Genomic DNA, 144,179 nt, shown 5'->3' on the forward strand with positions numbered 1-144,179 from the left:
GAGATGGAGGTCATGGTCTCCCTTGAGAGGTGGCGCCTCCTTCGGCACTGCACCTCAGACGTATTGAGGTAGCTGCATCGCCGCCTGTAAAACTCTGGCAGCAGGATAGTGGCGTCTTCTGCGACCCTTTCCACCTTGGACTTCCTGTGTGGCCCCTTGTGCCTGTGTCTGTCCTACCACAGGTCCCTCCCCTGGTGGCTGAATAGGGTCACCTGACCTCCTCCCCCTTCTGGCCCTCTCTTCCTCCGCAGAGAAGGTGCCTCCAGCAGAGGTCACAATCCCCATTCCCAGGGTAAGGGAAGGCTATCCGATACCTGGAAGGCCCCAAGTGGTATGACTTCCCCAGAGTGCTGAACTGAAGCCTGTTATTTCTGTCAATGCAGCTCTGAAGTGAAATGAAGTTGTCCTGTTCACACAAGCAAGCAGTAGCAATTTATAAGCTAAAGTACTCACATTAGCAAGCCCACTCGCAAGAGGATCCCACCTGTGGATGAGGTTTTCGAAAATATTGTCTACCTGCCTGCCTGCTGCGCCTGTGCGACGCCCTGAAAATTGCACGGGCTGCGTAGAATCACAGACAATTGGTGCCTCAAGGGCTTTAACTGGCCCATTAATTAATGGTGGGCGCGCCTCCGTCCTCATAGCGCGCCCGCCTAGCAAAATATCGCCACAGTGCGCAGTGACGTCGGGATGCACGCCTGACGTCATCGCGTGTCATTTTAAGTTCCGGTGTGTCGGGCATATGCCCGCACACTGAATGTAAAATTCTGCCCCTAGATTCAGGGAAGGTTCCATTAAATTGGAAAATAGCAAATTTAGCTCTTTTACTCAAAAAGGGAGCCAGAAAGTAGGAAGTTATAGGCTAGTTAGCTAAACATCTGTCATAGGGAAAATGTTAGAAGCTATTATTAAAGACATTATAACAGGGCACTTAGGAAAATTCAAGGCAATCAGGCAGAATCAACATGGTTTTGTAAAAGGGAAAGCATGTTTAACCAATTTGTTGGAGTTCTTTGAAGAAGTCACATGTGCTGTGGATAAAGGGGAACCGGTGATTTTCAGAAAGCATTTGATAAAGTGCCACATCAAAGGCTATTGCAGAAAATAAAAGTTCATGGTGTAGGGGTAACCTATTGACATGGATAGAATATTGGCTAGCTAACAGGAAGCAGAGAGTAGGCATAAATGGGTCTTTTCTGGGCGGTAGGATGTGACAAGTGGTGTGCACAGGGATCAGTGCTGGGGCTTCAACTTATTACAATTTATATAAATGACTTGGATGAAAGGGCCAAAGGAATGGTTGCTAAATTTGCTGATGACACAAAGATAGATAGGAAAGTAAACTGTGAAGAGGACGTAAGGAGGCTACGAAGTGACATAGATAAGTTAAGTGAGTTGGCAGGGAGAATAAAAAAGCTTATTATCTAAATGGTGAGAGATTGAGGAACTCAGATATTCAGAGGGATCTGGGTATCCTAGTGCATGAGTCACAAAAGATCAGTATTGAGGTATAGCAAGTAATTAGGAAAACTAATAGAATATTATCATTTATTGTTAGGGGAATTGATTACAAAAATAGGGAGGTTATGCTTCAGTTATACAGGGCATTAGTGAGACCACATCTGGAGTATTGCGTATAGCACTGGTCTCCTTATTTAAAGAAAGATGTAAATGCATTTGAAGCAGTTCAGAGAAGGTTTACAAGGCTGATACCAGGAATGGGCAGGTTGTCTTTTGAGGGGAGGCTTGTATCCACTGGAATTTAGAAGAGTAAGAGGCAACCTAATTGAAACCTTTAAGATCCTGAGGGGTCTTGACAGGGTGGATGTAGAGAGGATGTTTCCTCTTGTGGGAGAATCTAGAATTAGAGGTTACTGTTTAAAAATAAGGGGTCACTCATTTCAGACAGAGATGAGGAGAAATTTTTTCTGTCAGAGGATTGAGTTTCTTTGGAACTCCCTTCCCCAAAAGGCAGTGGAAGCACAGGCTTTGAATATTCTTAAGGCAGAGCCAGATAGATTCTTGATTAACAAGGGAGTGACAGGTTATCGGTTGTAAGCAGGAATGTTGGGTTGAGGTTACATTCAGATCAACCATGATCTTATTGAATGGCGGAGCAGGCTCAAGGGGCCAAATGGCCCACTCCTGCTCCTAATTCATACGGTTGTGTGTAACAATAATTCATCACTGTACTAAGTATATTCTACTGTGGCTCTCCAAAACAAGTTTAATTAACAAGCTTAATTAAAATGATTATGCATTAAAAATGACTTTGTGCTCATTTTAAAACAAGGTATCTAACAATTTTAAATTTTCAGAGGTTAGATACTAGTCAGTTCTATGTTATCACAAGATTACTTAAGCACTAAAAAGGGAAGTCAGATGGCAACTTAGTGAATGAATAATGGTTCAATTACATGAAAAAACTAGTTTGTCAGGATCATTAACAGGTTAGATGCATATTTTGATAAAATATTCAGAAGAAGAGTGGAGGGCAGTAATGGTATAGGGTGTGGCTTCAAAATTCAGCTTCCTGCTCACGGTTATGAATTTCAGCAGCTTTTCAACTCTCAGCTCAAGAATTCTATTCAGTCTTCTGTGGGTTCATGCACTCCTCACCACTTGAAGGGTAAGCAGCATGCAGTAGCCACATCTGCCCTTACTGTAGCAATGCCTTGTGCCAACACATGACCAGAAGTCTTATCAAAGTTCACAGCTCACACATTGGAAACTTTTTCCAACTATAAAGCCAGAACAGCTGTAATGTCAAACCACAGAAGGGAAAACAAAAAAAGGGATAAATTGCATAAATAATAAATATGGTTCATAGGGTGAAAGCACTTATACTTCAATACAAAGTGAGATTAAGGACAAACTACTCTATTGCTTCATTTGAAAAACAGGTTTATTTTAAGTTTATTGATTATATGTTTGCACAGTTTAATAATGCATTATCTTTCGATCATGTTTACTGTTTGGAACCTCAACACTACTAACTTATTTACAAATGTAGGATTTACTTGTTCAAGTCAATGTGCCATTGGTATCTTTTGCAAAAATTCAGGAGATGCTGGAATTTGAAGAGTTCAATTTTAAAGATATTATTCAACATATGATGGATATTAACGCACTTTCCATTCTGCCCCCATCCAGGATACTTGTTTATTTGTTGTTCCTAGAAAATAAGAAATAAAAATTTGTTTATAAAGCTAAGGTTGAATACATACACTAAGGTTTGCAACAAGGCAGTTTCATTTATACAAGTAAAAGCAAAATACTGCGGATGCTGGAGTGCAAAGGGACTTGGGAGTCCTAGTCCAGGATTCTCTTAAGGTTAACTTGCAGGTTGAGTTGGTAGTTAGGAAGGCAAATGCAATGTTGGCATTTATTTCGAGAGGACTAGAATATAAAAACAGGGATGTGCTACTGAGGCTTTATAAGGCTCTGGTCAGATCACATGTAGAATATTGTGAGCAATTTTGGGCCCCGTATCTCAGGAAGGATGTTCTGGCCCTGGAGAGGGTCCAGAGGAGATTCACGAGAATGATCCCAGGAGTGAAAGGCTTAACATATGAGGAACGTTTGAGGACTCTGGGTCTATACTCGATGGAGTTTAGAAGGATGAGGGGGGGGATCTGATTGAAACTTACAGAATACTGAATGGCCTGGATAGAGTGGACGTGGGGAAGATGTTTCCATTAGTAGGAGAGACTAGGACCCGAGGGCACAGCCTCAGAGTAAAGGGAAGACCTTTTAGAACAGAGATGAGGAGAAACTTCTTTAACCAGAGAATGGTGAATCTATGGAATTCATTGCCACAGAAGGCTGTGGAGGCCATGTCATTGAGTGTATTTAAGACCGAGATAAATAAGTTCTTGATTGGTAAGGGGATCAAAGGTTACGGGGAGAAGGCGGGAGAATGGGGTTGAGAAACTTATCAGCCATGATTGAATGGCGGAGCAGATCGATGGGCCGAATGGCTTAATTTCTGCTCCAATGTCTGATGGTCTTATGCTGGAAATCCAAACTAAAAACAGGAAGTGCAGAGAGAAAATGAGAACAGGTCTGAAGAAGAGTCATATGGGCTCGAAACGTTAACTCCGTTTCTCTCGCCACAGATGCTGCCAGGCCTGCTGAGTTTTTCCAGCATTTTCTGTTTTTATTTCATTTATACAAAAATGGTTATAAGGAGAGCATTATTGAGAGCTTTTAGTGGGACAAGATGATTTATACTTCTGACATTGTGTATAAATGCAACATTAAAATCAATGGAAATAGAATTTTCTATTTAATTTCAGTACTGGCTTGAGCTTCTTCCTGTTTTTTTTACATTTAACTGCAGCATTTTATTGGCAATATGGCACCCATTATATAAAATCAATATCTGACAAGCAATTTTCATATTAAATCATGGAAACTGAGTAGATTCCAGAAAGAATGTTACATTGGATTTAAGAGTAAGAGTAGAAATTAGACCTTCTAGTTACAAACAAACAGCAACAATGTATAAAGGCCTGTGTGTTGCAGATTGGATCCTTTAAAAGAAGCCTTCAAGAGCTCCTGAAACAACACTGCTTATACATCAAGTTATGTCGGCTGATATGATTGCACTGGATCAGAAGCGCAAGGTCAAACACAAAACACATGAAAGATGTAGAAGAGGAACTGGCTGAGTGCCTCCTCTGGGCCCGTTCCCCAACCAGAGTAAACAATGAATTTTGTCACTGCCATTAATGCACCAAACTAATCTACAACATTGGTGTTGAGATCGTGCATTGTTCTCCACTCCACTCTTTCTGGCAGCATAGCCCAGACTGGGTTACTTGCTCATGATTTTCATGTAGCAGGTTCCATGTCTTAATGTTGTGTTGGATTGGAGTTTCATTTCTACCTCAATTAAAAGTTTCCTTTTAAAATGGTCAGCAAGTACAGGCTTCAAGCTCAGGTACAGCTGTTCTGCTTTCTTAGATCTGAATACAGGAGTCTGCTGGTGCTAACTGCCTGTGCTGGTAACTGCTTCATTACAGAGTTGCTTTAGTATTGAGAAGATTCTGGCAACATGACTGAAGGACATAATCCAATCCTGAATTCCTGTTCATGAAATGTGGTGATTTATCAAATGCTCCTCATATCTAAAGATAAAGGTCATAAATAAAAATATTTGTACTTTAGCCTTGTTCTGGTTGAGCTAACAGTTCATTGAAATGTTAAAATAATTGCTTTAAAAGTAAAATGAAAAAAAAAACATGATTAACAAGCAGATTATAAGCAACAAAAACTGTAGAAGAGAAATAGCACATAAGTAAAGCAAAGAATTGAAACAAATCAACTTTCAATTATTCCTTGTTATATGAAAGGGTCAGATGGCTCTCAAATACCATAACAGTTACTGTACTTCAAGCCATAATTGAGAGGAAAGTCAGCACTATAGGATGTGTGAGTAAATTGGGAATTTAGCAATTAGATATTGCATCTTTTTACATGATCATACAAGCCTGACTGGATGAACAAACAAGTCAGGATTTATACCTGACAAATAGGATTTATGGCTGACAAATAGATCACTGTGTATCCTGATTATTAACAAGAACATTGAATTAACGAACAAAGTTTAAATTTCAGCAATTGCATATTTCAAAACTGTACACAATTTTGCAAAATAGTAATTCAATTTCTTTTCCACTTTAATTCTTAAGGTAGCCAGTAGGTTCCAGGAATTCCAACAGCTAAGAACCAGATGTTGTGGTGAATTTTCAGCTCTCACACTGTGGGATTAGAATAAGCATTAATACAACTACTTGAATGTGAAGTGTCACATTGCTGTAATAAAGCACAAAATAGATACCTAAACACACATCGGCCTGAATTTTAGTCTCTCTCAGGTTTGTGGTGGGTTGAGGGGGGGTGGGGGGGGCGGTGGGGGGGGTTTCAGCGTGAAATAGCCCAGAATGGGCTTCCCGCAGGCTACTGCCCACCGTGACCTCTCAGCAATTTTACTCTGGGGTGGGTGAGGCCTCGGACAGGCCGTCTACACTTGGCCCAATTGATGCCATTTATTGACTACTTAAGGGCCTCAACCTTTAGGCTGGTGGGAAGAGTTCCCAGGTATGGGGAAGCCTGAAAATTTTTTTTTTTTTTTTTTTGTAAAAATATACTTTATTCATAAAAAATCTTCAATCACATTCAAAACCATTTCAAAAACAACATTACAAGGGTACAATCCAGGTCAAACTCCTACAAAATGTATCACCAGGTGCATCAGCACAAACAATATTACAATCATTTACAGCCTTTCATTTTGATCTGTACCGCCCGAGGGGCTCTAAACAGTTCCCAGTCTCTCGGTGCGCTGTGGTAGAAAGGTCTTAGACAGCGACCCTTCCCCATTGCGCCTTTGCGGCAGCTGCCCCAAGCTTTAGTGCGTCCCTCAGCACGTAGTCCTGGACTTTGGATTGTGCCAGTCCGCAACAATCGGTCGGGGACAACTCTTTGTGCTGGAAGACCAACAAGTTTCGGGCAGACCAAAGCGCGTCTTTCACCGAGTTGATGATCCTCCAGCTGCAGTCGATGTTTGTCTCGGTGTGTGTCCCTGGGAACAGCCCGTAGAGCACAGAGTCCTGTGTCACAGAACTGCTCGGGATGAACCTCGACAGCAACCACTGCATCTCTCTCCAGACTTTCTTTGCAAAGGCACAATCCACAAGGAGGTGAACAACGGTCTCTTCCCCACCACAGCCTCCTCGAGGGCATCGTGCAGAGGGGGTGAGACTCCTGGCGTGTAGGAAGGATCTGACGGGGAGGGCCTTTCTCACCACCAGCCAAGCTACGTCTTGGTGCTTGTTGGAAAGTTCTGGCGATGAGGCATTCTGCCAAATGACTTTGACAGTCTGCTCGGGGAACCATCCCACAGGGTCCACCCTCTCCTTATCCCTCAGGGCCTCTAGGACGTTACGTGCTGACCACTGCCTGATGGACTTGTGGTCAAAGGTGTTTTTCTGCATAAATTTTTCCACCAGGGACAGGTGGTACGGCACGGTCCAACTACTTGGAGCGTTCCGCGGCAGCGTGGCCAGACCCATCCTTCGCAACACCGGGGACAGGTAGAACCTCAGCACGTAGTGACACTTGGTGTTTGCGTACTGAGGGTCTACGCACCGCTTGATGCAGCCACACACAAAGGTGGCCATCAGTATGAGGGCGATGTTGGGCACGTTTTTTCCCCCTTTATCTAGAGGCTTGTACATCGCGTCCCTGCAGACACGATCCATTTTCGACCTCCAGATAAAGCGGAAGATGGCTCGAGTGATCGCCATCGCGCAGGAGTGTGGAATGGGCCAGACCTGCGCCACGTACAGCAACAGCGAGAGTACCTCACACCTGATGACCAGGTTCTTACCCGCAATGGAGAGGGAGCGTCGCTCCCACATGCCCAGTTTCCTTTTCACCATAGCCACTCGCTCCTTCCAGTTTCTAACGCATGCCCCGGTCCCTCCAAACCATATCCCCAGCACCTTCAGGCCGTCAGCCCTGACAGTGAAGGGGACAAAGGATCGGTCAGCCCAGTTCCCAAAGAACGTGGCCTCGCTCTTCCCACGATTTACCTTGGCTCCCGAGGCCAAAAATTCTTTCGAGTTATCAACAGTCACAGATTGCAACTCTTTCAAGCACAATCACAGTTCTTGGTTTCCGGGAGTGGGACATGAACCCACAACCCTCTGATTCAAAGGCGAGGGTGCTATGAACTGAGCCACAGCGCCTGAAAATAATCTGGTTTAGGCCTGGGGGGGGTGGGGGTGGGGCGGTGTGCCTCCATTAGAAGCTCCCTTTTAACTTTGGGTTCCCCCCTTAAGGTCCATGGACCTCCCTCCCCACTGGCCTCTCCCCCAATCCCCTATTGTCTACCACCCGGTCCCACCCTGATATCCCCAAAATTTACTTGTCCCTGTTATCCCGGGATGTAGGCTCCAGCACTGCATGCAGTCCCAGTCCTGTTCACTGTATCTTCTGGGGCTACAGGGAGAGAGCTGTCAGCCAATCTGAATGGCCGATAGTCTCTAAGGCGGGACCTCCTCTTGAGTGAGGGGCGGAAGCCCTGCCTGCTGCCAATTAGCACTCACTGGAGCATGAAATGGCTGTGGGGCAGGCAGTATCGGCAGTGATGTGTTCCCCACCAACTCTTTTGATGGCGGGACAGGAAACCCCGCCATCCTAAAAATCCTGGCCTATTTTAATTAAAGGCACAGAAACACTTGAACTGATTTTAATTCCCAGCATATTTGGTCAGACAATGTGGAATCAGATTCGTAATGACACAGAATGAGGCCATTTAGCTCATGGAGTGAGAGCAAATACACTTGCAGGCTTAAGTTTGAGATCCATAGTATGTAATTCCTAGCACTAAAGGTAGGCTCACTAGCAAGCAAGCGAAGAAAGGGAGTTTTGGAAGGGTATCACAATAAGACGAAAGGGACGAAGCGAGGGGCCTAGACATTGGGGCAGGGGAGCTTCAACTCTTTTTTGAGGCGCTAGCCAAAAAGTATTCCTGCTCCTCCCGGTGACACAAAGGAAAGCTCTCCACTTACCTTGTGCTTTAAGCAAATGCCGACCTGTGTTCACCTGGTGGAAAAGCTGTGATGGCTTCCACACTCAAGCCCAGGTGGTGTCTTATTGATCTAATAGGGCACCAGTTTGCAAAATTTGAAAGGCTCCTAGCTGCCTAATTTCAGCAAACTCAGTCACCTCACTGCAATGAGCAGCGTCATGACCACGTAAAAGGTATTTCCCTAAAGTGGTCTGTGAGCTAAGAATTTGTATGAGAGTATGTAGCCCCCTTTTAATTTATGATTGGTTAAATTAAAAAACCCAGCAGCCAAGACTTAAGCCTTAAACAAAATGGGTTAGTTTATTACAAAACTACTGCTGGAAGTTACTGAAGAAAAAGTGATGAAGTTATTAATAAAAATACAGATAAAAAGGTTAAAATACAGATAAAAGATACTTAAAGATTTCAAATCAGTCCTTGTGAGATATCGTTACAGGCCCATTGCTTGAATTCCTTCTTGCCGAAGTGAAGGGGTTGAAACTTGAGGTTTGGTTTAGCAGCTATGATGGCTTCTGTAGTAACAGAGTTGGAGTTTGCCTTTCGAGATGGACTCAACAAGCAAAACAGGCCCTGGGAGTGAGCGAAGGCTCCTGTTTTCACTTTTAGTTGCTGGCTCTTGGTATCCTGATTAGCACAGCAGTCCGATAGCTGTTTCTGGAAACCTTCCTCGATCTCTCCCTGTTGAGAAGCAGTTTCTGTTTCAAGGTGTCTCTCATGATGTTCAAGATGGTTCTCTCTTTAGGCAGCTTCCAGTATTTTCTTATAGTATGAAACCCAAAGATGGCTGCTCCCAAACTGATGAATCTTGCTTCCATATTAGGTATTGGCCATTCAAACAACCTTTCTGCCACATGAAGTTCTTTTTTAGCTTTTCATTAAGGTCCTTATCAGCTCGTTGTCTTTGTTCTGAAAGCAGACCAGCAAGTGGAGGATCTCGTTTACACTTGCAGAGCATTCATTGAACAGCGTCTTTTGTGATCTATATCGAGATAAGCAGTTCAAGGTTTTGGAACCAACACAGAAAGTTACCAATTTGTCTGTCCACACATCCCATTTCTGAGCACAGATTTTTAAAAGTTTTTCTTTGGAAAATGTGCTTTTCAAACATTTAAAAATATATATCATAAGTACATGCATGTTACAGCAGTTAAGGTGGTGCCAATGGGATTCCCATTGGAATGGAGTGGCAAGTCCTTCTGCTGCATTCATATTGGGCATGGTGGGTTAAAATACCCGCTTTAGTTCTGCTAGCCCTGTCAGTTCAGCCTCATATCTCACATGCTATTTTCTAGCTGACCTAATTTTAAAATTTTAATTTTAAACTTTTTCTAAACACTTTTTAAGCTGTGCAGCTAAACAATGTTTCCTTACCTTCTTAGTTTTTGGCTCTCATTGTCCATTTTAGATATGGGAGAAATTTTAAAAAACATTTTTTTTCCAAAAGAATTGTGAACAGAATCATTTTAACCAATTAAAAGCCAGAACAACAATGGGTGACATGATCATATCATAAATTTTATTATGCCCAAGGCCCACCCTGCCTCCAATAGTGGTGTCAAATGGCCCCCTATTTGGACCACATCAAAAAAAGCAAAATACTGCAGATGCTGGAAAGCTGAACCAAAAACAGAAAATGCTGGAAAACCCCAGCAGGTAAGACAGCATCTGTGGGGAGAGAAACAGAGTTGATGTTTTGAGTCTGTGTGACTCTTCAAAGGGTATCTGAACTCGAAACGTCAATGCTGTTTCTCTCTCCACAGATGCTGTCAGACCTGCTGAGTTTTACCAGCATTTTCTGTTTTTGGTTCAAAATAGGAAAGGGCTGCTGAAAAAGTCATTTGATAATTGATAATTTTGAGCAACAGCACAATGGGCTGAGTAAATTGAATCATGGTGCTCTACCTAATAAAAGAATACAACTGAAATATGAAGAGTTTTTTTCACTGCAACACTTTTTAAATCACTAAAGCCATCAATAAAATCATGGCATGCACTATTTTTCTTCCTTATTCTCTTTGCTGCCAAAATCTACCAGCTAGCCACCTTATTCTTTAGTTTCTATCTATGTTTACCAAGCTTACCCATTTTGTTTTGGCATAATCATCCTTCCTGTCCATTTCTGAAACTTTTATCACCGCTTAGAATGCCCTAAGTGTCTAAAAAACAGTTTCAATGTCTGTTTCTTTCGCCCTTCAGGAGACAGAGCAGTGCAGTTTGATGTGAATGTGTTCAAATCGTTTACAATTGTTTCTCAGATGAGTCAGCTCCACACCTCACTCGATCTAAATTCAGAAGATTGGAGTATCCCTTAAACTCTTCGCTAATGTTGGGAAGTGGGGAAGAAATTTCATTGTTTACATTTTTTGATGCTTCACTGGCTCCATGAAGCATCGGATAATATAACCCGGCAGAAATTCAGGTAGGAAGATTTGCTGAAAGGAGTTAATCTTATCAATGAGCAAAGAGGGAGAAGGGCTTCAATCTTAGATTTGCCATTCAGTATGTGAACACTTGGCTTTATAATAATTTAGGGTGAACCAAGAAAAGGAGTCATAAAAACTGGAGCAATATTTGGCAAATCACTTGGAAACAGGCAAGATTTTCACTGTCTTAAAATAGGAATAATAAATGAAGTTTACTTCCTGGGTGTTAATGCCAGACAGAAGGGTTTGATGTGTCTTGACACTCATACTGACACTAGCAGAATTTGAGAGGTAACATTACTAAAGGGATTGCTCCCTTCTGACTGCCATGGTTGGATGCACCATCACAAAGCAGATGAATTAAAACATTTTACTAAAGCGGTACTGCACTCACTTCTTCATTTCTGAATGGCAGAAGGCAAAATTCAATTTCTTCTCCTCTTTTCAATATTAGCAGAGTTTAAGGGATATTCCAATCTTCTGAATTTAGATTGAGTGAGGTGCGGAGCTAACTCATTTGAGAAACAATGTCCATCTATGTCACTGAACGGCTGCAGGGCATCCTGAAGGGGGAGGGTGATAAGGCAGAGGTCATGGTACATTTTGGTACCAATGACACAGGTAGAAAGAGGGATGAGGTCTTGCATCAAGAATTAAGGGAGTTAGGCAGTAGACTAAAAAGCAAGACCTCTTGGGTTGTAATCTCTGGATTACTCCCAGTACCACGTGCTAGCGAGCTCAGAAATAGGAGAATAGCGCAGATGAATACGTGGCTTAAGAGCTGGTGCAGGAGGGAGGGTTTAAGATGCCTGGATCACTGGGACCGTTTCTGGGGAAGGTGGGACCTGTACAAGTCGACATCTGATCCAGAGCGGGACTAACAGCCTTGTGGGTGGGTTTGCTAGTGCTCTTGGGAGGAGTTTCAACTAATTTGGCAGGGGGAGGGGACACAGAATGTTAGCAGAATAGGGGCACATCATAATACAGTAAAACAATCAAGTCAGAGGGAGTACAGCTGCATTACATTTCAAGGGAGTATGGCAAGGCTGGATGGCCTCTACTTTAATGCCAGGAGTATTACAGGTAAAATGGATGAGTTAAGGGTGAGGATTGACACATGGAATTGTGATATAGTAGCCATCACTGAGACATGGTTGAGGGAGGGGCAGAATTGGCAGCTCAACATTCCGGGATATAGAATCTTCAGGTGAGACAGGGGAGGGGTAAAAGAGGAGGAGGCATTGCGTTATTAGTTAAGGAGTCAGTTACTGCAGTAAGGAGAGATGATATCTTGGAGGGGGCATCGAATGAAGCTTTGTGGCTAGAGCTTAGGAATAAAAAAGGGGCAGCCACATTGTTAGGTGTTTATTATAGACCCCAGATGGTCAGCGGGAAGTTGAGGAGCAAATATGTCCACAATTTGCGGAGGTGTGTAAAATCAATAACAATAGGGTAATTATATTAGGTGATTTCAACTTTCCCAACATTAATTGGGATAGACATAATGTTAAGGGCATGGATGGAGTGGATTTCTTGAAATGTGCACAGGAGAACATTTTAGGTCAATATGTAGAGGATACAACAAGGGACGGCGCAGTGCTGGACCTAGTTCTGGGGTGGCTGAGGTGGTGGTAGGGGAGCATTTTAGTGATAGCGACTACAACATGGTACAATTTAAACTTGTTATGGACAAAGAAATAGACAAGTTGCAAAAAAAATGTTTTGGATTGGGGGAGAGCAAATTTTAGTAAAATAAGGCAGGATCTGGCCAAGGTAGACTGGGAACAGCAACTTGTGGGGAAATCTACAGAGGAGCAGTGGGGGGGCGTTCAAAAAAGAAATGGGGAGGGTACAGGCTCAACATGTTCCCTCTAGGGTGATAGGAAGGAGTAACAAGCCCAGAGAACCATGGATAACCAGAGATATTCAGGATACGATGAGAAGGAAAAGAGAGGCTTTTAGCAGGTACAAGGGAAGCAAATCAGCGGAGGCATTAGTGGGGTACAGAAAGTGCAGAGTGGAGCTTAAGAAAGCAATTAGGAGAGCAAAGAGGGGATATGAGAAAGCTCTGGCTGGTAAAAGTAGGGAAAATCCCAAGATATTCTATAAGTATAACAATGGGAAGAGGATAACCAGGGAAAGAGTAGGGCCCATTAGGGACAAAGGGGGCAATCTATGGGTGGATCCAGAGGACATCAGTAGAGTGTTGAACGAATATTTCACATCCGTCTTCACCCAAGAGAATGAGGATGAAGGTGTCGAACTTGGGGAGAGACTGCAAGGTTCTTGAGCAAATTGATACAGAGTGTGACAACGTATTGGAGGTGTTGGCAGGCTTAAACGTAGACAAATCTCCAGGTCCGGATGATTTGTGTCCCAGACTGCTGAGGGAGGCAAGGGAGGAGATCGCAGGGGTTCTGACCCAAATTTTTAATTCCTCTCTGTCCATGGGGGAGGTGCCAGAGGACTGGAAAATAGCTAATGTGGTTCCGCTATTTAAGAAGGGTTGTAGAGATCAGCCAGGGAACTACAGGCCAGTGAGTATCATGTCAATGGTAGGGAAACTATTGGAGAAAATTCTGAAGGAGAGAATCTATCTCCACTTGGAGAGGCAAGGTTTGGTCAGGGATAGTCAGCATGGCTTTGTCAGAGGATGGTCATGCCTAACAAATTTGATTGAATTTTTTGAGGAGGTGACCAGGTGTGCAGATGAGGGTAGTGTAGTTGATGTAGTTTATATGGATTACAGCAATGCCTTTGACAAGGTCCCACATGGGAGACTTTTAAAAAAGGCAAATGCACATTGGATACAGGGTAATTTGATAAGGTGGATTCAAAATTGGCTTAGTTGTAGGAGACAGAGGGTGATGACAGAAGGATGCTTTATTGACTGGAAGCCAGTGTCCAGTGGCGTACCACAGGGATCTGTGCTGGGTCCCCTATTATTTGTTATTTATATAAATGACATAGATGACTATGTGGGGGGTAGGATTAGTAAGTTTGCGGATGACATAAAGATTGGCCGGGTGGTTAACAGTGAGGTTGAGTGTCTTGGGTTACAGGAAGATATAGACTGGATGGTCAAATGGGCAGATAAGTGGCATATTGAATTTAACCCTGAAAAATGTGAGGTGATACACATTGGGAGGAGTAATTTGACAAGGAAGTATTCAATGAACGGCATGGCACTAGGAAGTTCTGAGGAACAAAGGGACCTTGGCGTGTGTGTCCATAGATCTCTGAAGGCAGAGGGGCATGTTAGTGGGGTGGTGAAAAAGGCATATGGGACACTTGCCTTAATCAATCGAGGCATAGATTACAAAAGTAGGGAGGCCATGTTGGAGTTGTATAGAACCTTGGTGAGGCCACAGTTGGAGTACTGTGCGCAGTTCTGGTCGCCACATTATAGGAAGGATGTGATTGCACTGGAGGGGGTGCAGAGGAGATTCACCAGGATGTTGCCTGGGATGAAACATTTAAGTTATGCAGAGAAGTTGGATAGACCTGGGTTGTTTTCATTCGAGCAGAGAAGACTGAGGGGCGACCTGAGCGAGGTGTACAAGATTATGAGGGACATGGACAGGGTGGATAGGGAGCAGCTGTTACCCTTAGTTGAAGGGTCAGTCACAAGGGGGCATAAGTTCAAGGTGAGGGGCAGGAGGTTTAGGGGCGATGTGAAAAAAACTTATTTACCCAGAGGGTGATGACGGTTTGGAATGCGCTGCCTGGGAGGGTGGTGGAGGCGGGTTGCCTCACATCCTTTAAAAAGTACCTGGATGAGCACTTGGCACGTCATAACATTCAAGGCTTTGGGCCAAGTGCTGGTAAGTGGGGTTAGGTAGGTAGGTCAGGTGTTTCTCATGTGTCAGTGCAGACTCCTTGGGCCGAAGGGCCTCTTCTGCACTGTGTGATTCTGTGATATGTGGGCACAGGCTTAATAATCTTGTTGGAAAGCGGTAGAGGCAACTCACTCAACATGGAAGGAAAGCTTAACATGCTCTCTGTTCTTCTAATGATTAAAATAAAGCTATTGTTCATTCACTGTAAGAAAAATATACCAAAGACCTGCTTCACACTGCTTGTACAAGTTTAAGAAAACTATTCAGTGGTAGAGTTTCTACTTTGGGTGAAAATTGTTGATCTGAGCGCAAACTGCATCCATTTTGAGAATTGTTCTTTTCCAACTTCAACTTCACTTACATATCACCAAATGCAAAATCTGGTAAGCACCAGAGCAATTGGGCTGTATTTTAACATATAATTCGTGTGTCATTTAGATTTTCAGTTCGGCAGGCACACAGCCCACTTGGCTGTGCGCCCGCCGAACTGTCAAAGGCCTATTAAGCCCTGCTTAAAATTAATTCAATCAATTAAATGAGCTGCCCGTCCAACCTTAAGGTTGGCAGGCAGGCGAAGAGCCCAGCCTTCGCATTTTTCATGGAACTTCATCCACACGTGGGATGAACTTTCATGAAGTGTTCATAAATTAAATACATTTTTAAATTAATGTTCCTTGATATGTCCCAGTTCATGTAACACTGTCACATGAGGGGGCATGTCTTAAAATATTTTCAATTTTTTATTTAAATGTTTGAACCTTAAACAAATCTCCCTGAGGAGATTTCTGCACTCTTTTGCACGTGTGCGCGGAAGAGCGCAGGCCTGGACTCAGGGAATCCCCCCCGCCTGCACAGGGAGAGCTCAGCCCGCCCGCCCACCCACATAAAATGGCGGCACACACCCAATCGGGGGCGCTGATTGGGTTCATGCTCCCTCCCGCCGGCCCCTGCACAAACCCCCCCCAACGGGGGGAAAATTCAACCCCACAGTTTGTGGAGTTCAGACAATTCATGGGTGTTTCATCCATGTTACCAATGTGACTTAATGGGTACTCATTTTTTAGCTGCTTTCTTATGATGAACCACTGGAAACCGGTAATTTTGGCATTGAGGTCTTTTGGTAGTCACTGTGCAATTTTCGTCTTCTGCTGCAACATCAGGTTGCTTCATTCACAAAGTGGTGACACAAATTAGCTGTTGCTCTGATACCTTTGCCAGACTTGGGGTTTGGTTTGGTCCACTTAAGTGCCTATATATGTATTGCATTTCTGGTGACATTATAACCCAGTCGGACGATTGTCAAAAATCATTCCAATACATGCTTCTCACGATCAGGACAGTGGCTAGTTCCTGTTTTGATGGTGCATTTACTCTTGGGTATCTTCTTCAGGACAGGTTCCTTTTTCTTCCATTCTCACACCAGTTTTCACTAACACCGAATTCCCTTGCAGTTATTTGAGAGTTAGCAAATGTTATGACTTTTAGCTTGAAAGCATCTTTATACTTCATTTGTTTTGCTGGAGGATCCTTATCTGATTGTCATTTGCCATGCCATGCACGATCTGCTCTGTGTGGGCGTGTCTTAAAAATCTGCACATCATCTTTGCAACACAACTTGTATCACCTGCTTGATCCCATCACAGACTTACAGTATAAGGGAAGCAAAACATGCATTTCTGGGATCAAAAATTGAGGCAGGCCACTAATGCGAGTAAAGCATTTTGTAGCTGAAAAGCATGATTTTTGCCACCAAAAAATGGGATTGTCCTGTACACCACAATCTATGACATTGAAAATATGTTCTAAAAAAGATACACGGAACCCATTTGTTATTTATGGACAGTCTGTCCACCAATATTCATTAAGAGGCCACCGACTCCCACAGCTACCTTGACTACAGCTCCTCACACCTTGCTTCCTGTAAGGACTCCAACCCATTCTCTCAGTTCCTTCGCCTCCGTCGCATCTGTTCTGGTGATGCCACTTTCCAAAACAGTGCTTCTGACATGTCTTCCTTTCTCCTTAACCGAGGTTTCCCACCCACGTTAGTTGACAGGGCCCTCGACTGTGTCCGACCCATCTCCTGCACCTCTGCCCTCACAGCTTCCTCTCCTTCCCAGAACGATGATAGGGTCCCCCCATGTCCTCACTTTTCACCCCACCAGCGTCCGCATTCAAAGGATTATCCTCCGCCATTTCTGCCAACTCCAGCATGATGCCACCACTAATAACATCTTCCCTTCGCCCCCCTTGTCGGCATTCCGTAGGGACCATTCCCTCTGGGGCACCCTAGTCCACTCCTCCATCACTGCCCTACACCTCAACCCCCTCTCACGGCACCTTCCCATGCAATCACAGAAGATGCAACACCTGCCCCTTTACTCCTCCCTCCTCAACATCCAAGGACCCAAACACTCCTTTCAAGTGAAGCAGCGCTTCACTTGCACTTCCCTCAATTTGGTCTACTGCATTCGCTGCTCCCAATGCGGTCTCCTCTACATTGGCGAGGCCAAACACAGACTGGGTGACCGCTTTGCGAAACACCTTAGGTCTGTCCGCAAGCATGATTAAGACCTTCCTGTTGCTTGCCATTTCAACACACCGCCCTGCTTTCATGCCCACATGTCCGTCCTTGGCCTGCTGCAATGTTCCAGTGAAGCTCAACGCAAACTGGAGGAACAGCACCTCATCTTCCGATTAGGGACTTTACAGCCTTCCGGACTTAACATTGAGTGCAACAACTTCAGATCATGAACTCTCTTGTCCATCCTCACCTCTTTTTGATCCCCTTTTTTCAATATTTATTTTTTAATTTATATATATATATATATTTATGCCACCTATTTCTATTATTATTTTAAAAATTTATTTCCATTCATTGTTTTATCTCCACCTTTTAGCCTATCTCCATCTTTTTTCCCACTCCGTCCCCTCCCTCCACCCCACCCCCACTATGGCTATCTGTCACTTGCTCATCCTGCTTTCTACTCTTAGGGCACAATTTTCCACCTGTTGGTGGGGGTGGGGGGGGAGTTTAGGAGCAGGTGCGTGGAGGCACATCTCCAAATTGGCACCCTCGATCACGGGCGCGCCACCATTTTACATGCGCGGGCCAATTAAGGCCCGCTCAGTGTGACATCCACAAGGAAGCGCTATGCGTTCCCTGTGCGGGTGGTGGGGGGGAAATCCCTAAACTGAGAGTGCTAAGAGCTGTCTCAGGGAGATCAGCGCCAATTTTAAAAATGTTAACAATAGAAAAAGAAATTCCCCTGATATGTCCCTTCATGTGACACTGTCACATGAGTTGGGACATGTCCATCACTTTCATTAACACTTTTATTTAAAATTTAAAAACCTATATGAAACCTCATCCCGCCCGTGGATGAGGTTTCATGCTTTTTCCAATGCCTGCCAGGGTTCCTGGCCTGCCCACCACCCTTAAGGTTGGATGGGCAAGTCCATTAATTACTTTTTCAATGGCCTCAATTGGCCATTGACAGGTCGGTGGGCGCACAGCTGATTCTGCTGAGCCCCCACCCACCTGAAAATTGAAATGCGGTGGGGTGACGCTGGGAGTTCCACCCGATGTCATCCCGCATCATTTTACGCGTCGGCAAGCGGGCCCCGCCCCCTGCCTGGGAAATCTTGGCTTTAATGTCACCATTAGCACCTCCTTTAGTCAGTATCACCACTATCAACACCCCTTCGACTTTTTGTTTATGGCATCTTGTGCAATCTCTCATTTGCCTCCACCTATCACTGGTCTTCTATCCAGCTTCACCTGCTCCACCCCCGCTTAAACAGTATATATTTCACCACATCTCTATTTCTCTTTAGTCCTGAAGAAGAATCACATGGACTCAAAATGTTAACTCTGTTTTTCTCTCTACAGATGCTGTCAGACCTGCTGAGTTTTTCCAGCAATTTTTGTTTTTGTTTCATATTTCCAGCATCTGCAGTATTTTGCTTTTATCATTTGTTATTTATATTGGGGCACAGTGGTCAGTTTCTTAATAAATTAAAAATACATTCAAACACTTTTAAAACATGTCGATTAATATCCTTAGCTTAAATTTTAAGAGTCTCCTTGAAGGCTTACAAATGAACACAACTAGTGGAAACTCTCAATGGTGATTAGTTCATGTTAGGCACCTGGCCAATTTTTTGGGCAGGGCCCATTTCTAACGCGATTGTCTTTAACATAAAAGATCACAGAAGCTTGATTGGCACTGAACATAATTTGTGCTTAAATTTTAGTTTCTCATTTAGAGGTACTGCACTATTTTCTTACTTCTCAAACTACAAATGAACAGATATTAGTTTTTTGACATTTCATCACTTCCAATAATGTTTTTCACTCTCTGTGCATAGAGCTTACATTTACATAACAGCTTGTATTTAAATAGCACATTTAACATAATGAATCATCTCAAGGTGCTTCACAGAGGCATTATAAAACAAAATATGATGCTGCGCCATTTAAGGAGACATTAGGGCAGAGGACCAAAATCTTGGTCATGGAAGTAGGTTTTAAGGGGTGTCTTAAAAGGAAGAGAGGATTAGGGAGGGAATTAAAGGAGCACAGTTATCTCAGAGGATAGTACAGCTGGAGGATATTAAAGAGATCAAGTGGAGCCAGGGACTGGAGGGATTTGAAAACAAGGATGAGAACGCATTGCTTAACCGGGAGCAAGTGCAGATCAGGACTTGGTGTGAGTTAGGACACGGGCAGCAGAATTTTGGATGATCTTAGGGTAGGATGTGGGAGACTGACTAGGAGTATATTAGAATAGTCAATTCCGGAGGTAACAAAGGCATGGATGTAGGTTTCAATAGTAGAAGAGCTGAGGCAGGGTGGAGATGGGCGATGCTATTCAGATGGAAATGGACGGTGACAGTGATGCCACAAATGTGTGATTGAAAGTTGCTCTCAGAGTTGAATATGACACACAGATTGTGTAATCTGGTTCTGTCTAAGACAGTTGTCAGGGAGAGGGAACGGGCAGGCCGGTCGGGAACGGGCATGGAGCCTATTGCCACCTATGATTGGCTGCGTGCTGCCATTTTATGTGGGTGGGCCAATTCAGGCCCGCCCAGCATGACACGCACCCGGTAGCACTCAGCGCTACCTGTATGGGTGGGGGGAGGAGGGAGAGTCGGGGCCTGTGTGCGAAAGAACGCAGAAATCTCCCTGAGGCATGGAACTGCCTCAGGGAGATTAAGTTCAATTTGAAACTTCAAAATAAAGAGAGTTAAAAATCATTTACACATGTCGCCTCATGTGACATTGTCACATGAGCTGGGACATGTTTATGAAATGTTTAAAGAAGAGTTACTAATTCAATAAACCCTTCATGAAACCTCATCCCGCCACGGATGAGTTTCATGAAAAATGCGAAGGCCGCTTGGGCTCTTCGCCTGCCCGCCAACCTTAAGGTTGGACGGGCAGCCCTGTCGATTTAGTTAATTGGTTTATTAATGGCCTTAACAGGCCTTTGACAGTTCGGCGGGCGCGCAGCCGACTCCGGTGCGCACCCGCTGAACGAAAGACCAGAATGAAGCGCGGTGATATAGGGACGCACACCCGATGTCACCGCACGTCATTTTACGCAATGGCTGTGAAACGGGAGCAAATTTGGTGAAGGGGACCGAAAACAATGGCTTCAGTCGTCCCAATATTAGTACTGGATGTCAGACAAACAGAAACTGATGTTGCATTTTCGGATGATGCCGCAGAAGGGCAACATGTAGTTGAGAAATAGGAGGAAACTAAAGATAAATCCTGTGGGGATACCAGAGGTAATTGCTGGAATGGGAAGTGAAGCCAATCATGGCAATTCTCTGGCCACAGTTAGATAGCCAAGAAGGGAACCAGGTGAGTGCAGTCCCACCAGCTGGATGATAGTGGGGAGGTGTTGGAGAAGATGGTGTGATCAACTGCGTTAAAGGCTGCAGATAGGTTGAGAGGGATGAGAAGGGATAGTCTGCCTTTGTCACAGTTAAATAGGTTTACATTTATGTCTTTGAGGAGAGTAATTTCAGTACTGTGGCATGGGCGGGAACCTGATTGGAGGGTGTTCTAAAACACATGTTTTATATCAAAAATGCCTATTTATTTATTGGGCTGAAACCACAGGCTGTGTTTTAAAAGACTGAACAAAAGTGTTTCAGTGATGTAAAGCAGCCACTTCTAAGATGTCTGAACATTTGGATAATTGTCCCTTACAAATTCCAGGGCCATTAAAAATAGGCTGCCTAGAAGAACTTATCAAAGACAATCACCTTAGAGGAATGTGAATGACCACATTTCTAGACCCATTCACAAAACATCTAGACAGCACCTGTGTTTTTAACTGGGTGGGGGAAAAAAAACATTAGACACAATCACTTTGAACAATGGGCCCTGGCTGAGAAAGAAACTCGTCTTGCCATAATCTAATTATGTCTAAACCTGGAATCAACTTGCTATGACCATGTTTAGGTAACTGGTCAGTTGGTGAGAGGGAATCATTTGATGAGCCATCTACCCCACTTTTGTGTTTTAAAAAACTGTTTTTCTCCAGGCCAGGAACACAAGAAGCAGGACCCTGAGTGGGTATTATTTCTCTCCCAGGTAGGCTGCAAGCTCGTGCCTATCCACAAGCCACAGGCAGTGTTTTGAGAATCAACCCAGCAGCTGCTGACTCCTGAGATCAAATAGAAACCATCTGTCAACATCTTTGAATTGTCCTGTCGGAGAATTTGAAAAGACCTCTGGGCCCAGACTGAAACCATCCAAGGCTTAGATTTACCAAATCCATACAGAACTGATATTTTTTGATATTTTAAAAACTGCTAAATCCATCCTTCCATTTTGTAACATGCATGTGTGTGTGTATGTGTGTGTATGTGCGCACTTCTGAATGCGTGTCTGTGTGAGTCTGAGTGTGATTGTGTGTGTGAGAGAGAGTGAGAGTGTCTTTATTATTTTATTTAAATTGGGTGTTAATACTATTCTCTTTTATTTTAAAAACTTTCAAGGAACCCAGTCTGTGTGTGTCTTTTACAATCACAGCACTTAAACAGTTAAGCACTCACTGATTTGGCAAGGACATCCTTTCATAAAAACCTTGTTATGGTCAAACAAAGCGTGGGAAAAGAGGGGAGCCATTCTGCCCCTCCTCACCTGATTGTAACAGAGGGATTCAAATATGAAGTTCAGGGTATGAATTTGAGAGGTGAACACATGTTCCAGGGCTTTGGTGATGGGGTGGTAGTTCGCAAGAATGGAGTGGTCAAGGTTTGTTTTTTTTTATTAAGGAGAGGGACTATAACAGCAGATTTTAAAGGAAAGAATGACAGAACCTGAAGCAAGAGAAGTGTTAACTATTAACACCTTTAATGTAGAAAAAAATCTCAAGGGGCTTAGAAAGACAATCAGAAAAACATGGGCTCATTATTTGGTGGGAAATCGCTTGTATTTTGGCTGTATTAGAACAAAGTCTTCAGCTCCCTGAAGTTATAGGTTCATTTATAATGGCACCAAATGCATACATTAGTTTTCAGCTCATTCAATATCAAACGCTGTGTAGTTGTTTGACCAGGAAATCAGATCTGATGTATATCCAATAAACATTACAGATAAATTCAAAAAACTACTGCGGATGCTGGAAATCCAAAACAAAAACAGAATTGCCAGGAAAAACTCAGCAGGTCTGGCAGCATCGGTGGAGAAGAAAAGAGTCGACGTTTCGGGTGGATCCGAAACGTCGACTCTTTTCTTCTCCACCGATGCTGCCAGACCTGCTGAGTTTTTCCAGGTAATTCTGTTTTTGTTATTACAGATAAATTAATGTTCAATGGCAGAAATTTTTAGATGCGGCCTGACTGCCCCTGGGTTAGCCATTCTGAAAAGCAATTCACCGGATATAGGCAGGAAGATATTTCCTAAATTTGTTTAGAAGTGTGAGAAAAGTTACTAAAGTGGTTACTAGGTATGACAGACAAACATATAGATAAAAACAAAAAACTGCGGATGCTGGAAATCCAAAACAAAAACAGAAACAGAAATACCTGGAAAAACTCAGCAGGTCTGGCAGCATCGGCGGAGAAGAGTACAGTTGACGTTTCGAGTCCTCATGACCCTTCGACAGAACTAAGTAAAATTAGGAAAGGGGTGAAATATAATATAACATGAAAGGGGCAGAATGGTCCACAAGCATGACCCAGACCTCCCTGTCGCTTGCCATTTCAACACTCCACTCTGCTCTCTTGCCCACATGTCTGTCCTTGGCTTGCTGCATTATTCCAGTGAAGCTCAACGCAAACTGGAGGAACAGCACCTCATCTTCCGACTAGGCACTTTACAGCCTTCTGGACTGAATATTGAGTTCAACAATTTTAGATCTTGAACTCTCTCCTCCTTCCCCACCCCCTTCCCATTTCTTTCCCCTCCTTTTTGTTTTTTCCAATAATTTATATAGATTTTTTCTTTTCCCACCTGTTTCCATTATTTTTAAATGTATTTCCACCATTGTTTATTTCTACCTTTTAGTATTCCCCCACCCCCACTAGAGCTATCTGTACCTTATCTGTCCTGTCTTATACTCTTAATTAGCACATTCCTTTAGATATCACCACCTTCAACACCTCTTTGTTCTTTTGTCTGTGACAGCTTTTGGTTATCTCCATCTATCACTGGCTGCTTGTCCCAACAAACCTCGCCCCCCACCCCCCCCCTCCTTAAACCAGCTTATATTTCACCCCTTTCCTAATTTTACTTAGTTCTGTTGAAGGGTCATGAGGACTCGAAACATCAACTGTACTCTTCTCCGCCGATGCTACCAGACCTGCTGAGTTTTTCCAGGAATTTCTGTTTCTGCTTTTGTTATGACAGACAAACAGCTGGCTAGTAAAATTTGACAAAGAAAGAAAGATCTTTGAAAATAGACCGATGGTACACTAGCTAATTTCCAGAACTGATACCTACAAAAATTAAAAGCATAACTGAGTGTTCCACATGTAGTGTGACATGTACATACAGACCCAATCCCTATCCAGGCAATCTACTGAGAGGCAAAACAAAGAAGAAATACCTGCAGCCAATTCAGGAGATCATGTGGGAATTTTTTCATTTAAACATATCTTAAGAATTAAACAAGGACGACATCTAGTGGCACTGTGCATTACAAAAAAAATCTCTCACAGGGCATTTGTCAGAAATCCATTTTTGATACATCTGTTTTACATTCACAACAACAAACATTGCAACCCAACACAAAACTGTCTCTTCAAGAACATTTTAAAGTACTATTTTTTTGAAAATTGGACTGGTCAGCAAGAAATATTTCTATTAATCTTCCAATTCCAAAATCAATTTAAAAAAAAGCTCAAGTTTTAGGGCATCAAATAAAATGCTTGCCAGTCAGTAGAGAAGAAATCAGAACATGAAGATATGAAACAAATACCAACCATCAACATGTTGCACTGTCATTTTCATCACAGACTGATAGTTTATTAAGCAAAGCAGAACTGATTAGCAAACTGCAAAGCACAAATTTCTGGATTCCTTCTTTACCCGAGCATGTATCTTGTCTCATGATCCTATTTCATCTGTGAGAAAGCCTTGGTTCTGCTATTAATCACATCACGAAGTATTACTGCAAAACAAGGAACAAACACATTTGTAATTATTAGAAGTTGCAGTGCTCACCATCTTTTTTCTTTGAAATACTTGTCCTTATTATGATTGTTTCAAGCTTGTTTCTTTCTTGAATGCTGGATATAAGCTACATCAGTTAACAAATTTAAAAGAAACACATTGTTCTAATCCCTAGTGCTGGGTTTCTGACCTTCTGTTCATTTAACCTTTTCTATTGATCAAAGAGAGAGTATGAGAAAAGGGAAATCAAAAATCTTATTTAAACATATAAAAAGTAAAAGGATAGTTAAAGGAATGGTGGGGTTTCTCCCTTTGTATGGCTGGGTGTAGAGCAAGAACTATAATTTTACATCAAGATGGTCAAGCCAGGGTATTATATCAGGAGTGGCGGTCTGTATTGCTGTAATAGCTCCTTTGTATTTATGAGTTGAGCATTGAGTTGTTAAGTGCTCCATGGTTGGTTCTTGGTGACCACAGTCGCATACAGGAAAGCTTTTAATTTTCCAGTTGTGCATCAGGTATCCTCATCTGCCAGTTTGTATGGATGTGGTTTAGGGATGCCCATGAGCTTCATGGGAGGTTGAAACCAGGGATCTTCTGTGGCAGGTCTTTCATGAGGTGTTTTTTTCTTGACTTCTTGTGAGGACCATTCATTTTTCCAAGCTTCTTGAGGGTTGAACTTGCATTGCCTGAGGTTGTGTGCATGAGACTTCAAGCAGAGGTGGGGCTGCTTAGGGATAATAAAGAAAATCTTGTGGAGGCAAAGGGCATACTGAAGGAGTACTCTGCATTTGTCTTCTCAAAGGAAGAGGGTGAAGTTAATATCAAAGTAGAGGAGAGGGGAGTAGAGATAATGGAAAGGGTAAAAATAAATATAAGGAGGTGCTAAATGGCATCATCCAAAGCTAACAAAGCACTTGTGTCAACCTAGATTTTTGTGCTCAAATCTCTGGAGCGGCCATTAAAACCACAACCTTCTGATTCAAGAGGTGAGAGAGAGCTACCATCTGAACCAAGGCTAGCAGAGGAGGAGGCTCCATGAACATCCTCATCCTCAACTAAGGTGGAACCCAGCATGTGATTACAAAGGGAAAGCTGAAGTGCAGATTGGATGATCCATCTTGGCCTCCTCCTGAGGTCTCCACCATCACAGATGCTAGCCTTCAGCCAATTTGATTCACTCCAAAGTGATATTGCGAAATAGCTGAATGCACTGGATACAGCAAAGGCTATGGGTGCCGACAACATCCCTGCTGTAGTGCTGAAGACCTGTGCTTCAGCATTACCCACAACTCCAACCAAGCTGTTACAGTGCAGCTATTGGCATCTACCCATCAAAGTGGAAAATTGCCCAGATATGGCTTGCCCACAAATCTAATCTGGCCAATTACTACCCCAATCATCAGCAAAATGATGAAAGGTGGATTTGTTAACAAATTTGATCGAATTCTTTGAGGAGGTAGCCAGGGGTGTTGATGAGGGTAATGCATTTGATGTGGTCTACATGGCTTTTGATAAGGTCCCTCATGGCAGACTGGTCAAAAAATTAAGAGCCCATGGGATCCAAGGCAAAGTGGCACGTTGGATCCAAAACTGGCTGAGAGGCAGGAAGCAGAGGGTGACGGTAGGCTGGAAGTCTGTTTCCAGTGGGGTTTCACAGGGCTCGGTGCTGGGGCCCTTGCTGTTTGTACATAAATGATTTGGACTTGTGCGTAGGGGGTACGATCAAGAAGTTAGCGGGTGACACGAAAATTGGTAGGGTGGTAAATAGTGAGGGGGATAGCCGTAAACTGCAGAAGGATATCAGTGGACTGATCAGCTTATGTGGGGCATAGATAGGGTGGATAAGAAGGCATTTTTTCCATTAGCAGAGGGGTCAAAAAAAAGGTGGCATAGATTTATGGTAAAAGGTAGAAGGCTAAAAGGGGGGTTGAGGAAAAATCTTTTCACCCAGAGGGTGGTGGGAGTCTGGAACTCACTGCCTCAAAGGGTAGTTGAGTCAGAAACTCATGTAACATTTAAGAAGTGTTTAGAAATTCACTTGCGTTGCCATAGCCTCCAGGGCTACGGGCCAAGCGCTGGAAAATGGGATTAGTGTAGTCAGGTCGTTGTTGACTGGCGCAGACAAGATGGGCTGAACGGCCTCCTTCTGTGCTGTAAACGTCTATGAGTGTCATTATCAGTGCTTTCAAGTGCCACTTATTCACCAATAACGTGCTCGCCAATGCTCAGTTTGGATTCTGCAAGGACTGCTCAGCTCCAGACCTCATTACAGCCTTTATTTGAACATGTACAAGAGTTGAATTCCTGATGTGAAGTGAGAGTGATCACTCTGGACAGCAAAGCGGCATTTTTACCAAGTGTGGCACACAGGAGCCTTAGTAAAACTGAAGTCAATGGAGGTTATGGGGAAATCTCTGGCTGGAATCATACCTAGCACAGAGGCCAATCATCCCAGCTCAGGACATTATTATGGGGATTTCTTGAGCTGCTTCAACAATGATCTTCCCTCTATATTGTAAGGTCAGAAGTGGAGATTATTTTCTGATGATTGCAGAGTGTTCAACTTCATTTGCAACTCGTTAGATAATGCAGTAGTCCAGGCTTGCATGTAGGAAGACCTGAACCACATTACAGGCTTGGGCTGATAAGTGGCAGGAAACGTTTGCATCACATAAGTTCCAAGCAATGGCCACCTTCAATAGGAGAGTCTAACCATTCCAATGACACATGCATTACCATCGTCAAATTCCACACAATCAACATCCTGGGGTCAACATTGACTGGAGACTTAACTGGACTTGACACACTGTGGCTATAAGAGCCGATGTTTTAGTGTTAGCACATGTTCTCTGACTTCAGTAATGTTAGCATTGTGCCTTGTCTGAACTCTGTAGCATGCCTGACAATGACCGGATCAAATTACACATTGCAGAGAATTTCACTTTACAGCAGACAGGATCAAAAATACACGTTCCAGCCAAAGATTTGACATATATTGTCCTCCAAAAATCCATGTTGGTGGCAATAAGAAATTTTCTCCTGCCAACAAAGCACATGCAGCCACCCTTTACCCTCCAAGTCCAAGTCCTTAATGTATATCAGCGTTAGCAGTGGTCCTGGCACGAAACTCTAGGGAATACCACTGTATGCATCCCTTCAAAGTACCCTCTAATTTTTTTTTGGTGCACGTGGACGAATTTAAGTCTCTTTAAAGATTTTGGCACAGCCACATAGGCAGTTACGTAAAGGGGCTGAGAACTTTCCGATTGTTGTGCATCAATGCAGCTTAGAAGAAACATTGCCTCAGTCCAGTCTACTAAGCAGGCATTCACCACAATTCTGTTTTCTATCTCTTGGCCTATTTTGTATTCATGCTGTTACAGTCGCTTTTATCCCATGGGCTTCAATGTCGCAAACAAGCTCTGAAGAAGAGTCATATGGACTCAAAACTTTAACTGTTTCTCTCTCCACAGATGCTGCCAGACCTGCTGAGTTTTTCCAGCATTTTCTGTTTTTATTGCAAACAAGCCTATTATGTGGTGCTTTATCAAACGTCTTTTGGAAGTTCATACACAACATCTGAATGACCTCTGTGATACTAGAAAATAAAGAAATACAATATATTGTGGAAATTATTGATCACAATAAATGTTCTCAATAGCAGATCAGGCTTTTCGTAACTAAAAATGAACATAATTACTTCAGAATGTTGTACAAATTGTAAGTTACTTTTGAGCATGTTTTCCTTTAGACATTCAGTTGAGCTATCATTTGACCAAATTATTTTAGTTTGTTGCAGTTTTGGATGAAGTTTATGCCAGTGTGCTGTTTTATATCCAAAATTAATGGCACAGATTACAAAAGGCCATTCATGTCAGGTGCATCAGGTATGAAATTACACATTGCATGCAGACAAAATTAATGTGTCACATATATTATCATCTGATTATAGAGAGTCTATGGTAGAAATGTGTTGTACTTGGGATCCATTGCATAAATCCAAGAAATACTTAATAATTAAACTGTGTTTCAGGCCGGGATTTTCCATGCCTGCCGGCATCAGGCGTGTTTGGGCGTGAGCGGACAATATGGCGCAATTTCATGATGGCGTGAAACGAGTTCATGGTCATCCGCTCAGCCTGCCGATGGCAGGCCACGTTCTCTGCCATTGGATGTTGGGAACCTCATTGTAATGCATCAGCATATCATTATTAGGTGTGCCCGGTGGAATCGTCCCCTTGCCGCAGGATCATCCGCCTAAGTCGATGAGAAAACATGCCAACGGGTTTCATAACAGCACATAAGTGACATGCACCTGGTGGGCTGCACCTGGGACTTCGAGGTTTGTTTGCCTACCTTGCTTCGGTCAGCATTTGCAGTCATCAGCGCCAGACAGCACCACATCACTTTTAGGGGGGCTCACAGCAGGTCTCTGCCTACTAGATCAGCCATATGTAGGTGGCTTTTCAATGGCTGAGGGACTAGGCCTTGCTTGATGAAGGGGGAGAAGTAGCCTCAGGCAAGGGAAGAGGTTGCAGGATGAGGGCTGTACTGGGCAAGGAGGGTAACCCAGGGTGTGTGTGTGGGGGTACCTGTTGGATCTGCGCAAGTGGCCTCTAGATGGTGAGGGCTGAGCAGGCAGTCTCCAGAAGAGATGAGGTCAGATAGACATGTGAGGGTATGTGTATGAGAATGGGTGGTGATGTCCCTTGAGCTGGAAGTGAGTGGGATGCCAGTGAATATGTGATGGGCTTGCATGTGTGAGTTTAGAGTGATGAGATGGTTGCATACCTTGGCAGCACGAATGAGATCATTCATCCTCTATCTGCATTGGACGGCCAACCTCTTCTGTGGAGCACTGGCACTAATCATCACTGCCACTGCCTCCCAAGCCTGGTTGGTCACACCGCTGGCCATCCTGTGGCCAGAGTGGGGTAGAGGACATCGCGGCAGACCTCCATGGTGTCAAAAGATATTCCAGTGACGAGTCACTAAACCTGGGGGCTGCAGTCTTTTTGCCTTTTGTAGACATCTTCCCTGCAGTAGTCGTGGGCTGGAAGCACTGAGGTGTGTGCGCGCAGCTGGGCTTTAAATATGGTGCCCGGCGAGGTGATGGTGTGGTGAGCGAATGAGAGCTCGCCGGGCATGGAAACAGTTTGTTTTCCGGGAATGTATAACTAGTATGACAGGTGATTCTGTCCTAAGAGTTGAGAAAAAGACTGTGTGGAAAAGCTTTGCTTGGCTCACCAATAACCTAGCTGACAGTGCCTGTAGTAGTATGAGGGAATACAAGTCAGTTGATGCCAGAAGGGGTTCCCAATCAGTGCTGAGGTGGTGGGTATGAAGGGAAGGAGTTGACAGTGGTAGAAGAGGCCCATATTTTCCTGGTGGGACCCAGAGGAGCTCACTAGTTGCAACCAAGTAGGTTGTTAAAATTGCTTCGGGGTCCTAGGTGAAGAATAGGACTCTGATTGGCTTATATTAAATGAGGGGCCCACTCCACTCATCGGAGCTTGGTCTGGTTTCTGCCAAGCGGAAGGAAATAAAATCTGCCCCTCATGTATCTTTAGCTGGAGAGGAAAACAACATTTGTCTTAGTTAACATTTCAGGTGTGTGAACGGAAAGGTCATAGACCTGAAATATTAACTTTGTTTCTCTCTCCACAGATGCTACCAGATCTTCTGCATTTTCTGTTTTTATTTCAGATTGCCAGCGTTCTTGATATTTTACTTTTACATTTGTCTTAGCCTGTTGCATATGAAATAACCGAGTTTATGCACAGAAACAAAATTGTTTAGGTAGGTCAGTTACTTACTGTCCAACATAGTCCTTCCCAAAATTCTCTTCTCTATCGATTTCTTTACCTCTCCCATCAGCCAAGGCAGGAACACTTTTTCTACATCTAATGGGGAAAATAATCAACCATGAAAAAGTGAACCAATACCACAATTTTCTTGTCACCCTAAGACACACTATGTGACAAAGCAGAGTAAGTTTGAAATTAAATTAATTAATGTACAATTAAGAAAATAAAAAAGTCTCTAGAAATCAAGTGCTGATCAATGTATCCTCTCTTTTTGGCTAAGTAAAAATTCAGATGACCTAGCTATAAGGCTATGTGCATTCTTGATTAATTGCAAGTCCAGTTCAGCACTGGCAAGAATTGTAAGGGGTGTAATCCTTTATGGTATTTTTTGACATCAGGGCATAGAGTGCTAGGTTTCCCAGCTGTATAAAAGTGGTCTTCCACCAGACGCAGTACTTTTCCCAGGTGGAATGGAGAATCTCATTAACCTGTGAATCACAAATCAAAACCACATGGTGAACATACATAACTGAATGGGCAAATGAGTGGTATGTAAAGGACATTTCAATTTTAGGAATGGAAGAGATCCCACAAAACAGGTAATCTAATTTTCCTAGTTGATCAATCAAGGGAGAAAAGTTGGACCTTTGGCGTGCAAAAGAACTGTTTTGGATGCAAGTGTTCAATCAAAAACTGAAGTTCTTTAATAAATGACAGTGGGATGAAACAATGACATTTTCTCCGACTGTTAGCATTATGAATAATTGCTAAATTAATCTTCTTGGGGTATAAGCTTAAGACGTGGCCAGAGAATGGATTGTCCCAAATCCATTTTCTAATGACTTCCTCTTCATTTTCTGTGTGCCAAATACTGCAACAGACATTTGGTCATTCAGTGCCCCGGGAACCTACAGCACACAAACAACTGTCTAGATTACAAATGGGTTCAGTCTCTGAATGTAAAAGACCAAAATAGTTTTTTGCATTAACATAACAAGAATAAGAGACTGGATTAATCAACATTCTTATTCATTATTTGGAGGTAAACCAACTATCAAATGCAAATGAAAAGAAAATCAACCCAATGTGGTTAACCATGGAACAGAATCCAGTTTCCTGACTTCCTATATTACTCTATGGTTAATGCACTAAGTGCTGTGACATTGAGCCACGACCAGTTTGATCCTTGGTCCACAGAACATTAGTTGATTGAGGGCACTACAATTAGAATGCCAACTTGGGTTGTGGAGATGAGGAAAATATAATCAGACAGATCTCTTTGGGGCTGGATTTTGCATGCCCCCGCCAGGCGTGTTTTTGCCAGGGGGTCATGTAAAATAGGTCAGGTGGAGAGCCCACCACCTTCCTGTCCACCCTGCGCTGACCCCATAATATGCTAGGTTGGCGGGTGCTGAAATAGGCATTTATTAATCGGATTTATTTATGTAAATAAATAATTAAAGCTGTATGAGGCTTGCTATTGACCTGGATAATACGCTGCCTACACCATATTATGGCTAGTTTTGGCGGGCGGGTGGGCAGGCCGTTTTTTATGGCCTATATGGAAAAAAGGTGGGAAGGGGGGGCACCTCATTCAGGGGGAGCTCCCTGTGCATCCCCTTACCCCCCTCGAACCTGCCCTCCAAAACCCAGCCCCGGGCTCCAGGACCCCTCCCCACCTGAAAACTACAAGAGTTTATCTTTCAGGGGCAGCTCCTTCTTGCAGTCCTGGAAGTGCCCTTGACTGAAGCCTCGCGATGTTGGGACTGCTGGAGCTGCCGGTCAATTACAAAGGCAGGACTTCCTCTCACTGATGGACGCAAGTCCCACTCTCAACCACTTTAGCCCAATTGTGACGTGTTATGGCCACGGGGCAGGTTTTTTTCTGGTGTGTTAGCTTTTAGCCAACTTTCCTTTGGGGGGGGGGGGGGGGGTTGTGGGCATGGGGTGGCAAGCAGTCCACCCACACCCCCCACCGCCCACTGTAAAATGCAGCCCCCTGTGGGAATTGCACTTCAGTTAGGGATCACCATATAACCCAATGCCTACGTCCATAAATGAACAATGGCAACGTGGTTAGGTTGCTTCGAGATTACCTCAAAACTGTACCTCAGTGAATTTTCACATTCAGGACAAGATTGGATAGGAGTAGAAATTCAATGAATAATTGGGTGAATTTGCTCTGCTTATTGTCCTGGATGGTGTCAAGCCTCTTGAGTATTGTTGGAGCTACACTCATCCAGGCAAGCAGAGAGTATTATATCACACTTCTGACTTGTGCCTTGTAGATGGTGGACAGACTTTGGGGAGTCAGGAGGTGAGTTACTCGCCGCAGGATTCCTAGTTTCTAACCTGCTCTTGTAGCCACAGTATTGAAATGGCTAGTCCAGTTCAGCTTCTGGTCAATGATAATCCCAGGATGCTGATAGTAGAGGATTCAGCAATGATAGTACCACTGAATGTCAAGGGGTGATGGTTAGATTCCCTCTTATTGGAGGTGGACATTGCCTGGGACTTGTGTGGCATGAATGTTATTTGCCTCTTGTCAGCCCAAGTAGGAGTTGGTGCAAGTTGGGAGCCAGGCAGCAGGAGAGCATTTGAATAGTCAAGAAGTAACAAAGGAATAGATGAGGGTTTTAGCAGTTCACAGAATCATAGAATCACACAGTGAAGAGGCCCTACGGCCCATCGAGTCTGCACCAACACGTGAGAAACACCTGACCTAATCCCATTTACCAGCACTTGGCCCAGAGCCTTGAATGTTATGACGTGCCAAGTGCTCATCCAGGTACTTTTTAAAGGATGTGAGGTAACCTGCCTCCACCACCCTTCAAGGCAGTGCATTCCAGACCGTCACCACCCTCAGGGTAAAAACATTTTTCCTCACAACTCCCCTAAACCTCCTGCCCCTCACCTTGAACTTGTGTCCCCTCGTGACTGACCCTTCAACTAAGGGAACAGCTGGTCCCGATCCAACCTGTCCATGCCCCTCATAATTTTGTACACCTCCATCAGGTTGCCCCTCAGCCTTCTCTGCTCCAACGAAAACAACCCAAGTCTATCCAACCTCTCTTCATAACTTAAATGTTTCATCCCAGGCAACATCCTGGTGAATCTCCTCTGCACCCCCTCCAGTGCAATCACATCCTTCCTACCAGAACTGCACACAGTACTCCAGCTGTGGCCTCACCATGGTTCTATACAACTCCAACATGACCTCCCACTTTTGTAATCTATGCCTCGATTGATAAAGGCAAGTGTCCCATATGCCTTTTTTACCACTCCACTAACATGTCCCTCTGCCTCCAGAGATCACGCCAAGGTCCCTTTGTTCCTCAGAGCTTCCTAGTGTCATGCCGTTCATTGAATACTTCCTTGTCAAATTACTCTTTTCAAAGTGTATCACCTCATACTTTGCAAGGTTAAATTCCATCTGCCACTTATCTGCCCATTTGACCATCCCGTCTATATCTTCCTGTAGCCCAAGACACTCAACCTCACTGTTAACCACCCGGCCAATCTTTGTGTCATCCACAAAATTGCAAACCCAACCCCCCACATAGTCATCTATGTCGTTTATATAAATGACAAATAATAGGGGACCCAGCACAGATCCCTGTGGTATGCCACTGGACACTGGCTTCCAGTCACTAAAGCACCCTTCTGTCATTACCCTCTGTCTCCTACAACTAAGCCAATTTTGAATCCACCTTATCAAATTACCCTGTATCCCATGTATATTTGCCTTCTTTATTAGTCTTCCATGTGGGACCTTGTCAAAGGCTTTGCTGAAATCCATATAAACTACACCACCTCCAATACTGTGTCACTCCCTATATCAATTTGCTTAAGAACCTCGCAGTCTCTCTCCCCGAGTTCGATACCTTCATCCTCATTCTCTTGGGTGAAGACGGATGTGAAGTATTCGTTCAAGACTCTACCAATGTCGTCTGGCTTCACTCATAGATTGCCCCCTTGGTCCCTAATGGGCCCTACTCTTTCCCTGGTTATCCTCTTCCCATTGATATACTTATAGGATATCTTGGGATTTTCACTTTTACCAGCCAGAGCTTTCTCGTATCCCCTCTTTGCTCTCCGAATTGCTTTCTTAAGCTCCACCCTGCACTTTCTGTACTCCACTAATGCCTCCGCTGATTTGCTCCCCTTGTACCTGCTAAAAGCTTCTCTTTTCCTTCTCATCGTATCCTGAATATCTGGTCATCCATGGTTCTCAGGGCTTGTTACTCCTTCCTATCACCCTAGAGGGAACATGTTGAGCCTGTATCCTCCCCAATTCTTTTTTGAACGCCCCCCCACTGCTCTTCTGTAGATTTCCCCACAAGTAGCTGTTCCCAGTCTACCTTGGCCAGGTCCTGCCTTATTTTACTAAAATCCGCTCTCCCCCAATCCAAAACATATTTTTGCAACTTGTCTATTTCTTTGTCCATAACAAGTTTAAATTGTACCATGTTGTGGTCGCTATAATTAAAATGCTCCCCCACCACCACCTTAGCCACCTGTCCGGCTTCATTCCCCAGAATTAGGTCTAGCACTGCGCCGTCCCTTGTTGCACCCTCTACATATTGACCTAAAAAGTTCTCCTGTACACATTTCAAGAAATCCACTCCATCCAAGCCCTTAACACAATGTCAAGCTAATGCAGGGGATCAGTCAGGCGATGTTACGGAGGTGGAAGTAGGCAGTCTTGGCGATGAACGGAATACATGGTCGGAAGCACATCTCAGTCTCAAATATGCCAAATAGGATTGAAATAGAATGATTCAGCCTCAAACAGTTGTTGGGGAAGGAGATAGAGTCAGTAACTGGAGAAGACAGCTGGTGGCTGGAACAAAAGGCAACAATATTTATTGGAGGAAATTTCTACCATCCACTACTGGATATCAGACAAGCAGCGTGACAAATCAGAAACAGTAAAGGGGTCAAGAGGACTAGTGGTGCAGTAGAGTTAGAAGTTTTCAGCATACACTTGGAATCAGACATTGTGTTTTCGATGATGATACCAAGGTGCATATGTAGTTGAAAAATAGAAGGGGACCAAGGATAGATAAAAGCAAAATACTGCAGATGCTGGAAATCTAGAACAAAAACAAAAATAGCTGGAAAAACTCAGCAGGTCTGACAGCATCTGTGAGAGGGATATAGTTAACGTTTCAAGTCCGAATGACTCTTCACCAGAACTAAGGAAGAATAGAAAAGAGGTGAAATATAAGCTGGTTTAAGGGGGGGGGGTGGGACAGGTAGAGCTGGATAGAGGCCAGTGATAGGTGGAGATTGCTAAAAGATGTCATAGACAAAAGGACAAAGAGGTGTTGACAGTGGTGATATTAGCTAAGAAATGTGCAAATGGGGACATTAAGGGTAGAAAGCAGGACGAGAAACTCCCACAACTCTTTCTCTGGTACATCGATGATTGCTTCAGTGCCACTTCATGCTCTTGTCTGGATCTGGAAAAATTTATTAATTTTGCTTCCAATTTCCACCCATCATTTTCACGTGGTCCATCACTGACACTTCCCTTCCCTTCCTTGACCTCTCAGTCTCAGTTTCTGGTGATAGACTGTCCACCAATATTCATTACAAGCCTACCGACTCCCACAGCTACCTTGACTACAGCTCCTCACACCCCGCTTCCTGTAAGGACTCCATCTCATTCTCTCAGTTCCTTTGCCTCCGTCGCATCTGTTCTGATGATGCCACTTTCAAAAACAGTTCCTCTGACATGGCTTCCTTCTTCCTTAACTGAGGTTTTCCACCCACGGTGGTTGACAGGGCTCTCAACCATGTCTGGCCCATCTCCCGCGCTTCCACCCTGACACCTTCCTCTCCCTCCCAGAACCATGATAGGGTCCCCCTTGTCCTCACTTATCACCCCACCAGCCTCCGCATTCAAAGGATCATCCTCTGCCATTTCAGCCAACTCCAGCATGATGCCACCACCAAACACATCTTCATTCACCCCCCCGGCGGCATTTTGCAGGGATCGTTCCCTCCGGGACACCCTGGTCCACTCCTCCATCACCCCCATGCCTCAACCCTCTCCCACGGCACCTTCCCATGCAACCGCAGAAGGCGTAACACCTGCCCCTTTACTTCCCCCCTCCTCACCGTCCAAGGGCGCAAACATTCCTTTCATGTGAAGCAGCATTTCACTTGCACTTCCCTCAATTTAGTATACTGCATTCACTGCTCCCAATGCGGTTTCCTCTACATTGGAGAGACCAAATGCAGACTGGGTGACCGCTTTGCGGAACACCTTAAGTCTGAATGCAAGCATGACCCAGGCCGCCCTGTCGCTTGCCATTTCAACACACCACCCTGCTCTCATGCCCACATGTCCATTGCCTGCTGCAATGTTCCAGTGAAGCTCAACGCAAACTGGTGGAACAGCACTTCATCTTCCGACTAGGTACTTTACAGCCTTCCGGACTGAATATTGAGTTCAACAACTTTAGATCATGAACTCTCTCCTCCATCCCCACCCCCTTCCTGATCCCCCTTTTTCCAATAATTTATATATATTTTTCTTTTCCCACCTATTTCCATTGTTTTTAAATGTATTTCCATCCATTGTTTTATCTCTACCTTTTAGCCTATTTCGATCTCCCCCCACCCCACCCCCACTAGGGCTATCTGTCCCTTTCTCGTCCTGTTTTCTGACCTTAATGTCCCCATTAGCACATTTCTTAGCTAATATCACCACCGTCAACACCTCTTTGTCCTTTTGTCTATGACGTCTTTTGGCAATCTCCACCTATCACTGGCCCTCTATCCAGCTCTATCTGTCCCACCCCCCCCTTAAACCAGCTTATATTTCACCTCTTTTCTATTTTTCCTAAGTTCTGATGAAGAGTCATTCGGATTTTAAACGTTAACTGTATCCCTCTCCATAGATGCTGTCAGACCTGTTGAGCTTTTCTAGGTATTTTTGTTTTTGACCAAGGATAGATCCTTGGGAAGAGAAGCCATAGCAGACAGTCGGTTTGCTATGACTGGATAGATAAGAGCGTAACAAGGAGAGGACAGTGCCACCCAGCTGGTCAACAGTAGACAGGTATTGGAGGAGGATGGTGTGTCAACTGTGACAAAGTCAGGTTGAGAAGGATGAGGATGGATAGTTTAGCACAGTCACAGCCACATTGATTGTTTTGATACCACGGGAGGGTGTAAACCTGATTTGAGGGATTAAAAGGTAGAAAAGGTAGAGTGGTTTTGATGGAGGATTTTAACTTTCACATAGATTGGGACATGCAGACTAGCATGACCAAAAGGTAGTGAAAATCTTGAATGTGTCCAGGATAGTTTTCTGAGCCAAAGGGGCAGGCCATATTACATTTAGTAATGAATAATGAGCCAGATTTAGTTAATACCCCAATGGTGCATGAATATTTATCTAATAACAATCATAAGCGTTTGAAAGTGAAAAACATGAAAAAGTGATTAAGGTTCGAGGCTTGGGTAAGGCTGGTTTCAATGTGATGAGCATCAACTATCCATCATAAACTGGACAAACGTGTTAATGGTAAAATGACATAAGAACAGCGGGAGATGTTCAAAAAAGAATTTATAATGTGACACAGAGCCAGTTTATACTCTTAAGGTACAAGAGCTGTACTTGCCAAAAGAAAGCTGTTGATGACTAAAGAGGCAAGACATAACTTAAAACTAAAAGAGAAAACATATAAAAATGCAAAAAATAGTAAAGATCTCGACAAATGTGAAAGGTATGAAGAACAGTAAAGGGTTTTAGTAGGAGCTACAAAGAGATGTTATGAAAAGAAGCTTGCAAGGGATATCAAAATCAACAGAACATTTTTACAAATTATATTAGTAAAAAGAGGATGGTCAGGAGAAATTTGGAACCCTTGAAAACTGATAACCGTGATTTGTCAATGAAATGGTGGGCATGTTGAGTAATTACTTTGCATCAGTATCTACAGTAGGGGAAGAGGTATGGAATACTCTCCAATTGCCTGGATAAATGCAGTTACAACAACACTCAAGAAGCTCTACACCATCCAGGAAAGCAACAGCCCACTTGATTGGCACTCCATTCACAAACATTTACTCCCTCCACCACCGACGAACACTGGCAGCAGTGTATACCACCTACAAGATGCACTGCAGGAACTCACCAAGGCTCCTTAGGTAGCAGCTTCCAAACCCACGACTGCTACTATCTAGAAGGACAAGGATAGATGGGAACACCACCACCTGGAAGTTTCTCTCCAAACCACACACCATCCTGACTTGGAAATATATTGCCGTTCCTTCACTATTACTGGGTCAAAATCCTGGAGCTCCCTCCCTAACAGCACTGTGGGTGCACCTACACCACATAGACTGCAGCGGTTCAAGAAGGCAGCTCACCACCACCTTCTCAAGAGCAGTTAGGGATGGGCAATAGATACTGGCCTAGTCAGCAATGCCCACATCCCATCAACAAATACAAAAAAATCTGCCACTTGTCCCAAGGAGACTTAATATTAATCAGAGGTAGGGACTCACCAAGATTAGTGTAAGCAAGGTAACAATAATGAAGAAAATAATGGCACTAAAGAGTGACATATCCTCAGAACTAGATGGTTTCCAACCCAGGATTTTAAAAGAAAGTAGGTGAGGACATTGCTGATGCCGCAACTGTATACTTCCAAAGTTCGCTTAATTCAGGAACTGTAAGTTTAGACTGGAATATTGCACATCACTCTGCTACTTAAAAGGGAACCAGGGAATTACAGACCAGTGAGCCTAACATCTGTTGTCAAGAAATTGCTGGGGTCTATAAGCAAGGATAGGGTGGTTAGATACCTTGAAAATTTTCAGCTGATCAGAGAGAGCCAGCATTGATTTTTAAAGGGTAGGTCATGCCTGACAAAATCTGATTGAATGCATTGAAGAGGTGACTAAAGTAGTGGAGAGGGGACTGTCTAAGGATGTTAATTATATGGACTTCTTAGATAAAGTCCCTCATAAGAGACTGCCAACTAAAGTTGATGGCCATGGAGTTGGAAGCAAATTATTGATTTGGTTGGGAAATTGGCTGAGCGAGGATAATGGGCAGGTGCCCAATTTGGTAAGGTGTGGTTATTGTGTCCTGTAAGGATGTATTGAGTCTCAACTCTTCACTGTAATGACTTAGATGATGGGATAGAGCCCAAATACCTTAATTTTCCCATTACACAAAGATAGGCTGCATTAAGTAACAAAATATATTTATTGATAGCTTAAGTAAACATGCAAAATTGTGGTAAATGAGTTTCAATGTAGGTAAATGTGAAGTCATCCACTTTGGGCCTATAAAGGATAGGACAGGGCTCTTTCTAAATGATGAAAAGTTTGAATCTGTGAAGGTCCAAAAGGCACTTGGAGGTCCAGATACATAGATCATTAAAATGATCATGAACAGGTTTGGAAAATAATCAAAAGGTTAATGAAATGCTGGTCTATACATCTATAGGACGAGAAAACGAATGGGTAGAATTCATGATTCAACTATACAAATCCTTGTTTAGCGAACACCCGGAGAGTGACAGTATTTACAGTAAAGGAAGAGGTCAGCATGCCACATGTCCCAAGAAAACTTAATATTGAATCAGGGGCAGGATTTTGCCTAAATTAACATAAGCAACGTAACAGTAATGAAGAAAATAATGCAGGGCTTGGCATCACACCTTGAGGAAGGCTATACTGGCCTTGGAGACATTGCAGCCGAGATTTATCAGAATGATATCTGGACTCCAGGGGTTAAATTACAAGGAGAGATTACACAAACTATGCTTGCATTTCCTTGAATTTAGAAGGTTAAGTGGCGATTTGATCGAATTTTTCAAGATATTAAGGGGAACAGATAGAGTAGGAAGAAACTATTTCTGCTGGCTGGAGAGTGTAAAACTAGGGGACATTGTCAAAAAATTAGGGCGAGACCTTTCAGGAACTACTTCTACTAAATTAGGAACTACTTCTGTGCACCAAGGATGGTATACATTTGGAACTGTCTTCCTCAAACAGCAAGTGATGCTGGGTCAATTGTACATTTTAAACCTGAGATTGATAGATTTTTGTTATCCAAAAGGATATTGGGTAAGAGTGAGTATATGGAGTTAGGTCACAGATCAGACAATATCTCACTGAATGGTGGGACATGCTTGAGTGGTTAAGTGTCTTATTCCTGTTCCTATGTTTCAAAAACATGGGAGCTGAAGGAAAGATTGGCATGGATTGAAGAAGCAACAACATGCTCAAGGACTTTGAAGAGGGAAAGGAGGCCAGAGATGGGGTGATAATTTTCAAGGACATGAGGACAGGAACGGTGGTGTTTGAGCAGAGGGGTGATAGCAGATTTGAAGGAGTGAGGGACAATATCTGAGGAGTGTAAACCACTAACAATATAAGATAACTCGGGGACTAGAAATGGAAGTTGGATGGTGTGCAGTTTGGTATGAATAGGTCACAGGAGCAGGAGGTGGGTCTCATGGACAAAAAACTCAAAAGGGCATGATGGAAGACAGGAGGAGAAACTGGAGAAAGTTGACAATTCGGGGCTAGGGTAGGGGGAACCTTAGGTGAAATGTGGCTGTTGGGCGAGAGGGAGGGATGAAAGTGATAGAGGTGGCTGAATGAATAGTTATTCTTTGTGACAAAGAGCTCCTTCTATTTGTTGCTGAAAGGAAGGGTGGAAGAAACATGAGAGAGGGTTAAAGAAGGTGGTGTGGTGGAGAAGATAAAGTGGGATTATCTTTAGATTCCAGGATTAATTTGCAATAATAAGCAGTTTTGGCAGAGGAGAGCAGACCTAATGGGGTGCATCATGTGGTCCAACCAAATCTGAGGATGAATGGTTAAGCCCACTCTAAACACCCAAGTCTGCATCCCTTGGACTTAAGAAAGCAGGCACAATGTCCATGTGGGGGAAAAGCCAATGTGAGACAGAGTAATGGTTTTAATCAGGACAAGGGTCTCAAAGATAAATGTGAGGGTGCAATGCAGATATGTTGTGATAACTGGAGGGCCAAAGGTTAGACAGCTGGAATTTGAAAATGCAGTTGCAAGTGACTTGGGGAAGTATTTTTTCCAGGAGTGGGCATGGAAAGAAGTGAGATTTGGAGGGCAGAAGTGAGAGTCTGTGGGCAGCAATACAAGGAAGTGATCAGAGATGGCCTTATCTGTGATTGTCACAATGATTGTTGAGGTAATGTGAAATGGAAGTGGCTGTGAATATGGATAAGGGAATTCATAGGGAGAATAGGAGGGCAATAGACTTAGAGGAGAGACAGAATGATGTGTTGAGATGGAAATCGAAATCACCAAGGATGAAATACACTTGAAGTACAGAAGCTGAAGGGGGAAAGCGGTAAACACACCTCGATGAGAAATTTGGTTCGCTACTTGGGTGCGTGGTAGAGAATGAGGATTTTGAATGAGAGGCGCATGAGGTGCAATAAGGTGAGATGCTCAAAGGTAGAGAAGATGCCAGAGGAGTAGGGGGACAGATCAAAAAGATAAACTAAATCCGCAAACCAAATCCATTAGTTAGAGAAACAAATCTCAGCAACATTTTATTGCGAAGGTTTATATAGCTATAAAATATATTAAAGGCAAGCAAACCTCTCTCCACAGGATCATAGAAGTAGCCATTATCCCGAAGAGTACTGAAGACTGTAGGAATTAGGTCAGCTAAATAACTTTGCGCGAATGCACGGGCTGCAATCTTATCTGAAGTATCTTTTTCTTTCTTTAGCACATCCTGCTGTTGTTCCATGCGACGTTTCTGTAAAATACCACAAAGCTCCAATATTATATAGTGAAACTGCAATACTGTACTTGTTGATTGCTGTGACAAAAAGTGTTAATATTTTATCTGAAATTTCATAACCAAAGAACTTCATTGGGGTACCACTAGTAGCAATGTGCAGCTCACGGTGTGGAGGGCGCAGAATAACATCATAATTCCTTGAACTTGGGAGTAACACAAGCAATGGTCATGTACTGAAAGCAAGCAAAGTAACACCAGAAGAACAGGACCACTTTCACATAATTCTCAGCATCAAATTAGAGCCTTGTTGCTTGAAGACTAGCAACAGGATACTCACCTCATCCACAAACTATGCTGCATAGAGGAGAGGGCTACAGGGCTGAGGCTATAGGCATTAGGTTTTTGCCACTGCCACAGCACTGAAATGACCCCAATCAAAATCACAAATAACATCCTTTGTGACTATGGCCAAGGTACACTGCCCATGCTGGTCCTTCTTGCTCCCTCTGCAGCTACTAACAGTTATCTTCCTCCAATGCCTGTCTTGCGCTGTGCAGCTAAGTGGAACTACCCTTACTGTGTTCCATTCTTACCTATTGAATCATTGCCTGAACACCTCCAGCAATGACTTCTCTACCCATTCCACACTGATACCTTTGAGGTTCTCCAGGAATCTTGATTTGGTTTCCTCCTCTTCCTTATCTACATGCCAAACTATGCTAAGGCATGGCATTAGATTTGAGATGTATATCAACTGCTATGGCACAGCAGATGGTAAATGCTAAGCTGCTCAAATTCCAAAGGGAAACTTGAAATAACTGTCACAGCTTTTTTGCAATTTGTATATTTATTTTGAGATGTATGCCTTGAATTCAGCAAAAAGGCCACCAAGTCATATAGGGCTTCACAAAGCTAAATTAAACATTTATTAACAAAAAAAATAATTTTAAGCACATACATAGGTCTGTAAATTCCTACTATGATAACTCCTAGCTCCCCTAATTAATGTAATTCCCTGTTACACCTCTGTTAAGGCAACAGTAAAAACATATAGATTTTAAAAGACCCAGGCAAAGCAACACAATGCCCTGAACAGTCGAATTCAAAGTGTTTTTTCTTAACTTCAGTTCTTGCAGACAGCAGTTTGAGCACAGAGGCTGGAGGCTTTTTACACTTGTTAGATCTTAGAATGCCTTCCCTTGCACACAGCCTTCTCTCTTTTATACATATTTTCTCCTTTGAATGCAAATTCCCGTTGTTTCACTATGTCTTTGCACTTTACCTCTCCAATTATAAAAATCTATTATAATACCAGTTTTACCAGTAATCTTTGGGAAAAATAAACACACTGGGCAGAATCTTCTGGCTGGCATGCGGGTGGCGGAGCCCGCACACCAGCGCTTAAAATGTCGCAAGCGAGCATCCCGATGTCAGCGCGCGGCATTGCGATATTTCGGTCTGTGGGCGCGTGATGCAGCGCCCGCCATTAATTAAAGGCCTTGTTAAGGCCCTTAACATGCCAATCGTCGACGATTTTGAGGGGCCCGTGCATACTTCGGCTCGGCCACAGGCCCAATGGGCAGGCGGGTAGGTGATTTTTTTTACAAACCTCATCCAGTGGAGGGATGAGGTTTGGTAGTGGTTTTAAATAATAAAGTTTTTGTTTATTTCATTAACATGTCCCAACTCGTGTGACATTTTCACATGAGGGGGACATGTTAATTAAATTTTTATTGTTCTATTTTTTATACTTGCCAGCCTTTCAGCGATCTCCCTGAGGCAGCACTTTGCCTCAGGGAGATGTGCGCTTTTTCGTGCGCATGGGCTAAACAGCGCACTCTGACAGTTGGGGAATCTCTCCCCCCTAGCACAGGAAGCGCATTGCGCTTCCCGTCGGGCGGCCCGCTGGGCAGGCCTTAATTGGCCTGCCCACTTAAAATGGCGGCGGGGCCCGTTTCGGTGGCGGCAATCGGCTGCCCGCCCGCCGCCGAGCCGGTCGGGCCCACCCGCCCATCAAGGGCAAAATTCTGCCCACTGTTTCTTAACTTCTCCTGGCTAGGTGAAACATCTCACCCCTTCCTTTGAATTCAAGCTGTCTGGTTTATTTAAAAATGCAAATGTTCCCTTTACACCTCACATTCTAAAACTTCACCCATTTAGCATTTCAAACCTAGCTTCTCTTCTTAGACCAAAGCCTTCAGACCAGCTGTTTCTAATTCAATTAAGTCCCACACACACAGACATATACACATACATAGACACAGACTCCACTATTGCTCTACAATAAATTCCAAATGACATTATGAAAATTATTATTTCTTCCTGACACAACAGTAAACCACTCTACCTCTCCATGAACTTTCTCAATCTCGCCAATGTGATGATTGTTCATCTATACAGCACCCAGTCCTGGATGAGCCACAATTTTTTCCAGTTAAAAATTGCAAATACCAAAGCTATGGTCTTCGATTCCCGCCATAAACTCTGCATCCTTGTCATTAATTTCAGCTCCCCTCCACCTTCCTTTTCATGCTTCTGGTTGAAGTCAACTGTTCATAATTTTGCCACCCAACTTAACTCTTGAGTTTCCAAATTCATATCCTCTCCAGCACAAAGGCTGTCTGCTTCCACATCTGTAACATTGCCCAATCGCCATCTCTATTATAATGCTCTCCTGCTGACCTCCCAATCTGAACTCTCCATTAACTCAGACAAATTCTACTGCTTGTAGAGGCATACAAATTGGCCAGAAAAAACAACAGACCTGAGGATTGAAGGCACTTTAGAATTCAGCAAAGGAGGACCAAGGTACTGATTAAGAAGGGGAACATAGAGTACGAGAATAAGCTTGCGGGGAACATAAAAACTGACTGTAAAAGTTTCTATAGGTATGTGAAGAGAAAAAGATTGGTGAAGACAAATGTAGGTCCCTTACAGTCTGAAACAGGGGAATTTATAATAGGAAACAAAGAAATGGCTGAGCAACTAGATACATACTTTGGTTCTGTCTTCACAAAGGAGGACACAAATAACATACCAGAAATGCTGGGGAGCACAGGGTTTAGTGAAAAGGAGGAACTGAAAGAAATCAGTATTAGTAGGGAAATGGTGTTGGAGAAATCGATGGGATTGAAGGCCGATAAATCCCCAGGGCCTGATAATCTACATCCCAGAGTTCTTAAGGAAGTGGCCCTAGAAATAGTGGATGCATTGGTGGTCATCTTCTGAGATTCTATAGACTCTGGAACAGTTCCTACAGATTGGAGGGTAGCTAATGTAACCCCGCTATTTAAAAAGGGAGGTAGAGTGAAAACAGGAAATTATAGGCCAGTCAGCCTGACGTCAGTAGTGGGGAAAATTCTAGAGTCCATTATAAAAGATTCCACTTGGAAAACAGTGGCAGAATCAGACAGAGTCAGCATGGATTTACGAAAGGGAAATCATGCTTGACAAATCTACTGGAATTTTTCGAGGATGTAACTAGTAGAGTTGATGAGGGGGAGCCAGTTGATGTGGTTTATTTGGACTTTCAGAAGGCTTTTGGCAAAGTCCCACATAAGAAATTAGCGTGTAAAATTAAAGCGCATGGGATTGTGGGTAGTGTATTGAGATGGATAGAAAACTGGTTGGCAGACAGGAAACAAAGAGTAGGAGTAAACGGGTCTTTTTCTGAATGGCAGGCAGTGACTAGTGGAGTACCGCAGGGATTGGTGCTGGGACCCCAGCTATTCACAATATATATTCATGATTTAGAAGAGGGAACTAAATGTAATATCTCCAAATTTGCAGATGACACAAAGCTGGGTGGGAGGGTGAGCTGTGAGGAGGATGCAGAGATACTTCAGGACGATTTGGACAAGCTGAGTGAGCGGGCAAATGGATGGCAGATGCGTTATAATGTGGATTAATGTGAGGTTATCCACTTTGGTAGCAAAAACAGGAAGCCAGGTTATTATCTGAATGGCTACAAATTGAGAGAATGGAATGTGCAATGAGCCCTGGGTGTCTTCGTACACCAGTCACTGAAGGTAAGCATGCAGGTGCAGCAGGCAGTAAAGAAGGCAAATGGTATGTTGGCCTTGATAGCCAGAGGATTCGAGTACAGGAACAGGGATGTCTTGCTGCAATTATACAGGGCCTTGGTGAGACCACACTTGGAATGTTGTGTGTAGTTTTGGTCTCCTTATCTGAGGAAGGATGTTCTTGCTATAGAGGGAGTGCAGCGAAGGTTTACCAGATTGATTCCTGGGGTGGCGGGACTGACATATGAGGAGAGGTTGAGTCGGTTAGGATTATATTCGCTGGAAATCAGAAGAATGAGGGGGGATCTCGTAGAAACCTATAAAATTCTAACAGGACTAAACAGGGTAGATGCAGGAAGGATGTTCCCGCTGGTGGGGGAGTCCAGAACCAGGGGTCACAGTCTGAGGATACCGGTAGACCATTTAGGACTGAGATGAGGAGAAATTTCTTCACCCAGAGAGTGGTGAGCCTGTGGAATTCACTACCACATAACGTAGTTGAGGCCAAAACATTGTATGTTTTCAAGAAGGAGTTAGATATAGCTCTTGAGGCGAAGGGGATCAAGGGGTATAGGGAGAAAGCGGGAGTAGGCTACTGAGTTGGATGATCATAATGAATGGTGCAGCAGGCTTGAAGGGCCAAATGGCCTACTCCTGCTCCTATTTTCTATGTTTCTATAACATGCACAAGTCTTCTTCACCCATCATGCCTGTGCTTGTTGATTCACACTGGCTCCTGCTCCCGCAGTACCTCTCCCTTTGTGCTTAAATTCCTCCATGGCCTTGTTCTGCCCTTTTTGTCAGTAATCTGCTCTAGTCCAACAGCCCTCTGAAAACTCAGCTCCCCCAAATATGGTGTCTTGTGCATTTACCACTCATTGTGCATTTGTCTGCAAACATCCCGTGAGGAACTCCTGCAGCGATGTCTGGGAATGAGATGATTGGCCTCCATCAACCACAATCATCTTCCTTTGTGCTACATTTGACTCCAACCTGTGGAGAGTTTTCCACCCGGATTCCAATTGATTCCAGTTTTTCTACGGCTCCTTGATGCCACACTCGGTCAAATGCTGCCTTGATGTCAAGGGCAGTCACTCTCACCTCACCTCTGGAGTTCAGCTCTTTTGTCCATGTTTGGACTAAGGCTGTAATGAGGTCAGGAGCCGAGTGGCTCAGGCGGAACCCAAACTGAGCATCAGTGAACAGGTATTGCTGTATAAGTGCCGCTTGATAGCACTGTCGATCATCCCTTCCATCACTTTGCTTATGATCAAGAGTAGGCTGATGATGTGGTAATTGATTGGATTGGATTTGTCCTCCTTTTTGTGGACAGGACATACCTGGGCAATTTTCCACTTTGTCACGTAGACACCAGTGTTATAGCTGTACTGGAACAGCTTGGCTAGGGATGCAGATATTTCTGGAACACAAGCCTTCAGTACTACTGCTGGGATGCTGTCAGCACCATAACCTTTGCAGTATCTAGTGCTTTCAGCTGTTTCTTGATATCATGTGGAATGAATCAAATTGGTTGAAGGCTGGCGTCTGTGTTGCTGGAGACCTCTGGAGGTGGCGAAGATGGATCATAGGAACAGGAGTAGGCCATTCAGCCCTTGAAGCCTGCTCCTCCTGTCTGCATCCCATAACCCTTGACTCCCTTGTCTAACAAAAATCTGTTGAACTCAGCCTTGAATAAATTTAAAGACCCAGCCTCCACTACCTTCTGGGAAAGAGAATTCCACACTCTAATGAACCTCAGAGAAAAAAAATTCTCCTCATCTCTGTCTTAAAAGGGCTTATTCTTAAACTATGTCCCCGAGTTCAAGTTTCCCCCAAAGAGGAAACATCCTCCTGGTATCCACCTTATCCAATTCCCTCAAGATCTTATATGTTTCAATAAGATCACCTCTCATTCTTCTAAACTGCAATGCCCATTGCATTATATGCCCATTATAGGCCTAATCTGTTCAACCTTTCCTCAAAAGATAAGCCCTTCATCTCAGGAATAAGTCGAATTAATCTTCTCTGAACTGCTCCTAAAGTAATTATATGTTTTTCAAATAAGGAGACCAAAGCTGTATACAGTACTCCAGATGTGGTTTCACCAAGGCCCTGTACAACTGCAGTGAAACTTCCCAACTTTTATATGCCATTTTCCTTGCAATAGATGCCAACATTACATTTGTCCTCTTAATCACTTGTTGTACCTGCACACTAACTTTATGTGAATCATGTACCAGGACACTCAGATCTCCTCTGTACCACCAAGTCTGCAATCTCTCTCCATTTAAATAGTCCACTGCTTTCTTATTTTTCTTGCCAAAATGGACAATTTCACATTTACCCATGTTATATTCCATCACCAAAGTTTTGCGCCCACTCACTTAACCTGTCTATATCCCTTTGCAGAATCTCTAACTTCTCTTGACAATTTACTTTCCGACCTATCTTGGTGTCATTGGCAAATTTAGCTACCATACATTTGGTCCCTTCATCCAAGTCATTGATATAGATTGTAAATAGTTGAGGACCCAGCATTGGTCCCCGTGGCACTCCACTAGTTACAGCTTGCCAATCTGAAAAAGACCCATTTATCCCTACTCTCTGCTCCCTATTAGCTGACCAATCCTTTATCCATGCTAATATGTTGCCCTCTACACCATGTGCTCTTATCTTGTGTAGTAACCTTTGATGAGGCACCTTATCTAATGCCCTTTGGCAATTCAAATACACCACATCTACCTTCCCCTTTACCAACCTTGAATGTTACTTTGTCAAAAAAAACTCTAATAGATCAGTTAAACACTATTTTCCTTTCACAAAGCCATGTTGGATTTGTGTGATCACATTGCGATTTTCTAAGTATCCTGCTATAACCTCCTTAACAATGGTTTCGAGCACTTTCCCTATGACAGATCTTAGGCTAACTGGCTTATAGTTTCCTGCTTTCTGCATCCCTCCTTTCTTGAATAAAAGTGTTTCATTAGCTATTTTCCAATCTGCTGGGACCCTTCCAAAGTCTAAGGAACTTGGGCAAGATAATAACCAATGCATCTACTATCTGTGCAGCCACTTCTTTTAAGACCCAAGGATGCAGGCCATCCAGTCCTGGCAGCTTGTCAGCCTTTAGGTCTAATAGTTTTCCTAGCATCTTTTCCCTCATGATGGTGATCTTTTTAAGTTCCTCCCTCCCTATCACTTCGATTTTCAATTATCTTTGGGATGTTTTCTAAGTATGATAGATACATGGATGGGAGAGGTCTGGAGGGTTATGGACCAGGTGCAGGTCAATGGGACTAGCGGAATAATATTTCAGCACAGACTAGAAGGGCCGAATGGCCTGTTTTCTGTGCTGTAGTGTTCTATGGTTCTTCTGCCATGAAGACAGACACAAAATACCCGTTCAATGTCTCCGCCATTTCTTTGCTTTCCATTATCAATTCCCCCGGCTCACTCTCTAGGGGACCAACACTAGCTTTAGTTACTCTTTTCCTATTCAAATACTTGTAGAAACTCTTATTATCAGTGTTCATATTACTAGCTAGCTTTCTCTCATACTCTGCTTTCTGCCTCTATTATCTTTTTAGTCATTCTTTGCTGGTTTTTAAAGTCTGTCCAATCCTCTGCCTACCACCAATCTTTGCAGATTTGTACAGTGTTCCTTTCAATTTAATACTATCCTTTATGTCCTTATTTAGCCATGGGTGATGCATCCTTCTCAAAGAGCCTTTCTTTCTCACTGGGATACATTTTGCTAAGAGTCATTAAATATCTCCTTAAAAGTCTGCCACTGCAATGCTACGGTCCTACCTTTTAACCTAGTTTCCCAGTTCACCTTAGCAGCTCTGCCTTCATACCCTCAGTTACCTTTATTTAGCTTTAAACACTAGTCATGGAACCACACTTCACGCTTTCAAGCTGAACATGAAATGCTATAATGTTATGATTGCTGTCACTTAGAGGCTCCTTTACCATGAGGTTACTGATTAATCCTGTCTCATTGCACATTACCAGACCTAGGATAGCCTGCTCCCTGATTAGCTTTAGAGCATACTGCTCTAAGAAATTGTCTATAGAAACACTATAGAAAAGATGTGATTGCTCTGGAGAGGATAGAGAGGAGATTTATGAGGGTGTTGCCAGCATTGGAGAATTTTAGTTATGAGGAAAGATTGGATAGGCTCGGGTTGTTTTCTTTGGAACCGAGGAGGCTGAGGGGATAACTAATTGAAGTGTATGAAGGGTCTTGCTAGAGTGGATAGGTAGGCCCCTTGGTTGAGGGATCCATTACCAGGGGCCATTTATTTAATAAGTGGCAGAAAGTTTAGAAGGGATTACAGGGGAAATCTTTTAACTCACAGGGTGGTGGGGATCTGGAATTCTCTGCCTAAGAGCGGGTAGAGGTAGAAACCCTCACAGAATTTAAGAAGTACTTTTAATATGCATAATCAAGCGCAGGAAAGTGGGATCAGGCTTGATGATACTGATACTGGTCAGCTGGAAAATTTTTATGATTCCATAATTTCTATGAATTAAATGCTAAATCATAATAATCTACACTGACCTAAGAGCCCTACCTCTTAGTGATCTTTTAACTTCAAAGTCATTTAAATTTTTTCTTAAACTATTATGCCTTTGCACCCGTCTTGCACAACAGTGCAAGATAAGGATTACACATAACATATCTTAAATTGGAGTGAACTATACCTTTTCCTCTCTGTGCCGTCTCTCCTTCTCTTCCATACGCTGTACTTCTGCAAGCTCTGCATTGCGAAGCTCCTCGAAGTCACGTTGCAAAGCACGCAGGTTAGCCAGCTCCTCCTCCTCCATAACCTCTAGTAGAGCTTGTTCAATAGTTTTTCCCACCAGCACCTCCAACATTGGTTTCACTTCAATGTCAAAGTCAAACAGCTGGAAAAAGACAGGTAAAGGAAATTGAATCATTTGAGTAGCAGTTGTGACAGCATAAAACCTCAATATTGAATCTGGTACTTTTCATATACAAAGCACTATCTTACTTTAACTTATCTAATATTCACTCATGATGGGTATCTTGTGTGAAGGCAGCAAACCCCCATGGATGCTTGCTGTGTGAGACAAAGTCTATTTTAACTTCCAAGACTTATTAACGTTTAAAGAATATGCTGCTCTCCCAGTCATGTGACCTGCACAATTTCAGGCACCTCTCTGACTCAAATTCTTTGATGTGAAGGTTTCTGGCTACAGTGATAATAGGTCAAAGGACTTTCCCGCTGCCACCACTGCCCCACTCCCACCACCCCAACTTTCCTAATGCACCTTTGGAAGTCATAGTGGAGGAACCGAAGGTCAAGAGAGAAGTACTGTTTTCCAGAATGTACAGGACAGGAGCATCCCCAAAGCCACTGTTAAGTATGCCAGAAATAAGTGGCTGAGCGGGTCAGGACCTGGGTTAGTTGTAGGAAAAGGTAATTGACTTCATAAGAGCCTCAAGGTCAAGTACACTTCTTCATCTCTCAACACTACCTGACAAGACACCTCTCAGCCCCAACCCCACCACCTCCCTGCATTATATCTTTCAACAATCACAAAGGTACATCAATATGTGTCTCGTTCATTTGAAATACATGCATTTTCCTCTCCTCTATTCACACCAAGTACCATTCTCTTCTCAAACATAACACATGAACTTCCACCATTCCTTTTTCACTTCACATTATATACACATTCTTTATATTCAACAATTCCTTACCTTCATTCCATTTTCCTTTTCCACCTCTCAATATGTCCACTATATCCACTATACACATCTCCAGCAGACTTCTCAACACATACTCACTCTTACCCTCTTTCCAAAGGAACAATATCTAATCTGGGTGTCTACATGTTATTTGATCCCTTCCCTCAGCTCAGCATATTTGCAGCAAGCTTAGCAACATCAACTTACACTCTCTGCACTACCACACAACCATGTGCAGCTTCTCTGATTCCTCTCTCACATCACTGAGAAATCTCTAGAAGCAAAATGAATTCTTGCAAACCTTAAGGAGGACAATCCTCTGAAGGTGCACTGTTAGATGTTTCAACCCCTAGCACCATCTTAGACATTAGCACTCCATATGGGCTAAATATTCAACAAGAGGGGTCTCTGCATGTGTTGAAACACACTGCACCAATAGGCTACAGCAAAGTTAGTACAGGGGTTGCCTTGTTGATTGGTAAGGTCTGCCCCACCTCTGCTGAAGAAAGAGATGAGGAGTGCCATGAACCAGCTATGGGGAAAATCATTTCCCCCACTCAATCAAGGTGTTTGACTACTAATGATGAGAGTCCATGGATAGAGTCCATGTGGCATTGCCACTCTGCACTCTAAGCTGGATAGTATGACCACCTTCAAGGATGCTGGAGCCTTCCTGCTATGAGGTCCACTTCCAGTATGACTTTCAGCTTTTGTGGATGGTCAAATAGCTACCATGCATACTCTGGGCTCCACAATGGACAGAATGGTGGATTGAATGGTTAGGGGCATTGACGGGCTTGGTCAACTATTATTGTCTGTTGTCCTACAGACTACAGAAATTATAAAACCCAACCCCAAGGGAGTGGCAGTGGTAGGATAGAAGTAGCATCTGCAGGCCTCTCTTAGAATATCAGTATTCCTGTACATTCCTGCACCCCGTCACATGGTGTCAGACAGACAGCTGTGCCAAACCGCTCCAGCAGTAGTCAGCTGCAGAAGGTTTGAGCACTCAGAAGTCACTGGCCATGGACATCAAATGTCCGCATGTGAGGAATTGAACCAGCACTGCTCAGCCCACTAAGGGAATATCTTATAAAAGAAGTAAAGTTAGAGAACCTTCTTTAAAGAAAAGCACTATAGATTGATTAACAGAGAGAAAAATGAATGGAAGACTTTTTTAAAAATTATGTTTAGCATTACATTGATCACCTTTGGTTTGCAGAGTAATTTATTAGCAGCTTTGGAATCTGCATGGCCAGAGTGCAATGGATATAGATGTCACCTGAATGGTTTAAATGTTCTTCATGAAAGGATGAAAGGAAACGGGAAGAATATATCAAAAACTTGTATTGATATAGTGCCTTTAAAGTAAAGGTCTCAAGACCCTTCACACGAGCACTATCAACAAAATTTTCACATCAAGCTGCATAAGAAGATATTAGCACAGGTAACTAAAACCTTGGTCAAAGAGGTGGGTTTTAAGAAGTGTCTTAAAAGAGAAGACAGAGGTTTAGGGAGGAAATTTCAGAGTTTAGGCCAGGAGCTGAATGTATAGCCACCAATGGTGGAGACCAAAGTCAGAAATGCACAAAAGGCTGGAATTGGAGGAGTGCAGAGATCTTGTAGAGTTGAAATTGGAAGAGGGGGGGACTTGAAAACAAGGTAGAATTTTAAAAACCATGGTGTTGCTGCACTAGGAGCCAGTGAACACAAGAGTGATGGACGAGACATGTTAGGAGAAATACAACAGGATTCTGAATGAGCTCAAGGTTACACAAGTAAAAGGTGGTAGGCCAGCCAGGGGAGCATTGGAAAATTCCAGTCTAGAGGTAACAAAGGCAAGGCCTGTTTGGCAGAGTTCTCTTTGCAAGCTCTCAGGGATGGGTACAAGAAGATCAGCAGAATTAACTGATCCATCACATATTTTGCTGCAAGGTGTTCATGTCCCCCTCCTTCCTCTGCTGTCCTCGCACCTCAATCTCTGCTTGAACAGTGCTACAGGTAGTCTATAAGGATTGTAACTGGGCTCTGACCTTGATTGTATCTGTGGTCTTGGACATGGTGAGGTTATGCAGGGGTGTCATCATCGAAGTCTGCAGGGAGTGTCCCCTGTCTCCATGCAGCCATCCTGCCATGCTCCTCCCAGAGTCAAACGAGATGGTGAAATGTCTGAGAATAAATGCATTGTAGCAGTCTCTGTAAATTGTGCACGTACCTGCACAATGTTGATTCTTTGACTAGCTATTGACCAACTTTGCTGGCTTGCATTTGGTCTCCCTTGACCTCTTAGATACTGCTGCAAACCCACAAGCTCTATCCTGTTGATTGTTGAGGTCAGTGGGAAATGAGATATATTGCTCAGCCCTGGGAAATAGGACATTGGTCTCCTGGTTCATGCAGCTGCTCACAGCAGTCTGGGTAGTCGCAGCCGAGGTTCCCCTATTGCCAACTGAAAGGATCCAGAAAAATTCAAAGCTCGGGTGACTTTGAGTGCCACTAACAAGGTAGGCTTCCCTGGCCCAGTAGGCGGCAGTTCATTTTGCAAGAAGTTGTAGAGATCTGTGGCAACCGCCATGGTGAAACATACCTTCCTCTTGTACTGTTCTGCAGTTATTTCCAAGAGGTGAGTCATCGCCTCTAGGCCCTGTGTGCTGGCTTTGGCCAGCCCCTGCACCTGATTTATTCTGACACCATTATGCTCATGGTGAATGCTGAGATTGTTGCACTGTTTCTCTAGAAGTTCTCCATCTAGAAGTAAGAAGCAAGAATTGCTCCCATAATGAGGCACCTGGCTAAAGGATTGTAAGGAGACAGTGTAGAAGCAATGACCTGGAATCTAGAAACACTCAAAATTTTTGTAATTATTCTTGGATCTTCAATGAGTCAAGACATTATATCACAGCCACTGAAATTTTGCTTACTGAACAGCAAAAGATCCTATGATCAACTCAACTGCACCTGAGAACCCACTTTTATACAGCTTGAGGGGTCCACAAGACACCAATCCTGCTATGTTTTGCTGCCAGGTCCTAGGATAGACAGAATATCTTCAAATTTTAGTTAAAATGCTTTCGGGGCAGGTATAATGTCACTGGAGCATTACTAAGTCCAGGCTTGCCTGATGTGGGTGCCTGAACCTCAGCCACAAATGGCTAAGTTAAAATGGTGAGTGGAGAGTGAAATAGGGGCATAGAGCATGCAGGAAGATTGTGGGATGGTCAAAGGCTCAACTTTAGCCCCCTGCCTGCTCATTTTCATTGGGTGTATGGGGCTGGATGTCTGTGAGTAACATGCAATAAAATAGACCTTTGAAAGTTCTCATTGGCAAATTGTGCAAGGGCAATTGGATATTCATTGTACATCTGCAGAACTGCTAGTTTTGACAACTGCAACAAGTTATGCAATGTTTGATAAATGTGTTTGCATCTAGTTACCTTCTAATGGAGTGAATAAAACAGACTGGGTGGCATGACAGAAACACTCTAAAATCATGGCATTGGTTTAATTACCACTGCTAATCCTCTGGAGTGAGTGCTTCTGCATTTATGGGAGATGATTTTAACTTCTTTATTCATTCACGGGACGTAGGGTTCACTGGCTGGGCCAGCATTTATTGCCCATCCCTAGCTGCCCTCGAGGTGGTGGTGGTGAGCTGCCTTCTTGAACCACTGCAGTCCATGTGGGGTAGGTGCATCCACAGTGCTGTTAGGAAGGGAGTTCCAGGATTTTGGCCCAGCGACAGTGAAGAAATGCTGATATATTTCCAAGTAAGGATGGTGAGTGACTTGGAGGGGAACTTCCAGTTGGTGGTATTCCCATCTATCGGTTGCCCTTGTCCTTCTAGATGGTAGTGGTCGTGGGTTTGGAAGGTGCTGTCGAAGGAGCCTTGGTAAATTCCTGCAGTGCATCTTGTAGTTGGTACACACTGCTGCTACTGTGCGTTGGTGATGGAGGGAGTGAATGTTTGTGGATGTGGTGCCAATCAAGTGGGCTGCTTTATCCTGGATGGTGTCAAGCTTCTTGAGTGTTGTGGGAGCTGCATTCATCCAGGCAAGTGGGGACTATTACATCACACTCCTGACTTGTGCCTTGTAGATGGTGGACAGGCTTTGGGGAGTCAGGAAGTGAATTACTTGTCACAGGATTCCTAGCCTCTGACCTGCTCTTGTAGCCACAGTATTTATATGGCTAGTCCAGTTCAGTTTCTGGTCAATGGTAACCCCCAGGATGTTGATAGTGGGGAATTCAGCGATGGTAATGCTATTGAACAACAAGGGGTGATGGCTGGATTCTCTCTTGTTGGAGACGGTCATCACCTGACACTTGTGTGGCGTGAATGTTACTTGCCACTTGTCAGCCCAAGCCTGGAAATTGTGCAGGTCTTGCTGCATTTGGGCATGGACTGCTTCAGTATCTGAGGAGTTGCGAATGGTGCTGAACATTGTGAATCATCAGTAAACATCCCCACTTCTGACCTTAATGATGCAAGGAAGGTCATTGATGAAGCAGCTGAACATGGTTGGGCTGAGGACACTACCCTGAGGAACCCCTGCAGTGATGTCCTGGAGCTGAGATGATTGACCTCCAACAACTATTGAATATCAAGCAATCGGAAAGTTAAAATGCCCTGTGTGACCTACGCAGTCCAGTCCTGCTGCCATCTCATATGTTCTGGTATTAACCTGTTCTTTTTAGCAGGTCCACAACAAAACCTTGGCCCTGTCAGGCCTGGGCTTGCTTCCTCCTTCCCTAATAGTGATGTCCATCTGAAGCCTCCCTACAAGACAAAATTGGCTTAAGGATAAAAAACAGCAAGTGGTGGCAAATGATTGTTTTCAGACTGGAGGATGGTGTGCCCCAGTGGTCTAGGACCTTTTTTTTAAATTATATTGTGTATATATTAAAATAGAGTAAAATTACAAAATTTGCTGATAACAAACTTGGAGGTGTGACAAATACTGATGATGATGTGACACCTGCAACAAGATATGAGCTAGCTGAATAGACAGACAGTAGCAGATGGAAGTTAATATAGAGAAGTGCATGGTGATGAATTTTAGTGAAGGGATAGGGAAAGGCAATACATACATAATGGCACATTTCTAATGAGTGTTCAGGGACAAAGGGTCCTGGGGTATATGTGCATAGTTCTTTGGAGGTGGCAGGCCAGATTGAAAGAGTAGTCAGCAAAGCATATGGGATCTTCATAAATAGTGGCATTGAGTACAAAAGCAGGGAAGTTATGCTGAACCTTTTAAAAAGCTATGGTAAGGCCACAACTAGAATACTGCGCCCAGTTCTGGTCACTACAGTTAAGGGAAGATGTGGGGGTCCTTGAGAAGATACAGAGAAGATTTTCCAGAACGGTTCCAGGGATGATGGAATTTAGGTATAAGGTTAGGTTGGAGAAGTTGAGGTTATTCCCCTTGGAGCTAAGAAGATTGAGGGGAGATCTGATAGAAGTGCACATGTCCTTTAGGACTCGGCCAGCTTGGTCTGTACTGGTGCTAGCGAGCCACGCTTGGTGATGGACATTGAAGTCCCCCACCCACAGTACTTCTTCCAAGTGGTGTTCAACTGTGAAGGGGGGTGGGGTGCACAGTATGTGTCAATCAGCAGGAGGTTTCCTTGCCCATATTTGACCTGATGCCATGAGACTTTATGTGGGCCAGAGAAGATGTTGAGGACTCCCAGGGGATCTCCCTCCCGACTGTATACCACTGTGGCTGTCCAGCTGGTGGGACAGGATATACCCAGAGATGGTGGTCTGGGACATGATCTGCAAGGTATGATTCCGTGAGTATGACTATATCAGGCTGTTGCTTGACTAGACTGTGAGACAGCTCTCCCAATTTTGGCATTAGCCCCCAGATGTTAGTAAGGAGGACTTGGCAGGGTCGAAAGGGCTGGGTTTGCCGTTGTCGTTTCTGATGCCTAAGTCGATGCTGGGTGGTCCGCCCAGTTTCATTTCTTTCTATTGACTTTGTAGCGGTTTGATACAACTGAGTGGCTTTCTAGGCCATTTCAGAGGGCATTTAAGAGTCAACCACATTACTGTGGATCTGGAGTCACATGCAGGCCTGGCCAGGTAAGGACAGCAGATTTCCTTCTCTTAAGGGACATTAGTGAACCAGGTTGGTTTTTACAACAGTCGACAATGGTTTCATGGTCATTAGACTTTTAATTTCAGATTTTTATTGAATTCAAATTCCACATCTGCCGTGGTGGGATTCGAACCCAAGTCCCCAGAGCATTACCCTGGGTCTCTGGATTACCAGTCCAGTGACCATAACACTACGCCATGCCTTGTCTTCTACTCTGAAGTCAGACACAAAATTTTTGTTCAACGATTTCCTCATTCTGCACAATAACTTCCCCTGTCTTTGCCTGTCAGGGACCAATGTTAACTTTAGCTACTCTCCTTTTTATTATACTTATAAAAGCTCTTACAATCTGTTTTATATTCCTGGCTGGTTTACTTTCATATTCTATTTTTTCACCTTTTTATCAGCTTTTTGGTCGCCTTTTCCTGGTTTCCAACCCTCTCAAATCTCAGATCTACTGCTATTTTTCCACAATACAAGCCTCTTCTTTCAATCTAATACTGGGCGGAATCGTCCCAGATTTTCACTAAGTGTGGTAGCGGGCGGGTAAAACGACCTTGCTGGCTGCAATGGTGGCTTTTCACATCGTACCATCCCAGGTGAGGTCGGCAGTGCTCTACTGAGGTGAGGATCCAACAGTGCAACATGCATCAGACAACCATGGCTGAGGTGTCCTGTCTCACAGGCCACTAATTATTTCTCCTTGCTCCAGCAAGGTGATTCTGGGAGTGGCCGGTCCATCCAAATCCTCTCTTCCTGCGACTTCAGCAGCTCCAGCTCCATAGGCCGAGGAGGGTGCCACTGCCACACACCAGGACCCTGAAAACAGGGCGGGGCCCTCCAGGTCTCGGCCGACCAGAGGGTGCCTGTCAAGGTCATCACAGACAGGGCGTAGCAGTCTTCAGGCTGCCTCCATCTCCGCTGTGGATGGCCGAGGAGCACCAAGATATTATACAGGGCATTGGTGAGAGTGCATCTCGAATACTGTGGGCAGTTTTGGTCCCCTTATTTAAGGAAGGATGTAAATGCATTGGAGGCAGTTCAAAGGAGGTTTTACTGGATTGACATATGGAATGAGTGGGTTGTCTAATGAGGGGACTGAGTTTGTTTCCACTGGAGGTCAGAAGAGTGAGGGGTGATTTGATTGAAGTATACAAGATCCTGAACGGCCTTGACAAGGTGGGCGTCAAAATGATGTTTCCTCTTGTAGTTGAGTCCAGGACTAGGGGGCACCGTTTTAAAATTTGGGGTCGTCCTTTTAGGACAGATGAGGAGAAATTTTTTCTCTCAGAGGGTTGTGCGACTTTGGAACTCTCTGCCTCAGAGGTGGTGGAAGCAGGGTCATTGAATATTTTTAAGGCAGAGGTTGTTAGATTCTTGTTAGGCAAGGAAATAAAGGGTTATCGGGGTTCGATGGCAATGTGGAAATTGAAACACAAGACGATCAGGCATGATCTTATTGAACGGCGGAACAGGCTCGAGAGGCCGAATGGTCTACTCCTGTTCCTATTTCTTATGTTCTTAAAAGACGTAGCAGCAGGGTTAGGAAAGTTAAGACGACATAACTCTTTAGAGTCAAAACCAAATAAACTAAATTAACAATAGGGGGACAAATTAAAAGGCAGCCCCTGAAAGGGAAACTGCAAATACAAAAGACAAAATATAAAGGAAACTTACCAACATTAAATCAAAATGAGATTAAGGGGATCAGTAAAACACCCCAGTCCCCGCAGAGCCCACCGAGCATGGATGGGCTCAATGGTGCCGGCAGACACCACGTGCTCCATCTCCAGGGACACCTGGCCATGAACGTAGCCGCAGAAGAGGAGCAGACAGTTGGGTCAGACAACCCCCTCGATCGCCCGCTGCCTAGGCCTATTAATGGCCAACTTGGCCAGGCTCAAGAGCAGGTTCACAAGAAGGTCCTCCTCCCTCCCGGCCACGGCTGCACCGGGTGCCCGTAGATCAGAAGTGTGGGACTGAAGTGCAAACAAAACAACAGTAAAAGCTTTTTCAAGAAACAAAAATGGGGGTGCAGCCTACAACAACCTATATAAGCATGGTCCACGGACTCCATAAGGTCGCAAAAACGCAGGCATCTTGGGAGTCCGTGAACTGACACATCCTGTGGTTGTATGGGACTGCTGTGTGCAACACCCTCCACCTCAGGTCCCCAATGGAAAGCGGGAGGACACCCCTGTAGAAGGCATCCCAATGGGGACCACCACCGCCAGATGGCAACAAGGCTCGCCAGGGTGTGTCTGGGCGGTGGGCGAGGGCAAGGAAGTGAAGGGTATGCAGCCTATGCAGGAAACCCCTCCACACTGTGCTAAAGGGCATGGAGGCAACTCAGGTTGCAGGCCTCCGGTTCAGGGCTTGGGCCCAATGTGGAATTCCATCTGATCAGGGGTCAGCTCGGATGGAAAACCGCCGCGCACCTGCGCCACCTCGAGTCCCAGTGTGATGACGTCCTAAGGTCTTGAATAGCATTGGCCATAAGCTAGCTGTCCACCGACACATGATGCGCCAACTCCTGTGGAATCATCCAGCCTAGTCCTACGCCACCCAGCACGTCCCTGACCCTGGGCACCCTGGTAGCCACAGCCCTCCTCTCCTCTCCGCCAGCCACCGAAAATGGCGGAGGTGCGGATTCCTGAGCTGCGGCTCTTTGATGATATCTGCTACTCCTGATGACAGAGAGCTGCGTTGCGAGGTGATCATGTTCCAGACTTTGATCAGGTCCTGGTAAAAGACGGGCAATGCCTGCAAGGAGCTACGAAGGCCCCTCAGGTCTACAAACAGGAGTCGCACATCATAATTCAGGCCGAGCACTTGACAGAAGAAAGAAGTCTCCAGGGCACACCATCTGGGAGGGGGCTTGATGTAAAGGTATCGCAGCAGGGCCTGAAGGCAGAAAGTCACCACCTGGGTGCTTAGGCACACCAGCGCCTGACCACCCTCCCCAAGCAGGAGACTCAGAACCTCAGCAGCGACCCAGTGCAGCTTTTTGTCCCAGAAGAAAACAATGAGCATTCTCTGGATTTTTGAGACAAACTCCAGGGAGGGGTCAAAGTGACCAGCCTGTACCACAACATGGCAGCAATCAGCTGGCTTATGACCAGCACTCATCCCTGGTAAGACAGCACTCGGAGCAGTCCTATCCAGCACTGGAGGCAAATGGTGACTTTGGCCGCCAGCTCCTGCCAGTTCGCCAGTCAGGATTCCTCAGCAGGGCAGAGGTGGACCCCAGGTAGAGGAGACTGGTCCTCCTCTAGATGAAAGGCCCGAGCTCCTCAGGTAGGGGATTCATTTACCACTGACCGACTAGGAGGCCAGAACACTTGTCCTAGTTGATCCTGGCAGAGGGTACGGCAGAGCAGACCTCCTGGTACTCGCGCATCTTCCACAGGTCAGCCGGGTCATTGAATATGGGGAGCACGTCATCAGGATAAGCCGAGAGGACCACCCTGATGCCCAGCCCGTGCAGAACCAACCCCGACAACCTCCTCTGCAAGAGGCACAGGAAAGGCTCCATGCAGATAGAATACAATTGGCTAGGCAGGGGGCAGCCCTGACACACTCCTCTCCTAAAGCGAGGGGACCTGTTAACGTTAACTAGGCACTCTGCGGCAGCGTACAGGAGTTGGATCTGGGCGACAAAATGCCCGAATGCTCACAGAGTCCAGAATACACATTTGTGGTTGACCCTGTGGAACGCCTTCTCCTGGTCAAGAGACAGGAAGATGCTCAACAGACCAGTCCTCTGGGAGAAAGGGATGATGTACCGGACCAGATGGATGTTATCAAAGATGGTGCAGCCTGGGACCGTGTAGGGCTGGTCAGGGTGGATCATGTGGTCCAGCACAGTGCCAAGGCAAGACAACATTGCTCTGGCAAAGATCTTGTAATCGGTGATAAGGAGGGAGACTGGTCGCCAGTTTTTAAGAAGGTGGAGATCCCCTTCGTAGGCAACAGTACAATTACAGCCCTGCGCCATGAGATGGGCATCTCCCCGGTCGCGATACTCTCCCCCAGGACCCCCAACATAGTCGTTCCCCAGGATATCGCAGAACGCTCTGAAGAATTCCACCATCAGCCCGTGCAGCCCCGGGGACTTGTCTGGAGAGGCTGTCGAGGGTGCCGGTCAGCTCTCCCAGATGTATAGCTTTCCGGCCCTCCCACAAAACTTTGTGAGCATCCTCACTGGATGGACCTGGAGAGAACAGGGCAGTGTAGTAGGATTTGACAATGGCCCTAATGCCTTCTGGATTCAAGACAAGGGATCCATCGTCGGCTAGCAGCGTAAGGAGCTGCTGACAGACCTCATGCCCTTTTTCCAGCGAGTAGAAGAAGGGAGAGCCACGGTTCAGATCCCGGACGAGCTGCATCCGCGACCGTATGCGCCGTGGGACCCAACGAGTTGCCCTTCTTCTCAGCAGGGCTGGGTCCGCATCGGGCTGATGGAGACATGCCTCCAGGTCCAGCACCACCTCCTCCAACTCCTCGACCCTGGATTTCTGCCTCTTTGTTAACTCCCTCACGTACTCCTGACGGAAGACGTGGGTGTGGGTCTTGCCCACGTCCCACCATAGTCTCAAGCTTCCTTCTCCAGCCGTCCCAGAAATGACGGAACGAGTCTCGGAACTGTTCACCCTCCAGCAGCAGGTTGTTAAAGTGCCAGTACGCGGACCCCGTCCGAGTGCAGAATGGAACAAGTTCCACCCACACCAGACGGTGGTCCGGGCTTGGCACCCGCTGCATAGAAACTGACGGAATGCAGGACATGAACGCTTTGGAAACATAAAGGCGGTCATGTCTGGGCGCTCCGACTCCAGGTGACACGAAAGTGAAAGTGCTGGAGTCAGGATAGAGATGTCACCAGACATCCACCAAATCTCACCTGGCCAGGTCCCTCAACTTATTCACACCTAATGTGCGGTGCTGGGCACCGAGACAGTCCCTGGCCCCGAGGGTACAGTTAAATTCCACCCCCGAGCCGAGATAAGTGGACACTTCCTCAAAGAAACTTGTTTGCTGCTATGCACCCAGGGGAGCGTACATGTTCACAAAGTGAAGCGCTGCACCCCCTGGACACACAGTAAGGTGCAGCAGCCGGCCTAGCACCGACTCCTTGACCCCCAAGATCTCGGGCTGAAAATGTGGAGCTAACAAGATAGCCAACCTGCCAGAATTAGAGGTTAGGTGACTCATGTAGACTCCCCCTTGTCACTCCAGGAACTACATAGCTTTGTCTCCCAGAATGGTGTGGGCTCCCTGCAGGAAGCACACCGCATACTTCCCGTCCCCGAGGCCCAAGAAGTTCTGGAACCTGCGCTGTGCGTCCCTGCTGCTGTTGATGTTGAGGCTGGCTATAGTAGTCTTCATTGTCAGAAGTATGTGCTACCATCACTGTGCCTTGTCTAAGTAGAAGAAGAGGGCTATTTTAAGTCTTCCTCTCCTTCAGGAGCCTGGTGAGAAACGTGTAGACCCTCCGCCGGGCGTCCGGCCCAACTCGGGGGCTTTTAGGGCCTGGCGAGCAGAACAGAACACCAGCGGATCCGAATGCCACCGGTCCACGGCCAACTGGACCCTGTCTCGGTGGCCACGATTGCTCGCAACCAAGTCCCGGAGCTCCCCAATGGGGATGAGGGGAGAGTTGACAGCGTGCAAAGCCCCCACCACCTCACCTGGCTCCAACGACTCAAGGTCGTCAGCGGTGCTCGCTTTCAAAATCCCATCCTCCTCCAGATCATCGCTTCCAGCTTCTGACTCCTCCCCGACATTGAGTGCAGGGGCTGATTCAGAGCCACCAGCTGGTTCTACCTCTGCCTCAATCCCACCACCAGGATCAAGTCCAGAGGGGTTCTCTCTGGTCTCCATTCATGGTGCTGGGCCACAGGGCGATGACAATTCAGAACCCCGCTCCGCCCCAGGCACCTGGCCGTCCGGCGATTCTGGAAAAAGCACTGGACGCAGGACGGAGGTGCCCGGCGCTGAAGGTTGGGAGGGAGTGGGGAGGTCTTCCTGCTGCCTGATGACCCAGTGGTCAGGGCCATAAAGGGACTGCTGCAGTCCCCTGGCGGGCCAGATGGCATCTTGTGGGTGTAAGGTGGGTCAGGGTGGGGCACCACTGCAAGGGTGATAATCTCTAAACTGACCCTTGAGGAGCCCTGCTCAGGGAACTGCGGCAAAGTGTCAGGAATTTGAGTGCCCCCCAGAGGGCAGAGTGAGGACTTACAGGGTAGAGGCGTCACCACCTTTTCATTGGGGGAGGGGACACATTTGACCTCATGAGTCTCAAGGTCTTCCCCCTCAGAGGGGTGACGCGTCTTCTGAAGTAGGCTGGGGGCTGAGGAGACCTCTATTTGCAGGGCCCCAACTGCCTCATCCAGCCCTTCTGGACACTCAGCCCTCTGGGGCTTTGACTGGTTTACCTTTTTCAGTAAGGCCACTGGCTCGGGCTCACGCGCCCCATCACTGCCGGACCTGGGAACCCTCACAGGGACGATGCCAGGCCCAGCACTTGGCACTGAGGTGCTCACGGGCCTGGGAGCACGCGCTGCCACGATGCCAAGGCCGGATGGTGTTTTTTCCCCTGCACTGGTGTCTTCAGGGGTCCGGGGGTCAGGGCTGGCTTGGGGTGTTTGGGGGGCCGCCTCCAGGTGGCAGATCTTCCTCCGCGCCTTCTTACAACATGGGGTCTCTCCCCCCACCTCGCCGGCAGCCTGAATGTTGCTGGCAGCCTTGGAGGCGGGCCAGTTCTTTCTTACATACCCCATCCCCTTGCAGGCATGGCACCGCATGCCATCTGCCGACCAGAAAACATGTTAGGTGGCCCCCTCATAGGTGACATCAAAGCCCCCCTTCTGTGCACTCCTCTCGGGCCAGGCGAACAAAAACCTGGTGCCGGAAGGAGTACACGTGATGAAGGCTAGCGTCCTTTAGGCCAAGCAGGATCGGCACCACCTCCCGACCTCACCTCCCCCAGATGACAAAGGAGGTGCTCATCAGGGACGAAGGGCAGGGCCTTGCATAATATAAGACTCTGGGTGGTGGCCTCCAGGGGGGTCCACCTCCAGGAAGATCCCACCCACCACGAGCCACTTTTCGAGGGTGAGGTGCACCACCCGCTCGGCCTTCAAAAAGAACATGGCCTTTCCATACAACTTCGAGGCCGCGACTATGGTTGAGGGGCCGACAACCCCAGCCATAGCCTTCATGCGGGGTGGGTGTAGCACTTCACCCTGAGCTGCCTGGTCAGCAATTTAAGGTGACGGAGCTGCAGGGGCCTAAGAGGCCACCATCCCCGCGTAGGTAGCCCGAACGGGCCCCGCCACCAGTGAAGATGTCATCACCGCCATTGGGGAGTGTCACACCCACCCCAATATAGGTAAAACAAAAGAAAATGCCAAAGCAAAGGGGAGTGGGAGCAGGGGAGAGCAAGAGGGAGAGGAGGAGGAGTAGAGAGAGGGAACAAAGACAGGCAGGTGCCTCGATGTTTCCAGAGATGGTGGGCAGGTGGGGTTGGTGGTGTATTCCCTGACCCTCCAATGCAAGGGTAGGAGTCTTCCCCTGGGCAGCTAGTGCTGCCCAGGCACAATTCAGGAACAAGTGGTAGTGTCCTTGGATGCAGCTGGCTCTGGGCAGCACTAGCTAACCCAGGTGAGGCAAGGGAGGGCAGAGTGAGGCGCAGGTTTCTTTTCCCCTTCGAAAGCTCAGTCAATCACTACCCTCCCTTTCACAGAAAGCAAGTCTTCCTTCCCTCCCCCTGTAGGCAAGCAGTTGCAGTTCTTTTCTCCCCCAGGTACCCAACTCTGGCTGCAAAAAGTCTTCCTCCTCCGTCTGGATTTGGGTCCTCTCCCCTCCAACTCACTCCAAACTCCCACTCCCAGGCTCTTCAGGCCTCGCAAGGCCCCGCCTTCTAGCAGCAGCAGCAGGGTGTAACAGCAACAGATTATAGGAGTCCCTAGAAAGAAAAAGTCCACTCCCCAAACTCCTTTTCTCCTCCTTACAAGCAGCAGTCTTCCTCTTCCAGGTGAAGGTCAGCAAAAAACTCCAAAGCAGTAGCAGCAGCAAGAGCAGGAGCACTAACAGCAGGCAGCAACACTCACTCCCAACTGCATCTCAGGCAACAATGAGCTGCACCTGAGCCCATTCAGGAAGATGGAAATCTTTGGTAAAAGATTTATGTGATTTGAAGAGAAGATGGATTCAAACCCACGTCTCGTTAGAGACTGGAACTTAAGTCCAGCGGCTTAGGCCGCTTGGCTACACTACCACGGCTAAAGTGCAATTTTGGTAGCTGCGGGATTCAAACCCTCACATGCTCAGAAGCTAGAATCTGAATCCAGTGCTTTACACTGCTCAGCCACGATACTAAACTGATGCATTTACTATAATGTTTCTGGCATTGCACAAACTAGGATCGGGTGTTAATCAGGTGTACATACTTTTCACGATTGTCAGTAAACTCCCAAGAATGTCTCCCTACCTATGGCTCCCTGTTCTGATGAGCAGTGTTCACGTCACTCAAATGTGAAACCTTTCTACACAAGATAAAGGCAGGTGTCTCAGTTCAGGGCCTCTTCGCTGTGCTTTGTGCAGCCTTCAAACCAAAGTGATGGTCCGGCTTCACACTCACTGGACACATTACTGATGGCCTGTACCTCGACAGTGCTGGTCATTGCTGCCAGAATGTTGTGGGCAGGCGTCACAGAGTTCCGTCATTCTCTCTGTGTGCTCTCAGCAGCTTTAAGGTGCAGCTGGCCAACATCTCTTCAGCATCTGTGACCAGTGACACTGTGCTACTGAAGGGCTCAGGTGCTGAAGGCGGACAAAGGATCAGATGCTTCTAAAGTTTCATGGCTGCGTCTCCATGATATGACCCTGATCAGAAAGCGCAAGTGTGCTGCCCTCGGCCACACAGGGGTCAGACATTCCCAGAGGAAATGTGAAGATCTATGGATGGTCATCCTCCTGCATTCGAGCGACTATTAGGGCCTCCACTGCGTCTCCATGACAGAACATTATCACAACAGCTATGTGCGCTATCATAAGCCAGACTGGAGTCAAACATTCATTGATGCAATGTGAGGATCTATCGTCTCTCCTCACTGCATGTTGTCATCATCCTCCACAAATCTAGTAGATATGAGGGCCCCCTGAGAACGCCTGCCTCATCTGGCCAGTGCGAGGGCCTCATCCCAGTCATCGTCACCTTCGAGGACCTCCTCACCCTCATCCCCTTCAGCGTCCTCATCAGAGGAGACTCTCAGCTCTTCCATCTCCTCCTCAGCCAGCTCCTCTCCCCGTTGCAGTCCCAGGGTGTAAAGGGCGCAGCAGGCAACGACGATGCGTGACACCCTCTGTGGACTGTATTGCAGGGCTCCATCAGACCAGTCCAGACACCAGAACCTCATTTTCAACATCTTGATGGTCGACTCCACCAAGTTGCGAGTTGCAGCATGAGCCTCGTTATAACTTCTCTCTGCTGCAGTTTCAGGCCGTCACACGGGTGTCATCAGTCACGTCCTCTGCGGGTAGTCCTTGTCCCCGAGGACTTTTGTGGACCCTGGAAGACATCAGGGATCTGTGACCGACTGAGAATGTAGGAGTCGTGGGCACTCCCTAGAAACATGCGCAGACCTGCAGGATGCATTTCTAGTGGTCACACATCAGCTGCACATTCAGCGAATGGAATCTCTTGCAGTTGACATAGTTGACAGCAGGTTGAGACAGAGACCTGGGTGCCACGTGAGTTCAGTCAATCGCACACTGCACCTGTGGCGAACCCAAGAGATCTGGGCAAATCCAATCGTTCTTGCATCCTGCTGTCCTGGTCCCAGGCGAAATACACAAAGTTGAGTGCCCTCGCGAAGATCGCATGTGTGACCTCATGGATGCATTTGTGGGTGGAGGCTTATGATATCCCACAGAGGTCGCCTGTAGAGCCCTGAAAGGAGCTATGCGTGTAGAAATTGAGCGCTGCGGCTACTTTCACAGCCACTGGCAGTGGATGCCCTCCATGTCCCCGTGGCGCCAAATCCTGCAGTAGCTGGCAGATGTGACTGACCAGTTCCCTAGACATACACAGTCTTTGGCGACACTGGTTCTCGGTCATCTGTAGGAATGAAAGGTGGCGTCTATACACCCTGGGTCCAGTCAGGCATTGACCAGCGATGGCTTGCTGTGGCTCTTTGGCGTGTGTGTGGAACCCCCAGCCGCCCCTTCATCTAGATGCTCCTCCCTCTGCACAGCCAGGCACCTCAGTTACTCCCAGAATGCCATGAGCCATACAGCAAGGTCACCATGCTCCTGATATTGTACTCCTGCAGGATGAAAGAGAGAGAGGCGCGTGGGTTAGCATGGGTGTACTAAGAACCTGTCTTGGTTAATTCTGAAAGCCCCATAATGCTTCCTGGAGGATGCTGGCCACCACCTGGATGGCCAGAGATTAGTGCACTGCATGGCTGCCTGAAACTCCACCCACCTCCACCTTACTAATTGGTGACAGCTTTGCCCATTGGACTGCATGCTGTGCTCTCAGCTCAGGCATTCTCCGAACCCACGCTGCAAGGCTGCACTGTTATCGTCAACCATTGGGGAGACTGCTCCAATCCGGGATGATGACATTGCAACGGGCAGTGAGCGCCTCAACCAGTGACTGCTCCATGGCCAGCTTGGCAAGGAGATTATACAACGTACCCAGTCCTGCAGGCCACTAAAACGCTCATTACTTTGCACTCTGTGCCCTAGGTGTGAAAAGCTCTGGAGCACTTGGTGACTTTGATGCCTCTGCATTGCTTGAGTGGGCAGAGAAGCTAGAAGCCCGACTCCAATCATTATCAATGTGGCTGTGCCTGAACTGTACAGGAATGGTCACTATATACAAGGTTTCCCCAATGCATGGCCACTTCCCTCGCCCACTGCGCCCTCCATCCCGCACATGCTTGTGTGCTACCTTCAACCGCAGGGAGGCCCTTGTGCCACCCCCCCAAGTTGCCTCAGCCGCAGGGCAGCCTTGTCCCCTCCGTCCCCAATGCGCCTCAACTGCAGAGCAGGCCTTGCCGCACCCACCCCCGCCAACGCAACTCGACCGCAGGGCAGTCCCTGCCCCCCAACCCCTCCCCAATGCACCTCAGCCTTGAAGTCCAACAGGTGACCCGTGTGAGCACTCCTCAACCTGTGTACTCACCTCCAAGTTCCCCTCAAAGGGCATATCTTTTATATGCTGTTGTAAAACACATCGGCATGGTGGGGACGATTCCGGCGGGCTGGGCTTATAATGAAATGCAGATGTATTACAATGAGGTTCCCGACGCCTGAGGTGGGAAATGCAGCCCGCCATTGGCAGGCAGAGCAGACAATTGCAAACTGGTTTCACGATATTGTGAAAACGACTTTTGACCTTCTCGTCATATTGTCTGCTCACGCCACCGAACATGCCCAACACCATGGACAATTCCGTCCACTATCCTTAACTTCCCTTGGAAGCCATGGTTAGTTTTATCTCACCGAGTTTTTTTCTTATAAGAGGAGCATATTTTTGTTGAACACTTTGAATCGTTTCTTTAAATATTCTCACTGTTAATTTACTGCAGTTTCTTTTCGTCTATTTAGCCAATCAACCTTAGCCAACACTCCCCTCATATCAATGTCATTGGCTACGTTTAAGATTCTTGTTTTGGATTCAAGTATCTCACTCTCAACCTTCATATGGAATTCAATTGTATGATTATCTTTTGAGATTGCCAATTAATTCTGCCTCATTACACAATGCCAGGTCTAAAATAGCATTATCCCTAGCTCCTACCCTTGCTTATCCTTGTTCTATTAATACATTCTGCTTTCTTACCTTTGTGCCACTATCAGCACTTCGTTTAGCCCTCGTCACTACCATCAATGCTCTCTTTTGTCTTTTTGTCCATGACATCTTTGTCAATCGCTCCTTAGCCCCCACCTAGCTGACCTTCTATCCAGCTTCACCAGCTCCACCGTCCTTAAACAGTATAAATTTCATCACATTTCTACTTCTCTTTAGCTCTGAAGGGTCATACAAATTTGAAACGTTAACCCTGCTTCTCTTTCCACAGATGCTGTCAGACCTGCTGAGTTTTTCCAGCATTTTCTGTTTTTATTTCAGATTTCCAGCATCCGCAGTATTTGGCTTTTATATTATCCCTAGCTTGTTTTGCACCAAGAAAGTATTCAATAAACTCATCTTACAGGTTATTTTTGCCAATTTGATTTCTAATGCGTCGAGACACATGCTATTTTATTTGTACAACATACCTCTCCTTCTTTAATCTGTGTAGCCACATCCTTGCCTGTTTTTCCAGGAATAAAGAGCGGGGTTTGTGGTTTATCCAAAAATGCATCTGTTTGAGTGTCAACATCAACTTCTTCTATACGATCACTGAGTTCTTCCAGATACAATTCTGATCAATACAGATAGGAAAATTAAGTTGAAACTTACTAACTTCAATATTGATGCAAACTTAGCATTCATAATAAGAGATATGTTTTGTATCTGACTCCTCTCTCAATTTTTTTCTTCCCACAAGGTGTAAGTTACGCCAGTATTTATTAATGAACTTTGGCAGTGTGTCATCAGGCTGTACGACTATAGCTGACATCACAGTTGATCCTGTCCGTGTCCTCACGCAACATTAGTATAATTGCATTTCCAGCAAGTGTTGCTGGATAGCAACCACTCCCCAAATCACCTTAGGACTTGCAAGACTCCATAAAACACTGAGATTTCACATCCTTTCAGTTTTCTCTGTTGTCAGGGCCATCACCTAGGGCTGATAAATTGGTATTGCTAATGCCTGTGTAAAACATTTGACTCACACTGAGCTTAGGGGATCTGCTAATGCTCTTAAAAATTAGATTTTTCTGTGGAGGGAAGAATGTTCCTGTGTACTACATGAAACATTCAGACACAGGCACTAATATATCCTGCTTGAATTACCAGCATTCCATACAAATATTCCATAACACTGAAGGTTGGAAGATCTCTTAACTCCCATAAATATTAAACTTTACTCAGGAAACTATAATAAACACGTCAGTATTAAAGCTAACATTTTACAGTTATGGTAGCTTTGGAGCTAGAAGCAGTTGGCTTGAAAGAATGGGGAACATATGTCATTTTGAACACTGATCCCTATTAACCATACCTGTTTGTACCTCTGTGTGTATTCTTCCCTCCACAGGGTTTGGGGTTCCAGTTCGCAGCTGAGCTTTGGCTCGTCTCCTGGCAACTGCCCTCCTTTGAATTTCTTGCTGCCGTTGGACCTCAATAGGGTCAGGCTGGGCTGTCTTTGTTGAGATGTGAAAAATACATTTTTAAAGTTATGCTTTTTTATTATGTATGTATTGTCATGAAGCTATGTCCCTTTAATTTTGAAAATATGATTTTTAAATTTTCAACTGACTGGAAATTTTGCAATCTGAAATGAGACAGAACTACTTGAAAATGCAAGTCCACCATCCAAGGTCAAGGTGAAAAACAAACAAGTCACCCTTAGGGGAGAGCAAAGAGAGACATATTTCCTATAATTCAGCGACCCATCAAAACTCGTCACTGTCTAAGATAGAGACATTATAATGCAAAGTGCCGGATATTGAAATAATGGCTGCAGCAGACAGACCTACCTAAACCCCTTGGAAATACACAATGGTTGAAGTATAACAGGCCAGGCGGCAGCCAAGCAGAGACACTGCAGGGGAGACTTTAGCAGAAGAGACTGGCTGAAAGCTCTCTCTCTCCCTCTCTCTCTTTTGGAACAAGTGTATTACCTGGTTTGTAAGCCAACTTTACTAGATATCTACAGCAAACCAAGATCTTGTAATAATTGCAACATCTTCCACATCTGACCGCATCCATGAACCCAGCTAATCCAAATCGACGGCAACATTAAAAAATCTACATATCAAAGACAATCAAAGGACACTTAACCATACATTGTTTTAACTGTTTTTTACTGGACTCCAACTTCCCTTATTTCTGATGTGTGTGCACGTGTGTGTGACTGCATGAGGGCCAAATGCTTGATGTTACGTTTTATTATTTTTCTCGGGTTTAGTGGTTAATAAATTTCCTCTCTTTGACTCAAGAAAGTGTTGTTTGATTGGCTCCTTATTGCTCACAGCTTAAATAGTTAAATATGTTCTATTTGGAAAAAGCATATCCTCGTAAAAAGAAGCTTAAACCTTTGTTGTGACTAACCAAGGAGGTTGAATAGAGGGAAGCCAGTTCATCTCTTCTCACCTGGTCATAAAAAAACTACCAAAAAAGCATTGAAAACAAGCACAAGGAGCTAATGTTGAATTTGTTTACGACTTAAATTAGAGTATTCCTCAAAGAATTGTGTATTCTAATCATTATCCATGTCATTTTATTTTGTAACCTTTATTTAATTATTTTGAGATTATCTTAAATTTATGCTTCTCATTACGGTCTTGCTGACCAGTGGAAACTATCACCATTTATCCTATAATGCTGTCTTGAAAACTCCTACCAAATCACCTCCTCAGGTTTCACTTTATTGCTGTAACCCATTATTCCATGTTACATGCTGGTAAACTAATGCTGCACTTGATTAATTCTATATCCTTCCTCTAATGGCCTCAACTCATTCAGTCAAAACATACACGCAGAATATACAGCATTGAAACAAGCCTACTCCTACTCCAATTACTGCTTCCCATCTATCCCCTCTTTTTAAAAAATCATTGATGGGATGTGGGCTTCGCTGGCTAGGCCAGCATTTATTGCCCATCCCTAATTGCCCTCGAGAAGGCGGTGGTGAGCTGCCTCATGTGGTATAGGTACACACACTGCTGTTAGGGAGGGAGTTGTAGGATTTTGACCCAGCGACAGTAAAGGAATGGCAATATATATCCAAGTCAGGATGGTTTGTGGCTTGGAGGGGAACTTCCAGGTGGTATGTTCCCATGCATCTGCTGTCCTTGTTCTTCTAAATAGTAGCAGCCATGGGTTTGGAAGGTGCTGTCTAAGGAGCCTTGGTGAGTTCCTGTAGTGCATCTTGCAGATGGTACACACTGCTGCCACTGTGCGTTGGTGGTGGAGGGAGTGAATGTTTTTGGGTGTGGTGCCAATCAAGCAGGCTGCTTTGCCCTGGATGGTGTCAAGTTTGAGTGTTGTTGGAGCTGCACTCATCCAGGCAAGTGAAGAGTATTTCATCACACTCCTGACTTGTGTCTTGCAGATTTTGGATAGGCTTTGGGGAGTCAGATGAGTTACTCGCCATAGGATTTCTAGCCTCTGGCCTGCTCTTGTATTCCTTTTCCTTTTTCTCTATTCCTTTTTCCTTCATGCACGCATATTAATGTCCCCTTAGATGCATCAATGCTCCTTGCTTTATCCATTCAAAGTGGCAGCAAGCTGCACATTCTCAGCAATACATAAATAAAGAATGAATGAATGATCTCATAATAAAGGTGCCCTAGGTAGCAGTGATTACAACATTATTGAATTTTGCATTCAGTTTGAGAAAGAAGAGATTGGGTCTAAGACCCAAGATTGGGTGTTTTAAACTTAAATAAGAGCAATTATGAGGATAAGACGACAGAGCTGGCTGAAGTGACCTGGGAAATTAGGTTAAGGGATAGGTCACAAGAGATGGAGTTGCAGGCATTTAAGGAGATATTTCTTAACACTCAGCAAAGGTATATTCCAATGAGAAAGCAAGGTTCTAGCGGAAGGATGCACCATCCATGGCTAATTAAGGAAGTTAAAGATAGTATCAAATTGAAAGAAAAAAACACAATTCCGTGAAGATGAGTGGCAAATCAGAAGATTTGACAGAATATAAAAACAGCAAAGAATGACTAAAAGAACAATATAATCATTTGATCGTACAGAACTTGAGCATTGCTGAAAAAAAAAGAGATTTTCTGTCAAAGCTTTTCATCTTGCACTCATTGGGGCAATTCGCAAGAAAATACCAATGTCAGGGGAAGCAACATATTTACACTGCATGAGAAGAGTGCTAATTGGTTGGCAAGTGGGCTCTGATTGGTAGAGGCATTGCCATGGAGGATGTACCAGTGGATGGTGACTGACAGTTTACTGCCAAGCATTGTTTGAATTTAAACCAGGCAGCTTGACTCTGATTGGTAAAGACATTGCCCTGGGAAATGAACTGCCTGTTCATGAGTTTGCATGATATACAGCGTGAAATGATTCCACACACTACAAGATTGGCTTTATCAACAACCTTGTAAATAGGGGACAAGCCATTTGCTCACCATGCAAGCTTGATGCTGAAAGAGGGCGCATCAAAGACATCCTGCGGGATAATGGCTACCCTGATCAAATCATTTCACGCTGTATATCGCACAAACTAATTAACGGGCCCAAGGCCATTACTTTCGGCCCTGAAAGGTGCCTGGTCTACCCCAGATTACCCTGAAAGGGCAAGGTATCTCAAAAATTTGAGCATTCAGCTGTTTCATGCTGCCATTATGCTGTAGCAACACAAGTGGTATTCACCACTAACAGGATGCTGCCTATCACTCAAATGAGTAATGTGGTATATGAAATTCAGTACCAGTGTGATGTTGGCTGTACCAGTATGTTGGCTGTACGTCCCAAAGACTGGCAGATCGTATCAAAAAAGCATGTCTCTTCCACTGTTTGCAATGGGCAAGGTACAGGCCTTACCCAACCTGCCTGTGCTTGCAAAACTCAAAACATAGTGTCCAACATTAGATGTGATTCTGTGATTGGACAACATTTGCTAAATAATCCTCAGTGTGCTACGAATTACACTGTCAACCAATTTAGATTGTCAGTCAGGCTCACAGTGTGGTGCATTTGCATGTGGTGGAAGCTACATATGTTAATACACAGGGCCCTTTGCAGACAGAAAAAACATGTACATATATTGCGTCTGTTTCAGCTAAACAAAATAAGTGACAGCCATTTGCTGGTTCATTCCCCAGGGCAGTGTCTTGACTAATCAAAGTCAAGCTGCCTGGTTTAAATTTGAAACAATGCTTCGCAGTTAACTGTCGATCACTATTCACTGGTGTATTCTCTATGGCAATGCCTCTACCAATCAGAGACCACTTGCCAACCAGCACTCTCTTCTCATACAGTACAAATATGTTGTTTTTCCTGACAATGGTATTTTCTTGCTAATTGCCCTAAGGGCAAGGCGAAAAGCTTTAACAAAAAAAGTCTCTTTTTTCAAAAGAATAATAAGGAGGGAGAAATTAGAGAGAAAGCTAACTAGAATTACAAAATCAGACAGGCCAGCATTTATTGCCCATCCCTAATTGCCCTTGTTCAGAGGACATTTAAGAGTGAACCACATTGCTGTGGGTCTGGACTCACATGTAGCGGCGGGCCAGGTAAGGACAGCAGGTTTCCTTCCCTAAAGGACATGAGTGAACCAAATAGGTTTTTAAACAACAATTGCCAATGGTTTCATTGTCATCATCAGACTCTTAATTCCAGATTTTTCTTTTTTATTGAATTCAAATTTCACCATCTGCTGTGGTGGGATTCGAACCTGGGTCCCCAGGGCAATACCCTGGGTCCCTGGAATACTAGTCTAGTGACAATACCACTAAGTCACCTTGAGAAGATGGTGGTGAGCTGCCTTCTTGAACCACTGCAGTCCATGTGGTGTATCCAAATCAAATCATTTGTGCAAATGGTGAACAATAATGGCCCCAGTGAAATTCCGGCAGGACGTCACTTCCCACTTTTTGCTGGTCCCCAAAACTTCCCTCAATTCCTACCCTGTTTTTCATGTTGCAGCCATCCTTTAATCCATTCTACTACCTGGCCCCTGACTCCATAAGACCTGAACTTTGTTATGGATTTCTTATATGCCACCTCAAAGGTTTTTTGGCAGTTCATGTTTACCACAACTGCATTGTTCTCATCTACTGTTATTGTTTCAAAGAATTCATCATTAGTTAAACTAGACTAATCTTTAGAAATCAATGTTTTTTTCCCCCATTGTACTCTCCATACCCAGATTTCTTTTACCTGATCTTTGAGCTTTCCTGCCACTATGCTTGTTGAACTGATCTATTATTCACCGAATTATTTCTATTTCCCCTTTTTAAGATTGGTATTATATGCAGTCTTCTGGATTATTCCTTTTCTCTGTAGTTTCTTGAGTATCTCTGGGTACAATCCATCTGGAAGCCAGGGTTTGTCTGTGTAAGTTTGTCTTGTTCTTCCTTTCTTTTTGTCTCAATTGTTGTAATATATCCCCCTTGACGACTTCTACTGTTGCGGTTTTCTCTCGTTAGCCCCCTCTTTGAAAACTGAAACAAAACATCTACTCAGGATCTTTTTCAGTGTAACCTCCTGTGAGTTTATCTTGCTCATCTCTTAGTGGTCATATCCCTATACCAACTCTGTTATTCAGCTAATAAAAACTGTGGAGTTAACGAGTCATACAAACTCAAAACGTTAACTGTTTCTCTCTTCACAGATGCTGTCAGACCTGCTGATTTTTTCCAGCATTTTCTGTTTTATTTGAGATTTCCAGCATCCGCAGTATTTTGCTTTTATCTGTTATTTAGCTACCTACTTTAACATTTTTTATATTTTGATGCTTTCAAATCAAATTTCCTCTTTCCCTTCTTAATTGTCTTAACTTTTCATTAGAGTTTAGAAGAATGAGGGGTGACCTTATTGAAACGTACAAGATTCTGAGGGGGTTTCACAGGGTAGATGTTGAGAAGATGTTTCCACTAGTGGGGGAATCTCAAACTAGGGGGCATCGTTACAGAATAAGGGGACACTCATTTAAAACTGAATTTCTTCTCTCAGAAGGTAGTGAGATAGATTTTTGAAATATCGGGGAGTTGAGGGCTATGAGGAGCTGGCACGAAGGAGGAGTTGAGGCCTGGGGCAGATCAACCATGATCTTATTGAATGGTGGGGCAGGCTTGAGGGCCAAATGGCCTACTCCAGCTCCTTTTTCTTATGTTCCCAAACTCTTTTCAAACTCTTTAAGCTCATCATATTCCCCTTTGTCACCTTTATTACTTATGTGCTTTGCGTATGGGTTTCTCCTTTAGATTCAATTCTACCCTCACCTCTATTTATTCATGCCATTTCATTCTTGGCTAGTTCTTATTTTTTAGTCAAATATATTTCTCGTGTATGCTATAGATTTTTCTTTTAAATATTGTCCACTGTTTTCTCCCTCTGTCAGTATTCTCCTCCCTATCCCTTAAAGACTCAAACAAGATCATACACAGGTCAGAGCATGCCCCTAAATGCTCACATGGGTCACTTGGGTCTGAGGGTGGGTTTAAAGCCTCACACAGCAAAGACTTACAGGCCTGTTGGATTTGAGGATAGCCTTAAGCACTATCTATGGAGAAGATTATATCTGGAACTGCGTATATTTATTTGTGAACAGAATATATCCTCATTTGATTCAATGCACTGTCAATATAAGAAAAGCAGTCGCTGCTACTTTGTTAAATTGGCTGCTATAACCTTGGGTAGCTTAGTCAAGCTGGAGTCATGTTCAATACACCTACCACTGGGAGGGTATGCTGTGCATATGTATTTCCTCGTACTACTCTTCTGTCGTACATGATGTTTCCATAATATCCTGCTGCGCATCTGAAATACAAAGGAATGGGTTATTACTGCAGCAATGTAATCCAATTTACTAGTTTAGCCTGTTCCGTTACTTAATGAATTCTGGACACAAGTAAGGCCCAATACTAGTGCTGCTAAGTTGGGACACCAATGGGAAAAAATGAAATACAGCAGAAGAGTCTGGATTTCAATAAAGTGCAAATGTCAAAAGAAGGACTTGCAGCCCGGTCTACACTTTGGCCCTCCATATGCCATTCTGCAGCTAGTCAATCTGCTAAACCACTTCCTCATGTCTACCTTTGATGACCAATTCCACAGCAAAATCTTTCCTTTCTGCCATCCTGTTTGTTCTCGCAGTTCTGTTCCAATCTTCACTCCTTCAAGTCCAAGTATGCAGGTTTGACTGTGTATGGTGCATAACTGGTTTAGCGAAGATCTGGCTGGACTGCATTAAGTCCTCTCCTCTCCCAAAACTGCTCGTATATTATCCTGGAAAGCAAAAACAGGCCTTTCTTTTCTCCACGACCAACTATCTTCTGAAAACCACCTTAGCCGTGACCCTGAGAGCTCAGAAGAATCCTGGAGAGTTCTGGAGTCTCCAGAAATTAAACATTAATTTCCCAGACTGCTGCAAGGAGTCTTTAAACCAGTCATAATACCAGTCATCGTACACACCAATCAACTTCCTACGCTCCAAGATCAACCTCCAGATTCTTCACAAAAACAGAATTACCTGGAAAAACTCAGCAGGTCTGGCAGCATCGGCGGAGAAGAAATCAGTTAACGTTTCGAGCCTTCATGGCCCTTCGGCAGAACTGAAGCATAGTTAGAAGAAGGGAGAAATATAAATTGGTTTAAGGTGGGTGGGGGGGGAGAGACACATTGAGGGTGTGGTGATTGTGGAGATGAGCAGATAATCAAACGATGTCACAGACAAAAGGGTCAAAGAGGTGTCGAAGGTGGTGACATTTGTCTGAGAAAAGTGCTAATTAAGAATGGAAGACAGGATATTCAAAGTACAGCTCTAGTGGGGGTGGGGTGGAAAGACTAACAAGGTTTTAGTTTAGATTTAAAAATAATGGAAATAGGTGGGGAAAGAAGAATCTATATAAATTATTGAAAAAAAAGGGGTGGGGGGTGGGGGGGTGGGGGGAGAAACGGGGTGGGGATGGGGGAAGGGGGAGTTTAAGATCTAAAGTTGTTGAATTCAATATTCAGCCCAGAAGGCTGTAAAGTGCCTAGTCGGAAGATGAGGTGCTGTTCCTCCAGTTTGCGTTGGGCTTCACTGGAACAATGCAGCAAGCCAAGGACAGACATGTGGGCAAGAGAACAGGGTGGAGTGTTAAAATGGCAAGCGACAGGGAGGTTTGGGTCTTTCTTGCGGACAGACCGCAGGTGTTCCGCAAAACGGTCACCCAGTTTGCGTTTGGTCTCTCCAATGTAGAGGAGACCGCATTGGGAGCAACGAATGCAGTAGACTAAGTTAGGGGAAATGCAAGTGAAATGCTGCTTCACTTGAAAGGAGTGTTTGGGCCCTTGGACGGTGAGGAGAGAGGAAGTGAAGGGGCAGGTGTTGCATCTTCTGCGTGGGCATGGGGAGGTGCCATAGGTGGGGGTTGAGGAGTAGGGGGTGATGGAGGAGTGGACCAGGGTGTCCCGGAGGGAATGATCCCTACGGAATGCCGCCAGGGGGGGTGAAGGGAAGATGTGTTTGGTGGTGGCATCATGCTGGAGTTGGCGGAAATGGCGGAGGATGATCCTTTGAATGCGGAGGCTGGTGGGGTGATGTGAGGACAAGGGGGACCCTATCATGTTTCTGGGAAGGAGGAGAAGGCGTGAGGGAGGATGCGCGGGATATGGGCCGGACACGGTTGAGGGCCCTGTCAACGACCGTGGATGGAAAACCTCGGTTAAGGAAGAAGGAGGACATGTCAGAGGAGCTGTTTTTGAAGGTAGCGTCATCAGAACAGATGCGACGGAGGCGAAGGAACTGAGAGAATGGGATGGAGTCTTTACAAGAAGCGGGGTGTGAGGAGCTGTAGTCGAGGTAGCTGTGGGAGTCGGTAGGCTTGTAATGGATATTGGTGGACAGTCTATCATCAGAAATTGAGACAGAGAGGTCAAGGAAGGGAAGAGAAGTGTCAGAGATGGACCATGTGAAGATGATGGAGGGGTGGAGATTGGAAGCAAAATTAATAAATTTTTCCAGGTCCCGACGAGAGCATGAAGCAGCACCGAAGTAATCATCGATGTACCGGAGAAAGAGTTGTGGGAGGGGGCCGGAGTAGGACTGGAACAAGGAATGTTCCACATACCCCATAAAGAGACCTCCCTGTTGCTTGCCATTTTAACACTCCACCCTGTTCTCTTGCCCACATGTCTGTCCTTGGCTTGCTGCATTGTTCCAGTGAAGCCCAACGCAAACTGGAGGAACAGTACCTCATCTTCCGACTAGGCACTTTACAGCCTTCTGGGCTGAATATTGAATTCAACAACTTTAGATCTTAAACTCCCCCTCCCCCCATCCCCACCCCGTTTCTTCCCCCCACCCCCACCCCTTTTTTTTCAATAATTTATATAGATTCTTCTTTCCCCACCTATTTCCATTATTTTTAAATCTAAACTAAAACCTTGTTAGTCTTTCCACCCCACCCCCACTAGAGCTGTACTTTGAATATCCTGTCTTCCATTCTTAATTAGCACTTTTCTCAGACAAATGTCACCACCTTCGACACCTCTTTGACCCTTTTGTCTGTGACATCGTTTGATTATCTGCTCATCTCCACAATCACCACACCCTCAATGTGTCTCTCCCCCCCCACCCACCTTAAACCAATTTATATTTCTCCCTTCTTCTAACTATGCTTCAGTTCTGCCGAAGGGCCATGAAGGCTCGAAACGTTAACTGATTTCTTCTCCGCCGATGCTGCCAGACCTGCTGAGTTTTTCCAGGTAATTCTGTTTTTGTTTTGGATTTCCAGCATCCGCAGTAGCTTTTAGCTTTTTGTTTTTATCTCTAGATTCTTCAACCTAACCTTGGAGCTAAATTCTTCATCCCTGGAACCATTCTGGTAAATCTCCCATGCATCCTTTCGAACACCATCACATCATTCCTAAAGTGTGGTGACCAGAACTAGACACAACACTCTTGTTGTGGCCTAACCAGAGCTTTATAAAAGTTCAGCATAACTTCCCCACTTTTGTACTCAATATTTCTATTTACGAAGCCCAAGATTCCAAATGTTTTCCTAGCTAACCTCTCAACCATGCCAATCATAGAATCATAAAACATTCACAGCACAAAAAGGGGCCACTCGGCCAGACATTTTCATGCAGAGCTCTGCAAGAGCACTCAGCTAGTCCCACTCCCCTGCCTCTGCCAAATAGCTCTTCAAAACTTTTTCTTTGGATAATTCACAGTTCTCTTTTGAAAGTCATGATTGAATCCACCTTCACCATGCACAATGAGTGCATTCCAGATACAAAACACTTGCTGCATAAAAAACTTTTTCCTTATGTCACCATTTTTTTTTTTGCCATTCACCTTAATTTGGTATGATCTGGGTCTTGACCCTTCCAGCAGATCACGCAGAACCACAGCGCAGAAGAGCCCTTCAGCCCATTGAGTCTGCACCGACATGAGAGAAACACCTGACCTACCTACCTAATCCCATTTACCAGCACTTGGCCCAGAGCCTTGAATATTATGACGTGCCAAGTGCTCATCCAGGTACTTTTTAAAGGATGTGAGGCAACCCGCCTCCACCACCCTACCAGGCAGTGCATTCCAGACCATCACCACTCTCTGGGTAAAAATGTTTTTCCTCACATCCCCCCTAAACCTCTTGCCCCTCACCTTGAACTTATGTCCCCTCATGACTGACCCTTCAACTAATGGGAACAGCTGCTCCCTATCCACCCTGTCCATACCCCTCATAATCTTGTACACCTCGATCAGGTTGCCCCTCAGTCTTCTCTGCTCCAACGAAAACAACCCAAGACTATCCAACTTCTCTTCATAACTTAAATGTTTCATCCCAGGCAACATCCGGGTGAATTTCCTCTGCACCCCCTCCAGTGCAATCACATCCTTCTAATAATGCGGTGACCAGAACTGCACACAGTACTCCAGCTGTGGCCTCACCAAGGTTCTATACAACTCCAACATGACCTCCCTGCTTTTGTAATCTATGCCTCGATTGATAAAGGCAAGTGTCCCATATGCCTTTTTCACCACCTCACTAACATGTCCCTTCGCCTTCAGAGATCTATGGACACACACGCCAAGGTCCCTTTGTGCCTCAGAACTTTCTAGTGTCATGCCGTTCATTAAATGCTTCCTTGTCAAATTACCCCTTCCAAAGTGTATCAGCTCACACTTTTCAGGGTTAAATTTCATCTGCCACTTATCTGCCCATTTGACCATCCCGTCTATATCTTCCTGTAGCCCAAGACACTCAACCTCACTGTTAACCACCTAGCCAATCTTTGTGTCATCCGCAAACTTACTAATTCTACCCCCTACATAGTCATCTATGTCGTTTATGTAAATTACAAATAATAGGGGACCCAGCACAGGTCCCTGTGGTAGGCCACTGGCTTCCAGTCACGAAAGCATCTTTCTGTCATCACCCTCTGTCTCCTACAACTAAGCCAATTTTGAATCTACCTTATCAAATTACCCTGTATCCCATGTGCATTTGCCTTCTTTATAAAAGTCTCCCATGTGGGACCTTGTCAAAGGCTTTGTTGAAATCCATCTAAACTACATCAACTGCACAACCCTCATCGACACACCTGATCACCTCCTCAAAAAATTCTATTAAATTTGTTAGGCACGCCAACACCTCCAATACGTTGTCACCCCCTGTATCAATTTGCTCAAGAACCTCACAGTCTCTCTCCCTGAGTTCCATACCTTCATCCTCATTCTTTTGGGTGAAGACGGATGTGAAGTATTCGTTCAACACTCTACTGATGCCCTCTGGCTCCATGCATAGATTGCCCCGTTGGTCCGTAATGGGCTCTACTCTTTCCCTGGTTATCCTCTTCCTATCTATATACTTATAGAATATCTTGGGATTTTCCCTACTTTTACCAGCCAGAGCTTGCTCATATCCCCTCTTTGCTCTCCTAATTGCTTTCTTAAGCTCCACTCCGCACTTTCTGTACTCCACTAATGCCTCCGGAATAATCCCGGAATGTTGAGCTGCCAATCCTGCCCCACCCTCAACCACGTCTCAGTGATGGCTACTATATCACAATTCCACGTGTCAATCCTCACCCTTAACTCATCCGTTTTACTTGTAATACTCCTGGCATTAAAGTAGAGGCCATCCAGCCTTGCCTTACTCCCTTGATACTTAATGCATCTGCACTAACTTTGACTTGATTGTTTTACCGTATTATGATGTGTTTCTATTCTGCTAACATTATGTGTCACCTCCCCCTGCTGAATTAGTTTAAACTCCTCCCAACTGCACTAGCAAACCCGCCGGCAAGGATGTTAGCCCTGCTCTGGTTCAGATGTAGACCGTCCTACTTGTACAGGTCCCACCTTCCCCAGAAATGATCCCAGTGATCCAGGAATCTAAAACCCTCCCTCCTGCACCAACTCTTAAGCCACGTATTCATCTGCGCTATTCTCCTATTCCTGAGCTTGCTAGCACATGGCACCGGGAGTAATCCAGAGATTACAACCCGAGAGGACTTGCTTTTTAGTCTACTTCCTAACTCCTTGAATTCTTGATGCAAGACCTCATCCCTCTTTCTACCTATGTCATTGGTACCAACATGTACCATGACCTCTGCCTTATCACCCTCCCCCTTCAGGATGCCCTGCAGCTGTTCAGTGACATCCCAGACCCTGGCACAGGGAGGCAACACACCGTCCTGGAGTCACACTGACGGCCACAGTAGCGCCTATCTGTTCCCCTGACTATAGAATCCCCTATTACTATTGCTCTTCCTCCACTCCTGGGCAGACAGGCTGCTTGTGGTGCCAGAAGCTTGGCTCTGTCTGCACTCCCTGGATGAACCAGTGCCCTCATCAGCCTCCAAAATGGAATACCGATTTGCAGGGGACTACTGAACTACCTGCCTGTTTCTCTTGGACTGCCTGGTGGTCACCCATTCCCTTCCTTTCTCAAGCTGCGATGTGGCCACCTCTCTAAATGTGCTATCCACGATGCTGTAAGACTCGCGGATGATCCACAGTGTCCTCAGTCGCCGGTCCAATTGGCGGCTTTTAGCAGGTACAAGGGAAGCAAATCAGTGGAGGCATTTGTGGAGTACAGAAAATGCAGGGTGGAGCCTAAGAAAGCAATTTGGGGAGCAAAGAGGGGATATGAGAAAGCTCTGGCTGGTAAAAGTAGGGAAAATCCCAAGATATTCTATAAGTATATCAATGGGAAGAGGATAACTAGGGAAAGAGTAGGGCCCATAAAGGACCAAGAAGGCAATCTATGGGTGGAGTGTTCAATGAATACTTCACATCCATCTTCACCCAAGAGAATGAGGATGAAGGTATCGAACTCGGGGAGAGAGAATGCGAGGTTCTTAAGCAAATTGATACAGGGAGTGACGTATTGGAGGTGTTGGCAGGCTTAAAAGTGGACAAATCTCCAGGTCCAGATGATTTGTGTCCCAGATTGCTGAGGGAGGCAAAGGAAGAGATCTCAGGGGCCCTGACCCAAATTTTTAATTCCTCTCTGGCCACGGGGGAGGTGCTAGAGGACTGAAGAACAGCTAATGTGGTTCCGCTATTTAAGAAGAGTTGTAGAGGTAAGCCAGGGAACTATAGGCCAGTGAGTCTCACATCAGTGGTAGGGAAACTATTGCAGAAGATTCTCTCCTTCAGAATTTACCTCCACTTGGAGAGGCAAGGTTTGATCAGGGATAGTCAGCATGGCTTTGTCAGAGGGCGGACATGCCTAATATATTTGATTGAATGTTTTGAGGAGGTGACCAGGTGTGTAGATGAGGGTAGTGCAGTTGACGTAGTCTATATGGATTTCAGCAAAGCCTTTGACAAGGTCCCATATGGGAGACTTATAAAGAAGGCAAATGCACATGGGATACAGGGTAATTTGATAAGGTGGATTCAAAATTGGCTTAGTTGTAGGAGGCAGAGGATGATAACAGAAGGATGCTTTCGTGACCGGAAGCCAGTGTCCAGTGGCGTACCACAGGGATCTGTGCTGGGTCCCCTATTATTTGTCATTTATATAAACGACATAGATGACTATGTGGGGGGTAGGATTAGTAAGTTTGCGGATGACACAAAGATTGGCTAGGTGGTTAACAGTGAGGTTGAGTGTCTTGGGCTACAGGAAGATATAGACGGGATGGTCAAATGGGCAGATAAGTGGCAGATGGAATTTAACCCTGAAAAGTGTGAGGTGATACACTTTGGAAGGGGTAATTTGACAATGAATGGCATGACACTAGAAAGTTCTGAGGAACAAAGGGACTTTGGTGTGTGTATCCATAGATCTCTGAAGGCAGAGCAGCATGCTAGTGAGGTGGTGAAAAAGGCATATGGGACACTTGCCTTTATCAATCGAGGCATAGATTACAAAAGTAGGGTGGTCATGTTGGAGTTGCATAGAACCTTGGTGAGGCCACAGCTGGAGTACTGTGTGCAGTTCCGGTCGCCACATTATAGGAAGGATGTGATTGCACGGAGGGGGTGCAGAGGAGATTCACCAGGATGTTGCCTGGGATGAAATATTTAAGTTATGAAGAGAGGTTGGATAGGTTTGGGTTGTTTTCGTTGGAGCAGGGAAGACTGAGGGACGACCTGATCCAGGTGTACAATATTATGAGGGGCATGGACAGGGTGGATAGGGAGCAGCTGTTCCCATTAGTTGAAGGGTCAGCCATGAGGGGACATAAGTTCAAGGTGAGGGGCAGGAGGTTTAGGGGGGATGTGAGGAAAAACTTTTTACCCAGAGGGTGGTGACGGTCTGGAATGCACTGCCTGGTAGGGCGGTGGAGGCGGGTTGCCTCACATCCTTTAAAAAGTACCTGGATGAGCACTTGGCACATCATAACTTTCAAGGCTCTGGGCCAAGTGCTGGTAAATGGGATTAGGTAGGTAGGTCAGGTTTTACTCACGTGTTGGTGCAGACTCGATGGGCCGAAGGGCCTCTTCTGCACTCTGTGATTCTGTCAGAGTTTCTCCCTATATACTCCAAACTCCCCATGATTTTGAACTCCTCAATCAAATCTCCTCTCAAGTTTCTGTTCTTTGTGGACAACTTGCACAGCTTCTACAATCCATGCACCTAACTGAAGGTCCTCATCCCTATAACCATTGTCATGAACCTTTTCTGCACCCTCTCTAATGCTTTCACAACCTTCCTAAAGTGTGGAGCCCAGAATGAACGCAATACCCCAGTTGAGGCCAAATCAGTGTTTTAGATGTTTATCATAACTTCCTTGCTTTTGTACTCCATACCACTATTTATAAAGCCCAGGATCTCATACACTTTACACAATTTGTCTTGCCACCTTCCATGATTATTGCCTATATAGACCCAGACCCTTCTGCTCCTACAGCCCGTTTAGAATTGCATCCTTTATTTTATATTGTCTCTCATGTTCTTCCTACCAAAATGAATAACTTCACACTTCTCTGCATTAAATTTCATCTGCTACTTGTCCGCCGATTCCAACTGTGTCCTTTTGAAGTCTATCACTAGCCTCCTCACAGTTCACAATACTTTCAAGTTTTGTGTCATTCGCAAATTGCGTAATTGTATCCTTGACACCAAATTCTAGGTCACTATTATTTATCAGGAAGAGCAGGGGTCCTAATACTGACCCCTGGGGAACACCATAATAGACGAATTCCAGAGGTGAGAGAGGTAATGTGATAAAACCTTCAGGAATACATCCAGCCAGATTTAGCAGCCCACCTCTATTTACATCTCCAAAGAATGGTGAACAGCTCATGTTTTTTCTTTTAAATCATGAAGATTCAGACCATCCAATTAGCTTCCTTCTCTGCTTCCTCCTATCTTGCCTTCCTATATTTCAAGAAACAGCCATTCACCACTGCTGTTTCCTGTCATTCAGCCAACTTTGTAACAAATGCAGCCTGTCACTTTATTCTGCAGGCTTTAATTTTGCTGTCAAGCCTGTTATGTTAGTCTTTAACAAATGCTTTTTAGAAGTCCATGTAACCACATCTGTTACCTCGTCAAAAAACTCAAATCAAGTTAAACGTGATTTTGCCCTTGCCTTTAAATCCATGCTGGTTTCCTTAATTAGTCTACATTTGTCCAAGTGTCTCTTGATTTTGTTCCAGATTATCACTTCTAAAAGCTTTCCTACTACTAAGATTAAACTGACAGACCGGTATTTGCTGGGTTTATCCTTGCATCCCTTGTTGAACAAGGGTGCAACATTTGCAATTAACAGTCCTCTGACACCACCCCTATATCTAAGGAAGATTGGAAGATTATGGCCAGTGACTCAGCAATTTCTGCCCTTACTTCCCTCAGTATCCTCAGATGCATCTGATCCAGTCCTGGTGACTTATCAACTTTTATCCAGCCAGCCTTGCCAATACCTCCTCTTTCGCAGTTTTTAGCCAATCCAATGTGTAAACCACCTCCACTGATGTAGATAGATGCAAAGTACTCATTTAGTGCTTCAGCCATGCCTACTTAGCCCCATTCCTCCTTTTACTATTGACGTGCCTATAGAAAACTTTTAGATTCCCTTTTATGTTAGCTGCCAGTCTCTCTTCATACTCTCCCTTTGCATCTCTTTTTTCCCTCACTTCCCCTCTGCACTTTCTATATTCAGGCTAATTCTCAATTCTCTTATCAACCTGACATGCCATACATACCCCTTTTGTGCTTCGTCTTACTCGCTTTCTCTTTCATCATCCAGGGAGCTCTAGCTTAGTATGTACTACCTCACCCCATCATGGCAATGCACCTTAATTATATGTTGTCTCTCCCTACCCCTTCTGCCAAAAATGCATTATTTCACACTTCTCTATTAAATTCCATCTGCCATTTCTGTGCCAATTCTAGCATATGCCCTGTTGTAGTTATTTGGCATTATTCTCACTATTTGCCACATTCCTATCTGGTATCATCAGCAAATTTTGAAATTTTACTTTGTATTCCAATATCCAAACCATTTATACATCAAAAAAGTGACCATTGGAGAACGACAGTGTCTACCATCTTCCTGTCTGAAAAACAACCATTTACTGTGACTCGGTGCTTTTTTTGCCTTGAAGCCAATATTTTATCCAAGCTGACACTAACTTGCCTTGTCCATGAGCCTCAATTTTGTTAAGCAACCTTTTATGTCATACCTTTTCAAACACTTTCTCAAATTCAATTGGGACAACTTCCATTACATTTCCTTCTCTGTTACTTCATTAAAAAATTCAATTAGATTTGTCAAGCACGATCCGCCTTTTACAAATACATGCTGACTCTCCCGAGTTAACTAACATCTCTCCAAGTGCCTGTTAATGTTTTTTTTCCCCTGATAGTATTAGGTAAGGTTCCAGAAACAATAATGTTAAACAGACTGGCCTGTAGTTACCAGGTATGTCCTTACACCTTTTCTTGAACAAGGGTGTCATATTTGCCACGTCATATTTGCCAGTCTGGGTGCCTCCCCATGTCTGGTGGGGGGGGTTTGGAAAATTATGGAGAGGCCTTCTGCTATCTCTACCCCCACTTCCCTTAGCAACAAAGGATGCAAGCCATCTGGATTAAGTGACTTATCCACTCTGAACATAGCCAACTGTTTCAGTGCATCTGCCCATCAATATTTACCCCACCCATTACCTCTACCATCTCTGCTTCTCCCATGTTTTGTTAGAACCCTCTTCCTTAGTAATCATTGATGCAAAGTACTCATTAAATATTCTAGCTTTGCCCTGTGGCTCTAAGCACCCCACCTCTTGCTGCCTGCTTACTATTCACACCAGTGAAAGAATTTTGGATTAACTCTTGTGTTAACTGTCATTTTATTATCATATTCTCACTGTTAGCTCTAAGTTATTGGCTGAACAGGAAGTTTTTTAAAAAACCTATTCTTTCATGGGAGCGTTGCTGGCAGGAACGCTTTGCAGCCTTCCGGACTTAACATTGAGTTCAACAACTTCAGATCATGAACTCTCTCCTCCATCCCCACCCATTTTCTCCAATAATTTATATATTTTTAATATATTTTTTTTAATATATATTTTTCTTTTCCCACCTATTTCTATTATTTATAAATGTATTTCCATTTATTGTTTTATCTCCACCTTTTTGCCCATTTCGATCCCTTTCCCCTACCCGACCCCCACTAGGGCTATCTGTCACATGCTCGTCCTGCTTTCTATGCTTAATGTCACCATTAGCACATTCTATAGCTAATATCACCACCGTCAACACCCCTTGGTCCTTCTGTCTATGACATCTTTCGCAATCTCTTCCTTTACCTCTACCTATCACTGGCCCTCTATCCAGCTCTACCTGTCCCACCCCCCCTCAACCAGTTTATATTTCATCTCATTTCTATTTTTCCTTAGTTCTGATGAAGATTCATACAGACTCGAAACGTTAACTGTGTTCCTCTCTGCAGATGCTGTCAGGCCTGCTGAGTTTTTCCAGCTACTTTTGTTTTTGTTTCAGACTTCCAGCATCCTCAGTATTTTGCTTTTACCCCTGTATTGCTAGTCCAGTGACATTACCACTATGCCTTCACTCCCCGTGAACTGTGAGCAGGAAGCCAAGTGAGCACTTGTAACTTGAGCATGACAAAACGACGTATAGAAGTAAACTGTTATCTACTGGCTTACTGAGTTGTCATAAATGGAATTCATGGCAAAGAGTGTAAAGTTTGGACTTTGGCAAGAGTGGGTATTAGGAGCAGAGGGGGAAGGAGGTGCTGCCTTTTGCCTCCAACACTTGTAATATTGTGTGTAAGCTTAAGGCAGTAAGTATATAAAATCTTATTCAGTGTTTCAGTGCAAGTTAGTGTATAAAAAACATACAGCAGGCTAAAAAATAGATATTTATAATATCTCAGAGTGGCCAAAGACAAAATGGTCTGAAAATTAGTGGCCGAAGGCATACAGGTCTGACTTTTTTATGACAAGGATTCATGTAATTACAGCACCTTTTATTATTTTAAATGGGTGGAATTATTGGACTTCAAGTGGGCAGAAACATTAGTTTTCCCTTTGTTTACCTTCTATTACCATCAAGACTGTGGGCCAATGCATTTGTGTCAAATTGCCAAAGTGACTTCTACATTTTAGCATTCAATGCAGTTAGTGCAAGTAATACAGGACGAAGTCCGTGTGAACAACATAACATGACCTTGCTGGATTATGTACATGCAAAGCGAAGCGAAGTACTACAACAGTGCTTCACAAATTATTTTCTACCGTGACTCCATTTTAACTCACCACCACCTTCTCCAGGGTAATTAGGGATCAGCAACAAAAACTGGCCTTGCCAGTGATGCCTACATTCCATGAACGAATATATAGAAAAGAAACTCTTGAAAATTAAGGTGACCTCAGGTGCCAGCAAAAACAAACCAGCAATTATGATATTATTAAAATTCATGTATTATAGATTGACAAACATTATAAATATAAAAATCTGTTCTTAAAGTACTTTGTAAAATGTTCTTATTTTATGTACCCGTCGATTTCTGCCAAACTCTTCATATTCATGGTGACAGAAAACTCAGTGAAGCCCCTTCCTCAACCCTCCACACTCATTATCAGCTTCTCTCCCTCCCAAAACACACACGTACACACACACCTCTCCCCAATGTGCCTCTCCTACATACTCACTTATACCCTCTTTCCCATCCCCACTCAGTCACTCATGCCCTCCCAGCCCACTCACTCAGACGAACATACGAATTAGAAGTAGGCAATTCAGCCCCTTGTGCCTGCTCCACCATTCATTAAGATTTTGGCTGATCTGTTTGTTCCACATTCCCATCTACCGCTGATCACCTTTGATTCCCTTGCCTATCAAGAATTTATCTATCTCCACCTTAAACATATTCAATGACCCCGCCTCCACTGCTTTCTGAGGCAGAGGTTCCAAAGATGCACAACCCTCAGAAAAAATTTCACCTCATCTCTGACCTAAAAGGGCAACTCCTAAATTCAAAACAGTGCCTCCTGGTTCTGAACTCACCCACAAGAGGAAACATCCTTTCCATGTCCACCTTGTCAATACCGTTCAGGATCTTTTATACTTCAATCAAGTCACTCCTCACTTTCCTTAACTCCAGTGGAAACAAGCCCACTCTGTCTATCCTTTCTTCATAAGACAACCTGCTCATTCCAGCTATCAATCTAGTAAATTTCCTCTGAACTGCCTCCAACGCACCTACATCCTTCCTTAAATAAAGAGACCAAAACTGCACACAATATTCGAAATGTGTCCTGTGTAAATGAAGCATACCATCCTTGCTTTTATGTTCAATTCCTCTTGTAACAAAGGATAACATTCCATTAGCCTTCTTAATTACTTGCTGTATCTGCATACTAACTTTATGTGACTCATGCACTAGAACACCTAGATCCCTCTGCAGCCATTCTCCATTTAGGTAATACTCAGCTTTTTTTTTCTTCCTGATAAGTGAACAACAACACATTTTCCCACATTATACTCCATCTGCCATATTTTTGCACTCACTCAACCTATCTATATCTGATCGTAACCTCCTTATGTGTTCTTCACAACATATTTTCCTACCTATCTTTGTCTCCTCTGCAACTTTAGCTTTCATGCTTTCCTGAAATTTTTTTGTATCCTCTATAGTGAACACAGGAGCAAAATATTTGTTTATTTCGTCAGCCATTTCCTTATTATCTACTATTAACTCTCCATTGTCACTCTCTAAAGGACCAACATTCACTTTACTTACTCTTTTCCTTTTTAAATACCTAAACATTTTTACATTTCAAGCTAGCTTCCTCTCATACTCTAATTCCTTACTCCTGATTAACCTTTCAGTCATTCTCTGTCGTTCTTTATATTCTGACCAATCATCTGACCTGCTACTCATCTTTGTGCAGTTATGTGCTTTTTCCTTAAGTTCTTTAACTTCTTTAGTTAACCAGCGATGGTGGGTCCTCCCCTTAGAATTTTTCTTTATAGTAGGAATATACTTATTCTGAATATCCTGAAATATCCCCTTAAAATGCCTGCCACTGCTTCTCTATTGATCTATCCCCTAGCCTTGTATCCCAGTTTACTTTAGCTAGCTCAGCTTTCATGCCCACATAGTTGGCCTTATTTAAGTTTAAAATACTAGTCTTAGACCCATTCTTCTCCCTTTCAAACTGGATGCAAAATTCAATCATATTGTGGTTGCTGTTATCTAGGAGTACCTTCACTCTGAGGTCATTAGTTAATTCTGTGCTCTTCCTCCCCACTCAGTTCCCCACTTACTCATTCATGCCCTCCCACCCCAGCTCATTCACTCATCTCCTCCTCCGTCTCCACCCTCCACCTTACCTGGATTTCTTGACCTTGCCTGAATGTGTGGGAGCTAGAATGGAAAACCAGTGATAATGATGATGGATAATTTTATAAATTGGACTCAAATCCTAAACTGTTATAAAACATTGATTGACGTGAGAGAGAAATGGTTGTCAGGGTCCAAACCCCAGGCCTCAGTCCCGCTCCCACTTGTCCCTCTCCCCCCCGCGGCCCCTGCCCAACTCCCCCAGGCCTCGGCCCTGCTCCTATCCATCTTCCAATTAAATGTTGCGAAAACTGAAGACATTGTCTTTGTACCCTGCCACAAGTGCCTTTCCTTGACCACTGCTTCCATTCCTTACAACTATCTTGAGCATAGTAAGACTGTTTGCAACCTTGATGTTGTGTCTGAAACAGCAATGAACTTCCAACTACATATCCATACCATCACTGAGGCTATGTCCACCTCACAATCTTGCACAACTGCAACCCAATCTAAGCTCATCTGCTGCTGAGATCCTCATCCATGCCATTCAAACCTGACTATTCCAATGCACAGTTGACCAGGCTCCCACCTACCACCATACATAAAGATGTGCTCATCCCAAAACTCTGCTGCTAATCTGTTCACCATCCATCACTTGCGTTTGCTGACCTTGATGACTCCCGATCAGACTGCACTTCAGTTTTAGAATCCTCATCCTGATTTTCTAATCCCTTCATGGCCTAGTCCATCCCAACACCACAGATTTCCTCCAGTCCTACAAACCTTTGAGGTCTCTGCACTCTTCGAATTCTGCCTTCTTACTCATCCCCAATTTTGATTGCCTTACCATAGGTTGTCGTGCTTTCAGCTGCCTTGGTCCTAAGCTTTGGAGTTCTCTCCTTAACCCTCATCATCACTCTCTCTCTCTTTTAAGAAACCTACCCTTTTGATCAAGCTTTTGGCCATCTGTCATGATAGCTCCTTCCGTGGCTCAGTGATTTTATTGATATAACTTTTGTTAAGTATCTTTGGGCATTTTGCTGTGTTAAATAAGCTATATAAATTTAAGTTGTTGTGAACTGACATTGCCTCCCAATCCATTAACACTTCAGTTTTAAAATTCTCACCCCTCATGTTCAAATTGCTCCATGGCCCTTTCTACAGCTCAAAACCTTCCTCATCACTGATACCTCATGCCTTGCTCCAGCTTCTCCTCCATGCTGCCCTCATGCCCTGGTACAGCCTCCCCTCCTCCTCCATGCTGCCCCCATGCCCTGCTCCCCTCCTCCTCCATGCTGCCCTCATGCCCTGCTTCAGCCTCCCTCCGACTGAATGTTCCCCCATGCCCTGGTCCTGCCTCCCCTCCTCCTCAATGCTGCCCTCATGCCCTGATCCGGCCTCCCCTCCTCCTCAATGCTGCCCCATGCTCTGGTCTAGCCTCCCCTCCTCCTCAATGCTGCCCTCATGCCCTGATCCGGCCTCCCCTCCTCCTCAATGCTGCCCTCATGCCCTGGTCCTGCCTTCTTCCTCCCTACTCACTGCTGCTGCTCCTGACGATATTTCTTCCTCTCCTGTAGGGCTCTGGGGCGGCTCGAGAAGGTGTAGGTGTTGCTGTTGTCCTGCTGCGGTAACACAGTGGTCATTACGACAGACTGGCATATGTCAGCAACTCAGGATAAGATCAATGTGAACACCAGCCAGCCTCGAGTGTCCAGCAATCACCTGCTGCCTTGGCAACGGTTACTACACCAGCTTGTCACTTCCGGCAGAGATCTCCCCCTCTTCCGCCGACAAAAATAAGTCCGAGTTATCCAGGTTCTGTCATCATCATTTCCATTCTCCATCGGTCTAAAATACCCACCCCAGCGGGTGTTGAGCACCCAGTGCATCATTTTGTGAGTGACGGAGACTGTCCTTGTTTGTTTTCCTCAATATTGGCTCATCGATATGTTCATTCGGGGCGTAAAGTGTTGGTTGTTCTTGGTAACCATTATGTTGGTTGTGAGCCTTCTTGTGTTCTACCGCCCTCTCATTATCCTCTAATATTGAGTAGCTGATGCTTATAGTTTCCATGAGTGTTCTTCCCTTACGAGTCAAAGATCATTTTCAATGATGCAAGACATTTACTAAAGAGGACGAAGACCATTCATCTGAAACCTAACACCACGCCCTTCGCAGCATTTTTTGAATAATCGGGGCCTTTGCCTGTACCTAAGAGTCTATTTCAAGTATTGATTGTTCATTGTGTTAATAGGAACCTAAATCTACCTTTTACTACTTTGACTCTGTGCCCTATTGCCCTTCTGCAATGGTTTAATTCAGTAATACTTTGGATTAACTTTTTCCATACCATTGTATCCCTCTATAAGATTCCCTTTCAGATGCCACATTTCCACAATGAAAAGCTTAAGTTTATCCAGTTTTTCCACATAATTCAGAGCCCTAATATGCTATGGATTAATTTTATGGCTTTTCTTTGCATTGCCTTCAATGTTTGAATGGCTCAGTGACCAAAACCAAACAAGGTGTGGTCTAACCAGAGCATTCTACAATCCAATTACAATTTCTACTCACTTGTAAGCTATTGTTTTAATTCTATAGTTCTTCTGGCTTTGTAGATTGTTGCTCTCCATTGGTCAGAAATGCTGGGCACTGAGTCTACTTCTGAGTCTTCGTCCTTGTTCGTTTCAAAACATTTCAGAGTTTAAGAATACAAGAAATAGGAACAGGAATAAGCCATTTGGCCTCGTGAACCTGCTGTACCAATCTATAAGATCTTGGCTCAACTGATGTGGCCTTAACTGCCTGTTCTGCATAACCTTTCACTCCCTTGTCTATCAAAATTCTGTCTAACTCAGCCTTGAATATATTCAATGACCCAGCTTCCACTGCTTGCTGGGGAAGAGAATTTCCAGCACGAATGACGCTCTGAGAAATGAAATTCTTCTTCATCGCCATCTTAAATGGTAGACTCCTTACTTTGAAACTGTGCCCCCTATTTCTAGATTTCCCCATGAGGGGAAACATCCTCTCCGCATCTACCCTGTCAAGCCCCCTTAGAATCTCATATGGTTCAGGAAGATCACCTCTCTTCTAAACGCCAATAAGTACAGGCCCAATCTGCTCAAACTTTCCTCATGAGACAGATCCTACATCCCAGGAATCAGCCTAGTGAACCCCCTCTGAAATACCTCCAGTGCAAGTATGTCCGTTCTTAAATAAGGAGACCAAAACTGCACACAGTACTCCAGGAGTGGTCGCACCAGTGCCTTGTACTGTTGTAGCAAGACTGTAGTATAAAGGGTTAACAGATGGAATATGCTAATGTATGATGTAGATAATGATGTATCACTCACACTAGTCAGTCATGCGTTAGATTCTCAGGAGAGAGTTTGGGATCATGCCTAAGAGCTACAATGACTACTCTGTAACCTGTTTAGAAGTAGTACTAATGTGTTAAGCAGATGCCAGGATAGGTATGTCTACAGTCTGTCTAAGAACCAAGTCCCACACCTAAAGTCCAAGACAGAAGGACCCAATCTCAGGACATGGTGGCAGCGATGGAGACATTGATGTAAAAGAGGCATCCTTGTTATTGAAGGAACTATAGAGTGAAGAAACCTTTGAAAGCAGCTCGAGAAATTTTGATGATAGAAGGAGGCACACTGGAGAGAGGTAACGATGACAATGCCTAGTGAGCAGTCCCTGCCCTTGCCTCGCCTGTTTGACTGCCTCGAGGACCCACAGAGAGGCCAGCAGTAGGAGTTATAGAAATGCCATTTTCTCTGGTACCTAGCAGTGTCAGGTCTTAACAAAAAAGAACCAAAGCTCCAAGTTAGTTCCTTTCTTTATGCAGTAGATCCACTAGGTAGGGTGTGCAAGAGTCCATGAGACTTTGAATCCATTCTTAAAGGCTTTGATACCTTTTTTAATCCGCCACAGAACCCCATTATCGAGCAGGCGTTTCAGTATGTGATGCGGTCCCCACCAAGTTGGGCTATGATTCATGAGGGTTCCGGTGCTTCACATGACTCCGTAGATTGGGTAGACCCACGGGCAATGGCCCCACCCAGAAGAAAGCCCACCAAACCAGGCAAAAGGGCATAAAAGCATGGTGGTGTGAAAAACAAACATAGATGCCAGGACTGTCCAGCAGACTGTCCAGGAGAATGCTTCCAGTGCAGCAAAACTGGACATTTCCAATGTTTCTGCAAATCCAGTAATTTTAATCGAAGTCACAGACCAGAAAGAATTTATGAAACCCATTGCTTCCAAGAAATGTAAAATCAGAAAATGATGACCCTACAGAGTTCCTAGGGGAAGTAGATGGTCTTAATCCAGATTACTGGTCAGTTAAGATCCAAGTTCAAGAGTTCGATACTTCTTTGAAAATTGATACTGGAGCTGTTGTTAATATCTTAGCAAATTACCTCGACTTGCTTCAGCTGATGACCGTTTATTCATCAGACATCAAGTTACAAGTGTAGGAGGAATTGACCTTTCAATTAAAGTCAGGATTATTGCTCCTACAAGGGGCGACAGATCATCGATTCACTCTACATTCTTCAAAATCAATGTACGTCTTTATTGAGTGGTGACTTTGGCGTACTTCTAGGGATCCTAGAAAAACCAGATGACGCTCATCATTTGAACGACTCACTGTCCTTCATGCAACAGCCTTTAACCTTTTATTTAGAAACATTGGAAATTCAACCTTCAGAAGCTGAGGAAGTTTACACACTCAGCAGTAAGTTCCTTCCTTTTACAGAGACACTATCCACTAGACCCAGGGAAGACAAAAAAATTACGAACCTCTCAGCTCTTCACAAAATAAGGCCAGAGCTGGAGGATACAGAAGGCAGATGGTGACCATCCCCATGAAGACCTGCTGGACCTAAATTGGCTCTTCCTAGAGAGTGACGAGGAAGAATCCCTTGCAGTACTAACTGATCTTGGAGGTTGAGATCCTAGAGAATGATTCATCGTACCCGTTGATGGATGCATCTTATGAAGTCTCTGTTGTCTTTTTGGAAGAATCAGCTGACTTTTAGTGGCTGACCAGCATTCAGATCCTAGTTCCACTGAATCTACTGATGTATTGCCTACTTTATCCTTTTTTGTCCATGAAGAGTCTTCCACAGAGATTGCTTTGCCTGAGGCCGGGTCAGAGTCCATAGGGGATCACACTGCTAAAGAGCTGGTATTTTCCAAGGGTGAAAGTCAATTGTCAGTCCTAGCTCAAAGTCTTCTCTTCTTCTGGAGGTCAGCACAGAAGCTGCGGTAGGGTTGTTAGCACTTCTAAAACTTTACAATCCTGTTCAACAAACATGTCTCCAAGTTATTCATCTACAGGAAATTTGTCTTCATTTTGTCGCTGAAATTCATCCCAGCACAGAAGATGGTGTTGTCTTGTCTCCATATTCCCAGCAGTTCTTCCCATTGCCCACAGTGGAGCAACCTTCCTTCCATCAAAAGGCCAGAAGTGGAGATGTTTACTGATGATTGCACAATGTTCAGCACCATTCACGACTCCTCAGATACTGAAGCAGTCCATGACCAAATGCAGCAACACCTGGACAATATCCAGCCAAAGTAACATTCATGCCACTCAAGTGCCAGGCAATGACCATCTCCAACGAGAGAGAATCTAACCATCACCCTTGGCATTCAATGGCATTACCATCACTGAATCCCCCACTAACAACTTCCTGGGGGTTACCAGAAACTGAACTGGACTAGCCATATAAATACAGTGGCTATGTCAGAGCAGGTCAGAGGCTAGGAATCCTCTAGCGACGAGTAACTCACCTCCTGATTCCCCAAAGCCTGTCCACCATCTACAAGGCACAAGTCAGGAGTGTGATGGAATACTCCCCACTTGCCTGGATGAGTGCAGCTCCCACAACAATCAAGACGCTTGATATTGTCCAGGACAAAGCAGCCCGCTTGATTGGCATCACATCCACAAACATTCACTTCCTCCACCACTGACATACAGTAGCAGCAGAGTGTACCATCTACAAGATGCACTACAGGAATTCATCAAGGCTCCTTAGACAGCACTTTCCAAACCCACGACCATTACCATCTAGAAGGACAAGGGCAGCAGATAGGTGGGAACACTGTTGAATCGCGACACAACTACGAGAACACTGACTTGTTAGAAGCAAAACTATATTTATTCAAGCATGATTGGGAGTCGGCTGCTCAGGGCACCACATGTGGTTCCTAGTCAGTCTAACACCCTGAACAGAGAATCCAGCGTCGTTTATACCGCACATAACAGGAAATCCATACCAAATAAGGTTCGTACATCAAGAAACCACAGTTATGTCATGGTTAGCACGATCAAAGGGAGAACGCAATAATACAATTACAGGCAGAAGGTGTACATTTTACAATAAGACAGGAGACAGTTTAACTACAACTATGTTAGATAAAGATTACATAAATTCCCATATCAGCAGATTTAATCAGGGCACCAACAGGATGCAGTTGTAACGCAAACTTTTCAAAGATACTCCTTGTAATTAGTTTACACTGCTTGATTAGTAAAGATTACATAAATTACCATACTACAATATAATCACTTTTAGACTATTAGACAATTTAGCTGACTAAAGCTCTATTCCACAACACCACCGCCTGGAAGTTTCCCTCCAAGTCACTCACCATCCTGAATTGGAAATATATCACTGTTCCTTCACTGTCACTGGGTCAGAACCTGGAACTCCCTTCCTAACAGCACTGTGGGTGTACCTACACCCCATGGACTGCAGCAGTTCAAGAAGGCAGCTCAACACCACCTTCTCAAGGGAAACTAGGGATGGGCAATAAATGCTGGCCCAACCAGCGAAGCTCACATCCCGTGAATGAATTTTTAAAAAACCTTAACAGAAGGAAGTGTGGCTCTATACCACTGCCTACAGAAGGTAGACATTTCTCCTGAAATATCATTGGGAAATCAACTCTCCTTTTCCTGACAGTCTTACAGGAAGTTGGTCGCTTTTTTCCTTCACCGTTTAAGTTCATTGAAATCTCAGATCTTCAATGCCTTTTCAGTCTTCGATACAGCAGTGATTTTCCCAAGGGTTGAAGAACATTCCTCTTCTGAAGCTTCTTCCCAGAGTCCTTCAAGGGAGCAACAAGTTCCTCAGAAAGTCCTGATTTCTTCTCTTCTAGCCCCAGAGAGTTGGAAGGTCCGTTCTCTTCAGTCTTCTCTTCTGAATCAGCCTTTAGTTGAAAAGTCTTCCTTGTTCTTGCAGTTCAGTCATTCTGAAACCTACATTCAGCTTCCCAGCTGTGCTGACAACAAAGATGATAAAGTGTTGTCCTACCCTGCAGATGATGAAGTCCTGCCAGAAGCAGAAGAAGGCTCTCATGTCTCCAAGATGTCTTCCCTAAGCCGAGAATACTGAAGGAGATTGAAACTCCCAGGACTGTGACTTGGGAGGGGAAGACTAGGAGTTGGTGTTGAGTAGAATCAGTAGTTGAAAAAAGGGAGTTGCAGAAATGTATCATAAGTAGTTAAAGACATAGTTTCATGTTGTAAAAAGTAGGATAGCATGTCTGTGGGGGGGAGGTGTAGTATAAAGGCTTAACAGATGGGATATGCTAATGTCATAGATGATGTACCACTGACACTAGTCAGTCATCTGTTAGACTCTCAGGAGAGAGAGTTTGGAATCATGCCTAAGAGCTACGTGCCTACTCTGTTAACCTATTTAGAAGCAGTACTAATAAACAAGTGTTAAGCAGATACTCAGAGTATGTCTGCAGTCTGTCGAAGAACCAAGTCCCATGCCTAGAGTTCAAGACAGAAGAACCCAGGCTCAGAACACAAGACTTCCCTACTTTTACTTGCTGTAACTGATCTTTTGTGGTCCATGTACAAGGACACTCAGGTCCCTCTGTACCCCAACATTTTACAGTCTCCATAATGTTCTGCTTCTCTATTCTTTCTGCCAAAGTCACCTACCTCACATTTTCCAACAATATATTCCATTTGCCAATTATTTTGTCCACTCACTTAACCTATTAATATCCCTATGGGGACTCTTTGTGTCCTCCTCACAATTATCTTTCCTACCTATCTTTGTATCATCAGCAAATTTGGCTACAATACAGTTGGTGCTTTATCCAAGGTGTTAATATAGATTGTTCACTGTACTTTGTAAATAGTTGAAGCCCCAGCACTGATCCCTCCAATACTCCACTATTTACAGTTTGCCAACCTGAAAATGATCCATTTATCCCGACTCTCTGTTTCCTGTTTGTTGGCCAGTCATCCATCATGTTAATATATCACTCTCAACACCATATGTTTTTATCTTGCAACCTTTTTCTGTGGCATCTTATCAAATGCTTTTTGGAAGTCCAAATACACGACAATTACTGACCTTCCTTTATCTACCCTGTTTTTTACATCCTCAAATAATTTTGTCAAACACGATTTTCCTTTCACAAAACCACATCGACTCTGCCTGATTGTATTGTGATTTTCTAAATGTCGTGCTACTACCTCTTTGAAAATGGGTTCTAGCATTTTCCCAGTAACAGATGTTAGGCTAACTGGCCTATAGTTTCCTGCTTTCTGTCTCCTTTCTTTCTTGAACAGAGGTGTTACATTTGTGGTTTTCCAATCCACTAGGACCTTTCCAGAATTTAGGGAAATTTGGAAAATTACAATGAATGCATTCACCATCTCTGGAGTCACTTTTTTAAGACCCTAAAATGCAGGCCATCGGGCCGAGGAGATTTGTCAACCTTAAAGTCACATTTGTATTGTAAAAAATCTATTTTTTATTTTTCTTGGACTGTGGCTTTAAAAACTACCATAGCTGCAGCTGAAAGATATGTTTGCTGGAACAGGATGAGGAATATCTACAATGTTGCTATCCTGGAACATAGGGTGCCATAAGAGAACAGGATGGTGCCAGAAAGGAGTTCTGGATGAGGCGGTGTTTTGCTTTCCACAAAGATCCCGAAACTCTTTCGAGTTATCAACAGTCACAGATTGCAACTCTTTCGAGTACAATCACAGTTCTTGGTTTCCGGGAGTGGGACATGAACCCACAACCCTCTGATTCAAAGGCGAGGATGCTATGAACTGAGCCACAGCTGACACCTCGAGTTCTGGATGAGGGGGAACTGCCTAACGATAGCATTTTAATCGGCTCCTGACCAGGGTTCTGTGTGGTAACAGTGCAGGCAGAACAGCTCCTAACCTGAAAAGAGGGAAGGCCTGAAACCTTCCTCTCCTTGTTTGTAAGATTCCAGCAATTCTGCCACAATAGCTAGCTGAATATCTCTCACATCTCTGGAACCTGCTTTCTCTGAAAACCTCTGTCAAGAGGAAAAGTCACCAGTAGAGACATTGAAAAGCAAGTTTTTCAACCAGTGAGCTACAGACTGAAAGTGCTGGAAGACCACCTCGTGTCATCAACGACAAACAGCAAGGAATTTGGAAGATATCAATCAAAATCAACCCATCTAATCCTGTACTCCGGATTGGTGTTATTGAACTCTATGATGTCACCCTTAAAATCCATGTTTTGTGTGTCTTGTGTGTGTGTTTGTGTATAGGGGTTTAGGAAGGGGTAGAGTTTAAGTTATTGAGTTAGAAGTTAGTTCATTTTTCTTTCTTTTGCCACAAGTTAAAGACAATTTGTTTAATAAGCAGTTATTTACTTGTTAAGTTTACAAACCTGGTGCTCGTATTCTGTTAACCTAAATTAAACAATTAGGTAGAATTGGGGCAATTTGGTGGTCTGATCAAATTTTTCATGGCTCGGGGAACAGTGGGGCTTGATATTACAGCACACTATCCCCAGTGAGTCGTGACAGTATTCCCATTAATTTTTCTATTGTGATAGTGCTGCTCTAAGTTTCTCCCTCCTTTTTGATTTTCAACTATGCTTAGGGTGCTTTTTGTGTCTTCTACTGTGAAGATAGGTACAAAATTCTTATTCAAAACCTCTGCCATTTCCTCATTTCCCATTATTAATTCCCCAGTCTCACCTTCTAGGGGACCAATTGTTGTGAGAAGCCAAAGGAAAAAGCCTTTTAGTAAACTGATAACTTTGTCTTTTGGTTTTGTGATATGTCAGGATGCTAAGAATCAGTGGTAAGGTGCAGTCACCATGGCTCCCTCTCATGCCCTTTCTAACTTTTCCCCCTTCCTCAGAACATCCCCAGTATATTTGTTATGACACAGCAGTTTTTAAAGGCTGTGTTATTTAAAATCCCAGAGGGGAACTTTAAACAACTGTCATAACCTATATTTTCAATTTCTACCTGTTCTCTTTTAAAAGCCATTTCTCTGTCCTTTGCTTCTAATTCGACTTTTTTCAGTTCCTTTGCTTGTTCAAATTCAAGCGTCTTCATTTGTAACTGAAGTCTCACTACCTCCAGCTGTGACTCACTAGTGTCAGGTTTCACTTCCAACTGTAGATGCTGTGCTATACTTTTAACTATTTCCTAGCCCCTTCAGGTAACCCCAATTTTAACTTATCTGTCAACTCTGTTAACTTACTTTTGATTATTTTTTCCAAACCAATCAGAGTTATATCTTCCACTCCGAGACAAGTCTTAGCAATTGCCAAAGCCATCTTGCAGTCTCACCACTTCTAAAATACCCCACCAACTCCTGAATTCAAAGTGCTTCTCATACTCGTAACCTTAAGATTCACCAATTCCAAACCAATCAAGGAATTATAATTTTTATCCCGCAAGAGTCCCCAATTGTTATGACACAGCAGTTTTTAAAGGCTGAAATCTCAGAGGGAAACTTTAAACAACTGTCATAACCTATATTTTCAATAGGTATGTTTTGAATTGCAGCTCTAAATTCAGGAATAAGTCCACCAGTTCTAGAGAGGTTTTATATCAAACCACATGAGACATTTATTAATTTATAACAAATTAAACATATACACATGGCTACAAATTACTACTATCATAACTTTTTAACAAGTTCCCAAATTAATCTCCACTAAGGCAACCACAACCCATAGACTTTAAGCAGACACCTGGCAAAGCATTTCCACCTTACGAATTCAAAATGAGGTTCCTTCCAATTTGGTTCTTTTGCAGACTGTTGTAGGCTTACAGCAGCTTTGATGTTACATGTCTCTGCTCTGCACACACAAACTCCCCTCAGGTTATACTCAGCGCTTCTCTTTGAATGTAAATTTCCACTGTATCACCAGGCCCTTTGAACTCCACCTCTTCTAACAATAAAACCCCTTTCATAGTAACAATTTTATTAGTAATAAACATAAAGCTTAGTGTCTCCTAGCTAGGTGCTAGATTTCACTCCCACTCTTGAATGCTCTATTCAACAAAATGCAAATGCAAACCTCTGTTTACATCTCAAAACTACTATACATCAAAGCACTGGCTGGATTTAATCCAATTAACCCACACATGGACACATCCACAGACTAGACCTCTATTTAAAAAAATAATTTCAAATAACATATACATTAATAGCTTCATGACAATATTCTTACGAAATAGAGATAGTTTAAGTAAGTTATATTTGTACTTGTAGGTGTTAGGAACGAGTTTTAGCTTTAAAGTTTAACTTTGATTTGTATTTCTGTATCTGTGTGTTAAGAAAGATCAAGTTGAGCTTTAGTTTCACTTTAAAAGGTGTCAGCATTTTTAATGACAGTTTTACGACTGTGGAAGCTAAGTTAAACAAACACAAGAGTAGGATAACTGGGCTGTTGCCTAGCAACAGGGGTCCAGAAAGACAAGTCCCTTCCACAGACACACACAGAGAAACTAAAGAAACAGCAGTCTTGAGTTCAGTTTGAAGCCAGGACCTCAGAGAGACTGGACACTGGGAGAAGGAACTGTAGAGTGAGAGATTTCCCAAAAGAACTCAAGGCCAAAGGAGTGAGACAGAAACAGGGGAAAGTCCCAAGCAGACCATCTAGTCAAAGGAAGGACAGGAACCTGGAAAAGGTCCTGTTTATGAAGTTAAGAGTGAGGGGCAGAGAGAAAGGCTCCAAGCTTCAGATATAAAGAGACAACAGCTGCAGAAAGCAGATTTAAAGCGAGAACAGCTTGCCAGAGGCAAGAAGATCCAAAGAGACAGCTGAAAGCCTGTAACTCTTTGCTATGGGCATGTGAAGCAGTGGTGTACTGTTGATGGCTGAGTCAGTGAGAGAGAGTGTGTGGAATAAAGCTCGAATGGATGTGGTGATCCAGGGAAGAGGAACATCGGAAGGAGAGTTCAAAACCTGAAGGTGAACCCTTGTGGAAGGCATCTGAGAGAAAGCGTCGGTTTGGGAGAAGATTCCAAGGCGAGATCTTGGAGAGTGAAGATTGGAAACTCTTGTATGAAAGACGGAGTTCAGTGAGACCGGTTGGCTCATGGTGGGACAAGCATCTAGGGGAGTTGATGAGAGATCCATGGCATCTGGTTGAGGTGGCATCTGTCACTTTGTTTCAGAGTGTGGTGTGTCTGATCACAGGTCACTTTACTTATGGTGTACTTACTGTGAACATTAGAGTATGAGATAGGTTTTGTAACTTGTATTATACTTACAAATCTGTATATATCTATAAAGGTATAGTTGTGGGTGAAGGAGTATTGGTATATAGTTAATCTTTTCTTGTTAAATAAATGTTTTATTCTTTTGTTAAAAGTCCATCAGCTGAATTCTGTAACTCTATTCAGTAGCTATTCTCTACGTAACTAAACAAACAATTAAAAGTTAGGATCTATCAAGCTGGGTAACACCCTGGGATCAGGCTTGTCCAGGGGTAACATCAGCTGGGATCATAACAATATGCCTATAAAATAGAAATCAGTAGGCTCTGCACATGGGCACAATCATAGTAGTTAAACCAAGATGGAATATAGTGAAGAGTTCCACTCCAATCACTCCTCAAATTTACAGATTAGGGGTAGAGTCCTCCGTGATTGGCCTTTGGTGGCGAGAGTTTGCATCTGCCACACCCCTTCTTCAAGGAGCCTGGAAATTCAAGATGAAGCTAGCTTTGTTGGTGTATGTTCCACAGAAAGCCTGGCAACTGTTTTTTAATGGTCACACTTCTGACTTGTGCTTTGTAGATGGTGAAAAGGTTTTATGGAGTTAGGAAGTGAGTTATTTGTTGCAGAGTTTTGAGTTTCTGACCTGTTCCTGTGGCCACTGTATTTATATGACTGGCCCAATTAAGTTTCTGCTCAATTGTAACCCCCAGGATGTTGGTAGTGAGGGATTCAGCAATGATAACGTATTGAATGACAAGGGGAGATAGTTAGATTCTCTCTTGTTGGAGTTAGCCATTGCCTGGCAATTGTGCGTTGTTGCTTCTTATTTATCAGCTCAAGCCTGAACGTTGTCCAGATATTGCTGCTTGTGGACACGGACTGCTTCAGTATTTCAGGATTTGCGAATGGTGCTGAACATTGTGCATTCATCAGTGAACATCCCACTTCTGAACTTATGATGGAGGGAAGATCATTGATAAAGATGATTGGACCTAGGATTGTGTCAGGTGGCTGCTTTACAAATTTGTGAAATAAAATTGCACTGAACTCTAGGGGTCCAGGCTCTGACTGCAAGCTTGGACATTCCATTTGGTGGCGCTGACTTGTGCCTTTCAGGATGTATGCATTATCATACATACTAGCCTCCAAAGTTATGACAGATTGCTCTGGTGCTAAAGCTGCTGGAATTCCTCATCACCCAAGCGCTGCCCTTTTTGATGCAGAGGACCATGCTAGGGTGGAGAGAGTTCCTAAATGAAGCAGGTACCCCCAGAAAATACTCCTGTCGGCCAGATCTGGCAGTTCAGGGTCCCAGGCTTTCTGCTATGCTTCAGCTGGAGTTGTGGCAGAATTGCATAGCTCAATGCATTTTCATAGATTTGTCTTTGGTTTCAGGAGTGAAATTTTCACATAAGTATTCATGCATAAAAATATGTTTAAAATATGAAAGTTCATTAGTTCTTTAAACACCTGGAATAAGCATGACACGTAAACAGGAAAGACACTTTCACCTTATTTGTCAAAAGCCAGTTTTATTAGCTATGTAACCTAGTAGTGATGCAAATAATCCTCAATCAGTAATCTTTAGTTATTCAGAAATAATCAACTGTCATGGTTGAATGATGTGCAACCAGATGCAGGTCCAAGCTAGTCTATCTTAGGCAGAGAGGGCTGTTAAGCAGTTTGTCACAAAAAGGAAATGAACTGAATGATTTATGCCTGTAAAATTTGTTGGAGATTTGTTTTTAAGCTGTTGAAAAGCTCTGAAACAGATTTATGATTGCTGCGCGCCACAGTCGAAGTGGGTTGGGATTAGGGTGGTTTCCATTATTTACTGCCCTGTAAGAGTTCAAAAATTTAATTGAGAAATGGTACTTTCAAACATTGACATTTATGGAAAGAAAATGAAAACAAATAAAAGGTTGTGGTAGCAAATCAATTTATAGAACAAATTAGCCTGGATTGTTTGGGAAGGGGGTGGAGTGGAGGGGCGGGGGGTAGTTGACATCGAACTGTCAATGTTTGCTTTCATTATTCGTCTGAAACAGACTGCAATTTCAGGATGTAACACATATGCAGATAAGCATGGAAATCCTGAAGTTGTCACTCGGGGGCTCTTCCACCGGCTGGACTGTGGACACCATCCCTCCCGCCCTAAGAGGCAGCAAATCGGAGCTCATCCTTATTCCCACTCCCACATTGCTGTTCGAAACTCCATAAAACGCCACACCTTATTCAGTCAGGTGTAACTGGGTTTTTAATGGCAATACAATTGATAATATTCGTTGAACAGCAGAACTGGCCCTGAAAAAGGTAATTTCACATTTGTGGAGTCCTGTTAAATGATAATTAGTAGATTTTTAAAACTACGTTTCTTTAGACAATTCAAAAAAAATACATTTTCTCAGAATATTTTAGCTTCTTCCTTCACCACGTGTGTATGTTCCGATCTTTAATTAACATGATATAAAAGTTTTTCTCATTGGTTTTGTTTTACTGCCCTGTTGGGAGTGGGGAGGTGGTGCGGTTTGTGAAAATCCTTCACTGCAATTGGTTGCTTGGATAACGTGATGACATTCTTCCACCTCTAGCTTCCAGCAGGGAATTCTTCAGTAAAGAGTGCTGCAACCGGTGAGCGTTACTTTAAGGTCAGTGACGAATGCCCTGACCACAAACTCCAACTGTTTTTGCGTTCTATAGGTATAAACAATTTATATAAACACATATAAACCCATAGAGATGTTGGTGTTATTTCAGTGAAGCATCTCCACAATGCTTAAACATGCGAACACATTGTATTTACTATTGTTATAAAGTCTAGCTTCATGGTTCCAAGAAAAAAACAGTCTTGAGAAAGTGTAGATTGCTCCCTCTAGTTTGACCTTGTCACTTTGTTAGAATATTAGAATGTGACATATCATGGCAAATATGGGTGTAGCAAGAATCTCGAGCTGCTTCAGCTCAAGGTCAAGGTTTCTCAGCTTGAGGGACGACAGATGGAGTCACTGCAGATCATTAGGAAGGCTGGGAGTTTTCTGGATTATATGTTCCAGACCATCGCACCAATGAGCAAGGGACTGCATAGCAGGGAAACAGCAATGTGTAGAAATGCGGTTGTTACAGGTGATTTCATAATTTGAGGAATAGTCAGGCACTTCTGCGCCAGGGTAAAGGACACTACAGAGTGGGTGCAGAATATTCTGCAGGGGGAAAGAAGTGAATCTGAAGTTGTGGTACATGTCTGTACCAAAACACAAAGAGGGCAAAAACAGCACAAAGAGGGCAGATATTGAGGGCAGAGAACTTTCAGGAGCTAGGGACAAAGGTAAAAAGTAGGATCTTGAGGTAAACAATTGTTTATTCCTGTCTGGCACAAAAGTAAAATAGGAAAGGTCAAACCATGGCTTACAAGGGAAATTAGAGATAGTATTAGATCCAAGGAAGAGACATACAAATTGGCCAGAAAAAAACAATAGACCTGAGGATTGGGAGCACCTTAGAATTCAGCAAAGGAGGACCAAGGGATTGATTAAGAAGGGGAAAATAGAGTACGAGAGTAAGCTTGCGAGGAACATAAAAACTGACTGTAAAAGTTTCTATAGGTATGTGAAGAGAAAAAGATTGGTGAAGACAAATGTAGGTCCCTTAAAGTCTGAAACGGGAATTTATAATGGGGAACAAAGAAATGGCTGACCAACTAAATACATTCTTTGGTTCTGTCTTCACAAAGGAGGACACAAATAATAGACAAGAAATATTGGAGAACACAGGGTTTAGTGAGAGGGAGGAACTGAAAGAAATCAGTGTTAGTAGGGAAATGGTGTTGGGGAAATTGATGGGATTGAAGGCCGATAAATCCCCAGGGCCTGATAATCTACATCCCAGAGTACTTAAGGATGTGGCCCTAGAAGTAGTGGATGCATTGGTGGTCATCTTCTGAGATTCTATAGACTCTGGAACAGTTCCTAAAGATTGGAGGGTAACTAATGTAACCCCACTATTTAAAAAGGGGGTAGAGAGAAAACAAGGAATTATAGACCAGTCAGCCTGACATCGGTAGTGGGGAAAATTGTAGAGTCCATTATAGAAGATTTAATAGCTGAGCACTTGGAAAACAGAGACAGAATCAGACAGAGTCAGCATGGATTTATGAAAGGGAAATCATGCTTGACAAATCATTTGTCATGGAATTTTTTGAGAATGTAACTAGTAGAGTTGATGAGGGGGAGCCAGTGGATGTGGTTTATTTGGACTTTCAAAAGGCTTTCAACAAAGTCCCACATAAGAGATTAGCGTGTAAAATTAAAGCACATGGGATTGGGGGCAGTGTATTGAGATGGATAGAAAACTGGTTGGCAGACAGGAAACAAAGAGTAGGAATAGACGGGTCTTTTTCCAAATGGCAGGCAGTGACTAGTGGGGTACCGCAAGGATCGGTGCTGGGACCCCAGGTATTCACAATATATATTAATGATTTAGATGAGGGAGCTAAATGTAATATCTCCAAATTTACAGATGACACAAAGCTGGGTGGGAGGGTGAGCTGTGAGGAGGATGCAGAGATGCCTCAGTGTGATTTGACAAGCTGAGTGAGTGGGCAAATGCATGGCAGATGTAGTGTAATGTGGACAAATGTGAGGTTATCCACTTTGGTAGCAAAAACAGGAAGACAAGTTATTGTCTGAATGGCTATAAATTGAGAGAGGGGAATGTGCAACGAGACCTGGGTGTCCTCGTACACCAGTCACTGAAGGTAAGCCATGCAGGTGCAGCAGGCGGTAAAGAAGGCAAATGGTATGTTGGCCTTCATAGTGAGTGGATTCGAGCACAGGAGCAGGGATGTCTTGCTGCAATTATACAGGGCCTTGGTGAGACCACACTTGGAATATTGTGTGCAGTTTTAGTTTCATTATCTGAGGAAGGATGTTCTTGCTATAGAGGGAGTGCAGTGAAGGTTTACCAGACTGATTCCTGGGATCGCAGGACTGACATATGAGGAGAGATTGAGTCATATTCGCTGGAGTTCAGAAGAACAAGGGGGGATCTCATAGAAACCTATAAAATTCTAACAGGACTAGACAGGGTAGATGCAAGAAGGATGTTCCCGATGGTGGGGGAGTCCAGAACCATGGGTCACAATCTGAGGATACGGAGTAGACCATTTAGGACTGAGATGAGGAGAAAGTTCTTCACCCAGAGGGTGGTGAGCTTGTGTAATTAATTACCATAGAAAGTAGTTGAGGCCAAAACATTGTATGTTTTCAAGAAGGAGTTAGATATAGCTCTTGGGGCGAAAGGGATCAAAGGATATGGGGAGAAAGCGGGAGCAGGCTATTAAGTTGGATGATCAGCCATGATCATAATGAATTGCGGACCAGGCTCAAAGGACCAAATGGCCTACTCCTGCTCATATTTTCTATGTTTCATCGACCCCAACACCTTTGCACCCTCCCCACAACTTCGCCCCTCCTCCCTAACACCATCCCCCACATTTACAAACTTCACCATCCCACCTCCCGGTACACCTTCCTCTCCCGCTCACTCCCAGACCTTCCTCTCCCCCACACCCATTATCGCTCATCAGTGCCTGCTCTTGGCGGAGTCCCTGGAAGATGATAGCCTATGGCCAAGACCCTGGAAGGCGGTGCGTGCCCACGGCCAAGACCCTGGAAGGCGGTGCGTGCCCACGGCCAAGACCCTGGAAGGCGGTGCGTGCCCACGGCCAAGACCCTGGAAGGCGGTGCGTGCCCAAGGCCAAGACCCTGGAAGGTGGTGCGTGCCCAAGGCCAAGTCCCTGGAAGGTGGTGTGTGCCCACGGCCAAGACCCTGGAAGGCGGTGCGTGCCCACGGCCAAGACCCTGGAGGGTGGTGAGTGCCCACGGCCAAGACCCTGGAAGGCGGTGCGTGCCCACGGCCAAGACCCTGGAAGGCGGTGCGTGCCCACGGCCAAGACCCTGGAGTTCCGAAGCAGATCCAAAGCCTTGGCAAAGTCCATGAAGATCTGAAGCCTCAGCAAAGTTGAAGCTGCTGCATGGAGACTTCCCACCTTCCGAGAGCTACTTCGCAGCAGAGCCTTGTACATGAGGATCCACCCACCATGTGATGCATGTGTTCCTCCAGGGTCTGGTAGCTGTAGTCCTCCAGCATCACCTCGGGTGTCCGCGATTTGAGCAAGGCCCTAAAGATGAGCCCTGAGTTTTGCACATCGCGCTGGTCCAGATGTCTTCTGGACAGGTGTGTTTTCCCGCCGGCGTAATGGTAATTTGGGTGTGGAGGACGATTCCGGTTGGGCCTTACTTTGCATCCCATCATTGGGATGCAAATCAGTTTCATGCCGGCCTCCAGCAGGATCCGCGATCACCATTGGAAACCATGGCGGAAAACCATCGGATGATTCCACTGTGATTTCACGCCGGAGTGAAACCGATTTCTGTCCCTCCCGCCGAATTCTTCCCCCCCCGTCCCCCCCCCAACCCATCTCGATGCCCTCCCCGCAAACAGGAGCGGAAAATTCCAGCCTTGGCCATTAATATAGATTAGGAAAAGCAGTGAAATGGGCACTAGCATAAGCAAGTAGAAAAAAATGGTGCAAAACGTGAGTGTTGAATAATACCAGAGAAGGAATTAGTAACATATTAGCAGTGGTGTCGTGCTGTTGGAGCATGAAGGAGCGTTGCTTTGACACCTCCTCTTCTGACCAGCGACAGCCCCAACTCCCCGTGGACAGTGCCAACTACCCCCGCTGAGCCCGAGGAACATACCAGGAACTTGTCACTGCTGCTGCTTAAAACGACATTTCCCGGCAAGCTGCGGCCACTCTCAGGTCGTTTGTGCATACGCTGGCTGAGAACTGGCCAGCACATGTGCACTTTGTCTTTTGTCGTTTCTTGGGCTGGGGAAAGGCCCTGCGCATATATGCAGTGGAAAAGGGCTTAAAGGGCCCAAACACCATGAAAATACAAGTCAGATGACCTGAGAAGGAGAGCCATTACAGAGGAGGTGGCCCACGGAGCAGGACACAGCAGGGGGGACAGGAGAAATGTCCCAGAACTTCCAGAAGCAAAGTTCAAGTTAAAGAAAGCTCCAAGTTAAAGGAAAAGCTGCAAAAGGAGAAGCAAAGTGGGGTTAAAAGAAGCCATGATGGTCCGAGGAGGCAGCCGAAGGTTGGTGACTCCTTACAGTGGGATTTTGGAGCAATGGTGACACAGCTGAAGATCTGAAGTGTGCTTGGAAGGTGAAACTTGAGTGTATGTGGAGATCCAGAGTAATTGCAAGTAAGATTGAAGTCCTCGAGGTGAACAAGGTGCAAAAATGACTTTCTGTTTCCAGTGCCACCACATTCCGTGCCATTTGTCGCTTGTTTAGTGTCTACGCATTTTGTCTTTTTTCCCCGACACCCAGCTCTCGATGCTTCAAAATGGCAGGTCAACAGCTTACAAAGTAAAATGACCTAAGATCCACTAGCGTACTCAGTACTCACTGCCAGCCTGAGGGTAGAATGGCCTCAGCCAGAATTGCTAACAACTGTCCACAGGAAACAGGACAATTTCTAAAATCTCCAAGCCCAGTGTAACATCATTAATTCAGCTGATGGACCAGGACAATTTTCAGGTCATGAAATGTAAATGATAAAAACAATGATGACGAGGATGACATAGTGAATCCAGTGGAGAAAGTGCCCATAGACGATATTATTAAGATATATGACGGATTGATAGATGCACTCTAGCAACGTGCGTTTATATGTGAGCAAGAATTAATGTCAGTCTATAAAATAAAAGACAAACTTATGAAGCAAAAAACAGGGTTGATGAGGCAGATGAAGCTGGAAGAACTATTCAAGAATGCTTCCCAGCAGAGTACACTGACACTCTGAACCATCCCCTACAAGCAGAATCGCAGATGGTGCCACAAGTGGGAACTTATTACAGGTACCCTGCATTTATTATTCAGTGATAAATCTTACTTTTCTAGCCTTTTATTGACTATAGACTCTTGCCAGCCTAGGCTTAGGCTATTGTAATATAAGTAGGCCTAGTCCTATATGCGATATCCGAAAACCAAAATTATCTGAAATCCGAAACACAGTTGGCCCTGAGGATTTTGGATAACGGATACTCGACATGTAAAATGTTGCATAACGAAATTCAAGCTATACTAAAGACTAATGATTCAAAATACCACACGGTTCAAAATAAAATGCCTACTGGCACTAATATTTTTCACTCAAAAAGCATAGTTTACTGATTTTTGAGGACTCAAATAATTAATACATAGGAACACAACATAATAGTAGATTTAGAAACAATAGGGTCAACACATTTTCTTAGAGCTCCTGCACCTTAAAATTTCCAACTACACCACTGGATAGGAGCAGACTAGGAAGTACTTTGAAGAATACAAAGACAGGTTTAGAATGCATATATGTAAATGCGCACAAAGTCTGACTAAGGTTGCTGAGCTACTCTGTCTCTCCCACACTCAGCCTCTCACACATGCCAGTCAGCCTCTTCACCACCACACCTTCTCTGACCCTGGGCTCAGCAGTGTTCCATTCCCAGGCTTCACAGCAATTCTGTCCTTCCTGGGACCTCAGCAGCCAGCCTCTCCTTTCCTGGGGCCCCTAGCACTCTCATCGACGCCCACGGGACTGTCCCTCTCTTTTGTGTCCCCCCCCCGCCCCCCCAACCCACCTGAAAAAAACGTCTTTCTCCCCAGCAAACGCACCACTGCTAATGTTCCCTGCTCCTCCAATCACAGACTGTTTGTTTGTTTCTCTCCCACATTTGCTGCGGCAGCAAACGTGGGAGAGGAGCAACCTGTGATTGGAGGCGCAGCTCCTTGCAGGATCTTCCACTCCAACTTGCCTGTTTGACCGGCATTTTGAAAACTGACTCTGGGGGGTTGCATAGAGGGGCTTCAGGGGCCAGATGCAGCCCAGAGGCCGCGGGTTGCACAAGCCTGAACTAAGTGAATTGCTCATTCAGTGAGCTGATTCAGACACAATGGGCCGAATAGTCTCCTTCTGCACTTTAACAGTTCTGTGATGTTCCAATTAGATCACCTCTCATTCTTCTGAACTCCTTAGAAAATAAACCTAGTTTACTCAAGCTCGCCTCAGAGGACAGTCCATTATACCAGAAACCAGTTGCACTGCCTCTAGGGCAAGCATGTCTTTTCTCAGATTAGATGACCAAAACTGCAAACAGTACTCTATGTGTGGGCTCACCAATGCCTTGTATAATTTTAGTAAATAACAACACAAGATATAGGAGCAAGAGTATGCCATATCGCTCCTCGGGCTCACTCTGCCATTCAATAAGATCATGGCAATAGAAATAAATGGGTATGATGTGATAGGCACAGATGTGGTTACAAAGTGACCAAAGCTGGCAATTGAATATTCAAGAGTATTTGACATTTAGGAAGGATAGGGAGAAAGGAAAAGGAAGTGGGGTTGCTCTGTTAATAAAGGATGAGATCAGTACAGTAGTGATAAATGACCTTGGCTTGGAAGATCAAGATGTAGAATCAGCTTAAGAAACAGCAAAGGAAAGAGGTCACTGGTAGGAGTGATTTATAGGAGTGATTTATACAGTCTATACTGTAAGACAGCATAGAAACCAAAAAATACTTGTGGCTTGTAAGAAACGTATTGCAATAATCGTGGCCGATTTTAATCTTCATGTACATTGGACAAATCAACTTGGTAATGCCAATCTTGAGGATAAGTCCATAGAGTGCATTCAGAATAGCTTAACATCTGTCATAGGGAAAATGTTAGAAGCTGTTATTAAAAAAGTTATAGCAGGACACTTAGATAAGCTCAATGTCATCAGGCAGAGTCAACATGGTTTTGTGAAAGGGAAGTTGTGTTTAACCAACTTATTGGAGTTCTTTGAAGAAGTAACATGTGCTGTGGATCAAGGGGAACCAGTGGATGTACTGTACATAGATTTCCAGAAGGCATTTGATGAAGTGCAGCATCAAAGGTTATTGTGAGAAATAAAAGCTGATGGCATAGGGGGTAGCATATTAGTATGGATAGAAGATTGGCTGGCTAACAGGAAGCAGTAGGCATAAATGGGTCTTTTTCAGGTTGGCAAGATGTAATGAGTGGTGTGCCACAGGGATCAGTGCTGGGACCTCAACTGTTTACAATTTATATAAATGACTTGGATGAAGGAATGGTTGCCACGTTTGCTGATGACACAAAGATAGGTAGGAAAGTAAGTTGTGAATAGGACATAAGGAGGTTACAAACAGATATAGTTAGGTTAAGTAAGTGGGCAGATGGAGTATAATGTGGGGAAATATGAAATTGTCCATTTTGGCAGGAAGAATAAAAGAGAAGCATATTATCTAAATAGCAAAAGATTGCAGAGCTCTGAGGTGCAGTAGGATCTGGGTGACCTAGTGCATGAATCACAAAAGGCTAGCATGCAAGTACAGCAGGTAATTAGGAAAGCTAATAGAATGTTATCATTTATTGTGAGGGGAATTGAATACAAAAGTAGGGAGGTTATTCTTCAATTGTACAGGGCACTAGTGAGATCACATTTGGAGTACTGTGTACAGTATTGGTCAACTTATTTAAGGAAGGATGTAAATGCGTTGGAAGCAGTTCAGAGAAGGTTTACCAGACTAATACCTGGAATGGGTGTGTTGCCTTATGGGGAAAGGTTGGACAGACTAGGCTTGTATCTGCCGGAGTTTAGAAGAGTAAGAGGCAACTTGATTGAATCATATAAGACCCTGAGGGGTCTGGACAGGGTGGATGTGGAGAGGATGTTTCCTCTTGTGGGAGAATCTAGAACTAGGGGCAACTGTTTAAAAATAAGGCCATTTAAAGCAGAGATGAGGCGATTTTTTTTCACTCAGTGTCATGAGTCTTTGGAACTCTTCCAGAAAAGATGGTGGAAGCAGACTTTTTGAATATTTTTAAGGCTGAGGTGGATAGATTATTGGTAAGCATAGGGGTGATAGGTTATCGGGGGTAGGTGGAATGCAGATTTCAGGTCACTATCAGATCAGCCATGATCTTATTAAATGGCAGAACAGGCGCGAGGGGCTGAATGGCCTGCTGCTGCTCCTTGTTTGTATGTTCGTCGTTTCTTGGAGCAATTCATTCTGAAAACAACCAAGGAATAAATTATTTTAGGCTTGGGGCAGAATTTTACGATCCCCTGCAAGTGGGTTTGCAAGTGGGGAGAGCCTGTAAAATTCCTCGGAATGCTTTCCACCACTCACCCATTTGTCAATTCAAGTGGACAGGTGAGGCCTACCTGCCCTTGCCCAATTGAGGCCCTTAAGTGAGCAATTAATTACCACTCAATTTTGAGGCTGGTGGGAGGAGTTCAGGGACAGGGGAGAAGCCCAGCAAGTCATCCCACTCGGACCTCAGGTGGAACAGAGTGTGCCTCCCTCAATAGGCTCCTTTCCATGTCGGGTGCGCCCCCAACATGGTCTCCTAGGTGCTTACTCTCCACCCTGGCCACTCCATCAAGATCCTCACCCCTCACCCCTCCCTCACCCCCTCCCCAGACCTCACCTCCCCACTATGCTATGAGACCACCTGCACTTACTTGGTCCTAGACTCGAACTTTGAATCAGGGACAGCTTGTAGCCCCAGTCCTGGCCACTGCTGCTACTAGCTCTTCTGGTACTGCAATCAGATTGACCGGCAATTGCCTGAGGCAGGACTTCCTCCCGAGTGATTGACGGAGGCCTGCCTCCATCCAGTTGGAGTGTTAAAAGGCTGTGGGGCAGCATGTATCGGCAGGGATGCGTTCACCACTGACTCTGAGTGGTGGAGTGGGAAACCCCACCATCCAAAAAATCCTGCCCCTGGTAATGTGTTAAATTAATTAATGATCTCATAGTAAAGATCCTCTAGGCAGGAATGATCATATTCAATGGTCCCACCGATGCCGGTAGAGATGTAGCAAGATTTCCTGACTTTTGTACTTTACTGTACTTTTAGTAAACATTTTACAGGCTCTCTATTTGCCTTCCTAATTACTCGCTGTACCTACATACAAACTTTTTGGGCAGATTTTCCCCTCGGATGCAGGAATCGGGAGGCAGGTTCATTTCCAGGTAATGAACCCAATTCCATCGCCAGCCTGCCGGGGAGTGGGATTTTCCATAGGTTGAGGCCTTAATTTGCCTGAAGACAGGTCTGCCATCCAACTGGACAGTGTTCAGGACTGAAAGGGTTAATGTGGGGCTGGGGAAACATCCCACATGATGATGTAAAGCGAGTCACGTGATTAGTGGTAGTTTGGTGGTAGTCTGAATGGAGATAGCCCATAGCTTGGACTGAAGAAGCCTTCTGTCTTGTACATAGTTATGTTCTACAATAAATAGTTACTGTTCAGATTCTATGCCTCTGAACCTCTTTCTTGGAGAACCACAAAAACATACAACAGACCCATGGTAGGAACAGAGATGGGCGGAGCAGGCAAGTTAAAAGGCTCTCAAGGGTCATCCTCAGAGTCATACGGACTCAAAACGTTAACTCTGTTTCTCTCTCCACAGATGCTGCCAGCCCTGCTGAGTTTTTCCAGTATTTGCAGTATTTTGCTTTTATTCAAGTTTAAAAAGTCCTCTTCCATTCCGTCCTGATTTGGGACAAGAGAATCTGGTCCAAAATATTTTGTTGCTCAAAAATGCTTGGTACCAGTTTATAGTACAATAGGAAAAACAGTGGAGGATTGGTAAATCCTAGGAAGAAGAGAGAGTGTGTCATTGAACCCCCCATACTTTCCACCTCTGCCTTATTGCTGGAAGGCCCTTGGATGGCCTTCCCCCCCCCCGCCACCTGCTGCCAATTGAGGTCCTTAAGTGGACAATGAATGCCCACTTAAGAACCTCATTCCACTGTCACTGTTGTCAACCCAGCGACAGGCAGGGGGTTTGCCATGAAGGGAGTATCACAAACATGTGTGGGGTTGGGCTTGCGAGCTCCCAGGGAGGGTCCCTCATTCAAAGGAATTCGGTGTCTGATTGGACCCCAGTGTCATGGAAGAAGGAGGAGCCCTTACTGCTGACCCCACTCCCTTGTGACCACTACTGCACAACGCCCCGCCCAGTATCACTCACCTGTGGCCTGGGATCCAGAGATGCTTCTAAGCTTTCAGTAGGTGTCATACTGGCAGCAGCCACTGTTCCCCTTGTGGCGTTGCTGGCCTCTTATTGGCCAGCAACTCTCGGTGGACAAGAATTCTGCCCCCGATGTCCTTGATCTCGAGAAAGGCTCACCATTGTCCTGCTAAGTGCCTGAGTGGCACTTAATGTGGCAAGCCTTCCCTAAAAGAGGCAACGTGGGACTTTTGCCAGCTCTCCAGCTGGCAGGCAAGACCCCCATCGCTCCCATTAAATATGCTCTGAGGATGTTTAGATAAAGAGTGATCAGAAGTAGTGGCTGGCTGAAGTTGTACCCTTCAAGAATTGTACTAGCACCAAAATTAAAAATATTAATTCTTAATTGTATTTACTAATTTTTGAGAAATACTACATGAATTACGATGTGGTAGGAATGATGAAAAATTTGCAGAAAACTATTCTGAGGGATGCATTAAAAAGCTCTGTTAGATACATGTAGTAACAGCTGAGATATGCATTTCATACAGTAACTGAAGAAGAACTGACAGTGTTTTAGCTGGAGTTTGACTGGTATGTATGGATTACTCAGTAGGTTAGGCTCCTCTAAAATAGTGGACTTAATCTAAAAAAAAAATTCTGTTCTAAGTTTTAGGATATAAATTTATAGAACATGGTTATCCAATAACATTTCATTGGAAAGAAATACAGCTTTTAAAGTCTAGTCATCTTCATCATATGACTTCTCCCAAAAATTGAATACAGAGCATTTTAATACTGCATTTTACAAAATTAACATATATGGAAGTAAATAACCTGACTGTTTACTGAAAACAGACATCTGTCATATTGTTTATTGTTAGTATAAATGTGCATCTATAATCAAATCGCTAAAGCTTATGAATGCTGAAGCTCCATTGCACGGGTAAAACTCTAAATAAAAACCTATTTTATGTAATTAATGTGTTAATGGTATTTTTAGATGTGAACTGTTTTACATTATCATGAAAAAAGTTGCTGATTGACTGGTTACTTGGTTGGGTAATTCTGAGGAATACTAAAGATGTTCACAGAGATCTTTCAGAACCCACCTCATGTTCAGAGATTCCACAAGCAGTCAGTTTTGTAGGAAATGGTTACTTCTAACATGGAAAGATATACAATGTAAAGTAGAGAACATTTTGTCATTGCATTGTATACTTAAAAAACCTTAAAAATATATCTTTGATATGTTTATTAAATTATTGTTACAACCTGAAAATGATCTATTTATCCCTACTCTCTGGGCTGGATTTTACATGCTCCCCCACTGGTGGGTTTGAAGGCAGCAGAGTATGTAAAATCCAGTGGGTGTTCATCTCACCACCTAACCACCTGCTCCTGACCTGTCAGAAATTTTACAGGGAACGGAGGTGGTTTTGGGCGCCCACCCACCCTTGGGCCTACTGAGGCTCTTAAGTGGCCATGCAGGAAGCCAGGCGGCTTTAGCTGCATGGGCTGGTGTCAGGCAAGAGTGGGGGCTCCTTTGGAACCCCTGTGGTTACCCCCTTTAACTCTTTCCCCCGGGCCTCTTGAACCCAGACCCCATCCCCCTCACCCCAGGAGGTACCTGGGTTCTGCGGTGGGGTGAGAATGTCTGTAGTACCAGTAGTGGCCACCACACCCTGTGGCGCTGCTGGGACTACAGAGCTGTCAGCCATCCAATTGACCAGCAGCTTTCTAAGGTGGGACTTCCTACTGAGATAGGGGTGGGAGTCTTGCATTGAAGCAATTAAAATGCATCAGGACCCTGGATGGGATCATGGCACCCATAAGAAATAGGAGCCGGAGTAGACCATGTGGCCCTTGAGCCTGGTCAAAGCTTTATCTTGCCCAAAACCTTAAATCTGTGTCCCCTAGTCCTGTAAGATCAGCTAATGGGAACAGCTTTTCTCAGTGCATCTTATCTAGACCTTTCATTATCCTGTACACTTCTATCTCTTCCTTTTCATTCCCCTCATTTGAAAGGTTTCCAGCACCATGGTGGTATGGTCAGCTGCCCATCCACCCTGCATTCCTTGTTCTTTTCCATACAAGTAACAAGTACCATGTATTTGTTGGTTAATGTCAAGGGCTGAGGAAGGGTTTCACTTGCAGCAGTATTGGAGAAAGAAGAAGCTGTTTTGTTGGGATGGGCTCCATTTAAACCTGGGACCAGTGTCCTAGTCAATTGATTAACTAGGACAGTAGACAGGGCTTTAAAGTAATAAAGTGGGGAGAGGTGGCAGGTTTCAGGACAGGGTAAATTCAAAAACAACAAGAGAAATGTCAAGGCTCTAGAGCAAAGCAGTGTTTTGGGTTAAAAATAAGCAGAGTGTCCCAGGAAGGGGCAGAAAGAGTAACAAAGGTAATAGAGCATTAATGACTAAGGTAATGTCAGGGAAAATTAGAAAACGCAAACCTAAAGGCACTTTATCTGAATGCACAAAGGATTTGCAACAAATTAAATGAATTAATAACAGGTTGCCAAGTGGCCAAGGTCAGGAACTAAATATTCCAGGGTACTTAACTTTTAGAAAAGAAAGGCAAAATGGAAAAGGAGCAGGGGTGATAATAACGGATAGGATAAAGATGGTGGAGAGAAGGATCTTAGTTCAGAAATTCAAGAAGCAGAATCAGCTGGGTGGAGTTAAGAAACAGGAATCAAAGAAAACATTGGTTGGAGTTGTTTATAGGTCTCTGAACAGTAATTGTAGTGTAGGGAAGAGTGTAAAGCATGAAATTAGAGGTTCAATTAATAAGGGTAATACAGCAATCATGGGGGACTTGAATCTTCATAAACAAAACTAGTAGTAATAGAGTGGACAACAAGTTCATGGAATGTATACAAGGTAGTTTTCTAGATCAGTATGTCAAGGAACTTTTTTGGATCTGTTTTGTTCAATGAGAAAGAGTTCTAATAAAGACTTAGAATAAAGCGGCCTCTAGGGTAGAGTGACCATAATTATAGCATTTTATATTGAACTTGAAAGTGACTAAATTAAGTCCAAAACTAAACATAGCAACTACCTAGGTTTGAGGGAGGTGTTGGCTAAGGTAGATTGGGAAACTATACTAAAAAGTGTGATGGTAGATAACCAAAGGCTAAAATTTATAAAATTAACACATACCTTAAAACAAATATACATTCCTTTTTAGGCACCTGATAATAGGAAGATATAAAGATGGCGGAGAGAAGGATCTTAGCACAGAAATTCAAGAAGTAGAATCAGCTTGGAGCTAAGAAACAGCGAGGACAGAAAACATTGGTAGGAATTGTTTATAGGTCTCTGAACAGTAGTTGTAGTGTTGGGAAAAGTACTTAAATAAACTACTTAAGAAATGAAGAAAAGAAAAATTGAGGAACTGTGGGTCAGTTTGCCTAACATCAGTTGTAGGCAAAATGCTAGGGCCTATTATTATGGATATGGTAACAGGACACTTGCAAAATCATTATAAAATTAGGCAGTGTCAATGCAGATTATGGCAGGAAAATCCTATTTGACAAATCTGTTAGAAGATGTAACTTTACGATGGATGAGGGGAACCAATGGAAGTAGTTTATTTGGATTTTCAAAAAATGTTTCAGTAGGATGCAATACAAGAGGTTATCACAAAAAAAAGGACACATGGGATTCGGTGTAATACATTAACATGGATTAAGGATTGGTTAATGGACAGAAAACAAAGGGTAGGAATAAACAGGATATTTTCGGGTTGGCAAGCTGTAATGCTTGGGCCTCAGCTATTTACAAATTAGGTTAATGGCATAAATGAGGGGACTAAGTATAATGCTTCAAGTTTGCTGATGATACAAAGTTAGGTGGAAAAGAAAGTGGTGAGGTGGACACTAAGGCTGCCAAGGTATGGAGACAGGTTGGGTGAGTGGGCAAGAACATGACAGAATACAATGTGATGAAGTGTGAAGTTATGTACTTTGGTAAGAAAATAAAAAAATCAGAATATTATTTGAATGCTGAGAGACTGGGAAATGTTTGCCTTCAGAGGCACCTGGGTGCCCTTGTACATGAATCACAGAAAGTTAACAGGCAGGTACAAAAAGCAATTAGGAAGGAAAATAGTATGTTAGCTTCTGCTACAAAGTAATTGGTGTATAAGAATAAAGTTTTATTTCATAACATGATCATAACACGGTACAATTTCACATCCAGTTTGAGGGTGAGAAACTTGGGTCTGAATTTAGTGTCTTATACTTAAATAAAGACAATTTAAAAGACAGAGTTGGCCAAAATAGACTGAGAAAATAGATTAAAAGTTAATTCAATAGATGAGCAATGGCAGACTTTTAAAGAGATATTTCATAATTCTCAGTAATCTCATTGAGAAAGAAAGACTATGATAAAGGATGAACCATCCATGGCTAACTAAGGAAATTAAGGATGGTACCAAGTTGAAAGGGAATATATACAATATTGCAAAGGTTAGTGGTAGGACAGAAGATTGAGAAAGTTTTAGGAACCAGGTAAGGTTGGATAAAAAACTAAGAGGGAGAAAATAGTTAATGAGAATAAACTAGTAAGACGTAAAAATACAAACATGAAGAGCTCCTAAAATAATAGAAGTGAGAAGAGAGTAGCTAATGTTTGGTCCCTTAAAGGATGAGACTGGAAAATTAATAATGGGAAACAAGGAAATAACAGAGTATTTGAACAAAGGTATTGTATTTATCTTTACTGCCTCCCAATAATAATAGAAAATCAGGAGGCATAATTATTATTACTGAAGAGGAAACTAATGGGACTAAAGGCTGACAAGTCACCTGGACCTGATGGCCTGCATCCTAGGTCTCAAAAGAAGTAACTGTAGAGGAAATGTATGCATTGGTTGTAATCTACCAAAGTTTTGGCAAGGTGCCAGTGGATTGAAAAATTATAAATTTAACACACCTATTTAAGAAAGGAGAGAGACTGAAAGCAGAGAACAATAGGCTAGTCAGCCTAATGTCTGTCATTGGGAAAATGCTGAAATTCATTGTTAAAGAAGTAGTGGCAAGACATTTAGAAAATCATAATACAATCAAGCAAAGTTAACCTGGTTTTGTGAAAGGATAATTGTATTTAACAAATGTGTTAGTTATTTGAGGATGTAATGAGCAGGGGAACCAGTAGATGTCATGTATTTGGATTTCCAAAGGGCGTTTGATAAGATGCCATATAAAAAGTTACTGCACAAGATGAGAGCTCATGGGGTTGTGGGTGGCGGTGGTGGTATAATCTATTAGCATGGTTAGAGACTTAGGCAACTAACAGAAAACAGAGGGCTGGATGTGCCCTGGTGTGCACAGGACACCACCAAAAGAATGTACCCCTCTTCCCGCCTTTTCACCAACTTTGGTAAAACAAAACGGCCTTCCCACTCTTGCTTGCCTTCCACTGCCCAGTGTATTTTGGCAGTGGAAGTGGATTGAGGTCCTTAAATGGTCATTAATTGGCGGCTTAAGGGCCTCAATAGGCCTAAGGGTGGCCGGGCTAGTGGGCACCTTACCTACCTGTATTATGGGGACTGGGTCAGAGCTGGGCAGGAAGGTGACGTGCTACCCCTGTGAAAGTATGCCTGACGGGCTGGGGGATTTGGGGCGGGGGGTCCTTAAAATCCGGCCCATTAAATTTGTATCTCTTTCCATAGACCTTACCAGTTAATAAGAACATAAGAACAGAGGAAATAGGAGCAGGAGTAGGCCATTCAGTCCCTCAAGCCTGCCCCACCATTCAATAAGATCATGGTTGATCTGCCCCAGGCCTCAACTCCTCTTTCGTGCCAGCTCCTCATTGCCCTCAGCTCCCCGATATTTCAAAAATCTATCTACCTCCTCTTTAAATACTTTCAGTGATCTAGCCTCTACAACTCTCTGGGGTAGAGAATGCCAGACATTCATAATTCTCTGAGAGAAGAAATTCCATCGCATCTCAGTTTTAAATGAGTGTCCCCTTGTTCTATAACAATGTCCCCTAGTTTGAGACTCCCCCACTCGTGGAAACATCTTCTCAACATTTACCCTGTCAAGCCCCCTCAAAATCTTGTACGTTTCAATAAAATAACCCCTCATTCTTCTAAACTCTAATGAATAAAGGTCTAACCTGTTTAGCTGCTCTTGATAAGTCAACTCCTTCATCCCAGGAATCAGCCTAGTGAATCACTTTTGAATTGCCTCCAATGCAAGTATATGCTTTCTTAAATACGTGGACCAAAACGGCACACAGTACTCCAGGTGCAGCCCCACCAACACCCTGTACGGTTGTAACAAGACTTCCCTATTTTTAAACTCCAGCCCCCTAGCAATACAGGCCAAAATTCTATTTGCCTTCTTAATTACTTACTGCACCTACATGCTAACTTTTTGTGTTTCATACACAAGAGCACCCAGAACCCTCTGTGCTGCACTTTTTTGGAGTGTCTCCATTTAAATTATAGTCTGTTTTTTGATTTTTCCTACCAAAGTGCACAACCTCACACTTTCCTACATTAAACTCCATCCGTCAAGTTTTTGCCCACTCCACTCACTCAATCTGTCTGTATCCCCTTAGATTTCTTATGTCCTCATCACAACATGCTGTCCCACCTATTTTTGTATTGTCAACAAATTTGGATACATTACACTCTGCCCCCTCCTCCAAGTCATTAATATTGATAGTAAATAATTGAGGCCCTAGGACTGATCCTACCTAACTCCGCTAGTTATGTCTTTCCAACCTGAAGAAGAGCCATTAATCCCAACTCTGTCTGTGCATTAACCAATCCTCAATCCATGCTAGTACATTACCCCCAATACCATGAGCTCCTATCTTGTGCAATAACCTTTTATGTGATACTTTATCGAATGCCTTCTGGAAATCCAAATACACTACATCTACTGGTTCCCCTTTATCAACCCTGCTTGTTATATCCTCAAAGAACCCTAGCAAATTTGTCAAACATGATTTCCCTATTTCCAGCATTGTTTGTTTTATTTGAAGCAGCACCAGTGGCTGCTAGGTGAGAGTAATTGGAAATAGCATTACTGTGAGGTGGGAGAGGTTAATGCAAACTAGTGTTTATGTCAATTGTGTTTATGTAATGTGGGAGGGTAGTGGGAGCCAGCACCAGAGTCAAGTCTGAGAGAGTAATGGGAACTGTAGTAGTAAGCATGTGGTGGTCGGGGTGTGCGACTATGGGCAAATGTCATGTAATCACTGTGGTGTAACTGAGCAGCAGTTGGGGAAGGTCAAGTGGTTGGGATAGTGTAAAGTTTTTAGCGTGAAACAGTAGATGGTAGAAGTCTGATAGGAGAGGGAAGCACTGGACAGAAAAATTGAGGAACTCAAGTAGCACAGGAGGAATGTATGGGGCTGATTGAAGCTTATTATTTAAGACCACTCAGGCCTGAGTGACCTGACAAGTTAATGTTGCAGGACTATTGGTTGCGATAATACATACGAACAAGGAGCAGGAGTAGGCTATTCGGCCTCTCGAGCCTGCTCCACCATTTAACAAGATCATGGTTAATCTGGTGGTAATCTGAAATATGCATCCTGCCTGCTCCCGATAACCTCTTGCTCACCAAGAATCTATCCACCTCTACCTTAAAAATATTCATAGACTCTGCTTCCACCGCCTTTTCAGGAAGAGAGGTCCAAAGATTCACAAGTCTCTAAGAGAAAATTTTTTGCCTCATCTTCATTTTAAATGGGCAATCCCTTATTTTTAAATAGTGGCCCTTAATTCTAGATTCTCCCAGAAGGGGAAACATCCTCTCCACATCCACCCTGTCAAGACCCCTCAGAATCTTATGTTTCAATCAAATTGCCTCTTACTCTACTAGAATCCAGTGGATACAAGCCTAGTCTGTCCAATCTTTCCTCATAAGACAATCTGTCCATTCCAGGTATTAGTCTGGACTGCTTCTAACGCATTTATATCCTTCCTTAAATAAGGTGACCAATACTGTGCGCAGTACTCCAGATGTGGTCTCACTCACGCTCTGTATACTGAAGCATAACTTCCCTACTTTTATATTCAATTCCCCTCGCAATAAATGCTAACATTCTATTAGCTTTCCTAATTATTTGATGTACCTGTATAGTAGCCTTTTGTGATTCATGCACCCAGATCCCTCTGCATCTCCGAGCTCTGCAATCTCTTGCCATTTAGGTAATATGCTCCTCTTTTATTCTTCTTGCCAAAGTGGATAATTTCACTTTTTCCCACATTATACTCCATTTGTCAGATCTTCGCCCACTCATTTAACCTATCTATATCCTTTTGTAGCCTCCTTATGTTCTCTTCACAACTTACTTTCTTACCTATCTTTGTGTCATCAGCAAATTTGACAACCATCCCATCCATCCCTTCATCCAAGTCATTTATATAAATTGTAAACAGTTGAGGTTCCAGCACCGATCCCTGTGGCACACCACTTGTTACATCTTGCTAACCTGAAAAAGACCCATTTATGCTTACTCTCTGTTTCCTGTTAGCCAGCCAATCTTCCAACCATGCCAATATGTTACCTGCAATAACCTTTGATGTGGTACTTTATCAAATGTCTCTGAAAATCTAAGTACAGTACATCCACCGGTTCCCCGTGATCCACAGCATATGTTACTTCCTCAAAAACTCCAATAAGTTGGTTAAACACTATTTCCCTTTCACAAAACTATGTTGACTCTGCCTGATTACCTTAACTTATCCAGGTGTCCTGCTTTGGCTTCTTTAATAATAGCTTCCAACATTTTCCCTATAGCAGATGTTAATCTAATTGGCTTGTAGTTTCCCACTTTCTGTCTCCTTCCCTATTTGAATTCCAGAGTTACATTTGCTAACTTCCAATCCAATGGAACCTTCCCTGAATCTAGGGGGTTTGGAAAATTAAAACCAATACATCAACTATCTCACTAGACACTTCTTTTAAGACCCTAGGATGAAGTCCATCCGGACCCAAGCACTTGTCAGCCCGCAGCTCCAGCAATTTACTCAGTACCACTTCTCCGGTGATTGTAATTTTCCTGAGTTCCTCGCCACCTTCTATTTCCTGATTTATAGCTGCTTCTGCAATGTTACTTGTATCCTCTATAATAAAGACTGATGCAAAATACCCATTCAATTCATCTGCCATTTCCTTGTTTTCCATTATCTATTCTCCAGACTCACTTTCTATAGGTCCAACACTCACTTTGTTAATTCATTTCTTTTTAAAATATTTATAGAAACTCTTACTATCTGTTTTTATATTTCTGGCTAGCTTTCCCTCCTTATTTTTCCCTCCTTATTTCTTTTAGTCATTCTTTGCTGTTCCTTATATCCTGTCTAATCTTCTGGCCTTTCACCTATCTTTGCACAATTATATACTTTTTCTTTAAGTTTGATACTATCTTTAACCTTTCCAGTTAACCACAGATGGTATGTCCATCCCTTGGACATTTCTTTACTCATTGGAATGTATCTACACTGTGAATTTTGAAAAATCCCCTTAAATGTTTGCCACTATATCTCTATTGACCTGTCCCTTAACCTAACTTGCCAATTCACTTTAGCCAGCTCTACTTTCATGCCCTCATAATTGCTCTTATTTAAGTTTAAAAACATAGTCTCAGACCCACTCCTTTCTCCCTCAAACTGAAGGTAAAATTCAATGATATTATGGTCACTACTACCTAGGGGTGCCTTCACTATGAGGTAATTAATTAATCCCGTCTCATTGCACATGCCTGGTCTAGTATAGCCTGCTATCTGGTTGGCTCCAGAATATGCTGTTCTAAGAAACTATCCCGGAAACATTCTAGTAACTCATCTAGGCTATCTTTATCTATCTGACTTTTCCATTCTTTTGCAGATTAAAGCCTCCCATGATTATCACTGTGCCTTTCTGACAAGCTCCCATTATTTGTTCCTTTATGCTCCATACACAACTCCCACGAGTGACTTCTTGCCTTTACCATTTCTCAGCTCAACCCGAGGCAGATTTGATAAGGGAGCTTAAGGTGAAGGAACCCTTAGGAGGAAGTGACCATAATATGATAGAATTTACCCTGCAATTTGAGAGGAAAAAGCTGGAATCAGATGTAACGGTATTACAGTTGAATAAAGGCAACTACAGAGGCATGAGGGAGGAGCTGGCCTGAATTAACTGGGAGATGAGCCTAGCAGGAAAGACAGTGGAACAGCAATGGCAGGAGTTTCTGGGAGTAATTTGGGAGACACAGCAAAAATTCATCCCTAGGAAGAAGAAGCATACTAAAGGGAGGACTAGGCAACCATGGCTGAGGCAAAAGACAGGAAATTACAGGCCGATTAGCCTGACCTCGGTCGTTGGTAAGATTTTAGAGTCCGTTATTAAGGATGAGATTTCAGAATACTTGGAAGTGCATGATAAAATAGAGCAAAGTCAGCATGGTTTCATCAACGGGAGGTCATGCCTGACAAATCTGTTAGAATTCTTTGAGGAGGTAACGAGTAGGTTAGACAAAGGAGAGCCAATGGATGTTATCTACTTGGACTTCCAGAAGGCTTTTGACAAGGTGCCGCACAGGAGGCTGCTCAGTAAGATAAGAGCCCATGGTGTTAGAGGCAAGGTACTAGCATGGATAGAAGATTGGCTGTCTGGCAGGAAGCAGAGAGTGGGGATAAGGGGGTCCTTCTCAGGATGGCGGCCGGTGACTAGTGGAGTTCCGCAGGGGTCAGTGTTGGGACCACAACTTTTCACTTTATACATTAATGATCTAGATGAAGGAACTGAGGGCATTCTGGCTAAGTTTGCAGATGATACAAAGCTAGGTGGAGGGACAGGTAGTATTGAGGAGGCGGGAAGGCTGCAGAAGGATTTGGACAGATTACGAGAATGGGCAAAGAAGTGGCAGATGGAATATAACGTGGGGAAGTGTGAGGTCATGCACTTTGGTAGGAAGAATAGAGGCATAGACTATTTTCTAAATGGGGAGAGAATTCAGAAATCTGGAGTGCAAAGGGACTAGGGAGTCCTAGTCCAGGATTCTCTTAAGGTTAACTTGCAGGTTGAGTCGGTAGTTAGGAAGGCAAATGCAATGTTGGCATTTATTTCGAGAGGACTAGAATGTAAAAGCAGGGATGTGCTGCTGAGGCTTTATAAGGCTCTGGCCAGAGCGCATTTAGAATATTGTGAGCAATTTTGGGCCCCGTATCTCAGGAAGGATGTGCTGGCCCTGGAGAGGGTCCAGAGGAGGTTCACGAGAACGATCCCAGGAATGAAAGGCTTAACATATGAGGAACGTTTGAGGACTCTGGGTCTATACTCGATGGAGTTTAGAAGGATGAGGGGGGATCTGATTGAAACTTACAGAATACTGAAAGGCCTGGATAGAGTGGACGTGGAGAAGATGTTTCCATTAGTAGGAGAGACTAGGACCTGAGGGCACAGCCTCAGAGTAAAGGGAAGACCTTTTAGAACAGCAATGAGGAGAAACTTCTTTAGCCAGAGAGTGGTGAATCTAAGGAATTCATTGCCGCAGAAGGCTGTGGAGGCCAGGTCATTGAGTGTATTTAAGACCGAGATAGATAGGTTCTTGATTGGTTAGGGGATCAAAGGTTACGGGGAGAAGGCGGGAGAATGGGGTTTAAAAACTTATCAGCCATGATTGAATGGTGGAGCAGACTCAAAGGGCCAAATGGCCTAATTCCTGCTCCTATGTCTTATGGTCTTATGGTCCTATGGTCAAACCGTTTACACTCCTGGTTTCCTGAACTTAGGTCATCCCTCTCTATTTTGCTACTACCTTCATTAACTAACAGAACCATCCCGCCACCTTTTCCTCACTTCCTGTCCTTTCTAAATGTCTCATAGATGTTTACAACACAGGGGGTCATTCGGCCCATCATGTCTGCACCGGTCAACAAAGATCTGACTGCACTAATCCCATTTTCCAGCACTTGGCCTATAGCCCTGGAGTCTATGGCACCACAAGTGACTATCTAAATACTTCTTAAATGTTGCGAGAGTTTCTGACTCAACCACCCTTTCAGGCAATGAGTTCGAGATTCCCACCACCCTCAGAGTGAAGAGATTTCTCCTCAACTCCCCTCTTAGCCTTCTACCTCTTACCTTAAATCTATGCCCCCTGGTTATTGACCCCTCTACTAATGAAAAAAGTGCCATCCTTTCTACCCTCCCCCCCTCATAAACTTATACACCTCTACCAGGTCCCTGTCAACCTTTACTGCTCCACGGAAAAAACCCCAGCCTATCCAATCTTTCCTCATAGCTCAGGCAGCATCCTGGTAAACCTTCTCTGCACCCTCTCCAGTGCAATCACATCCTTCCTACAATGTGGTGACCAGAACTGCACTCAGTACTCCAGCGTTTTATAGAGTTCCAGCCTAACCTTCCTGCTCTTGTATTCTATGTCTTGGCTAATAAAGACAAGTCTCCCATATGCCTTCTTAACCACCTTATCTACCTGCCCTGCTACCTTCAGGGATCTATGGATTTTGGACTCTGATCATCAGTACTCTACAGGGTCCTACCATTCATAGCATAATCCCTTGCCTTATTAGCCCTCCCCAAATGCATTACCTCACACTTTTCCGGGTTGAATTCTGTTTGCCATTGCTCTGCCCACCTGACTAGTCCATTGATATCCCCCTGCAGCTTACAGCTATCCTCCTCACTATTTACCACCCTACCAATTTTCGTGTCAGCTGGGAACTTCCTTATCATACTCGTACATTTAAGTCAAAATCATTTATGTCCACCACAAACAGCAAGGGCCCCAGCACCGAGCCCTGTGGAATCCCACTGGAAACAGTCTTCCAGTCACAGAAACATCCCTCTACCATCGCCCTCTGCTTCCTGCCTCTCAGCCAATTTTGGGTTCAACGTGCCACTTTGCCTTTCTTGACCAGTCTGCCATGAGGGACCTTATCAAAAGCCTTGCTAAAGTCCAGGTAGACCACATCAAATGCATTACCCTCATCAACACTCCTGTTTACCTCCTCAAAAAATTTGATTAAATTTATCAAACGCGATCTAGAGTCATAGAGGTCTACAGCACAGAAAATGGCCCTTCAGCCCATCGAGTCTGCACCGGTCAAACAAGTACCTAACTATTCTAACCCCATTTTCCAGCACTAAGCCAATAGCCTTGTATGCCATGGCATCGCAAGTACACATCCAAATACTTCTTAAATGTTATGAGGGGATCTTCCTCTACCACCCTTTCAGGCAGTGAGTTCCAGATTCCCACCACTCTCTGGGTGAAAAATTTCTCCCTCACACCCCCTCTAAACCTCCTGCCCCTTATCTTTAAATCTATGCCCCCTGGTTATTGATCCCTCCACCAAGGGGAAAAGTTCCTTCCTGTCTACCCTATCTATGCCCCTCATAATTTTATACATCTCAATCATGTCCCCCCTCAATCTCCTCTTCTCCAGGGAAAATAACCTCAGTCTATCCAATCTCTCCTCATAACTAAAACTCTCCAGCCCCGGCAACATCCTGGTAAATCTCCTCTGTGCTCGCTCTAGTGCAATCACATCCTTCCTATAATGCAGATTCCAGAACTGCATGCAATACTCTAGCTGTGACTTAACCAGCATTTTATGCAACCCCAGCATAACCTCCCTGCTCTTATATTCTGTGCCTCGGCTAATAAAGGCAAGTATCCCATCTGCTTTCTTAACCACCTTATCTACCTGTCCCACTATCTTAAGGGACCGGTGGACATGCACAACAAGATCCCCCTGATTCTCAGTACTAACCAGGGTTGTACCATTCATCGTGTATTCCCGTGCTTTGTTTGTCCTGCCCAAGTGCATCACCTCACACTGATCCGGATTAATTTCCATTTGCCACTAATCAGCCCATCTGACTAGCCCGTCTATATCCTCCTGTAATCTAAGGCTATCCTCCTCACTATTTACCACCCCACCAATTTTCATGTCATCCGCGAACTTACTGGTCAACCCTCCTACAGTCAAGTCTAAATCATTTATATATACCTCAAACAGCAAGGGACCCAACACCGATCCCTGTGGAACCCCACTGGTTAGGCATTCAGTCACAAAAACACCCCTCGACCATCGCCCTCTGCTTCCTGCCACTCAGCCAATTCTGGATCCAAATTGCCAAATTGCCTTGGATCTCATGGGCTTTTACCTTCGTTATCAGTCTCCCATGCGGGACCTTATCAAAAGCCTTGCTGAAGTCCAAGTAGACTACGTCAAATGCATTGCCCTCATCTACACACCTGGTCACCTCTTCGAAAAATTCAATCAAATTGGTCAGACATGACCTCCCTTTAACAAAACCATGCTCACTGTCCTTGATTAATCTCTGCCTCTCCAAGTGTAGATTAATTCTGTCCCTCAGAATTGCTTCCAATAGTTTCCCCACCACTGAGGTTAGACTGACTGGCCTGCAGTTCCCTGGTTTATCCCTTCTTCCCTTCTTGAATAACATGTTGAATAACATTGGCTGTCCTCCAGTCCTCTGGTACCTCTCCTGTGGCCAGAGAGGTATTGAAAATTATTGCCAGTGCCCCTGCTATCTCCTCCCTTGCCTCATTCAACACCCTGGGATACATTTCGTCCAGGCCTGGAGATTTATCTACTTTTAAGCCTCCCAGACCACTTAGACCCTCCTCGCTTTCTATGCTAATTTCTTTAATTATATCACAGTCCTTCTGCCTGATTTCCATACCTATGTCGTCCCCTTCACTTGTGAATACCGACACACAAAGTATTCATTTAGAACCCTACCTACGTCTTCCGGCTCCACACACAAATTACCACTATGGTCCTTAATGGGCCTTACTCTTTCCCTAGTTATCCTCTTGCTCTTAATGTACTTGTAAAATAACTTTGAATTTTCCTTTATTTTACCTGCCAATGTTTTTTCATGCCCCCTTTTTGTTCTCCTAATTTCCTTTTTAAGTGCCCCCCTACACATTCTATACTCCTCTAGGGCTTCCGCTGTTTTGAGCCCTCGGTATCTGCCATAAGCCTCCCTTTTCCTTTATATCCAATCCTATGTATCCCTTGACATCCAGAGTTCCCTGGATTTGTTGATCCCACCCTTTGTCTTTACTGGAATATGTTGGCCCTGTACTCTCCCTATTTCCTTCTTGAATGAGTCCCACTGCTCTGATGCAGATTTACCTAAAAGTAGCTGCTCCCAGTCCACTCTGGCCAAATCATATCTGATCTTGCTATAATCGGCTTTCCCCCAATTTAGAACTCTGATTGCTGACCCATCCTTGTCCTTTTCCATAACAACCTTGAATCTAACGGAGTTATGATCACTATCTGCAAAATGTTCCTCCACTGATACCTCTACCACTTGCCTGGTTTCATTCGCTAAAATTAAGTCCAGGACTGCCCCTTCTCTTGTAGGACCTTCTACGTACTGGCTCAAAAAGCTCTCCTGGATGCATTTTAAGAATTCTGCTTTCTCTAGAACTATCACACTATGACTCAGTTAATGTTGGGGAAGTTGAAATCCCTCACTATTGCTACCCTATTATTTTTACAGTTCTCTGAAAGTTGCCTTCATATCTGCTCTTCTATTTCTCTCTGACTGTTTAGGGGCCTATAGTACACTCCCAGCCATGTGATTGCTCCTTTTTTGTTTTTAAGTTCTACCCATGTGGCTTCATTTGAGGAGCCTTCTAAGATGTCATCCCTCCTTACTGCTGTAATTGATTCCTTGATCAATATTGCAATACACCCTCCTCTTTTACCTCCTTCCCTGTCCTGCCGGAGACCCTATATCCTGGAATATTGAGCTGCCAATCCTGCCCCTCTCTCAACCATGTCTCTGTGACAGCAATGACATCGCATTTCCATGTGTTAATTTGTGCCCTCAACTCATCTGCCTTATTTGTCAGACTCCTTGCATTAAAATAAATACCATCCAACCTTGCCATGCTCCCTTGTGCCTTAACTGGCCTATAATTTGTATGCCTTCCAGACTCACTTGCTCTCTCTTCTAATTTTGGCTGTGCATCTCCCCCTGCTGAACCTCCTCTCAGGATCCCATCCCCTTGCCAACTTAGTTTAAACCCACCTCAACAGCACTAGCAAACCTCCCCGCAAAGATGTTGGTCCCGTTCCGATTCAGGTGCAACCCATCCGCTTTGTACAGGTCCCACCGCCCCCAGAAACGGTCCCAATGTCCCAGAAATCTAAAGCCCTCCCTCCTGCACCATCTCTCCAGCCACGTATTCATCTGGACTAACCTCTTATTTCTATACTCATTAGTGTGTGGCACCAGAAGTAATCAAGAGATTACTACCTTTTGAGGTCCTGTTTTTTAATATGTTTTCCTAGCTGCCTAAATTCTGCTTGCAGGACCTCATCCCTCTTTCTACCCATGTTGCTGGTACCAATATGTACCACAATCTCTGTCTGTTTGCCCTCCCCCTTTAGAATGCCCTGCAGCCGTTCAGTGACACCCTTGACCCTGGCACCAGGGAGGCAACATACCATCCTGGAGTCACGTCTACGGCCACAGAAATGCCTGTCTGTTCCCCTTACAATCAAGTGTCCTACCACTATTGCTCTTCCCCTCTTTTTCTTCCCCCCGCTGTGCAGCTGAGCCACTCACAGTACCATGAGCGTGGCTGCACTCCCCAGAGGAATCGTCACTCTCACCGTTTCCCAACACAGAAAAACAGCTCTCAAGCGAGATGCACCCTGGGGATTTCCTGATTACCTGCCTGACACCTTTCTTCTGACTGATGGTCACCCATTCCCTCTCTGTCTGCACTTCCGTAAGCTGTGGAGTGACCACGTCTAAAAACGTGCTATCCACGAAACTCTCAGCCTCGTGGATGTACCTCAGTGTCTGCAGCTGCCGGTCAAGCTCTGAAACTCGGAGCTCAAGTAGCTGCAGCTGGTGGCACTTCCTCCACACATGGTCGGTCAGAGTGCAAGGAGTCTCTAGGACTTCCCACATGTTGCAGGCGATACATAACGTGGGACTGAGCTACCCTGCCATGCCTCTAGTTGAAAAAAAACCCTTACTTTAAGTTAAATACACTTTAAAAAAAAAAGTTAAATTATTTATGTACTGTAAATAAAAATGATTACTTTTACCTTTCCTTAGCTTAATCTATTTTAAACTGGAAAAAACCAATCAGCTCTCTCACCTTTGTGCTGACGTCACGTTTTGTAGCTTCCCTGCACTTGCGCTGGCTCTAATCTCTCTGCCGCTCGCTTGCGCTGTCTTGTGATGTCACTCTTGTTATTTTCAACAAGAACTGACTGCAGGACACTCTTCCCAGACTGCTTCCCTTAACAAATCCATGCTGACTATCCCTGATTAATCCGTGTCTCTCCAAGTGCAGATATACGGACTTGAAACGTTAACTCTGTCTTCCTCTCCACAGATGCTGTCAGACCTGCTGAGCTTTTCCAACAATTTTTGTTTTTGTTGCAGATATATTCTGTCTTTCAGAATTCTTTCTAATAACTTCCCCGCCACTGAGGTTAGACTGACTGGCCTGTAATTTCCTGGTCTATCTCTTCCTCCCTTTTTTAATAATGGGACAATGTTAGCAGTCCTCCAGTCCTCTGGCACGTCACCTGAGGACTTGAAAATTACTGCGAGGGCCCCTGATATCTCTCCTCTTGCCTCCCTCAACAGCCTGGGATACATCTCACCCGGGCCTGTGGATTTATCCACTTTTAAAGACACTAAACCCGCTAGTACCTCCTCTCTCTCTCTGTTAATTTCCTCTAATATTTCACAGTCCTGATGTCTGTACCTCCGTCGTCGTTTTCCACTGTGAAGACTGACGCAAAGTATTCATTGAGGACTGTACCCACATCTTCAGGTCCACCCAGAGATTGATCCCTCTATGGTCCCTAATTGGCCCTACTCTTTCCCTAGTTATTCTCCTGCTCTTTATATTTTTTAAAAACCCCTTTGGGTTTTCCTTTATTCTACCCACCAATGCTTTCTCATGCACTCTCTTAGCTTTCCTAATTTCCTTTTTAAGTACCCCCCTGCACTTTTTATACTCCTCTAGGGACTCTGCCATATTGAGCCCTCGGTATCTGCCATATGCTTCTCTTCTTAATCCTAACCTTTATGTCCCTTGATACCCAGAGTTCTCCGGATTTGGTACCCCCCACCGTGTCTTTACGGGAACATATTTGCCCTGTACTCTTGCTATTTGGGTGAAGTGGCCATTGTGTGTGTGAGGGAATCGAGCCGGGGGGAGGGCCCCACTGGCTTGTAAATGGTGGATGAAGGCGCAATCGGAAAATCAATAAAGACCTCTTTTTTTTTGTTTTAAAATAATGTCCTTTACCCTTTCATATTCGGGTCTCAATCCATGTCCTCCTGCAGCCATGTCTCTGAAATGGCTATCAAATGCACTTATTTATTTCTATGTGTGCTCTCAGTTCATCTGTTTTGTTTTGAATTCTTCATGCATTCAGATACAGAGCCTTTAGTTTGATCCTTTGATTCTTTTTATAACCTCTAGTCTGTTCTGTTGATTTACTATTAGATTTGTACTCGCTATGTCTTCCTGTCGTGGTCTGTTTTTCATTTCCCGTAATAATACCTTTCTCTTTTGCTTTGTCTCTACTCTTTGATTTACCACATCTTCCAAACTTTGTACCCTTGCCCCCAACTTAGTTTAAAACCCCCTTTACTTCCCTAGTTATGTGGCTTGCAAGAACAGTGGTCCTAGCATGGTTCAGGTGTAGACCATCCCAGTGCTACAGATCCCACTTTCCCCAGTATTGGTGCCAGCCCCCCTCGAACTGGAACCCACTTCTCCCACACCAGTCTTTGAGCCACGCATTCATCCCCCTAATCTGATTTGCCCTATGCCAATTTGCATGTGGCTCAGGTAATTATCCAGAGATTGAGGTTCTGCTTCTTAATTAGGTGCCAAGCTTCTCATACTGACTATGCAGAACCTCCTTCTTTGCCTGCCTATGTCATTGGTACCAACATGGACCATGACGGGTGGGTCATCCCCCTCCCACTACAACTTCCTCTCCAGCCCCGAGCAGATGTCCCGAACCCTTGCACTGGGCGGGCAACACAGCTGTCTGGATTCACGCTCTTTGCTGCGGAGAACGGTGTCAATTCCTCTGACGATACTGTCCCCTACTACTACTACATTCCTTGTAACTCCCTCAGCTTGAACTCCTTCCTGTACCACGGTGCCATGGCCAGTTAGCTCATCTACCAGCCCCCACTCTCATCCAAACAAGCTGAAAAAAGCCTCAAACCTGTTGGACAATTGCAAGGGCTGAGGCTCCTGCACTCCTGTTCTCTGGGTCCTTTTGTCTGCCTCACTTGCAGTCACACCCTCCTGTCCCTGACCAAATCAGAAGACTCTATCCTAATAAATATTACTGCCTCCTGGAATAAAGTGTCCAGCCAATTTTCACCCTCCCTGATATGCCGCAGTGTCCGCAGCTCGGCCTCCAGCTCAATAACTCGGAGCCAACATTCCTTCAGCGGCAAACATTTACTGCAGATGTGTTTGTCCTGGATCATACTGGTCTGCAGAAGCTCCCACATCCTGCAATCGCAGCACATCACCTACGCTGCCATCTCCAATATGTGTTAATTAATTAATAATTGCTAAGTAATTATAATTAATAAAGCCCACACCTCCCAATAGGTTTCAGTACTGCCAGTGAACTTTACAATACTGATAAAACAATACAGTACTTACAATACTGATTAAACTAATAATACCAGTTACTGGTTTATCTGCTCCTTCTGCTGCACCAAAGTGGAAATCAAATACAAGAGGCAAAAAGAGTAGAAGAAAAAAGCGTCTCTTCCCCGCCCTTCACCCTACTCCCCACTCAGCACACTTTACTTCTTGTAGTGACCGAATTCCCACTTTGAACCAAATTCCCAAATATACTTACGCGGTCTCTGTTTCACTCAGGCCGAAGTCTCCCCTCACTGACCGCGCGCCTCTTACTGACCAGGGATAACCTGCTAACAATTAGTTTTTAGAGGAAGTTATTGTCTTGTTGGAGTTTTGGATTAAACACCAATCCATTGTGAAGTAAAATAAACTAGTGTCCACCCATTTTTATCTATAAAAAGAACATTTTCTAGGGAGTGTTCCTCTGAGGCTCTCTCGCTCCCCAAGGAATGTGGTCATGGATAGGAGCATTTAGAAGTACTGTGTACAATTTTAAAGTTGCTGGTACATTTTCTCAATAGAGCTGAGTCACCTTGAAATCATGTTGACTTAAATGCAGCTTCTCTCACTACCAGTCTACGCAATCTACGCAAAACAAGTGGTAAATATGAATCAGGTTGATTTAAAAAACAGTGGTACACCACCTGTATGTGCAGATGTTACATGAAAGGAAATAAATGAAACTGCCAGGAGTAAAACTGGCAATTTATATTTTCACTATTACCAAGAGATGGATTCCCACCACTTAACTGTAGAACTGTAGGAGTCTTGAAACATACATCCTCTCATAACTCCTTTGAAAATGCTAAGCTGAAACATTGTTCAGATGTATAAGAAATTATACATCAAACCAATGAAGACCACTGAAACCTGAATATTTATCAAAATACTTGCCATCTTATCAGTGCAGGTGCTGCCTTGTCATTCAAGGTATTTTTAATCTCTCATCTACATAAAAGCCATTTATACAGCTGTAATTTGTGGACTAAATTTATCATGATTTTGCCTCAATACTTACCTTAACTTCAACTGATGAATTTATGCAACGTTTATCAACCAGATCACCTTTGGCAATTAACTTGAAGTCCAACCCAAATAAATGGAATGGAAATTTCCTGGGTCAGCAGCTGAAAGAACCTGAGTTAAACGAGCTAGTATCATAGAACCACAGTACAAAGGAAGCTATTTAGCCCATCATGTCCATGCCAGCTCTCTGCACAAGCAACTCAGCTAGTCCCACTCCCCTGTCTTTTCCCCATAGCACTATTTTTTTCTCTTCAGATAATTATCCAATTCTCTCTTGAAAGCCACGATTGAATCTGCCTCTGCCACACTCTCAGGTAGTGCATTCCAGATCCTATCGACTTGCTGTGTAAAACAAGATTTTCCTCGTCTCCTTTATTTCTTTTGCCATTCACCTTAAATTGGTGGCCTCTAATTCTCAACACTTCTGCCAATGGGAATAGTTTTTCTCTATCTACTTTGTTCGAATCCCTCATGATTTTGAACACTTCTAACAAATCCTCTCTCAACCTTCTCTAAGGAGAACAGTCCCAATTTCTCCAATCTACCCACTTAACCTGAAGTCCATCATCGCTCGAACTATTCTCATAAATTTTTTCTGCACCCTCTTTCTGATGCCTTCACATCCTTCCTAAATTGTGGTGCGCAGAATGGGACACAATAATTCAGTTGGGGCTGAACTAGTGTTTTATAACAGTTTACCATAACTTCCTTGCTTTTTACATGATGGGTGGAATTGTCGGCAAATCAGCAAAGTCTGATGTCGGGTGGGGACCCACCGACAGCAATGGCTGTTTTTCCTACCATATCGTGTGCCACTTCATTTAAAAAAGTTGAAGGGCACGGGTTTTACTTTGGATCACTGGCGCGCCCCCTCCCCTCCCCTCCCCCACCCCCCCGCCCCGCTGTGACCTTAGGCCTTCAGTAAACTGGGCGCCATATTTAAAGGCCGCCCCTGCACAGAGCTAGCGCTCTTCAAGGGATAGGAAGCTGCTGGGAACTGATGGCTACCAAAGGAAAGAAACATGCTGCCCCCAGATTTAGCAATGCCTCCCTCGAGCACCTACTGGATGCAGTGGAGACCCACCACAATGACCTCTACTCCCCCTCTGGGCGAAGATGACAAATCCAGCATGGGAGGTGGTGGTAGCAGTGGTCAGCACCAACACCCTCCAAAAGAGGACAGTCACCCAGTGCCGAAAGGGGATGGCTGATCTCCTCTGTTCCGCCAGGCTAAGTCACTCTTCTCAGCATTCTCAACTCTCACAATCACAAACTCATCACATATCCACAGGGATCTCACTCACTGCCAACTCAAGGGACATCACCATTCACTCTCTCATATACACCTTCCCTGTGGATCGTGTCCTCATCCCGTCCATGGTACCACTCAGCAGCCACATATGCCAGGCATCCTTCTCATCTGGCCTAGCAGGTGTCCTTCTCACTCTCTCTCCATCTGTATTCATACAGGACAAGCTGGCACACAAAAAAAGGTAGAGGTTGCAGACTGGTGGAGGAATGCCAGACATCAAGGTTCTCGCAGGCTTTGGAAATAGTCATCCAGCTGGCCGGCGATGGTCTGAACCGTTCCTGTGCTGATGGTGAGGTCGGCGGTGCTCAACCAAGTGAGGATCCGGCAGTGCAACATCAAACAGGCAACCATGCTGTGAGTGAGTTTCCTGCTCCGCAGTCCCCTGCTATGCACTAATTATCTCTCCTTGCTTCAGCAGGTAGATCTGGGAAGCAGCCAAGGGGGTCCACGAGCCATGTCCTTGACTCCAGCCCCAAGGACATCATGGAAGAGGAATCAGCAGACACTGAAATTGAAGACCCATCACAGAGCTCACCCACACCCTCCACCAGCACAGAGGCACACAGCTTGGTGGGATATGGTTCTAGAGTAGCCTCAGGGTCACAATCTGTTGAGCATATCACACTGTCTGATCTACAGCAGGTGGAGGCAGGGACTTCCCAGGTTGCTGGCACTGAGAGGACTGCAGAAGGCCAAACATTTGTTGAGTCAAAGTCAGATGAGGAGCCTCTAGACTTGGCCATACCTCAGTTGCTGGAACTGCAAAGGCAAGCTCAGGAACATTGGGAAGGATGTGTGCTGTGCTCCTCAGACTGCAAGGCATGATGGAGGAGTCCGTTCGCCTTCAGGCTGAGGTGATAGCGTCAGCATGCCAATGCACCGAGGTCAACACTGATAGGGTGGCGGCCGCCATGGACAACTTGGTCCAGGACATTAGTCCTGCACTGCTGCAGGAGCTGCACCCCATAGCTGAGGCACTTACTGGCATCCATCAGTATCCACACTCCAGCTGCCCCTTTCTCTTAAGGACTCAGCAAGGGGCCCTCAGGCACGCAGAGGGAGGAAGATCAGCAGGTGCATACCCCAGAGCCATCCACCTATCTGAATTCCCTCTTCCTGTCACCCCCAGCAGTCCCAGCACTACAGGCCGAGGACGGTGCCACTGCCACACAGCAGGACCCCAAAAGCAGGTTGGGGCCCTCCAGGTCTTGACCCTCCAGAGAATGCCCGCCAAGGTCATCACTAACAACAGTGATCTCTGCTGTGGATGTTGAGGGAACACCAAGATGCAGCAGCAGGGATAGAAAGGTCAAGAAGATGTGACTCTTTTGTTACAAACAAATAAATTAAATTAACAAGTTCAGGGACCAAGTAAAAGGCAAAAACAAAAGACAAAACTTAAAGGAAGCTTACAAACATTAAATCAAAATGTGATTAAAGGGGTCAATAAAGCACCCCACTCCCTGCAGTGCCCACTGAGCATGGAAGGCCTCAGTGGTGCCGGTGGACACCGTGTGCTCCGTCTCCAGGGACACCTAGCCGCAAACATAGCCACAGAAGAGGGGCAGACAGTCGGGCCGGACGACCCCCTCAATCGCTTGCTGCCTGGACCAGTTAATGGCCAACTTGGCCAGGCCCAGGTGCAGGTTCACGAGGAGGTCCTCTTCCCTCCCAGCCCCCACCTCTACACCGGGTGCCTGTAGATCAGGAGTGTGGGCTGAAGTGCAAATAAAACAAAAGCAAAAGGTTTTTCAAGTAACTAAAAAGGGGCTACAGCCTACAACAACTAATATAAGCATGATCCACGTACTCCACAAGGCCGTAAAAGACGCAGGCATCGTGCGAGTCTGTGAACCGACACAGCCTACAGTTGTATGGGACTGTTGTGTGCAACACCCTCCACCCCAGGTCCCAGATGAAAAGGGGGAGGACATCCATGTGGAGAGCCCCCCCATTGGGGACCTCCACCGCCAGACAGCAACAAGGCACGCCTGGCTGTGTCCAGGCAAGGGCAAGGAAGTGAAGGGTGTGTAGCAGCAATCCATACAGGAAACCCCTCCGCGCCGTGCTAAAGTGCACGGAGGGCATTTCCGCGAGGCAACCCAGGTTGTGGGGCTCTGGCTTCAGAGAGAGGGTTCGGGGCTTGGGGCCAATGTGGAATTCTGTCCAAACAGGGGTACACTTGGACAGACAAGAAGATGTAACTCTGTTGAGTCAAACCAAATAAACTAAATTAATAAATCAGAGGACAAATTAAAAGGCAGCCCCTTAAGTGGAAATTGCAAAACCAAAAGACAAAATTTAAAGGAAACTTACCAACATTAAACCAAAATGTGATTCTAAGGGTCAATAAAACACCCCAGTCCCAAGCTGCCCACCGAGCACAGCAGCCCTCGATGGTGCCGGCGGACATCTTGTGCTCCCTCTCCAGGGACAGCCAGCTGCGAACATAGCCGCGGAAGAGGAACAGACAGTCAGGCCAGATGATCCTCTCGATTGCCCGCTGCCTGGACCTGTTAATGGCCAACATGGCCAGGCTCAGAAGCAGGTTCATGAGGAGGTCCTCCTCCTTCCCCCCACGCACTGGGTGCCCGTATATCAGGACCGTGGGACTGAAGTTCAAATAAAATAACAATAAAATGTTCTTCAAATAATTAAAAAGGGGGTGCAGTCCACAACAACCAATATAAGCGATAAGCATGGTTCACGGTCTCCACAAGGCCACAAAAGACGCAGGCATCTTGGGAGTCCGTGAACCAACACATCCTACGATTATATGGGACTGCTGCATGCAACACCCTCCACCCCAGGTCCCAATGGAAAGTGGGAGGACACCCTCGTAGAAGGCCCCTCACTGGGGACCTCTACCGCTGGATGGCAATAAGGCATGCCAGGGCGTGTCCGGGTGGCGGGCGAGGGCAAGGAAGTGAAGGGTGTGCAGCAGCACCTTCCAGGCTATCTTGCACACACCTCCATGATCCGTTTGTTATGGTCGCCAACCAGCTCAACACTGAGTGCAAGCCTTTGCGGTTCACATGTTGGACTGCTTGTTGTCAGAGAGATTTAAGAGCCACGTGGGTGCAGTTGATGGCACTCTGCACCTGTGGGAATCTGGAAATCTTAGCAAAGCCCAGCGCTCTTGCTTCCTGACTTGCCTGATCTCTGTCGAAGTTGATAAAGTTGTGTGCCTTGGCAAAAAGGGCGTCTGTGACCTCCTGGATACATTTGTGGGTGGAGGCTTGAGAGATCCTGCACATGTCCCCAGTGGAGCCCTGAAAGGAGCCACTGACATAGAAATTGAGCACGGCAGTAACTTTAACAGCCACTGGCAGTGGATGCCCTCCAAGTCCCCGTGGTGCCAAATCCTGTAGAAGGTGGCATATGGGCGTGACCAGTTCCCTTGACATGCACAGGCATCGGAGAAGTTGGTTCTCACTCATCTGCAGGTAGCACATGCATTTGAACGACAGCTCTGTGGGGTTTATGCACTACGTGCGGAAGAAGCTGTGCCGCCACTTGTCTTCAGGGTTCTGCTCCTCTCTTTGTTGAGCCAGGCACCTCTGTTGCATTCTTCTCCTCCTCCCTATAAGCAATCAGGCAGACAGCGAGATCACCAGGTTCCATGTTCCTGGTGTTCTCCTCACTGCAGTATCAAAGAGAGAGATGCAAGGGTCAGCACTTTTCTCCTAAGGACCATTCTTGGTGAAGTCATCGTCTGCGGCTGCCTCTCAAGGCCCCTTAACGCATGCCAGAGAGTCCAGGCCACCACACGGATGCCCAGTGTTCAGTGCGCATGATAGTTCACCACATCCCCCCACCAACACCCCCCCCCCCCTCCCCCCCCCGCCCCCCCCCAAATGCCACATGACCGAGTGGCCGCAGATTCACCCTCCCGACTGCATCCTGAACTCTCATCTCAGGCGCAGGCAGTGTCCTAACCTGCACTCCAAGGTTTCGCGGTTTGCTTGGACCATGAGGGTGACTTTTGAATGTCAACTTAAACATAATGCAAGGTACTAGGAGCACACCCCTCAATCAGTGTTCAATGGCCACCTTTCCCAAGAGGATCCTCAAGCTTGCCCAGATGCTCAATGGTTCTGCAGCACCAAAGCACTCATTCGCGTTTGAAGTATGCGCGTGAGGGGTTAACAGTAGAGGAGCAATCATTGGCACTCTCAGGAATTAGCGCTGCTTGAGTGGGCACACTTGCTTGATTAGGCTGACTTCAATCTTGTCAGTTGAGCTCAATGCTCTCAGATGTAGAACAGTGCTCATCTTTGACATGTTTTGGCACTTGCCTGGCTGTTTTCTTCCCCCGTGCACTCCACCCCCCCACCGCCACCCCCCGGCATGTGTTTGTGTTCAGACTTCAATCTGTGCTGCCATGACCACCCCTTGCACTGCAGCCTTTGCCCCAAGGTTCCCTTCTCCCCCTTCCTTGTATTGTAGCTCTTGCCCCGGCATCACAAGCCAGCACAAAGAAGTTGCTGTGGAAACTTGCTTGTCACTCCCCCCTCCTGAATCCGTGGGGCCACTTCCTTGCATTGGG

General features: G+C 44.5%; 1 protein-coding gene across 1 annotated transcript; it reads right to left on the reverse strand.

Annotated features, from left to right (window-relative positions):
• Positions 1-2,887: 2,887 nt before the first annotated feature.
• Positions 2,888-93,778, reverse strand: rsph3 (radial spoke head 3). The gene is made up of 9 exons (XM_078556837.1): positions 93,547-93,778; positions 77,478-77,562; positions 71,111-71,252; positions 70,221-70,366; positions 50,814-51,017; positions 41,937-42,099; positions 30,324-30,410; positions 24,421-24,502; positions 2,888-3,175 (listed from the first exon to the last, which is right to left on the reverse strand). The coding sequence occupies exons 1-8, from the start codon at positions 93,648-93,650 to the stop codon at positions 24,447-24,449; spliced, it is 987 nt and encodes a 328-aa protein (XP_078412963.1). The 5' UTR covers positions 93,651-93,778; the 3' UTR covers positions 2,888-3,175; positions 24,421-24,446.
• Positions 93,779-144,179: the final 50,401 nt, after the last annotated feature.

This window comes from Cetorhinus maximus, chromosome 14, assembly GCF_964194155.1.
Source record: "Cetorhinus maximus chromosome 14, sCetMax3.hap1.1, whole genome shotgun sequence".
NCBI lineage: Eukaryota > Metazoa > Chordata > Chondrichthyes > Lamniformes > Cetorhinidae > Cetorhinus > Cetorhinus maximus.

What these genes read in the sequence shown, in the direction of transcription:
- rsph3 (XM_078556837.1), bottom strand. Translation starts at nt 93,650, where the DNA reads ATGACCACTGTGTTACCGCAGCAGGACAACAGCAACACCTACACCTTC. An exon ending in GACGGCACAGAGAGGAAAAG is followed by an intron (nt 42,100 to 50,813) that starts GTATAGTTCACT and finishes GGTATTTTACAG; the next exon opens with AAACGTCGCATGGAACAACA. An exon ending in CTATGATCCTGTGGAGAGAG is followed by an intron (nt 30,411 to 41,936) that starts GTTTGCTTGCCT and finishes TTTCCCCATTAG; the next exon opens with ATGTAGAAAAAGTGTTCCTG.